Source organism: Alosa pseudoharengus, unplaced genomic scaffold, assembly GCF_046254945.1.
Source record: "Alosa pseudoharengus isolate Yale_2024_CS ecotype anadromous, Long Island Sound unplaced genomic scaffold, YU_APseudo_1.1 YU_APseudo_1.1_scf_11, whole genome shotgun sequence".
NCBI lineage: Eukaryota > Metazoa > Chordata > Actinopteri > Clupeiformes > Clupeidae > Alosa > Alosa pseudoharengus.
Genome location: NW_027468576.1, coordinates 28,966,676 through 29,109,240, shown reverse-complemented (window position 1 = coordinate 29,109,240; position 142,565 = coordinate 28,966,676). Strand labels below are relative to the sequence as shown.

The following is a 142,565-nucleotide window of genomic DNA, read 5'->3' as shown; positions in this document are numbered from 1 at the left end:
AAATCTGGATGCATTAATACTCTGGGTTTCTGGGGTGACCTTGGGTAGTGCCTGGGCTTTTAATGCCTCCTCTGTCCTTGGGGTTTCGACTGCTGTCCTTATGACTGGACTGGGATTAATATGACGGAGGAGATTCCTCTTTAAGTTGAAACTGAAGTGCAGCCCTTAGTGCTTTAAAAAGGGATTAGTTCAGTTTTACCACGGCACTTTGATGTTCAGCTTTGAAGGTCTCGTTCATTTAGATAATATTTAAGTACAGGAAAGAGTGGCCTACAAGAGAGAACGACACATTCTAAAAGTTCAGAGTCAAAGTAAACACATACAGAGACAAAAGATCCATCAGTGTTTACTAACTAACAGGCATAGTGTCATTTTTTAGGATACTAAACCTATGCAAAACCTTTACAACTTGTGTGAGACATCAGTGAAGGCTAATGATTGATGTCTTTCGGGGCCAAAGAAGCGAGGGTGTTTGGGAATATGACACACGGCAGTGAAAATATCTTAACCTGTTACATTTCTATGGACAGAAAAGGTCAGGACCAAAGGATCAAGAGCAAAACCTCAGGAAATGAAATTAGGAGGATCTTCTGAAGCTTCTGAAGTCAAAAAAGACTGGCGGCAGGTCATTACAAAAAACGTTCGTCAATGAAAAAATGCTTCTACAAGAAGGGCTACCACTCTTTGAGGTCATGGGTTACCGCTCTGGCATCTGACCCTGGTTAGTGGATTTGCTTTACCCAACTTCAGTCCGCATAAAATAAGCCCACTGTTTTATCAAGTGTGACATTAATGGGATAAGGTGCTTTAAGTCTCCAAATCTCCTCAAGACCTTTTTTTAGGTCCAACTTGGCCAGCTTCTACCCTCTGACTGCCCTGAACTCTGAGCTCATAGTTGTCTAGACGGGTCTCTCGCCCCCTCTCTCTTTTCATGGGACTGGGAGTTGGAAAGGGGGAGTTCTACCTTGTGATCCAAGCTATAGCTTGGACCCTGGTGGGTTTGTCTTGTACCACTGCCAACATTTTTCATTTTACTGGGCACGCAACATTTATGGGTCAACATATGATGTCAGTGATTAACAAGAAAACAAAATGTGCTGTAAAAGACATAATAACAAGACAAAATAACATCAAATAAATTGTGCAACCAGCTAAACAATGGATTTCTCAATGCTGGACATATTGAAGCCTTTATTCACATTCTCACACAGACAGAGGTGCTGACCTACCCATATGTTGCATACATCTGAGCTCTTTTGGTTTCACAATATGTATTTAGTTCTGACATATAAAAAGACAGGACCTGGCAATCCTTTTTTCAGATTTCCCAGCCTTTTGCATTTCCAACAGGAAATACCAGCTAATGGATGTTTACCGCTATTTAGGTATGATTCAGGTATGGAGATTCAGCTGGCCGGGACCTTTGGACTATAACTCTGATAGGGGGAGCAGAAACCGCTGGGGAGTCCCAGGAGATTCCCATTTCACTCTGTGGAGAGGAGCTGACACCGATCTGGAAGAAACCTGAGCAGTCAAATGTGATCTTCAGCTCTGAGGATTGGCGCCCAGCGAGCGAGGAAAAAAAAATTCTCCCCTGAGTTCACCACTGGCCTTCGGAGCCAGGTCCCACAGGCCACATTATTCTGTGCCGCAGTTTTTTTTTGTGTTCCTTTTGAGCTGGGCACGGGTGGACAGGTGCCATGAAACTGATTCCCAGTCAAGGCCCACCGGTTTACAAGGCTCTCCCAGGTTTCTCGGCATAATTTAGGGGCTCCCAAACCGCAATGTGATCAGATATCTCCCGTGTTCAGGGCCAAATTGTGTTTCGCTGTGAGCGCCAATAAATCAGACCAACTCAAAATCACCTCCAGCCCCCAAAAAAGTGAGTCTTAAAATGTATTGGGAAATCACACACTGCTGACCAGTGGAGGATCGAAAAAGGCAATGTCCAATTGCAGCCACATAATTACACTTAGTCTACACCACAGATATAAATTCAGTCATGTCCAGTCCACTAAGCAGCGTGAGTGTCCTGACGATGCATTTGTGCGGGCTATGACAGGAATGCTTCTGCAGAGACATTTATGTCAATCCGCCGTCTTCAACTAGGCCATCAAATTTGGTCAACAACCTCAGTGTAACAGAATATAAAAAACATCCTTGATTTATGCACTGAAATACCATGACAAGGGAACGCATTGATGAAAACAATGTGTGGACTTGTGCAAGCCCTGGATCCCTCTTGGCTGTTCAGGCAATGGCCAAGTTTCTGAACAGCGCATATGTGGCATTATTTCACATTTCAGCGTTGAGCTCGTGCCATGCAGCAGGACCCTGCTTTCCAGACGAGATCAGATATTTATCTTCTTTAGTAATACTGCACAATTGCCCAGACATATAATTTAGTACAGACCGGATGGCTCACAGGTCTAGCGTGAATGCCAGACTGCTGGATTCCATACTCAAGTGTGTTCAAACACAAGAGCCTATTGAGATGTTTGCTGTTCTCTAAAACATGGTAACATTCTTGCGCTGCCGCCTGAGCAGACCAAGTATTCGGTGAGTTAATCAAACTGACTGGCAACGTCTTCTGCTGGTCTGTTTATTTGACCCCATGCAAGTGGACTGGGGGAAATGTTGTTTCAGAAATCACTTTTGTTTGTGTGCCTGCGCTTCGTCACCCGGGCCCTCGAATGTGATTAAATACGTTTTTGGTTTCAAATTGCAGGAACGTTTTCCCCCCTCTGGCCATAGTGCGTCTGTTGCCTCATCACCTGCACTACTAAAACAAATGTCCCTTGTTGTGTCCCCCGAGCGATCGGAATACCTCATTTCCTCATTCACTGAGGGGGGGTTTGGGGGCTGAGTGTGAAGTCAACCCAGATGGAGACTCAGATTGGAATAACTGATTCTGATATTTAAAACCACACTGAACAAAACATCCTTTGTTTATCTAAAATTAGAAAATATACAGTATGCTGCCGCCGTCGTCGTCGTGCACCAGTGACAACGCCCCCCACCCGCCCTGCCCCAGAAAACCCCAGACTTTCTCACAAGCAGAATGGATGGTTTTCGCTGGGGCCACAGAAAAAGAAAACCTCCCCAATGTCAACTGGCCCCTGAGCCCAGACCAACTGCACTAACTTCAGTTTTCAGCAGCAGCTTCATCAGAGTTTCCTTGGAGCAGCGGAGCCGTCACATAAAACGAACTCACTGCACTGGCATGCCCCAATGGTCAGTACTCACTCTGTAAAGGCATTGCATCATCTGTGTATACAAACTGGTGTCATCGTGTAGTCATTAAAAAATATACTCACTGCCATTTCCCTCCATTTATAAAAACAATTCTCGGCTGTGAATATCCCCTGTATTTCATTTCTTTTTTTTCATCCTGTGGAAAGCGTTTCTTCAGCTTTGCTTTGCGGCACATGACCTTCTTGAAAGGAACAATGACGTATTCATTGTGGTTTCTGCTCCAGTCCTGCTATGGCACTGGTCCAGGTCGCTGCCAGACGTATTAATAGAATTACAATCTTGGGACTCCCCCCTAGTCCAGTCTGATGGCAAATCTCATTTTGCAGTGGCACTAATCATGGACAATCCACAACACTTGCATTTAATAATTCTTCTAATTGCCCCCATTTCAGGCCTTCAAATGAAAATGTCACATACCATGGGAATTTGCATTTACCTTTATGTGTTTAGCAGCAGGCAAGCTGATCCAGGCAGGCTTACTGTACAGTTACTATTACTTCTGCCAAGGAGGTGGTGTTTCCATCAGACTTTGTTGTTTGCTTGTCTGACAGCAGGACAAAACACAAACCGACTGACGCAAACCGACTCCTTGTGAAAATTGATGGAGGGCTTAGCATGGGCCAAGGAAGAACCCATGGAATTTTGGAGTGGATCACGAAGTGGATCCTGTACTTTTTTCCACCTTGAGTTTGCCAGATAGGGCATTTGGTTGTGATAGGACAAAGGGCTGTGCTCTCCAAGTACTTGTCATAAATATTGCACAATTGCAATGACAATATCTCACCTAAATTCATAAGGACGTAAACCTCATTTTGCAGTGTATGTAATCATGCCAGCCATAATACATCAGAGTCATATCATCAACTCATCAAATGATCAAAAGCTGTAATGTAGATTCATGTAGATGTTTGTTAGAAAGGCACCACACAATACAACAGCAGACTCACCCCCTCAGGGTGTCCTGGCCTCGCCTGCGCACGCGGCTCTGCACATCATCAGGTTTTCCAGAGAAGCGGCTGGCCTGGTAGCCCCCGTCCCCCTGGCCTGGACTCTGCGCCTGGCTCTGGGCCTGCGGCTGGCCCTGGCCCTGCGCTGCCTGGAGGGAGGCCCAGAAGAGAGCGGCCCATCCCAGCACCAGCTTGGCCTGCTGCCACGCTCCCATTAGCCCCGACTAGTGCTGCGCGCCTTCGACTCGACTCGACTCGACTCGACTCCGTGAATCGCTCTGCTGCTGACGCGAGCGCACCGTCTCTCTCTCTCTCCGGATGTCACCCTGCCCCACGGATCACCTCAACTGCCCCGAGCAACACGTGGCTGAGCGGACCTGTTCCGTCCCGATGCACTCCAGGTTGGGGGGGGCTGGAAAGGGAAAGGAAGAGAAAGGGAGAAGACTTAGGGCTGGGAGACAGAAGCCATTTGGAAGCAAGCTGTATTGTGTCTATGGCTACTTTCAACCTGCAAAACAGCCAGGTAGATATGTTACTTTTGTAAGTACAACCCTGAATCAGGACTCACAAATAAAAGATTTACTCCTGGGAGTTTTATTTAACTTTTTCTTTCTCAACCGGTATGTTTTACAGCCAAAATGGGATCCTTACAACATGGGATGTCTGAGCCAGCTGTTCATAAAAGGGGTCTTTTGTTTCAAACCATATTATCCACCTGGTTTCTGAAGCAAATTAATTCTGAATTACTTACCAGCAAACATAGTTTTTTTATGAGTCTATTCTGACTCCATTAGAATGTATTATATACACTGAAAGGACAGCCATTACGATTTCAATCTTTTTGTTCTCTCATAAAATCTCGGCTTTTAGTCTAAACTATGGGCCCCAAATGATTTATAACCAGGGCCGCAACGGGTTTCAACTTCAGGGGGGTTAAACAACAGCTTGTTGAAACTGGGTGTTTTCTTTAGAGCTAGGACATATTGGTGTCTAGGAGAAAGGCAACAAAAATATCTTAAACTGTCTGACTGGAGATGAATGAGAAAGCACAGGCAGTGGCAGCCTACCACCCACTATGAGTTTAGATAAACACATAGTGACCAATACATATTCCCAACATTGCTGTCAAATATTCAATTTAAGTTGTAAAGTTTCTATAAGTGCTTATATTTTTACAAGTTAAAAGGCTATTTATTCAAATATGCTCGTTTTTTTTTTTAAATAATTAGTGACTGGCTAGTGATTGAATAGTTGGCACTGTTGCAGGGGCAGACATTGTAATTCAGTTAGAAAAACAAACACTACAAGTAGGCTACAAATAATAGTCGCCATAATGATACTGATACTGTAGCCTTGTCTATAGGAGGAATAAATGTGGGCGGGTCTAATTGAGAGAGCGAACAAAGAAAATGTCTGATCAATTACCTCCGCGTGCCTGTGGCATTTGGCATTCAAACATCCATTTCTCTCATGTCAACTAGTGTGTCATGGGAAGACAAAATCGTATAAAACGCTTGAATATGGATGATTGTTTCATATTTTTAAAGATAAAAAGAACGAGTCACTTTCTCATGCTACAAGTTAGATGCATTCTCACGAGTAACGGTTCAGGGGAAATATTTGCAGAACTTTTCTACTGTCTTCTTTCTGAGAACTCACCGCGACTACTATGGGTAGACATAGTAAAATAACATTCCCTGCAGTATCTAAAGAGTTATCCAACATTAAACTGTTATGCTAAACAATGCATTAGACATTGTGAAAATCAGAAGGCTTGACATCTAAACAAGTCCTTTTTCTTCACTCAGGAATGTTTCACTTCCTATGATCACCTACGCGGCAACGAAGACTTCAGGAAAAGCCGGCATATGAATGTAGCAAAAAAAGTTACAGACTACACTTCGCTAGACTTCATTTTACTGCCGTGTTTCTTGTGCATTGTTACAGTAACCGCAGCTTTTGTTACCTACTTAAAAAATCTAAGTATTCGCGCTAAGTATCATTTAAACCTGTGCATGTCAACCTTTTGAAATAAATCAATAATCAAAGTATTTGCACAATACCTTGCAACGATTGGAGTGGCCTGAGGTAGACGAGCCCAGGGTCCTTTTTTGTAATGGGATATGTGGCCCAGAATGGGAAATTGAACTCTACCCTTGAGAGAAAAAGAGAAAAGTTAGTGAATGACTCTGATTGGGAGAGGGGAGGTGCTTTTTTTAAGACACCGAGAAAGGGGGGTTTCTAACGGACTGCAGGACAAACCCACTACATTCCACATGCCTTGTCTATTATGTAGGGGGACAAAAATCTAACCTGTGAAATTTCTCTTCAACTACATCTGCACCAGAATGTCTCTTAGAATAGGCTACATCTTTTTTGCCTTTTGACATTTTAGGAGGACAAAGCTGGCTGTCTTTTGAAATGACAATTGAAAAAATATGCTTTAGACTAAACTGAAGATGCATGATCAAACACATTAGGGGCAAGGTTTTCATCTGAAATGCCCACATTTTTTCATTCTGCTCACCAATTTGATCTCATGCTAATGCAGGCTATCTGTTCAAAAAGCAGACAAGTGATTTACACTCACTCATTTGTTCAGCTTATTGTTTTCGGAGACCATATACTGTAGGCCTACATATGTGGTTGATGAAATATTTGATATCTGAGCAGAATAATGCTGAACATAATGTAACTGACAATCTGCTTGAAAATCGCCACTGTATGAACCCAGGAGGACTTTTCCTGCTTTCCTCCCCCACACGCCTTTTCCTGGAGCCTTTTCCTGGAGCCCCCTGTGAGGAGAAAGGCCATCTGGGGAGTCAATTGCAGGAGCAGCTGAGAACATCCCAAATGCCTCCCCTGTTAAGTGCCAGTATATAGATCCAGGCAACAGGTTTTGTAAACACAGCAAAAAAGCAACTTCAGCTCAAAATATCCTCCCGGTCTTTCTTGGTCATGGATTATTCACACATCATGGCCACTTTCATGAAAGACATCAAAGTGCGCAGCTATTTTAGAGTGTGTAGTTTACTCAAAGTGGTTATTACTGTGGTTGTGAAATCTTGAATCTTGCTGATGCTCCATCTACTTCAATTACATTTAATCAGTGATCACATTGCATTTTAATAGGCAGATGGGTTGTAAGGACCATGTGTTTTTTTGCCTGTAGTTCACTATCCAGACACACATTGCAGATGTGATGTGGTCTTAGAGATGATTTGTTATCTCTTTTTGAAGCCTATAGACGCTCAGTGCCATGCAGTGGCCATTACTAAACGCAGGATAGGGGGTAAGGTTTAGACTGCACCCCAACCCTTCCCAAATCCACACAACACCAACCCCCCCCCCCCCCACCCCAAACGAGTTTTGTTCATCCTCCTCCTCTAAGCAGAACCACATTTTCTCCACTTCTTCCTCGTCCCCTCCCCACTTACTTCTCTCAGGATGATGAGGTACAGTAGTCCCAACCAGATTTTGCAGGTGAAGTTAAGGTAAAGGTACAGATTTTACAGGTGCAGATGTTTCTCCAACTCTCACCAAGTTAACCCTTCAAAGTCATCGGAGGCAGGTATGTTACATTCCATACAAAAGGACTTGGATATCGCTGCCGTTTAATCAAAATTAGATGTCCTTTATCACAAACAGTCATTTGGCATCTTGATAGTGCTTCACATTGATAAACGCTGGTTTGTTTATTGTAACTGCTTTACTGCCTGGGGACACAGATTTCACATGTGTGTGACATGAGAGCCCAAAGTGGGATGTCAGCCCTGTTGACTTGTGTTGAAACTGGGATCCCTCCCAGCTCCCTTTGTGTATGGAGGATGACAAGTCGTACAGAAAGCAGATGAGAGTACAGTTGGGGCCCATATGGGCCTAGCCTGGCCGTCTTTAGACCTCCACGCCAAGCCTCTTCCCTGGGTGTCACTATTGATTCCCTGTGTTGTGTGCTAGAGGGCAGATTCTTGGTCGCTTGCCCAGTCTGCTTGGCGTGCTGTAAGTGAGGTCAGACCACCTCAGGGGGCCCGAAGCGCTCTGTTCACCTCATCGGCAGGCCAGAGCAAGAGGAGCTCCATTAGCAATCAAACATGAAGGAGAGATGCTATCTGTCCACAGGCTGTTTATAACCCCCCTCACAGTCGCTAACCCAGATCCAGGTTTAGGCAAGTCTGTGTGTTTAAGAAAACAGAGCAGGCACGAAGGTTAAACATGTGAAGCATCTTGGCCTAGTTTCACCGGCAGACTTTCCAACTCTTTGTAATTCAACACATTTTCTGCACACTTTCTGAGAGGCTTCTACACACTTTTAAAGCAACACTAGTTAAAGCAAGACTGAGTTAATTTCAATGGAATGTGGTCATGTGAAGGACAGACGAACACACCTGTCATTCTCACTAGCCCAGGCTATACACTGTGTTCTGCAGTTCTGTAGAATCAAAAACATGAGCATGTACGAAAAGCCTTCAACATCACCAAAAGTATTGCTGTAAACATGACAGTTATCATGTTATTTTGTCAGTGCCAACTGGGCTGTTGATAGTATTTGCAAGGTTTTAGCAAGTAGGTAGCTGGATCAAAATTCCGATAACCGACAACACATGCTTTTGTTGTTGTTGTTTATTCTGGCTGACTATTTTTGAGCAAGTTGCAATGTTAGATGAGATGTATAACTTTGTAGTTTGATGGTTTGACTGTCATGCTCTCAGTGTGTCAGTGGTGCAATGCAAAGCTTACTCTGAAATGTGAGTATGATCTCTAACAATTTTTTACTATTGTACATTCAATAGCTTGCCATCATGTGAGACAGTTGATCAGTGATTTACAGTGTAATGCATCCAGGCTAACCTATTGACATGCACTCTTTTTCTGGAGTTTGTAGATTTGAGACACATGGGGAACCTTGGCTGTTACACCGGCTTTGCAGGAAAAAAAAGAGTATGGTCTGTGTTTGTACAGGGCTCAATTCAAATATGTGTTTATGAAATCATCTGTGATGAAAAGTGAGTTAGAGATGGAAAGAGACTCGCACCCTGCTTTTTTGAGTTCTTAGTGGAGACTGTTTTTTTTTTCCCCACATGTATCCTCAGTGTCAAGGAGAAGATTCCTGAAAGTTTTTTCTTTCTTTCTTTCTCTCTTTCTTTTTTCTTTCCACGGGGCCCCAGAGCTCACGCACACATATATAAACAAGTGGCCATGTTTGGGAGAATGGTTGCCTTGTGGTGCGCGAGGCTGCGAGGTGTGGCTGTGGGGAGGTTTTGGAAGTGTCATCATGTAGACCGTGCGGTTGAGGAGGGCCATGGGGTCGGGCTGGAATGTGGCTTGTTGAACCTTGTGGTCTTGAGGTTTGTGGCCTCCAGAGGATTAAATAAGGACCTTCCCAATAGGGCAGAAAGCAGAACGCAAACGAGATCAGGGATTTTTAATTTGCCAGCACTTCTCCCTCTTCCTCTCCCTCTCTCTCTGAGTCATAGCGAATGTACTATGAGAAATCCTCTGCCCTAAGGGGTCAGCCACTGGAGAGCATGAGCTCATCACCAGGGCAGATGATTCCCTGCAGAGGGCCTTGTGGTCAGTGGGGAGGGGAGAGGGTTTGGGGTTGAGGCGCATGTAGTGGAAAACTTTAGGAAGTGGCTTCGCCCGGGCCTCATGTTTTATGTCTTGTTTTCAGCACACACCTTTTTTTTCTCCCTTTATTTTTGGGAAATCAGTCCCATTGTTTCATCCTCCTCCTCCTCCTCCTGAATGCGGGCACTGTTGAAGCCTGAGGTGGGAGGTTATTTTTGGAGGCCCTTTTCTGACATCACCCCAGCTATGGCTGTACTTATGCTTCTAGAGCCCTTATCACAGGTCCACACCTCGGCGGTGTTTACTCCCCTAAACACATTAACCTCACCTAAACCCAGCCGCGCTCCTCTGCAGCCAGCTGCTCGGATGGGTATGATGCAGCGAACGAAGAATGCAGCACATCAAAGTGGGGACAAAGGAGAACTAGCGCTCGGGCTGCGCGCCTTTGTCATCTCATAAAAAAACACGCTAAACACACTGATCCACTTATGTTCACAGGAGACGGCCTCACATGTCTCGAGAACCGGTCGGAAAGCATCGGGGAAGAAACAAACACGTGAGATCCACCACTCACTCCCTCTCTCCCTCACTGATAGGGAGCTTTTGTGTGTTGCTTCTCATGCATGCTTTACCGCCTCTTAAAAACATACAGAGAGGGTGGAAGAGAGAAATAGAGAGAGGGTAAGAGAGAGAGAGAAAGCAAGAGAGAGCTGAATCTGTTTTTTTTGTGGGGTGATGTTTGTGGAGCTTTGGACTCATTGGACCATGCAATAAGACTTCCTGGAAAAGGACTCAGAAATTCCACAGTCCTTGTAACTGTTTTAAAAGACAAAAAATGAAGATAGAATAGCGGGAAAAAAGCGAGAGGGAGAACAGTAATGCCGAAGGAATCCAAGAGAATGGAGGGATTCGTCCCCTTTGCTTACAGCCCCCTGCACTAATAGCTTTCAGATGTACGACGTCTTTCATTTTCAAAAGCACATAAAACATTCGATTGTCTCGGGAGAATCTGTGTTACGGTAGGAATTTACTGCCATGCCGTCGTCATTCAATTCAATTATGTTCTACCAGCTCACCTCTTGTCCAAAGTTGAGTTTTAACCAGCCCCCTATCTCTCTCTTACCATATCTCAGGCGTGTCGCCCCTCCATATGCACTCCATGCTACTCTTCCTTGTGCATATTGCCAAGGGAGAGATAAAGTATGGAAGGAGTGAGATCATTTTTGTGTGCCGACATTTAATCCTCTGCAGCATCCCAAGGTGACAAGAATCTCCAGAGAAAAATCCCACTCTTACATCTGCAGAGCAGTTCCAGCAGTCAGTCTTGTTACTGTACTTTTTAAATCATTTCATCGTTTTTATTTCTTTCTTTCTTTGTCTGACTCTTACAGTGGAACATTTAGGAATCATTTATAATCATTTATAATCATAATCATATAATAATTTTCTCTTTCTGCTGAATGCACATGGCTTCACTTAAGTCTAAATGAAGACTTTAATTGCACCCTTACTTCCTGTCACCATATCGTAAATCTTCTCATCGGATACAGATTAATGTGGGAGGGCAACATTAAAATCCGTTCAACCATTTTTCCTCCGCAGTGGCTTTTGGCTTCAGGTCCTGAGTTGACTTATGTCTTTTTCAGATATAACTCAAATTACGATCATTATACTTAATAACTCGGCCATGGCCCCCCTGATACAATAAAAAAGAGAACTGGTGTCATTCACAGGTTAAGACTCCCAGGGATATTCTACACGTCACGTGATTTCTGTACAGCAAGACAAGAGTGCCATGATACTCCATCCAGGTGGTAAGTCCTCACACGGTTCTTAGCTTTGCTTCTCATTTGCCTCCTGCCTCCGATCATGAGAAGGTCTTGTCATCAACACTGGAGACAAAGCTCCATGATTGAGCTTCCAAGAGAGAGGGGGAGAGCAGAGGTGTAGTCTATGTGATTCGCGGGACTACGCAGTATACCGACTTAAAAATAGGCAAGGATACATATTAACATTTTAGGGTTGATCACAGTATACCCACTACAGCTAACTAGGCTACACCACTGGGGGAGAGAGAGAGAGTGTGTGTGTGTGAGAGAGAGAGACAGAGACAGAGAGAAAGAGAGAGAGAGGCAAGTCTGAGGCGGGTCTGAGGCAAGTCAAAGGCTGGGTCCCAGGTCAGGGAGCTGGGAAGCTGGTTGGTTGTGAGTGAGAGGAGTGAGTAAGAATTAAGCTCGGGTTTCAACAAAAGCCTTGAGGTGTGTGCACAGCTCTCCCGTTTCAATGAAATGTGCAGGGAATGGTGTGCCTCTGTTTTGACGTGATGGAGACGGGGGCCGTTCCGGACCATGACATTGACCTTGCACTCTGGCCCACAAGGACTCCATCTCTATCTGTTTATGCTGACCTCTCGGGGGCCCAGGCTCCAAATCGAAACCTCATGGGGACACAGATGTTTGGGAGAAGGGCCGGAGTGGTGAACTTAAGAGCCATTCGTTTTCCAATCCCTCATCACCAGACAATTACTCTTGGAGGCCTGGTTATTTTTTTTGTTTTTGTTTTATAGATTTCACTTAACAACCACCTATTATGTGTTACAAAGAAAGTACCATGTTAATAACATTCTCTTTATAACTTAACCTCCTTGGATGCTGCATATTGAGACCTAGTGCTGGTGAATGTACAACTATCTGCAGGGAGTGTTCCAAATTTTTAAGGGTTGTCTGTCCGGTTATAAAGTTTGACTTCTGAATGGCTGCGTCTTCCTGTCTGCCTGCTGGACTGAGTCAGCAGAAGAAGATGGAGGGGCAGCTGGGAAATGAAGCCGCTGCTCGGCTCGGCCGGCTATGTTCTGGAGCGGTCATCTCATCTCGCCGCCTCACTGCCGTCTCCGTGAGCAATAATAAAGCCCGGGCCGGTGCCAGCACTCCGGCGTGAGCTCTGATTATTTGCACAGCAGGGCTTCATCTCGCCCACTCCACCTCTAATTATTTACATTGAGAGTCTCCCAGTCAAGAGCAGTCACCCGCATGGACAGCAACCAGGTCACAATTACCAGGCACAGGGGGCATGGGGATGGTACCATAGTCCACGGCCATTCTGATAGACTGATAGCATCTATGGTCCAGGGATCAGAATGAACAATAAACTCCATGAATTGTGAACATAAAGTCTAATCTTGCATGATAAATAAATGATTGAAGGCCCACATCATGAATATTTGCGAAGTTTTATAGAAAACAATTACACTAGTAAATAATATCCTGGTGAGATATGCATAACTTTGATGTGAAGCTCAGAGATCAGACCCATATAAACTGGGGCTAACAGCTGAGAAGATTGACCTGGAATGATGCATGTGTTTATAAGTCTATCAACCTCCCCTTTTTTGTCCTATTATTTGTTTTACATGTCTCTTTAAAAAAAATCAAAGACTGTTCTCAAAGTTTTCTAAGTGCTCTAAAAACCAGCGAGACCACAATTCCAGTCAAAGCTAATGTGGTGCACACTTTTTTACGAGTGTGAACCTCGAGTAAAGCAGGTGTACCTTTGACAAATGGATGGACAGCCTGGATGATCATTAAGGGGTTTAAACAACAGACGTTAAGATGCTTCATTCCAGAACACCCTACCTGCATCCAGTGTCTAGGACACTTCCTGCAGCTGTTTTCGCGGTGTTCCCAGAAGTGTGTGGATGTGATGCGATTGTTTGGAGCTGGAGGTAAATATAGGTCAGGCACACAAAGAATAAAAGAGGGAGATCTTGTATGTTTTCATGCAATAGTTTAATTATCTTATCTGAGCCCATTTCTGGTCAATCTCTAGAAGTACTTTTGTTTATGGTTCATGACTCTGGATTTTATGGAGCACGTGAGGATACATCATTGGACCACCCAGGAGTTATATACAAACCAACAGTGGTGGAATGAGAGGATAAGAACCAAAGCACAGCAGTGCACGCAGTGATACCAGAGATACGTCACACTGAGGATCTGATAGCTTTATCGGCTCAGTTGATTTTCACACATCTCCTCTCTCTCTCACAGACACACACACAGACACACACACACATATACACATACACACACACACATACACACAAACACACAGTCCCTGATTGGGAAGTGTCAAGAGGATCTTCCTCTTTCTGTGTGGTCACAGCCGTAAGGTCAGTTTGGGTTGAGTGCATCAGGTGGCCAGCTGTGTTTGCCTGTGTCCCTGACGGCAGGAGCAGGAAGCGGCACAGTATGCGCAACCACGATGACAAACACCTACAGACAAACATCTCATCTGCCCGGCGAGCTCGGCCAAGCCAGCAATAAAAGAAGACAAGAGACAAACTTTTTTCATTGAAGGGAAAAAAACAGTGACAGTGGAACAATGTGTGGAAAACTCATCAGGTCTCTCTCTCTCTCTCTCGCTCTCTCTCTCTCTCTCTCTCTCTCTCTCTCTCCGTGTGTCTCTAAGTAGCGAGTGGCAGGGTGTGAGGGAGGATTTGAGGTTTTGAGGTGGGACACGAGAGGTGGGACAAGAGAGGCGCACCCTCTCCCCAGCAGCTCGCCTCCAGGACTTGTTGCGCTTGCCGAGCATTAACAAGTGTGATCCTGTCAGATGGCCTCGGCAGCGGGGTGTCACCTCGACCTCTGTGGAACTCCTGCATGGCCGCTTTGAAGTGGGTTGGTGGGGAGGGAGTGATGAGGGGTGGATGGGGCTAGTGGTGGCTTGGTGTGGTGGAGAAGGGGCACTTGAGCGTGCCCAGCTGCTGGATGTTCATGTCCACAGTGATGGGTGAGAACAGGACGCTCAGGAGTCTATATTTATCCCTTAGACTATGTTATACTACATACTTGGATGCTGGAGCACTGCTAGATAATATGGGCCCGATGACAGATAATAATTTTGGGCCCCCCGATAATATATAGCATTATTTGGGGGGCTCTCTGGGAGCCCCCTGTCAGTGCTGGGCCCTTAGAATCATCCTAACCGCCTTTGATGGAATAATAGATCAGAGGGAGACGGGAAAAAGTATAACAGATAACGTGTGAATGGCCATCACAGGACCAGACCTCTGCATCTGTCTTCACAAGACTGTTCTTTCTCCTTGAAAACAAAAAAAAATGGATGAAGACAGAGATGGATGAAGTGACTGTTCAGCATTTGCTTACTGTAAGCCAACCAAAGGCCTGGCCTTAGCTTTCACTCCAGACAGAGTTGTAGGTGAAGACCCCCACAGCTCATACCTCAGAAGACTGATGCCTGAAACCCGGGCTGCCTCGCCGGAGTTGCGGAGCAGAAGTACCCCCCTATGCTTTTCTGCTGCCCTCTCCTCCAGACAGTGTGTCTTCATTAAGCTTTCTCTCTCCCCCATCCCGATCATGTGATTTAGATCTTCCACTGTTCCTCTGGCGGGGGTGTTTGAGGGGTGGTACATTCCTTCCCCCCTGGATCAGTCAAGTTCTGGAGATAGCATAAGCACTGCCCCGGTGAATGGAGAGGGTGGTGCTGATCGTGGTGGTGGTGGAGTGGTCGGGGTTTGTGGGTGTGGAGGTGAGATTTTAGGTCAGAGGCGAAGCAGCATGCAGCAGGATGTTCCTCTACTCTCCTTCCTCTTGTTTCAGTGTCTTATGGAGTTTGTTTCTGGAAGGGGTGCAGAATGGAGTGAAATGGATGAATGAAAATGATAAATGTGGGCTTCTCTCCAGTTAAGTTCTGAGTGGCATTGTCAGTGAAACTCCTGAGGGGAGTAAGTGTCTGGTTTGAATGAATCTAATTTCGGAGCCAATTAACGCCCCTTACAGAAGGTGGTCGCAACTCCGGTTTATTCCGGAGGGAAAGAGGAGATCTGGTGGCTGGAGTCCTCACGTGTAGGGCTGCTCCTGGTACTGGAGTGCTCCTGGCCAGCACATAAAGTTTCAGTTATGTCATGTTATGTTCTGTTTCATATTCTCGCTCACACTGTTTCACACACTCACTCTCTCCACTCAAACCAACAGCAGCTGGACGCTTTTCAAACAGACACCCTCGTCTTCCAGCGCCAAAAGTGTTAAAGCTCCAAGCTGTTAAAATTACTCAGAGAGTGTTAAAAAGTGAGAAGTGATAATAAGATTAGACAGGAACACTAACAAGTTCTTGTGGCTTCTAATTTCAGTGCCTTGTGGAATAGGTGCATTCAGGTGCCTTTACTACGACAGTAACACCAGTGGACCCCGGCATCTGCTCTGATGACATGGAAGCTGAGCACCAAACACACCTTTAGCCCTGGCGCCGGACATCAGCTCCGCCGATGCGTAGGTCCACAATGTGCTTATTAGCCACATGTGTTTCCACTTTGAGTCTCATCTCAGGGTTTTATTTCCAGGGTGTTCTCACGGTCGCAGGAAATTGGTAAAATATGATGCAGCACGAGGAGAATTAATAGTCTTCGATAATAATGATAATTAACCGAAATGACGAAACCCCAGTGATATCATATGGGGACAATGAAAGACTTCTAAACAAGCAGGCGAGTTGCAACATGTGTGTGAGTGGAGAACAAAACAGTCAGACAAGTGTGAGGCAAATGTGCTATCGCTGAATAAACAACAGCCACAGCAGTCGACATAATGTTTCTCCTTAATGTGGTCTGACCATTGTTCTGGTCATTACCACTCCAGGCCTAAAGGGATTGGGTAATCGTTTGACCGAACCTAAATGAAAAAGGTTCACAGTGCTTTTTATGGAAAGGAACAGAGCCCCCATTAATCACAAGTTTTTTCCTTTGACTACATTTTTGTTTTTTAGTGTCTTTTCAGAGTACAACAGACAGGTACTTGATGATCATGTGTTTCATCATGTGTAACAAAACAAAAATAAGTGTCTCTCTTACTCTCTCCAACACTCACACACGCACACAAGCACACACACAGACACACACACAGACACACACACACACACACACACATACACACACACTCCCTTTCTCTCTTTCCATCTCTTAGCTCTCTAGGCTTTTCTGCTTTATGCATCCTGACTCTTGAGGCCATAAATTCTGGGGGGCCAAACAAGTGATAGCATACTTTTGGTTTGTTTCCTGTGGCGTTAACATCGTCATGGATGTCTCATTATGCCGAGATTACAAAACTCTAAAAGCTGATATTGCCCACCCATTTCTCCCCTCTATTGTCTAACAGACATTGTAAATACTCTGTGGTGAGATTAGAGGTATCTTGTGTTTACCAAAGATTTTTATCTTTTTGTCGTATTTTCATTTCACTTGTCTCAGAGGACTTGCATACTTGTGTGAAGCCGCATCTTGTCTGGCCAAACACTTCAACAGTAAAACCTCCTCAACATGGCTGGCCGTGGGTTTACGCAATGACGCCAATGACCCGGGGTGAACAGGGCAGTCCCTTAAATGCTTGCAGAGTAAGAGTGCATTTACGGCGTGACCCCCAGTACGTTTATGATGTCCTGACACCGGGGGATGACGTCAGTTCCATTTGAGCTTATCGTTTGCCCGTTAATTAATACCGTAAACAGGTGGGTGCTAGGGACTCTCCTGCCATGGGTGCTCAAACGAAACAACCAAACAGGGAAGTCAGAATCACTTTAGGTGGGCAAACAAATAAACTTCAGAGGCGCATGTGCCTCAAGAGTGTGTGTGAGAGACAGCTGCAGGGAAGAGGGGCAGTAGGTGTATGTGTGTGTGTGTGTGTGTGTGTGTGTGTGTGTGTGTGTGTGTGTGTGTGTGTGTGTGTGTGTGTGTGTGTGTGAGAGTGTGTGTTTGTGTGTGTGAGTGTGTGTTTGTGTGTGTGTGTGTGTGAGAGTGTGTGAGTATGTGATTACAATGGGAATGGGGGTCAGGTCTTTCCCACCTCTCCCTAAGGGCGCTCCTTATGGAAGGAATTCTTTCATCACATTCTCTCCTCTGCCACAAGCAGAGAGGCGGAATGCACACACAAAAAAACTAGGCTACTCTCAAAACCCTTGACCTCCTCTGCTTCCTCCTTATGTATGTCAAATACACTAAAATCCTCCTCAATCCCCCATTTTGGTAACTGAACAGCCAACGGCCAAAAATGCATCAAACCACTCAATACAATGCAGACTATCATGAGAGAGAAGTGAAAGGAACAGTCTGAGAAGCAAGAGTGTGCTGGCAGTGCCCCAGTTCATGATGGAGGGAGACCAGCGGAGAGGTGTGGGAGACTAATGGCTGCTTGGAGGAATGAGGAGATCAGGAATGTTGGCACACACAACTAATAAGCGGAATGCACAGGAAATGCAAAACAGACGGAGGCACACAATCAGAATGCTCAATGTAAAAAAAGAAAATAGAGAAAACTGATTATAGGGATGAGCATCCTCTCTATGTTTTTCTCTGACATTTTACATTCTGTTTATGATAGATAGATAGATAGATAGATAGATAGATAGATAGATACTTTATTGATCCCCATGGGAAATTCAAGGGTCTCAGTAGCATACAGACATCACACACAACATGCATTTACAGCAGAAATGGTAAACATAAGTATAAGTATAAACATATAACTAAACTCCACTGTACAATAAAGACAGTAGAAGATAAGAAAGATAAGAAAACTAACGAAGCTAAATACTAAATACACTATATCAATTACATTTAGAAAGTCCAATGTGCTTGAGGGTGATCAAGCATAAGACGCTTGTAGTGACAGGGCCGGGACAGGTAATGTAAGATACTGTTATGACACATACTTTTCAATAGTCAATGACTAGTAATTTTCTATAACTATAAATGAATACATCTAAAATGTAACTATGTATGTTACAGTGATTTTACTGTAGAAGTATGTCACCACAGTGAATGGCTTTGGAAATAGAGAGCCACCTTTTGGCCAATCGGCAGCACTGCTCTTCTGGATATGGAACTGGGTCTATTACGTTGGCCTTATGTTCTGAAACTTGATACACACACATCCTTTGTGCCCACGTCGTAATGTGTAAAACACATTTGTGGTTTCGCTAAACATATGGCCGACATATTTCTCTCCGTATCAGAGGCGTGTCTCAAATAGAGGCGCAAACACAGTATGCTGTGAAAGCTACGCTATAGTATGCTGTGAAAAAATGTCCATTTCCACACCAGTGACTTTGCTGTTGCCGAGGCGTCTGCAGTCATAACCAGTTGTTCTCCTGTTCTCCAGTAGTTTCTGTAGAATTCCCTATAAAGAGTGCAGGGGAAGTTAGATCATTGACACATATGTAAATGTCAGATTAGGGGCTTTCTGGTGCTCGGAAACTCTTAAACCCTTCCCCTTGCTGGGACCCTGCTGTTCCTCTCTCGTTCTAGATAGTAGATAAGGACCTGGAAACTAAGTCCTTTGTTCCAAAAGCTTGAAACATGAAACTGAGTTGAACCCCAAAGACTGATAGGAAAGGTCACTTTTGGCCTCTGATGTATTGAACTTTCTTGCTACATGTGCACAGAAGTGAAGTTGTTTTTTTTTTTCTTTTTATCAGCCCCTTACGCCATAAACATCTTGCCATTTAACAAGGTGTTGATGACTTGAATTAAGAGCAAGGATTTCATTCTCCCCATTGCCTCCATAAACAGTTTTATAGAGACAAGACAATAAATGCCGTCGTACAGACAGAGGAGAAATCCCTCTTGATGAACTTCGCTTGTGAAATATGTGTCTACTAAACTGTATCAAGTCTGTGCTCTGTCAGATTTGATTTGTGAGGGATTCAGCAGCTGCCCCCTGCTGATAGAAATACACAAGTGCACCCAGGGCTATGGTAGCTGGGGGGGGGCATGGGGGATAGAGCAGGGAAAGTGTCAGCAAGTGAGTGAAATTTTTAATTATCTCGTGGCAATATTTACTGCCAGATGTTATCATTGCTTGTAAGCTGGACGGACACGGCAGTTAGATCTTCTTTCCCTTCCCCAGACACTAGGCCGTTCTGTTCAGGGCCAAGAGCAACAGGATAAGATATAACAGCGGGTGGAAGCCGTGGCCGATTCAACACTGGAGCAAAATCTATGCGCCCCCCCAAATAATTTTTCAGCGTCTCCTCTCTGGGTTAGAGATCTCCCCAGCAGTGTTTCTTTATTTGCTGGCCGAAAACAGCCATGCAGTTGTGTGGCCACCCCACGGGAGCCATCCAGTGGGGGCCTGATAGTGCCTCTGGCTGGACTGGCCTGGGCTGTTGCTGCCTCTGTGGGGATTTGTAGTGGCCGCGGAGGAGCCCTGGGAGTGCGGAGTCACGTGGGCTCGGGCCCAGATTAGCTGGAGCCAGAGGCCTGAGGGGGTCAGTGCTCCTGGACCTCGGGGAGCCTTCCGTGGGAAATACCCGTGTCTTGTTTCCTGTGCAGGACCGCACTGGCAAAAAAAGTGACCACAGACCTTTTGCCCACAAGCTTCGCTCTCTCTCTCTCTCTCTCTCTCTCTCTCTCTCTCTCTCTCTTTCACCAGGTCCTCTACAGCTCAGAGAGATGTGAAATATTGGTTTCCTGTCCACATTCCCTACCTCCCTGGTCGTGTTTTTGTTGGCCAAGGGAGAGGTACCAGGCTGGGAGACTTTGGCCAAATGGGTGTCCCTCTGGAGCAAAATCGGCCGTCTGTGATATAGGTTATGCGGGGCCCAGACAACTGGCCGCCGTTTAAATCCACCTCTATATTATCTACCCTTTTTGACCCTGCACACACCCTCTGTTTGAATGCCCCAGGGGCAAAATATGTTGTGAGGGTGAGCCCAAGCATAGCTTTTTAATTGTTTTACAAGAAACACCATAATGTCTATCTCTATTAGTTGAATTTTTCATCGGTGACTCACTTGCAAATGTTTAAAATAATCACAGGCCCAAAGCAATGTACTTTCCCTTAGAATGTTGTTCAGAGAAGAAAACCTCAGTGATGATACCTTGATGTCCTGACTGCTGAATGCCATTATATTTCTCCCTCCTTTGCTCCTCTATGGCAGATCATAAGATGAGGTTTCAATCCTGCTTGCACCTAAATGAGGTGCATGTACAGTATGACAGTTGAATGAGCATTACCAAGTGAATGCATATTACTGCTGATATTTTGAAAGTGATTATGGCAAACTTTCCCTTAACCCGTTTAATCCCAAATTTTTCCCAGACTTGAATATATCAAAATCATGTGTCTTGAGTAACCCTTTGAAGTAATCAATTACTATTTTTTCAAATTTTCCTGAAAAAGTGGGTGAAAAGGAGTCTTTTATGCTTGGTCACTATTGTGACCGTTGGGAAAAAACATAGTCCGATTTTAGGGATTTTCACACATTTCATTGTGCAATCATCTAATTTTCAATAAATTCCAGTCAGAGATGATAAGGGGACATTGTCCCAGGTCTGTTCTTTACTTTTAATTTTGTATCACAATACAATACTCAACATTGCCTCTGCAATTCTCTATTATATTATAAGTGTGCCGATTTTTACATAAGAAAGGCATTATATCACACTATTATGACTATAGTGGAAACAACACCACCCTACAATACAACAGCAACCACACATTTTACAAAAAGTGATGTTAGTTGTCTGTTTGTTTATTTGTTTATTATTGTATTATTTAATTTTATAATTCATTATTTAATTAATTAATTAATTACACAACAGATTGTCCTGCAAGTCTACTGCCATACTTCCAATGCCATTAATTGCCTTTCCATTGGTCTCCTTTGGTCAGTGGTATTGTTAAGGTCACTAAATGAAGTGAACCTATGTTACCTGGTCCCTATGATCCAAAGGCCTTTTATTCATAAGGCCCTATGTTCCCAGTGTCCTATGTATCCTGGAACCTATGCTCAATCGGGTACCTATTTTGTGCTTTATAAAGCTGGAGGACCCTGGAAACATACAATGCTTGACCTGGGGAACACAGGACACCTGTCCATGATCCCATCACATATACACCTGAGGAGCATAGGAGCCTGCTCTGACCTCAGTTATTGGTCTAATCTAGTGTCAGAGGGGTGTGATGTCCACTATATTGCTAAATTTGATTAATTTTACCACTGGATTAAGTAAGGTTCTAAATGCATATACAACAGCATTACCATATGAGCCTGTCTGGCATCAAACACACAAGTGGAGAGGTGTGTTTGGTGAGTGCTGTTAAACATATTTTCATCACAGCATGCAACTAAGTAACTTGCCATCTTCATAAGGCCCTATATTCCCAGTGTGTATCCTGGGACCTATGCTCATTCGGGTACCTATTATGTGCTTTATAAAGCTGGAGGACCCTGGAAACATACAATGCTTGACCTGGGGAACACAGGACACCTGTCCATGATCCCATCACATATAAACCTGAGGAGCATAGGAGCCTGCTCTGGCCTCAGTTATTGGTCTAATCTAGTGTCAGAGGGGTGTGATATCCACTATATTGCTAAATTTGATTAATTTTACCACTGAATTAAGTACGGTTCTAAATGCATAATAGGAAACATTCTGTAATTTTGACATACAAAATAGTGTGAGAGCAGATTCTTGAGACACTTGATCTTTATTTTTGATCACATGAAGCTTTGCTTCTGGTTCGTCTGACTGGTCCCTGTGGCAGAGGCCCTACATAAGTGGAGGGGTATTGTTGGGAAAAGGGGTGGGGAATAATTTTTCTGGTAAGGTTGTTCATATCTACTGCAAGTCTCTGCATAAATTCAGCCAATATGCCTTCAACAGGCTGACTGGCAAGTTGATTATACCCCCCACCACCTTGTTTATATGTGACATTATGTAATACAATAGTCAATAAGTATGATGATTTACTGTTTTTGAGGTGTAAAATCTGGGCAGTCAGTTAGATCTGATACAGTATGTGCAGGAAGTGACTGAAAGTGAAATTAAAATAAAGAACAGCATAGAAAACCAGCTATTACAATAATTATGTATAATAGTGTGGTATAATGGATTTTCTATGAAAAAAAATTGGCACACTTAGAATATAACAGAGAATTTTAGAGGCCATGTTGAGAAATGCCATGTGATACAAATTTAAAAGTAAAAAACAGACCTGGGACAATGTCCCCATATCATCAATTTAGTGGAAATTAGATGACTGAACAATGAAATGTGCGAAAATCCCTAAAATCGGACTATGTTGTTTCCCAACGGTCACAATTGTGACCGTCATCATGTTCACTCATGCTATGAGAACGCTGAACAAAGTTCATAGATTTCAATTGCATCCCTCCATACTAGACACTTAAAGATGATGTGTACCAAAAATCTTTGTCCTATGTTTACATAAACATACTTTTCTAAGCTTTAGTTTGGGAGCTTTTGGGTGGACATTTTCTGGTCAGGGTGCAACCAAAACATAAGCAGCTCTGGCCAGTGAAATTACACTACACATTTGGCACTGCACATATTTAACTGAGACCCTTTCAGGTTTCTATTTTTGGGAGAAATGTATTGATAATTCATCCAGTAACAGTTTTAAAGGCACAAGAGCCAGATTTTTTTGTACAGTCACTATTGTGACCGTTGGGATTAAACGGGTTAAAGGGACACCAGGCAACGTTTTCGTGTTAATTACTCATCTTCGTAAGTCGGTATATGGTTAAATTACTCATTACAGGGCGAATGAAGACTCTCTCGCCCGCCCCTACTGCCTGTAGGAAGAATATCCCGCTTGCAAGTTCAGTGTATCGTACCCGGCGACCGAAGCAGTTTCAGTTTCCATCCTGCATCCACAGCACAGAGGGAGGCTAACGAAACGCTAGCGATTGTTGCAAACGTGTGTATAATGGCAGAGCCGGCAAAGAAGCAGCGAAAACCCTTGACGGAAGATGCAAAGAAAAGGAAAAGAGCTTCAGACCGAGCGAGGGGGAGTTTCGTAGAGAAAAAGCATCAGGCTTGCCTGGTGTCCCTTTAATTCCCCCTGATTTTTTGCTTCTGTGTGGCCACATTTCTGACAGTTGTTTTACAGGCACTCTGTTGTAGGACCACATTCCAGCACTGGCCTAATACAACTCTCTCTCCCTCTGAGTTTATCTGATGGCAGCAATGAATGTAAATCACACTTTGAAAGGACAACATCAAAAACTTCATGCTACCATGACACTGCCACAAAGAATGCAATAAATAATGTTCCTTTTCAAAGACATCTACTATCAAAGTACTATCTACTAGTGGATATACTGTACAGAGAGGAAATAGTGTAAATCATAGTGCTAATCTTTACGTACATACATTTAGCTCACAATGTAAAAGACAGATATAATGAAATTCTTGGATGCAGATATATCTGTGAGCTGTTGTTTTTGAGTCCTTTGTTGGGTGTGTACAACGCAGTCAGTGTAAACAGTAATGTCTTTAAAAGTATATTAAGCTTGTTTTTGGCCATTTTAGGCACGTTTTTTTTATATATAACATCTTCAAATTAATTTTGAAGGAAGATGGTCAGCGAACACATCTGTTATTACACAGGCTACCAATGTATGACAGTTTTACATACATTACATTTGGCTGACACATGTTTAAACCAAAGCGACTAACAACATGGTAACAGTTAAGTTTTAAAGCAATTTTCTCAACAATTTTATGACAATTTAAAAATGGTAGAGTACAGTAAGAATAAGTGCATCAGTGAGTGCTGTTTTTAAACAGTTGAGTCAATTCAAGACGGCTGGTAAGTGCTAGCATCAGCAAGACTTGTTGTAAGTGGTGCTATGAGAGGAGAGGATATGTGAGTTTTATAAGCTTGTACAGCTTGATGGTCAAGGTATTTAGCAGACACCTTTGTCCTTAGTGACAAGACATCCCAGACAAAGACATTCCAGCATTTTACATAAACATTCCAGATATGTTTATCATTAAAATCCATCGGATACCAAGCTTGCTCACTTGGTGCCGACTGTGCTGTGATAAGATAGATAGATAGATAGATAGATAGATAGATAGATACTTTATTGATCCCTAAGGGGAAATTCAAGGGTCTCAGTACAGACATCACACACAACATGCGCTTACAGCAGAAATGGTAAACATAAGTATAAGTATAAACTAAACTCCACTGTACAATAAAGACAGTAGAAGATAAGAAAGATAAGAAAACTAACAAAGCTAAATACTAAATACACTATATAAATTACATTTAGAAAGTCCAATGTGCTTGAGGGTGATCAACCATAAGACCCTTGTAGTGACAAGGCCGGGACTGGTAAGGTGCTAAGGGGAGTGAGTGTCATGATGAAGGTGCAAAAAGTAGTCCAACCATAGTCCTTTAGTTATGTGTGCATGGCAAGGTGCTCAAGAGAGTGAGTGTCATGGTGAAGGTGCAAAAAGTAGTCCAACATTAGTCCAACAGTGCAACAGTGCAAGAATAAGGTCTAGAGACCAGCATAAATAATATGGACAAATAGGAGAGTAAAGTATAATGTAGACAAGGTAAAATAAAAAACTATGTCAGTGCAAGAACAGGTTGAGGTAATAGGGTTATAACCATTCATTCATTCAGTATTGTAGCAGAAGCCTGACCGCAGCCATTGATCATGTGTGCTAATATAGCATGAAAAACAGTCTAGCAGTAAAACAGTAGTGAAAACATTACGCTGTGTACAATAGTAAAACAGTAGTAAAACAGTAGTAAAGCAGTAGTGGGCAGTCAGTACTCACATGGAGAGGGTGGAGAGGCAGACAGACTAAGCAGAGAAGTCTATCTCTACTCTTCCCTTTAGTGAGGCATTGAAAAGTTCAATGGCCCTGGGGACAAATGACTTCCTCAGCCTTTCAGTTGTGCATGGCAGTGACCGAAGTCTCCAGCTGATCAAGCTCTTTTGCTTTTTGATAGTGCTGTAGAGTGGATGACATTCATTGTCCAAGATGTTGATCAGTTTGTTTAGGGTCCTTTTGTCAGATATTGAAGTGATGCACTCCAGTTCAGCTCCCACTACAGAGCCAGCCTTCCTTACCAGCCTGTCAAGTCGCCCAGCATCCTTCTTCTTTGTGCTTCCTCTCCAGCATACCACTGCATAGAAGAGGGTGCTGGCCACAACAGACTGGTAGAACATCCTGAGGAGCTTGCTGCACACATTGAAGGACCGCAGCCTCCTCAGGAAGTACAGCCTGCTCTGTCCTTTCTTGTAGAGTGCATCAGTGTTGGCTGACCAGTCCAGTTTATTGTCCAGGTGGAGACCCAGATACTTGTAGGTGCTTACCACCTCCACATTTACCTCATCAATGGAGACTGGTAGCAGAGCGGGCTTAGACCTGCGAAAAATCCACCACCATCTCCTTGGTCTTTGAAGTGTTGAGTTGAAGGTGATTGAGTTTGCACCAATGCACAAAGTCCTCCACCAGGCTCCTGTACTCCTCCTCTTGCTCGTCCCTGTAAATCTGTTGTTATTCTGCCAATCCTGCCTAACTGTTGCTTTAAGGTGCAATTCTTACGTGTTCGTTTTCATATCTTTCACCACTCCAGCTGTATGTTAGCACTTTGTAGAACATACTAAATGTGTTGCATTTTATTTTACTCCGTCACCACAGATTTCAGTATTACACACTGATGGTATTCAAAATGTCTGTGTCATTGGGGTAGTCTCCCATGCTGACACACCCAGAGCATAAACAATGTCTGCCACAATCACTCACAAACTTATTTGCCAAAAGGAAGCTGGTGTTTTCTCCCCTTTGAATCCAAGGTGTTTTATGAGGCCACATAATTAAGATTTGACATTTGTGAACACATGGTAAAGTAGCTACACTATGCTAACAGCCTTAAGCAGGGGGACCTTTACTGTATACAAACATAACAAGGAGGTCACCAGAGATTTTCTCTTTCTCTCTCTCCCTTTCTCTCTCTCTTCTCTCTCAGGGAGTTGCTTACTCTGGCAAAGTGCCACTAGGCTAAGCAACTGAGCCTGCCAAAGCATACACACTGTAAAGGCCCTCCAAAGAGACAGCTGTAAACCCTTCAGAGTTTGCCTAAACATGAGCCCAATCAATCTGCTCCTGTATGGACTCCATCATACATAGTATCAAAGTTATTCCTCCAATTGACAAAATTCAGCCTATTCATTAATGAGGCTTAAATGAGCATTTTACATTGGAAAAAATGCACTTTTGTGTTGATTTTATAAATGAAAGACGCATAACTACAAGCAAACACCACCGACCAGACCAGCTGGCACTGATAACATGCTGAATGGTGTGTCGATGTTGTATAGCGTGGAGGATTTATGCATTCATGCATTTAAAGAATTTCTTTGCAGCACAAATCAAAGAAGTTAATGTATAACCTTGACGGCTAGAGGAAACAACAAGTGTGCTTACATGCCCTTTACTATTCCATGAAAAATAATTGATACCAAGAAGATCATACCAAAAGTTGTTGCTCAAGAGGAGGGGATTTTTTTCATAGTGCATTTTTAAATACAACTATAATAATGCAATAAAACAAACAAGTAAGACATGAATAAAAAAAACTTTTCCATTTTCTGATTAGGAACAAGAGTCCCCTTAAAGTAGGAATGTTAGATTTTTATCAGCATCTTTTACGTGAGTGGTGCTGTTCTGCGTGACAAGTAGACTCCACCTTCAGTCAGGTGAATAAGACTTGACATTTCCTCCTTTATCAGCCCTGCTTACTCTGTTCCCTCACTCCATGCCATGTGGTTCAAGGTTAAATAATTGCTGATTGCTAACTGTCAGATCAGATGGAGGCCTCTGTGATGAATCTCCTGCAGAGTGAGCGACACATGGTCAGGTAACAAGGGTACCACTCGTTTTGCTGTATATAACTTCCGTTCTTGCCTGGATGTGTGCTGCAATGTGACTAGGTTCGCCATGGTCTGAGTGTCTGTTTTTTTTTTTTTATTACATGGGCTATAAAGATACAATGATAAATCAACACAGGGGTTATTACACTCCCAGTATACTTATTTCTTTGTTTCTTGCAAAACCTCCATAAAACCTACACCTTCCAGGGAAAATTAAAAGAAGTTAATGTATATGTTTTGCCTGCCAAGACAAATCTGGTTTTGCAACTCAGGTCCATCTATGGAATGTTCAAGAAGGCCAGTTTGTGATGATTTTGATAGTGGATCTCTTGCCACACGCGGAAAGCTCTTAACATTGCTTTTCTTACAGTGATTGACACTAAAGATGGTGTTGCTGTTCTTTCAAATTGTTTTATAGAGAACTGAGTGAACTTTATTGGTTGTCCAGATGTATCAGATCTAGAGAGAAATTTACAGCTCATCTTTTTTACTCAGCTCACTCTCAGTCTGGTTACCTGACATAGGCTATTTCCTGAATGTGAAGTCGCAGTATACCAAATGTACAGCAGAGGGCGTTGATTGCCTATATGATACAATAACAGAGCCCATGGTTCGTCAAAAGAAAGTTATACATTTTAACCATTACGTCTTACAGTCTGTGTTTACAGATAGGCCTATAACTGCATATTTAGGCCATTTGTTAAAATTCCTGGTTTTCACTAAATGGTGCACAGAGCAGATGTGTAAAGCATCTGGCTTGCACCACTCAGTAGGCCTATGTGGGACAGTCTCACACATCTGCATTCTGTATGTTCCCCATATTTTCTGAATTGCGCATAATGCTATGCACACGTTTGAACTAATATAGCCTAGGTTAACAGGATTTTTCATTGCGAAATTATTTTCGACGCCACCATCGATTTATCAACAAACCCCGCCCTCCTCCACGGTGACATAGCCTACTGCTGTCGTTCTGCAGTTTGACTTGGCGCCAAGAGTAGGCTACCTCCCATCCATCCTCCTTGTCTCTGCCCCCATCCTCTCATTTCTCCCTCTACACCTTTCTCCCCCATCATCGGACACCGCAGAGCAGAGGTAAAGATAACGTATTTCTGCGTTATGGTGGCTACACTATTATCGGTTTAACTGTAAATTAACGCAAGTTTATGGGCTAGCCAGCTGGATAAATAACGGAAGTTATTGATGCGTTTTTAGTCGAAAGGCAGACAGATTAATTTGATTAGCTTGGTATTTTGTCTAGCCATGATCAGGTGACATTAGTTGGTTAGCTGAATTTCTCTTGTTTTAAAGGGGATTGGTTAGTTTGTGCTGAGCTGTGATTCCTCTTATTCGGTTTTTGGGTAAGGGTGCTGATGCTGCTGTTTACAAGGCGCGTGCAGTAACCCAAAGATATCGTAGGCTAATGCCCCTTACAATGAATCTGTTCACGAGCAGTGGGGTAAGTTAACATCAGACGCTTCTGAACATCGTTCTTCTGCCAGGGACATATTTGTTGTCAAAATCAAAACAGCCAAAAGCTTTGGGAGTAGCCTGTGTGATAATCGCATTAGCAGACTGTTGTGGCAATCATGCGTCACAGCTTATAGATAGATGATTTTCTATCATTGTGTTGATAAAGTTTCAGTTTATTCGAGAAATGAGAGAAAAGGTGGAAGGAGTAGGCCTAGCCGATTTCAGAATATGTTGTATCAAAAAGTCCCTGTTAGCGGCCAAACTACATCAAACACTCAGTTATGTCTAGATTCTTTTCTTCACAAAGCAGAAAGCCTCTGTTGATAAGTTGGGTAAGCAAAGATTCATCAGTTGTCTCGTACCAGTTTGGTGTATCAGGATGAGTTCACACTTCACTCATAAACTAAACTTATTATATTTAATGATGCCAGTGACACCTCATATTTCCATTGTGTTTCCCAGAGTTCTTTCTCACAACGTGTGCTTTTTAAAAAAATCATTTTTTGTTAAATCATGGATATTTGTTTTCAATTGTCTTTTTTCCCCTCTTTCTCTGTAGGATGGAGGGTCTACTGAACCAGTGGCTATGGCAACAGGAGTACTGGCTGCCCCCAGGCATTACGTGGAAAGACATGCGGATGGAGGAGAGGATGGAGAAAGGGAGTCGGTACCCTCGTCCGCGTGATCTGCTTCTCACCCTGCCTCTGGCCCTAGGCTTCATTGCCCTCCGTTACGTCTTTGAAAGGTCAGTGGCCTTTAATTTTTAGCTTGTGACTATCCCCAAAGTATGAAGGCCCTATAGGTTCCTTGTTGAAGGTGGTAGTCTTAAAAATCCCCTTTCTGATGAGCACCTGATGTTTTCTTCAAACAATTGACCCAACGCAGCACTCTCCTTTTCTTCAATTTTTGTCAGTGGCCTTTGTTTTAAAAGCTACTCTATAGACCACATTTTTTAGGCATAGCTTATCTTGTTCGTCGTGTTTGATGTCCCATTTTTGACTACACATAATCTTCCATCGGAGCGTCGCACTGTTCTCCGTTTGAAGTTTTTTTCAGACCAGCCTCTGGTGCATGTGGTGAAGGTAGGCTACAGGGGCATGTTCCTTGACTGGACAGGCCAGTGCAACTGAGACAAGAAGACAAGTGGTGTAAACTAAATGTTTTAGCGACTGACTGGAAGGCTTATCATTCTTATGAGACTGTTCCTGTCAGACTGGGCAGGGTTAGGGAACAGATATCAAATGGCAACAGAATGCCATAGTGAATTATGGCATTCAGAAATGCACTGTTTTACAACAGCGGCTATTATAGTATTCCAGTTGAATATCTTCATCAACATCAAGGCTCAGAGATAAGATACCCTGGCTTATATTTTAACCACCATCATGTCGTGAACCGAACTATGTTTCCAGATAAAAAGTGGACCTTGCATCAGGGAAATGACACCATAATAATGCCACGATAAAGTATGCTAAACCACTACTACAAAGCAGTTAGATCAAGACTATTATGGACTCCTTTTACAGCGTTATTCTTCATGTCCGCATTGATAGCACCTAACCGGTTTGAGATGAGAAGGGCTAACTCTAGGGTCAGGATGGGATCTGTTTACATCAGAACAGCATGCTAGCCTGTGGGTGATGCTGGGAGGGCAGCTGTTGGTCTGTAACCTGAAGCCCTCCTCGGCTGCAACCCATCCCTGACCTTCTTTGACAGCCTGATTGCCTTGTCAGCTCACTCCTGTCTAATTAAGTCTCTAGAATTACACAAACATAGAAGACGCCCATAAACAAACATAGGTAGTCTTAAAAGTACTCAAAAGTCTCAAAAATGATATAGCTGTGGCCTTAAAAGGGTGATTTTGTTTGTGGTTGTGGCTTAACAGTTGTGGTGATGATCTAACTGACATTGTACATGTTAAAGGGAGGTGTGCTAGTGATATCACAAATTGCTTTTGTCCTGCAGGGTCATAGCTTTGCCACTCAGCAGATGTTTTGGTGTCCGGGACAGGCAACGGGTACGAGTTGCCTTTATCCCAAAACTGGAGGCGTTTTACTTAAAGAAAAGAAAGCAGCAGCCTTCACAGGTCAGTGTGCTGGATGCATGACCCTCCCAGAGGTGTGAAACGCTCTGCGGATGGGCTGTGTGTACACAAGTTGTTTTTCACCTCAGTAACATCTACAGTTCAATGGGTGCCAAAGCTGTGATGTCATTTCCTGTGGATCATTGATGATATGAGTGTTCACTGGTCAAACTATGATTGGAGTGTCAGTAAATGGACGTGTAAACAGAAATGGGTTGTTCATATCGTGAGCGGAGCAGACAAAACAGTACAAACACAAATACCACTAAACCCCTTATTCCTCCTGGGTCTTCATGCAATCTGGTCTCCACCCTGCCCAGAGCACAAGTCAGGAAGGAGAGTGAGGTTATGAGGAAATACACCGACCTCAGTGAGCTGCACAGAATTTACAAGTACAGGCATGAGTGAGTTTCTGTCAGGTGGAATTGGTTTCGCTTCAAAGAGGGCTTCACACAGTCTGCAAAAGGTTCTGCTGACTGCCGTGCTATTGACTTGTGTCTCTTATGTAGGTTGCTACAAACGCAGGGTCGTCCAGTGGTCTTAGCCTACTTTTTTTCTGTGTTTACAGATAGGCCTATAACTGCATATTTAGGCTATTTGTTAAAATTCCTGGTTTTCACTAAATGGTGCACAGAGCAGATGTGTAAAGCATCTGGCTTGCACCACTCAGTAGGCCTATGTGGGACAGTCTCACACATCTGCATTCTGTATGTTCCCCATATTTTCTGAATTGCGCATAATGCTATGCACACGTTTGAACTAATATAGCCTAGGTTAACAGGATTCAAAGAGCAGAGCAGTCTGATCTACTTGTAGTTCCTGGATCATTTGCAAACCACAAAGCCTATTGTGTCAGAGACGGTTTTAGTCAGTTGTATGTTCTATACTCACAGTACCTGCTTTTTATGAGTGTACAACACCTTCATCCATTTAGATAAAGGAAACACTGATAATACTAGCTTATATGACTTGCCATGCAAAGGCCCAGTCGAAGTTAAGTTGAAGAAATTCAGATTTAAGATCTCCTCTATAAATGTAGGTGTGCCATGCCACTGCTTATCTGCATCACACTTTGCACACACGAGGAAGCAGGTGTTCACATAAAACCCATGCACATACACGATATACATATGTAGTTGATGAATAAGCATATTTTGTTTTGTCAGCTGTTAGTTTGCCTGAAAGGTCAATCCACATGTACTACATTTTGTGTTTTTTAAAGGATACCTTTTGATGATCACATAGCTGTTTGGCATGGTGGTGAGTGTGGCGCAGGGCTCATGACTCCTCGTCTCTTGTTTGAGAGCAGAGTGACATCCTTGGCCTGGTGAAGCAGTGTGGTCTAACTCGGAGGCAAATTGAGACATGGTTCCGCCATCGCCGCAACCAGGATAAACCGAGCAACACCAAGAAGTTTTGTGAGGCCTCGTAAGTCATCAATGCTCCCGCTCTACATGACTTTTTAGAGAGACAATGGGCCCTATCATGACATTCTAAAGTGCATCGTCACTCGTCAAAAGTCTATTCAAATTTAGTAGGATGTCCAGTTCACATTGGTAGGGGTTTCGTTATCAAAAGTGGAGCGCATGGCGCAACAAGGTGTTCCTAGGTTTTTTAATCAGTCATATGGGTGTGTTTGGGGCGTAACATCATTTTAAACCAATGACAATGACATCTGTCATTCCCTTTAACGGCGCAAAGCGCGATATGTCAAATAAATGCATCGGTAATTTGGCATTCAACGGCGCATTTGAAGGAGGCTGCTTGCAAGACCGTATGGAATAGTCATTCTTAAACCATGCTTTACTAAAACCTAGCATAGCCTTCACGCATTTGCACTCGTCTATTATTTGAACTCATTGGCAAAGTGAAACTAATTTCACCAAGGAGTCAGTCAACGACAAGACAGTTACAGTATATGCAGTTACTTTCACTATTGACTGACAATGGGTTACCACCGAAAATATAGGCTGGAAAAAGCAACACTTACCCTAATGTTGCTTAAATGACTGAATAAAACAACATTTATCCTGCAGAGGAGTTGCTTATATCCCGTGACAGTGCGTCTTCAGCTGTGCTCCATACCTGTCTCTCGCCTCTCCCCTAATCACTTTTAACCGTCATTACCAATTTGCAAATGATGGTGAATAACTACTCATCATGAGATGTACAGTATTTCGTAATATCTTTATTCTAATTATGTTTCCCAGTGTAATCGTGCAATTTGTAATGCTTTGCATGGACGTGCGCTGGTGTGCGTTCATGAATGATAGAAGGATGGTGTGTGCACCTGCCAATATGACTGTTGACATGCGCTCTTAAAATAGCATATGAACAACTCGCCATTGACTTCTGACCAGGTTTAGGTGGTGTATGATAGCGATTTTTAGACAACGCGCCAGGCCCCTCCCTAGGTTGTTAATTGCCACACCCCTGGGCGCAATGTTTAAAAAATAAACGTGCAAAATACCTAATTAAACTTTGCGCGGGTGGAAAACTAATTTTACGCCATGCGCTGGTGCCCAAAATACAGCCCAATATGTAGCTCTTGTTTTGTAGACATTTTTTTCCAAGCCTGAAAGCAATGACACAAGATAAAGAAAAAGCACAGTTTTATCTTGTAATGGGTTATTAGTCTGCAAGATATAAAAAGAAATAATAATATTGAAATAATGAAAAAAGTTTGGGTTCAACCACAGCTGTCTGTCATATTTCCAGGTGGAGGTTTGTCTTCTACCTCATAGCATTCTCAGCAGGCCTTGCCTCTCTTATAGATGTGAGTACTGTGCACGCCCTCCCTCAGCCTCTTGTGTTCCGCTATGTCTACACGTGCCTTGCCTAAGTTGCTGTTAAAAATATGTGTTTAAATTATAAATGATTCTTGCATAGCTCGGCAGCTGCACGACTACCATCTGTACTGATGTGGTCTCCTGCACGTGTAGCTGAACACTGACTCTACTGTGTGACTTGTTGTTTTTCTGCCCCTGCAGACCCCCTGGTTTTGGGAGCACAGGGAGTGTTGGCAAGGGTACCCCAAACAGGTGAGCTACTTGCCTTTTTACTTTCCCTTTGAATGACTTTGGGGCAGCCGTGGCCTACTGGTTGGGGCTTCGGGCTTGTAACCGAAGGGTTGCCGGTTCGATCCCTGACCAGTAGGAAAAATGTGGGCTGGGGAAGTGGTTGAGCACTGCTCTCCTGGTTCGATCCCCGACCAGTGGGAAAAATTTGGGCTGGGGAAGTGGTTGAGCACTGCTCTCCAATGTCCACATCCACAGCTGAAGTGCCCTTGAGTAAGGCACCTAACCCCTCACTGCTCCCCGAGCGCCGCTGTAGCAGGCAGCTCACTGCGTCGGGATTAGTGTGTGCTTCACCTCACGGTGTGTTTCACTAATTCACAGATTGGGAAAAATGCAGAGACCAAATTTCCCTCACGGGATCAAAAGAGTATATATACTTATACTTATATATACAGTACACAGGAGTTTTTCTGCTCTCCCTAGGATTGCTGTGGAATTCCAAGAACACCCCCCCCCCCCACCAACACACACACACACACACACACTAACACACACTCACACACGCAATTATTGTCTTTTGCACCTAACTCAACCCCACCCCTAATGTGAACAGGAAAATAAAAAACAATAACTTCTTCTACAGACTGCAGAGATTAATAGTATTGACTTTCTAAGCAAAATCGTAAACGTTGTAGTGTTTTCTTCCCTCAGGGTTAAAGGATGTAACTTACGGGGTGTGTAAGAGCTGGGTCAACTTCCCGCCATTGTTTTTAGGGTCAGTCCTGTTGAAATGTTGTTTTGTGCTCTATACGAGTCAGGCCCCCTGCTGTTGGTCTTGTGTAGTGGTATTACAGATTACAGATTATATGAATGTAAACTTCCTGTCAGGAAATCTCATCCCACTCATGCCCTCAGACAGCTGCTCCCTCCCTCCTCCTTCCCACCTCCACACTTGACGAGTTATGATTGGCAGGCAGCAGTGGAGCAGGTGGAGACTCCTCTGGTCATCTCCTCATGAGGAGCCAGAGGTCAGAGCTCCATAGACAAGCATTACTCTCCAGGTGTGGCACATCACTCATTTATTTGAAATGGTCCTTTCCATTGATCCCACTCCCATCCTCTCACCCACTACATCCACGAAAACATACGCACATACTTGCAAAGTTAGAAACAGGTGTGCATTCTTAAATTGCATCCAGGGGTTGGGTTGCTCCCTCCAGTCTGTTTGTATGTTGAGGTAGGGCATCCATGGAAGGCTCCACAGAACTGGTGGATACCTATCTATGCAAAGAAAGTAATCCGTTAAAGGCTGCGTGCCTTTCAGGAAGTATTGCCTGTAGGTGGGCAGTCTTATCAGTGACATCAGCTTGTATGTGACTGTGACGTTTCCCATCCCCCCACAGTTACAGATAGCTGACTTCCATAATGTTTCCTTTGTTTTCTCTGCAGCTGGTTGCCGAGGCTCACTACTGGTACTACATCCTGGAGTTGAGCTTCTACTGGTCCCTACTGCTCTGTGTGTCTGTAGATGTGAAGAGGAAGGTAAGTGTGATGGCCTAGTGCTCACACCACCACCATCCCCATTCTCTAGCCCTGTAAGCAAATCCTGAACCTGAACGCCCCATGCACATAAAGCCAGTGCTACTCCATCAGTGAATAGAGCTTGAGGAGGGCAAGAGAGAGTGAAGGGAAACTAATGGCAAGGAAAAAGCTATTCCTGCTTACTGACTAGTTTGTAAACTTGAGTACATGAGTAGTTAAGTCACAAGATGGATGTTGAGTTGTGCAACACCAACTGTGTGTATCTGTTCACCTTCTCCCTCTCTTGTTCACATGTTGCCCAGGAGTCATTTTGTAACGTAAAAAAAAGTTAAATATCCTTCCACTTCTGTGAAGATTGACATGCAGGTTTTTGCAGGTCATGAACATGAGACAACCTGCACTGATTGCCTGGGAACTTTTCTAACCCATTGCTTACCAATTTTCAGACTGGTTCTTAAAACTTATTTGTTGTGGCATGACATTTACCTGAGGCTTTGATTCACTCTTCCTATGCCTTCTGGGATGTATTTGTTTTGTTTTTGAAGAGATTAATTAGCTAATGCTTTTTCTTCAAAAATCATTTAGTTTCTGGTCAGACAAGTTCTGTCATCTTCTCTCCTCAAGAGAAATGTGTTTGTCAGTCACAACTTCAAGAGAGCATAGACTTAGCATGTGGTCACGGCAGGAAGAGCTCAGAGAGTGAGAGTTTGTTCTACCTAAAAACCCCGCCAGCTCCGCCATGCCACTATAACTCATTACAAAAGGGCCTGTCTTTGCTGATTTACATGAGGAGCGATGTCTGGCACTGCAGCAGACATGCTGAGGGAAGGGTATTTGTGTGCTCCAGGAGAGGTGGTGCTCTGAGAGCTTGGGGAGTTTGGGGGAATGAAACAGAAATGTGTCCCCATTCTGCAGGCTCTAGCTGCACCCCCTTTAGGGGACCCAATCCTCCATTGTTTGCTCTGTTTACACAGGGATACGTTTTGTTCCTTTTTTGATGCTTGAGAGCCTTAGAAAAGCATTTAAATGTTCAAAGAGTTGATGTGAAGGCAGGGAAAGAGGAGATTAATGGACTGTGACATTACATCTCCTTAGCAATGAGGGTTCCACATTTAAGCATATAATTATAATCGGTGCACTTGGAATGCATGGTCATTGAAGGTGTTCAAATCAATCATTTGCTGCTGTTTGATGGTAATAATATATCTACTACTAGGGCACTACATATATGATGTCAGATAACAATCCTCATATCTTCTTAGGGGAGAAAGTACAAAAATTGTGGTTTCTTTTTTTCTTGTTAATGTACTCAATTAATATGTGGTGGTGACAGAATTGGTCGATAGACAACACAGGCCCATAACCACCACAGCAGCTAGTGTGTTTATGTGTGTGAGTAGGGTACTGATGACTGATGACTATATGTTAAAGCTGCCTGTATTGTTTCTATGTCCGTACTTATTGTTCTTGCAGGATTTCAAGGAACAGATTATTCACCATATCGCCACCATCTTCCTCATCGGCTTCTCCTACTGTTCTAACTATGTACGTGTGGGGACTCTAGTCATGTTAGTCCACGATTCCTCGGACTTCCTTCTGGAGGTGAGCGCCAGGAGGGAAATATGACTGAAGGGGGTTTTGTGAGCATCCAGACCGGCTTTGTTGTGGAATGTTATTCCCCCAGGCCCGTTTTCAAGACATTTTGTTTCCTTTACTATTGTGTGATATTTCACTGATGCTGATCTGACTGTTTTAGAGTTTCTGAAATACTGTATGCATGACCTGTCTGGTGACATCAGACGGCATGGTTCCCTGGAAGATCTGCGCCACACTCTGTGGGAGAAAAAAATCTGGCAGCATTACAAAGCTCCAGGCCCAGACTGGCAACACATTCTCTCTCTCTCTGTCAGTTACAGAGCTCAAATCATTCAAATGTTTTAGATTAGCTAGATTAGCATTGGGCTCTGCATCACATGTATGATAGCTGAACTCAGGACTAAGGTTGTTTTTTAACTAAAGGGGCAGATGAGAGGGTTCACAGTAATTAGAAGGTTAGAAGGAGGAAGTGACAGCGGCAGAAGACACAGCCCCATGGGAGAGCTAAACCAGGTGCATCGTGCCAAGGGGGAACCGATGGAGTAAAGGTGATGAGGGTTGGGGAGAGACAAGGACAAAACCTGTCAGAGAAGGGGAAACCCCACAGCCTCTCTCCAAAAGGGGGATTTGGGGTTGATGATCAATGTGAGGACATATGTGAATGTGCGATGTGTACCTCTTTGAGTGAATTTATCAGGAGAATCTATAATATTTTTGATGTTTTGAAGTTCTTTATTGAGACAACTTATTACCAGTTATTACCAATTTTATTAAGGAACATTTCTTTCAGTGTTCCGATTAGAGGTCTGCATAAAGGTTTCGTTTGACATTAGGGGACACACTTTTTAACAGAATTTCTTCCTCTATACAAGGTGTAGTAGATCAATATCTTGAAAGGAGGAAATATTACTTTTGAAACCGCTGCTCTGTTTTTTGTTTCCAGCTCTGGGACTCACAAAGCCTATTTTATGATTTCTCTAGACCAGTTTATGCTTCCTGCCAGAACAAGGAAGAAGGAAATGAGAAGCTTTCATCACTGACATTTTAGTGAGGAGTGTTGTTTACATTTGTATGAATAATCACATTATCTTCAGTATTTTATTTCCAAAGAGAAGGTTGAATGTCTTCAAATGAAATGATATGCTCAGTCTGTCCTTTAGGCTACGGTCAGATTACTGGAAGGATGTTGCCCAGTGCGTGTTTGCACGTAACTTGAAACATGCAGATGCGGGTCGTCTCAGGACAGAACTACATTCACAATAGTGAGAGACATGGATGGACATGGACTTGCATACTAGCAAAAATTGAGCTTTGTGCCTGGACAATGTCTTGGACTTGGCAACTTGTCACTGGCAACTTAGGTTCAACCTACCTGCGTCTTAAGCCCATCCATGATTCTGTGTCACTATGTCACTAGTGTTAGTATGCAGATGTTTGAATGCTGCTTGCTCATTACAATACACTACTAATGAAGCTTAGGGTTTGTCTCACAAGTATAACCGCAAGTTTATACTTTTCTATTGCAGTCCGCTAAGATGTTCAACTACGGTGGATGGAGAAAGACCTGTGACGTGCTGTTTGTCATGTTTGCAGTGATTTTCTTGGTGACTCGGCTAGTGGTCTTTCCAACTAGGTGAGATATTAATTTATGTGCTGATAACAAACATGGACAAGATCGGCCTATTTAATGAGAGTATAAGCTAAGATAAGATAACACTTTAATGTCCATTTACACAGAAATTTGTCTTGCATTACAGCTCAGCAATCAGCATAGAAAGACGTTAAAAATAACATTCAAGATCATAAAATCATTCACGTATGTAACAGGTGTAGCCTACACATAGTCAATGTCCATTAGACATGGGGTTAGGGATCTACTTTACTCTCCTCTGTTGATTGAGTAAAGACAGAGTGAGGGAGGAAAGAGTGTTTGTATTTATTTCTCCTCCTATGATGAGAGAATTATGTACTGTATGTAGGTTTATCAGTAGATCATTTTCTTTCTCTCTCTCTTTTTCATAGAATTGTCTACACTACACTTGTGGATTCTCTAGATTTTTTCGCCCCATTCTTTGGCTACTACTTCTTCAATGCCCTTCTCCTGGTGTTACAAGCGCTGCATATCTTTTGGGCCTGGCTGATCCTGCGCATGGTCTACAAGTTTGTCTTCCTTGGCAAGGTGAGTCAGGTTCACAATCACAGTACCTCCATATGACATTAGTATTACATAGATACACAGAATCTTAAATCTATACCATGTCTCTGAAAGGTGGAGCGTGATGAGCGGAGCGATGACGAGAGTGATGTTGAGGAAGAGGAGGAAGAGAAGGAGGAGTGTAGTTGGGAGCAAAAGAAAGGCACCCTGAACTCTAAACTTGCCTCACTGGCCAACAACTGTGTCCTCAATAACTTAACCCATCAAAGAAGAAATATGAGTTACCGGATGGCCAATACCAGATAGTACTAAGATCAAACAAGAGGTTGATATGTATTATCCTGGTTTCCTAGAGCTAACTTTGTGGTTTATGCATTACTACTGAGGTCCACTCATAGTTTCACATTAGTTCACAGTCATATTGGGAAATAATACAAAAGAAAGACGTGTTCTAATTTCGTCACAGACTATTCGCTGTCTCTCCACTGTTTCAAACACAATGGATTTGTTTTAAAATTGACAAAAGAGACATGGCAGGAATTTCAGTTTTGTTTCATTTTCTGGTTACAGTAATTCTATTTGGGCTCTTCACTCTTGTAATTACTTGCCTTTATTTGTCATTCAAGACCTGTAGATCTACTCAAAATGTAAAGGTGTATGTAGTGTATGTAATGTAGTGTGATGAAAAAGAAAAATTGAAACGCTTTTTTAAAGAATTGTACAATTACATTATGAGTGTCTGTGACGGACAGGTTGTACAGAACTGGAAGTTGTTAGGTGACTGTGAATTTGTTTAAAGTAATATACTGGTATTTTACATGTGAAAGATAAATAAACATACGTTGATTGAAATGGGGTGTTTTGGAAGTCTGCCTAGTCAGGGAAGCGATACACATTAAGATACGTTTGTTATGCATTTGCTGACAACTTTTTTAATTATTTGAATAAGTGTTTGCATAGTTTTTTTTCCCTTCCTACCTCACAACATGGAGCCTGCTAGACTTTGACATATTTTATTGCCATTACAGTCTTTTATTATGATAATTGGATGTTCAGTGCTTTTTACAACCACCTGTAACTTCTTCTTTTGGGTCGTTTTTATAAGTAAGTAAGTAAATAAATAAATCTGTTATATTTGTTTTACTGATACACCGAAAACTGCTTTATTTTACTGTAAAATACACACAGGATACATTGTGCAATGTAAATATCCATTGATTTCTGCATTTTCCGTTTCTTGGATTATTATCACTTCTATTTTCTGCATTTGAGTGTCTTAAGTCCTAGTTAATACCATGGGTCGGTTCCACACGGTTAGCATTTGTGAGCTTTAATGTATCTCCTTATTTTCATTCAAAAATCATTCAGAAAATGATAATTCAGCGTATTTTCAATGTGAAGACAACACATATTTAATGTCAAGGTCATGTGTGAACATTTTATTGTGAACAAGGCACTTCTAGGAGGTTTTTAATGAAGAAAGGGCTGCTTATCTGAATAAAGCAAATCTTTAGAATTTTTTTGTTTTTGAAGGTCATGTGAACTACACATATTGATATATGTGCACTATATGTGCAGTTGGTCAAAGTTGACTCAGAACAACCACGGGTCTATAATGTCACAATGTGTAGATTATCAACACCAATAAATTAAGTCATACTATATACATGTATGCACAGCTATGCTGTTTCTTAACTTTAATAGAAGGCCCAGACCTGCAGGCTCAGTAGCAGCAACAAGGCTAATGAACAATGGACAATGAGAGCCTGTTATGTGTCTGTGATCACACACACACACACAAACACCAAACATACCAACACCCACCCCCATACAAACACTATCACTTACACAGATATATCTACTACAGCATCAGCACAACAAGCGCATATTACATATTATACTCTTATTATTTCTTTATTGCTGCAGGAGAAGCCATAACACACCATTTTTACTCTTCTTATGCATGTATAATGAAATGGAACAATAAACAAATCATAAATCAAAAAATTAACCGTTTAAATATTATTCAACATCCTTACCATCAACTTTGTATGAGTAGTGCTTGACATCTTTTTACATTAATATGTGCCCAAAACTTGGTGCAGTGCAGTACAACAAAGGAGTGGTAAAACGACATGACAAGATAAAAACATTTTTGAGTATAATCTGCCAGAGGCCACTAAAGTCAGAAAAACTATTTTGGGTTTGTATTTTAGTAGTTTATCATACGGATGGAGACACATCCGTGTACAGGAACTGGACAGGGTATTGCATCATCTATCTCAATACAAGTGTCAATGTATGGATCAAAGAGAACCATGTTGGGAATGTTCCTCAGCCTTCGCTCACCCAATAGGTAGATTTGCCCACTGGCCGTGGCACATCCAGTGAAAAACCTCCTATCCAGACACTCCTCCTCCAGTAAGGTCCACTCATCTGTGTCTATGTCCAGCCGCAAGGCCTGTCCTCCGAAGAGATATAGAGCACCATTCAGCTCTGTCGCCAGAAGGTCATAGCTGAAAGAGGAAGTACAGGACAGTCAACCATAAATCTAGGAGTTTTTCTGCCCACAGTCACACGGCCTTGACAACACTCGCCCTGAATGCAAAACATGATGGAGCTAGACTAACTGGTAGGGCCGCCTTGCTCATTGCACTTGTATTGAGCAATTTTGTAGTTAACATCTGATTCTAGAGAATTAAATCATTGCAAAATCAGAGCCCTTGGCCATCGTTTATCCTGCCTTCTGAAATCAGCCACTCTGTGCAGTCTAAATGGAAAAGAATCAACTGTAACCAACTGAAATGGAGATGGTCCATAATTCTCTGGGGCCTCATCAACATTTTTATGAAACGGAAAGGCTGTACATACCGTGGATGAGGGCAATGCAAGACGACGTCCCATTGGTCAGTCTTCATCTGGTAGCGCTGAATCCCACTGTACACCTCCCCGTTCTCATCCAGTCCACAAGCCACGTAGATGCAGGAGCCCATGGTGACCACGGCCGCTCTCTCCACCGCACACACCATGGGGCTGACCTCCTCCCAGGCGTCCGACCCCAGTACAAGCACCTCAACATTGTCCACAACTCCGTCGTCCATGCTGCCACCCAGCACATACAGCCTGTTGCTCACGCCGACAGAGCAGTGGCTGTGTCTGGACTTCTGCAGTGCCGGTCCGTCCACCCAGCGCTGGTTTCCGCACTGGTACATCTGCACCCAGTCCACACTGTACCACCCGATCTCACGGAAGTAGCCCCCAGTGACCACCACATTGTCCTCTAAAAGACAAAAGTGTTTATTAACATGGATGTCATTAATTTTGCAATTAGTTAGAAGTGTAAAATATGCATATCAGAAATTCAACATATCTAATCTATCTAACCACTGTTCTTCTAGTCATGCGAATTAAATGAAGATGAAATGTATTCAGCTGAGTTTGGCTGAGTGGCTGTGTTTTCACCACCCGTCTCCTTTCAGAGAAAGCAATTTACCTACTGCTGCGATTGAGTACTGGGTGAGGTTTTTTCTCTTCATTGGAGCGCAGCACTGCCACCTGCTGCTACGCGGGTTGAACTGGTACAGTGGCTGTGCATCAACGTCATGTGGCCCACCAATCATAAACAGGGATTCTCTTGAGCGTCCCCGAGGCATGGAGCGGCCAGCCGTCCAGCTGGCGGGGATGTTGTTGTTGAGTCTGCAGATGAGCTTGGCTCTCGGGTCAGAGCCTTTGAGCCGGGTCAGCAGGTCTGTGAGGTAGGGAAGAGTCAGGGACTCTGGACGCACTAGTCCAATCAGCTCCATGAAGTCATCCTCCCTGCTGGGGTCAAAGGTCGCCCAGCGCAAAGTCACTTCAAAGGCCAAGTCCTCTCTAGGTATGAACAGGTCATCACTAGCAAGCAGATCTGCCACGCTCTCCTTGGAGAGATACAGGAAGTCTTCGTCAGATGCTATGGCAGGTAGGTGGGTGAGGGCCACATCTCTGGCTGCAGCATATAGTCCTAGACAGCCTAACTGCCAAGCATATGCCATCATGCCCAAACAGTTGCTTAGGTGTAGCTCCCTCTCAAGGAACTTACAGCAAAGTAGTCTGGCCTTTTCCAGCTGAAGGAAGTCAGCTGCCTCCAAGATTCCCAGAACATTTTGTCTATTCAGAGGTAATTTGAGAGTCTTAGTGAAGTCCATGAGTATGCGGAACTGCTCTTCGTGTACTCCTTTAATCACAATTTGTCTTTTAGTGCTCTCTTTACCGCCACCATAGAACATGGCACGGAAGTATGGACTGAAGTCTGCCAGTCTTTTTCGGTTCACTAAGAAAGACTCTGTCTCCACAAGAAGGACTGTGTCAGGCACCACATTGTCCACTAATCCCACATCAGTCTTGGTATGTGCCACTAAAAGACCTACAACACTGAGTCCAGAGTTATCCCTTTCTTTCTCTTTGTAAGCCATATTAGAGGTCCACTTTCACAGGCTGCAGGCAAAAGGTATTTATACCACACGTGGTTGCCAACTTACTTGGTCGAGTAATGGGGTCACTGTGTTTGAAAACAAGAGCTAAATATAACCCCTCAGTTTGCTGTGCATAATTCTGTCATGAAAGGACATTCCTTGCACTTCACAAAAAATAACATGCATGCAGTTTGAAGTTCAAGAAATCTTCTCACAACATGAAAATCAAATGTATTCTACAATGTTCAGGTTACTGCGTTTTGTCTGGTACTACAGTAATGATAATGTCTACAGAATCACCAATGGCCATACTATATAGTCTTTAGTTTACACATATTACCCAAATAAAATATCTTAAAATCGCCAAATCTATGCTGCCCTATGAGACGGGTTTGATTTTCATGCCTGACAAGAACCGATGGGGTCAAAGTTGAATTCGCAAAAGGGGCGGTCTTACATTTTGAACATGGCGGTGAGTTGTGCGTCTGCTTAGCGTAGTTGAATGAATTCAATGAAATCACATCATTGTTTAAGATTTTGCATTAAACACAAATTATTTGTAAACACACTCCGGGGTTACACAAATCTCGAGATTCAAAAGCATGTTTTACTGTGATGTGCAGTGGACTACTTCGTAGTGTTAAGCAAGCAAGTAAGCTAGCTAGCTAGCTGGCTAGCAAGCATGCTAGTAATGTTGTTAACCGAACCGCAGCTTAATGAGAGTAAACAGACATGCATTCCTGTTGTAGGACAAAGAGAAGAAGAAGAAGGAAAGTATATTCGACCTGTCGAAATACATCGATAAGCCAATCAGAGTGAAATTCCAAGGTGGACGAGAAGGTAAGCGACTTGTGATGTAGAAAACTAGCCTTAACACAGCTTTAGCATCACTATGAAGTCCTGCATTTCCTTAGACTGTAGGCAGTTAGACGCTTAAACTTCGGTGATATCATTTAGGTCTAAAGTAAATATGTTCAATGTGTCATGTTGTAAGCAAGCGTGTATAACAATAGCCACTGTCAGTTTTGATTCCACGTTAAAGTCAATTCAGTTGTCTCGCTAATCTCTTTGTAGGTTACTGTAAATGCTTTCGGCTTGCTTAACAGTTATAGCCTATACGGTTAACACTTATAATCTGACTAGTTTTCCTTCTTTTCTCATTCCAGCAAGTGGTGTCTTGAAAGGCTTCGACCCTTTGTTAAACCTCGTATTGGATGGCACTATCGAATACATGCGCGGTGAGTGGGATGGGGGACACATGACATTCAACTCGGTTTCTTCTCCAGCTGGTTTTAATTGAGCGTGTATCCATAGAACCTGAGTAGCTGAGTACCGGTATGCTACAGTGCAGAGCAAACGTGGTTTTCAAACGTGTGTGTGTTCTTGGTCGTCAAATGTGCATTACAGGTTTTAAGATGTATCAGAAATGGTGTGCTTTTTATATAGATATATGTAGCAATAGTAATTTTCCTGTCAAAATCTTCAAGAACAAATAAATCTGTTTGAAAATACCTCTTCCACTGGACTAGAAGCTATACCTTTATCTTATAATGACTCTAACCCAATAACATTCCTTTGTCCTTTTATGCAGACCCTGATGACCAGTACAAATTGACTGAAGACACTCGGCAACTGGGCTTAGTGGTGTGTCGAGGGACTTCCGTGGTGCTCATCTGTCCTCAGGATGGCATGGAGGCCATTCCAAACCCTTTCATTCAACAACAGGATGGCTAGTCCTCTGCAAAACCTCATGGAGCTCATATGTACATTATTTGATTAGATTGAAGTTGTGGGTAACATTTGTTAGACAGACCTATTGAGTTGTGGCAGAAATCATGCTAGTGCTTAAGCCTTGGTTCAACTATTATTTTGTACCACACCACTTGAGTAAAAATGTGTTTGTTTCACTGTTTCACCATTTTTTTTCCCTGTTGTGGCGCATTGAATCAGTTGGAAACACGGCAGAGTTCTAACATCTTATTTCCCTCTGTCTTTTTTTTATGAAGACGTTTTTGAAGTGTCCATATTTTTGGAACTGATGTTAGTTTACAATTAAATTGATATTTCATAAACTGCAGTCCTGGGAATTCTTTTGATGTGTGACTGTGAAACTTTGCTGATTGTGAGAGTGTTGTGTGTGAGAAAGAGGGAGTGAAGTTTATGGGTTTTTCAGTAAAATATCAAATTTTACTCTGAGTACTGTGGTGTAATCATTTTATGTACTCACACTTTCTTTATATTTGTGGAAACTTTTTTCCTAATTCAAAACAATATTTATGAGATAGCCTATCTTCAAATTCCAAAAAAGGTTGGTTGTCAGAAGTGCTTCGTCACTGATATGTCTCTCGAAAGCAGGTGCTCTTTGATTTTACCATCAGCGCAAGACATGATTTGTCGAAACGCGTAAGCCCACCTAAATTAAAGGCTTTTTAACTATAAAAAGCAGTGTGCCTTTGGACTTTTTTGGCCAAACCAACTCTTTAAAGATAATATTTATGAGAGATTTGTTTTTCCAATTGAGAGATTAGTCTTGCTGTAGGTGGTGTACATCAGTGTTTCCGCACGTGTGGTCTGCAAGCAGACGTGGTAAAATAAAATATAGATGAGTTGGTTGCAATATTGAACCATCTTGTATGTAAATCCAAACAGTTCTGTTACACCAACTGCCTATGTAAGCTACACTAGTTTAAATCATATGAATCCTCTGACACAATAAGCAAGGTGCAAACAATAAGTAAAAAAAGCTTCCATCCCTGAACGAACTCCATTAGAAGAGATGTTGGAGTAGGACTATCAGGATTTTAAAAGACACCTCCCACCCCGGCAGCAGCCTATTTCAGTTACTGAAATCAGGCAAGCGATTCAGGAGTATCATGTCTAACACAGAAAGACTCAGGAGGAGTTTTTATCCACAAGCTGTTAGGCTCCTGAATCAAACCATGACGCGCACCTCCCTCATGAACTGCATAATGCACCGTGCACTTTAAGACCTGGTTCTACTTTTAGTGAGCTTTTAGTAGTACAAGGTTTTATTGCATTTATGGGTAGGAGTAGTCTGGGGGGTATATCTTTTTATCTTTATTTTATCTTCTTATTTATTCATGTTTTAAACTGAACTTTTATTTTATAACTTATTATTACACTCGTATGTGATAGCACAGTTGGAGTGGAGTCAGGAGTTCATTTCACTGCTTGTTGTAGGTCTATGACTGCATGTGACAAATAAAGAAACTTGAAGTAAGGTGGTTCAGTGAGTAGGCCTATACTGTTGAAGTAGGTCTACTGTTTTTTTTAGCTAGGTGGTCTATGAGTTTTTATTTATTGGTTAAGTGGTCCTTGGTCTGAAAAAGTTTGAGAAACAGGTGTACATGACTCACCAGTTTTGCAAGAGACTGAGTTTACACTCTGCATGTAGTGTGTAGTCCAATACAGTCTCCAGCCGAATTTTTACCGTTTGATGCTAACTTAAGTTTAATTGTCCTTTCAAAGTGTCGTTAATTCGAAAAGTTTGGCTGGTTTGACATTAATGAGACACGTAGATGCCACTGAAGATGCGTATCTTATTGACCACACCCTGGGATAGAAAACATTTGTGGTTTGGTTGTCTTAATGTTATGTCATGTAGACTAGTCTTAAAATGACGTTTGTAGACTTAACCTTTAAACACTGTTCATTGCTACCCCCCTTAATTTACTGTTCGCGGTCAAATTTGACCAGTTTTAACTGCTCTTAAATACCAATACCATGACAAAAGGTATTATTTAATAGAACATTATTGTAAACATACCCTTATTAGGACATTAACATCTACATCATGTGTGTGGGTGTGTGTGTTTCTGTATGTGCGTGAATGTGTGCGAACACTGGTGGCTCACATGCACAGTGGCAACATGACAACATGAACTGACAACTTGAACTGTGTGTGTGCGGGTGTGTGTGTGTGTGAGAGAGAGAGAGAGAGAGTGGGTGTAAATGTGTGTGTGTGTGTGTGGGAGGGGGGGGGTGAGTGTTTCCATGTGTGTACATGCATGTGTGTGCAAACATTGGTGGTTTTCCTGCACATGTGGAAACATGACAACAGGATCTGACAACATGAACTGTGTGTGTGTACGTGTGTACATGTGTCTGTATGTGTGTGGTGTGTGTGTTTCTTTGTGTGCGTGCATGCCTGTGTGTGCGAACATTGGTGGTTCACATGCACAAGTGGCAACATGACAACATGAACTGTGTGTGTGTGTCTGTTTTGTGTGTGTGTGGGTGGGTGTGTTTCTGTATGTGTGTGAATGCCTATGTGTGCGAACATCGGTACAAATGGCAACATGACAACATGAACTGACAACATGTACTGAGTGTGTGTGTGTGTCTGTGAGTGGGTGTATATGTGTGTACCGTATGTGTGTCCGTTTGTGTGTGTGGGTGTGTGTGCTTCTGTGTGTGCATGCATGCATGTGTGGGAACATTGGTGGTAAGTTGTAGTGTGTAAGGAGATGTCTTTCATCTCCTGGATGAAAATTATATTCTTTCCCATTAATTTCCTATGGAGGTCATTTTTGACCGTAAACAAAAAAAGTGTTTCTACATTGAAGAAATCACTCAAAATTCAAAGAAAGTAGTTAAAATAAATTCTATATGCTCAAAAGCCTTTTGTGAAGGATATCATAAGATCTTGAGGCAATCTGATGAAAAATGCCATATTTATGGTACAGGTAATGTGTAAATCGGTCATTTTTGACCGGAACAGTGTTAGAAGGTTAAATGGGAATGCAACTCTCCAGCGTCTGGTGAAAGAAGCAACAGGAGAAGAGAGAGCGGTGATGCTGTTAATTTATTCCTGATGTGGGACGTTGCAACCCATTCATTAGGACTGTGGCAATGCAATGTATCAATCTGCGCTTTGGATAATCTGATTTCATTCCTATATTTGAAGAGAAACAAGTAGCCTACAATGGTGCGCTCTGGAGATATAAGTGAACAACATTTTTATTTAGTAATTTAGCTGAGACAGGGTATCTCACAGATTTCGTCTTGACATTGGGGTTTGCGGCTTGAGTAACGAAGTGCCCCGGAGGAGGTGTGCTGTGCACAAAGCAGAGCACTGTTACAGGAACTGATAAGAACGTTTAAAGCAATGCCTGCGATTTAATAGCCTCTCAGCTTCGACAAGAGGGCCATGAGGCAAATGTGGATAGTTCAAGTTTACAGTAGGCCTTTTGTGGAGAGGCCTAGCCTATTCTTTATAGTTCTACACAATTCTAAGAAGGTAGCTAAGCTTAATATGATATATTGTATTATTTTTATACTTCTTGTGGCCTACCTTGAAACGTTTTCTTAACAGTGCATTGAATTCCTTTTATCTTTGGGTGTGTCGCCAAACCTAAAGCGTTAGATTTAAAAGCCTTAACTGATGCCTTGCCCATTTGTTTGCCGACTCGTAGCCCGAATTATGTAGCCTGGGCCTAAAGTATTCAGTCAGCAATCAGGCGACACAAGTTGCTAAACAAAACAATTTACCTTAAATATCCAATATGTTCCAACTGTTCAAATAGCAGAGTTTACAGAGAAATGTTGCTAATCCGTAAAAAAAAAAACATGATGGCTCAGAGTTGGAACAAGAATGGGAGGGGTAGAGGCAACCTGAGAAGCCTTTGTCGTGTTCACAATTTAACGGCAGTGCACGCCCCATTGATGGGTAAGATAATAGCGGTGTTGAATTTTGAGTGGCCAGTGCGCCATGTGTATCATCTCTTGAATCTCGCCATCGACAGAGGGAATTATTTAGGTAAGTATATTCAACAAAATTATTTAATGACAAGTTTTATGTAACGGATTTGACTGCTGTGGCTTTTATGGTTTGCACGTCAGAGCACCTGTCCTTCATTATCACAAATGTGTGACCATGTACACAGTAGGCCTAGCCTATTTGTTTATAAAGTGAAAATTATTTTGTAAATGGAGGTTTTGTTGATAGAGAGAACTCATATACATCTTTGCTGATATCAGGACTTCTTCAAATAGTTGCTTCTGTGAAGTTTAAGTGGGCATATACAGAAAGTTGTGGTAGTGGTAGTGTTAACATGACACTGGAAAGTGAATATTGAACATAAAGGGAATGTTTACGCTTTTTGTGGGGCTCTGCCCAGTATTGGTGAAAGTACAGTGTTTGAAATAATACTAGCGTGTCACTATTCCCCCTGAGGTGATGGGGTCTGCAACAGAATCTGTGGCAGGCTATTGTGGGTGTTTCTGTACTGTGATTTTTAAACCACATGCTCCGATTTCCTTTAGTGTAGCCTAGGTCTGATGCTCTTGAGCCTGACAGAGGGAAGATGATGGTTAATGCTGTAAAATTGTCCTCCTAGATTGATATGGATATGAAGAATAATGAGGACAAAGACGATGTTGCCCCTTCACCCTTTACTCACCACAGATGGGTTTCATTGGCATTCATCTTTCTCTTTCTCTTATTGGGAGTGTTTGTAGGCCTTTTGATTGGTGAGTTATTGTTCAAACTGTTTATCTTCAGAACTGTATTTTATAGAATATTCTTTGAGCACTGTCAGACACTGGTTAATCCCATGTTTCAGCAAGTTTGGTGCAAGAGCAGCATTATTTCATGGAGACCGTGGAATTAAACGGACTTAAATATGACTCAGATCTTAAAGATGACTCATCAGCTTTCTCTGTGTTGTTATCAGCCACCCTGAAAAGCAAGGTATAGCGTACCTAGTCCTTAACTGTACACACCAATTCTACATAATAGATTTATCTGAAATATTAAAATTGCTGGTTAAATATCCTAATTTTTTCACTTGCAGATAAAAAATGTTTTCCTGACCTCATCATTAGCAAATCATTTTGTTGATTGTGAAATGGTTGCTTATGGGTAAGTCAAATAAGATATTTCATTCATATCCTCCCTGAAGTTTAACATCTTGGGAAATGTTTACAACATAGTTATGTATTCTGAATAATTTACGGTAATAACAAAGATTTAAACACAGCTATTTATGCATTTTAAGAGCTTCGCTAACTCAGGGTTCACCTTCCCCAGAAACATCAAGGGAAATGTGATGGCAACATTTCGGCTGGTCTTCCGCGTATCTAAGGTCCAGCAGTACTCTAACACATACATCCAGGAGTTGCTGAGAGCAGGCCTAGAAACTCTACTTAATGGGCAACCACTGTTAATTCCAAAGTTTGGAGAGATTCACACCATCACACTTCTAGGTCGGAATCTGCATTCTCTTGTGTAATGCATAGTTTTTACTCTTGATGTTTGTGTCCCTTTTCTCACTTTTCTATCAATTTGTTATCTGCCTTGGATGTATTTTTCAGGGGCCAGTGGAAAGTCATTTTACAACATTGGAGATGACACAGGTATGACTCCTTATTTAAATTTAATTGTAGGAGGTTTTATTTTACAGTAGCTGTCATTTGATTTTTCATATTTATTTTTTACAGACACCTGCCCTAGTAACACTTTTGTCTGTCTCAATGGGGAGTGTGTAACAAAGCTCAATCCAGAGTGTGATTTGATTATTGATTGTGCTGATGGTTCTGATGAAGTTGATTGCTGTGAGTATCCACTGGCCCCCTATACCAATGTGGCTTATTTATGTGCATGAATACAGTGAACATGTGAAATAATATGCTGTCATACAAAAGAGATATATTGTTGATGTAACCATTAGGAAAAAACTCAGTGGATGGGTTCTTGTTATTATTAGTCGTGATAATGAAATAGCCATGGCAAACACTATTGTATACTAGTTTAGGCTGTTGTATAACTACATATTGCTGTAAATACAGCAATACAAACAAAACAAACAAAAAACATTCTCAACAGCTTTCCTCAACTATTCCACCATTTCTTTATAAAGACTGCAATAACAGATTGATTAAGTTCACTGTTTTACTTCTTCCTTACGTGTAGCCTGTGGTACCCGTCCTGCTATGGGCAGTCGTGTGGTTGGGGGTGAGGATGCTCGCCGTGGGGAGCTGCCCTGGCAGGTCAGTCTTCGGTTAAATGGCCGCCACACCTGCGGGGCTTCCATCATCAACAGCCGCTGGCTCGTCAGCGCTGCCCACTGTTTTGAGAGGTGAGGGAATCTTTCAGGAACAATTAAGGCTTTTGTTGTGCTGTTGTATTCAGAGCCTTTCTCTGTTTCTGTTCTTTAACCACGCAGGGAGAATGACCCCAGTGTCTGGACAGCACTGATAGGGGCCAGCCGGGTGAGTGGAGAGGAGACCGAGGCAACCATGGTGAACATCAAGTCCCTTATTGTATCTCCAGATTACAATCCCATGACCACCGACAACGATGTGACTGTGTTGGAACTGGAGGACCCCATATCCTTCCACCAATATGTCCAGCCGGTCTGTCTGCCCTCCCCAGCACATGTCTTCAGCCCTGGGAAAAAATGTGTGGTGTCTGGCTGGGGTGCTCTTAACCAGTTCACCAGTGAGTGCTGATATAGTACCTAGGTGAAAGTAAAATAGTTTCATCCATAAAATATAGACATTACAGTTCAGTTCTCAATTTACTCTCATCTTTAGAGTGAAATTTGGCTGAACTAGCTTTTCCTGCCCTTTCAAAATGTATTTTCTTTCTCTTTGTGCAGGTGATATACCTCCTGTGCTTCAGAAGGCAGTGGTGAAAATCATTGATTCCAGGATGTGCAATCAATCATCTGTATACCAAGGGACTATCACACAGAACATGATGTGTGCTGGCTTTTTGCAAGGAAAAGTAGACTCTTGCCAAGTAAGTTGGAGTGCATCACACAACCCAATAGTACTTGGATTATACATTGTGCAAAAATATAACACATTGTAATGCAAATGTACACATATTTGATGGAAACATTTTGATATAAATTAAAAAATTTATTTTGATATAAAATACAAAGCTATCTATTAAGATAGCTTTGCTTTATGCATACATACAAGCTGAAGCTAGACATTTGTATATGACAGCTCCCTGTCTATCAAGGTTGTAACAAGACTCCGTCTGCCCTGACAGTAAGGTTGTTAAAACTATGCTGACAGCGGTGGGATTCGAACCCACGCCCCCGAAGAGACTGGAGCCTTAATCCAGCGCCTTAGACCGCTCGGCCACGCTATCCCTGTAGAGTTGGCTACCTCACGGCTGTTTCACTGCAGATATGTGAGGTGGTTTTTCCTGTTTTCTGTGCTCAGAGGATCCTGTGAATTGACACCGTCTTGTAACTAGAATGGGCATTCTAAAAATATAGCAGTCAGAAATAACTCAACAACATCGGGCACAGTGTAGTTGAGCTACGGCATGTAGTTGCTGACCAGTTTGTTTGTGTGGTGTGGACTATGTCACTGTTGTGACAGTCCTGTGTGTAAAGGAAGAAGACATGGTGGAATTAATGATTACACTGATGGACTATAGACAGCATTAGTGTTCTGCTAAAACCATGCTGGCAGCGGTGGGATTCGAACCCACGCCCCCAAAAAGACTGGAGCCTTAATCCAGCGCCTTAGACCGCTCGGCCACGCTACCATTAAAGACGTTGCGGCCTCAAGGTTGTCTCGCTGCAGATATGAGAGGTGTTTTCTCCAGTTAGAAGATTATATTTATTGACACTGTCTCGTAACTAGAATAGACATTCTGAAAATATATCAACTCAGTCAGTAATATGATCTGTGTATAGTGTAGTTGTCATGCGTAATGAATGTGGGATGTAGTGGGCAAGTTGTCCATGACCACGCTACCTGCTTGATGCACTATATAATATATATATAATATAGAAAGGACAGTACCAGAGCTGGTAACATCTGGACTTGGTGTAGTGTTGGATCCAGTTGCATAGCTTAGTAAGCCCCTGAGCACAGCCCAACAACCAACCGGGAGACTCACACATCAGGGGTTCTACTATGGGCTATGACAGCATGAGTTTTCTTGTGACATGACAATCATGCTGGCAGCGGTGGGATTCGAACCCACGCCCCCGAAGAGACTGGAGCCTTAATCCAGCGCCTTAGACCGCTCGGCCACGCTACCCATGAGAAGAAGTGTCGCTCAAGGTTCTCTCAGTCCAGATATGAGAGGTGTTTTTTCCAGTTAGAGGATTCATTTATTGACATTGTCTTGTGACTAGAGTAGCCATTTTGAAAATGTATCAACTCAGTCAGTAATATCATCTGGCATAGTGTAGTTGTCATGCGTAATGAGTGTGGTATGTTGTGCCACAGACCACTCTCCCATGTTAACATGATATACCTAGGCCATGATATATAATATAAAATTATTTTTAATACAACTTACCCTCAGAAATTCAGTTTGCAGTGCAGCCACTAAAATATATAATAATATCTGGAAGTAGGCTAATAGTTACCAGTACTTACCAGGGCGTAATAGAATAGTTAAAAGACAAGTATCTCTTGCTGTTGTCTTGTTCTAATCAGTGAACTACCAGTAATTTCATCAGGCTGTGACAACCTCCATCATTTCACCATTTTGTTTGTGAGTATGTAATGTCTTCTTTACAGGGTGACTCTGGAGGACCCCTGGTGTGTGAGGAATCTCCAGGGCGGTTCTTCCTGGCTGGTGTGGTGAGCTGGGGCGTAGGCTGTGCTCAGGTCAACAAGCCAGGGGTTTACTCACGCGTTACTAAGCTACGCAACTGGATCCTCCATCACACCAACCCAGGCCAAGTCCAGATGCCACCAGCTCTGCCCAATGCCACACATGTGCTTGACTACATGCCAAAAACACCGTCGTCACCTCTCATTATGACAGGTAATAGTTTTTCAAAGCTTATGTTCGGCAGTGAGTGAAATTGATTAAATTATGCATTTATCATGTATACAGACCTTACTTTTCTGTAACTGACCCTATGCATTTATCATGTATACAGACCTTACTGTTCTGTAACTGACCCAAGGCACATGGGTCAGGCCCTTGAGTCGTGGATCTGCTCAAGGTTTCTTTCTATGTATCTCCAATTCTAGGGAGTTTTTCCTCGTCCCTGTTACCCATGGGCCTTCTTTTCTTTTCTTTGATTGTCTAACATTCTGTAAAGCGGCATGAGACATGTGTAATGTTTTGAAATTGAAACTGAAATTATAAAGTTTCCTCTCTTAAATGGTCACAAACCATATCAGTGGATCTATCTTTACAGGAACTAATTGTACTGGTGCCTTCAGCTGTGGGTCTGGAAGGTGCGTTGCCAAAATAAACCCTGAGTGTGACAACATCCCTGACTGCCCGAATGAATCAGATGAAAAGCATTGTGGTGAGCAAGCAAAATTCTTAACACAATAAACTCTGGCCTAATTGAAACAAAGCCCATAATCTTGGAATTGCTTGGAACACTTCACATAACACTTGAGCTACAGCAGCACATGGTCTGTGTGGCCTGCTTTCCTCGAAACCCATCTGAGGCCTGTTGGTTTAACACATTTGTTCTGCTTCCTCTTTCAGCAAGTTATGCTCATTTGCTAAATCTGCAGCTTATGAAACAGTTGTGCTGCAGCCTTTTAGGAAGCCTGTAAAAATTCCACCCAGTCTCTCCACAACAAGCAAATCTAATAAGCACATTTTCTGATCCCAATTTCCCTACAGACTGTGGTCAGCGGCCTGCAGAGAAGCAGGAGAGGGCAGTGGGTGCAAGAGCTGCCCAGCGAGGAGAGTGGCCGTGGGTGGGCAGTCTACAGTACCAGCGCTCCTATCGCTGCGGAGCCACGCTCATTCACAGTAAATGGCTTCTGACCGCAGCGCAATGCTTCAACAGGTACTGTAGTTCTGTTGGTCATTAAACTTCACTCAACCCACAGGAAATACGATACAAGATGGCCAAGGAGATCAGGGGAGGTCACATGTTTAATGTGGGGTTAATGTTTACTTCATGTTTAAATGGTAGGTTAATATTTACTTTTCACTGTGCAATTACCTAAGTAATGAATAAAACCATTATCCTGAAAATAAGTACACATTATTAAAAGTTCCGAGCAATTACCGGTGCAAATAGTACCCTAAGGACAGTTCATATTACATTTGATTCCTGCCTCCTATGTAGAGTGGCACCAACATACTGTCTTCATTAAGGTTCTATTAAATGCATATGAGGAATAACAACTCACATTTAAGCATTGTACATATTGTACAGATATATACAATGTGTATCTGTACCTCCTTTGAACTCAATACCCAGTTTAATTCAATTAAACAAGTTTAACCTGTTTATTTGTAGAGATTTGAGCCCAAATGACTGGTCTGTGAGTCTGGGCTCTGTGTTTCCTGTTGGACTGGGCGCCTTAGTAATACCTGTGCAGACGATCATCGTCCATCCTGGCTTCAACAGCACCAGTAAGGACTTTGATGTGGCTCTTGTACAGCTGTCCATCCCAGCACCGAGATCCTACACCATACAGCCTGTGTGCCTGCCATCATTTTTCCATGTCTTCAATGAGAACACAGAATGCTACATCACTGGGTGGGGACCAGTTAGTAATAAAGGTGAGAAGCAAAAGTTTTGGGTCAATATGTGAGTAGGTCAACAGGACACCTTGTGCAATTTTGTTGCACATTTATTCTGAAATGCAATGATTTCTGTAAAGATGCCGTTCTCTCTCTAACACAAACACCTACACACAGGCAAACAAGCCAATCTGTTGCAGAAAGCCAGAGTCAACATTATGAACCAGACAGAGTGCCAGGGGTCCTATGCTGAAGATCTGTCAGCGAGAAAGATGTGTGTTGTCTCCATGGATGGTGACACAGATATGTGTCTGGTGAGCAGTGAATTAATTCTTCGTTATTGCACTACTGGGTCACTCTTTCTTCGAGTGGAAAACAAACACTGCTATTGGTACTGTTATCCTTTTCCACCAAATGTCATTCAGAACAACGAATGTGTGGGTATATTTGTGCCACTCTCACTATTTCAACTCTCAATATAAAATATGAATATATAATACCGTTAATACACTTTGATATAGTCCTCTGCCAGGGTTAAGTTTCAGCCACATTTGTTCTTCTTAAGCCAGTTATGACCCAGGTCAATGGTACAAATATGTATCACTGAAAATGCCAGCAGTGTTCAACTATATGTCACTTTGACTGGGATGTGCACATACGATACACATAACATTTTCTTTTTTCCTCTTACAGGGAGGCCGTGGGAGTCCCCTTACATGCCGGGAGCGTCATGGTCGCTGGTTTGCGGCGGGGGTGGCCAACTGGGGAAAAAGCTGTCGAGAGAATGGCCTCCCAAGTGTTTATATCCGTGTTACATCCATCAGGGAATGGATATCAAAATATCTTCCATTTTAAGGATGCATTAGAAAATACACTACAGGATTACAAACTGCCATTATACTGTGAGAATTTCTTATTTAGCTCATTCACTGAATTTGTTCAGACTTCTGTGAATTAAATGTTTTTGCCTGGTTGTAATGCAGTCACAGAGCATCTACTATACTGTCAAGCATCTCTTATTTATTAACTCTACATAACGTATAAAGTGAGTTGTTTGAAACATGATCCACTCTGGGTATAAAGCATCTATATCAATACAACATCAGATTTGATACTTGGGATGCAGAAACCTTAGGGATTTGTGTGGTGCTCTCATAATAACCATCACTGTGAACCATCACATTTGATGATTCAAAATTAGAATGTTTGTAATGAAAATGTTATTTATTAAACTATGGCATTAGATCTTATTGCTCAGTTTACAACACTACTATTACACATTTTCATTCATTTTCAACAAGTTTCAACAGACATGTTATCATGTTTTTTTTAAGTCTGTGATCTGCAGAAATAATTATCTTGCAAATTCAACCAGACAGACTGCATTTACTGAGACCTGTGTAAATAGATTTTTTTATTTTACTATTTCCACAACTCTAAGAAACTTCAGTCCATATACAGGCTCATACAACAATTAATATACAGATGCACATCACATTGTTAGATATTGCCACCTTGAGGATTTACAAAATCAGACCAGATCCTCTGAGCATCCATGTGTCACAATTCACACGCCATTTCTGTCCCCACAATCCCACAGAGATGAATGGGGGAGAGAGGTTCCCAGAAATCTGACTTGGACATAGACAAAGCCAGCCAGAGCCTGTGGGTACAGTAGAGTGTTTTCAAACAGACCCACTACTGTGGTGGGCAGATACTGTGACAGAGGGAGGAAACGAGTCTGACAATTAGAGTTTGTTCTACAAAGGTATCATGGCGTTGACCTGTTCAGTAGACACAGTTATGGAAACAAAGTTGTTCCTAAATAACTTCAGTGTGAATGAGAGCCGGTTTCTGAATACAGGAGGTAAGGTGAGCTCGTCAAGCGCCCTTGGGGAGAGGAGTTGCACCTGCAACATAATCAGTGGTAATCTAAATGAATAGGCACATGGAAATCCATATTAGAAATGGGATCAGTGCACAGGGCTAAACAGACGGATATAAGAGGTGATTTCAGAATTGTGTCTGAAAGACATGCAGTTTTTTTTTTTTTTTGGGGGGGGGGGGGGGGGCACTGGCAAACTTTTATGACTAAGATCTGCATTCTCCATCCATCCTTCGATGTTTTTTATTTCAGATTCTGGTCCAATGTGTCAATGGCAAGTCATTTAGCACCTGCAGCCCAGGCATCTTCACCCACAGGTTTGGCAAGACTGAGGTTTTGGCTGACTGGGGACTGGTGGATGACCTTCACATGCGCGCCCTTTCCTTCTGTAGTCTGGAGTTATAGGTCCGGGATACCGTGTTCCATGCATCCATGTATCGGTCCATGCACATGGCTATACATTTCTGCCATAAGTAGGGAAAGAAAAAAAAAATATTATGTTTGCATTATTCATTTTATTTGCACAATTATTTAGTCAATATTGTTCAAAATGAAATGTATTGTAAACATTACCTGTTCTGAATTATCCAAAGTCCCACCAGGTTTGCCTATGCATTTCTTGAAGCACTTGTCTGTCATTCTCTGGAATATAAAAAAAATGTCAACCATCAACATCATTTGTAGCATAGATTCTTCAGTCTCCTCAGTTTACAGCATGTGTGACATTAGACATTTCTGAAACTCAGGTGGACGCCTGGCCAGGTGCAGTGCTCCTCACTGACTTGAGAACGATAGCCATTCTAATAATTCCTATTACCCGATAACATTCAATGATCTTGCATAAACACCTATCAAGTCGTGGCACAGTAGCGTTACTGTAGGCTACGTAGACACAATAGTAGTAGCAATCCAGAACACAATGTAACATAATGAACACAATGTAACCCAATGTCAGCTAGCATATCAATAATAGCAACTCAGCTAGCTAGCTAACGGTGCTGGCTTCTGTTCTGTGAATTAATCAGCCAGTCTCTAATTCCGACCATACATCAAAACGGCCTGTTATAACTTGGACTTCATGTAATCTGTGTAGCTCAGAATGCTATATAACGTTAGTTTTGAAATAGCAGGCTAGTTATGCACTGTAAAGGAAAGCTAATTCAAGCTAGCTAGATGGGTACATTACCTGCAAGAGCTCTTGTGCATTAGCCACTGCAATCTGTACTTTCACTTGTTCCATAATGGTACCGGTATCCATTTTACCAGAACCAGCACCAGATGAAAAATCTGATCCAAAGCCGTCCATGTTAAAATTTGACACTACACTCCGAGCACTACCCTTACGTCCACACGTGTAATAACTTCACTGTGCCCTTGACGCCGGCCACAGGAACCGGAGTAGTATGGGGGCTTCCTGTAAAGTCTGCTCGTCTTCATGGGAAATGTAGTTTGTAATAACAAAGGAAATTGATTCAGAAGTTGAGAAAGCTGGTCGTTTCGATGTATAGTCGGAATTAGTGACTGACTGTGGTTCATGATTATGATAAGGCCAACAGTATAATACCAGACCCTTCTGTTGTTATCCAGTTCCGGTCAAATCCCTCAGCAACCCAGGTATGGCCTAAAGCAGGGGTGGGCAACTAATTTCCCCAAGGGGCCACATGACGAACTAGGACTGTTGAGGAGGGCCGGACCCAAAATACCGAACTTAAGTCTGAACTCAATTCTGTTCAATTCTATTCTGTTCTTGTATAACATTAAGTAAATCATATGGTTTTGTTTACTACTCGTAAGAACAGATGAAAATGTTTGGGAGACAAAGGAAAAACAGCAATATTTAATCTATGTCCAGTAGGCTATTTAATCCTCATTCTCGAAAATTATGTTTTGACATTGACATTTTTTTTTTTAGTTTTCAAAGACTGATATAAAAAAGTACTAGAATATCTATATAATTAGGCTAGGTTATGAAAATGTGAAGGAGTCAGTACAACCATAATCCTGTGCCACATTTCCCATTTCATCAAAACTCAGCAATATTTCATCATTAAATCATTGGCATCATTAAATTAACTCTTTGCAGAATTAGACTGAAAATGTGGAGCAGACAATAGTAGGCTGTCATTAGTTAATCAACATGCACAAAGAAAACTATTTTGAAAATGTAGGCTATGTTTTTGCTTTAACTTTATGTACAAAACTGTGATTGGTCAACTCGCCCTGTGTGTTGAGCCGGCTGCTTCAAGCAACCTGTGGGTAGTAGCATCATACTAGTTCGCTAACATAAGCTTTGCAAATAAACTCAGACATATTTTGGTTACAATGACGGGGTTATCCGATTGTAAACTGTCTCTGCCAGTAACGTTTTGAAATTAACACTTCGTATCGCCAACGAGCAGCAGTAGGAGTTCGACATTCTAACAACCTTTGCGGTGGTGAGCGACGCAGACACAAGAGACACAAAACTTTGAAAGGTTTACGCCGACGTAAAGTCAACTGCATTGTGTCGACGCAGAAGCATACATTCTATTCACCAGCACATCAGTGGGGGTGTTTACGTCGTATGCAACCACGCACAAATTTATGGGCGTACAAATAGCAGTCGCTTTCAAAATAAAAGCAACGATATTGATTTGCGTGCATTATCTCTATGCTAGGCTCTTGACTATTGTTTTTTCACGGACCTTACGCGGGCCGGTCAGGGAAAGCCCACGGGCCGGATGTGGCCCGCGGGCCGTATGTTGCCCATGTATGGCCTAAAGGTATTGCAGATGTTGCCTCCTCAGCCCACCCGCCATTCCATTAGGGAAAACATACAGGATATGAAGTTTCCCTGTGATTCCAAGGTATGCGAACATCCTGTAAACTATTGTATGGTGTAATGTACATTGTTTAACATAAGGTCACAAGTCCTCCCATGCAACATGTACTTGACTGGCAGGTCTCTCAAGTGCAGAAAGATTTGGTGAGGGAGGAGGAAGAATATCCACTACCTGTGGTCCCCCACCTCCTTTTACGTCATTTGGACCGGCCTCCTCTACCCCACCGAGCCATTATGCTGTGGAAAGACCACACAGCATGAGAAGAAATCCTCTATTGATAAGGTGGCAAGAAACTCATCTTTTTTTCAGATGCATTTCGCTGTGAATTTTGTACAAAAGATCAAAGAATCAAATGCCTCTAAAATGACCAGCAGTACTCCATTCATAGGTGGTCTCTGTGGAGGATTTTGGAGTGGAACAGGTAGGGAAGGCCTCCAGTGATGGTCTGATTAAGGGCCTTGAGGCGGAGGATAGAGGACAGAGGGAGTGCAGCCTGCCTCTTCTGGTGACATGCCAGAGTCATCTAACCTGACTCTCGCCAGATGAATTTCGTTCCGCCTAGCTCCACTCATCCATCTGGGATCGATCCATTGAGAGGTGTTTCAGAAGGCTGGGCCTTCCATGCTTATGATTTGGACAAAGATGGTTGATTACGAAGATACTTCATGAGAGGCCATTTCCTGTCCCTGGAAATTTATGCGAATAGGGTAGCAGTACACGCCCCCGCACATTTATGCAGTGATCGGGCTCTCTTTTTAACATTGAGGTCTATGGCAGAATCCAAGAATTTCCCAGAATTTGTAAAAGCCTTATTTTTCTGAACAATGGATGCACATTTCGGACACGGTATCATGATCTCCTAGCCTGGGTGTTCCCATGCTGCCTTGCGCACGATTTGATTCACGCTGCTAAGGCAGCCTGGAGACCATGGAGCAAATTTTCGCCTGAGATAGGCGACCAATCACAGAACAAGGGGGAAAGCAAGACGATGATGAGCTATGCACAGACGCATTTGATAGACATCCGTGGCACCCAATAAACGGATCTGGGCATTTTTTTTAAATACGAGAAAATGAACGTTTGGTTCCCAGACCACGTCTCATTGAGAAGTGGTGGCGCTAGCCAGGCTAATGATCTCCAAACCCTCCTCCCTATTTCAGTAGAATGTGATAGTATGACCCTCCAGTCGGGAGAAAATCAACATTAATGAAGGTGTACACCAAGTTTATTTTGTACTCCGGCTTGTCTGGCATGGAACCGAGGCGTTCAAACGTAAGTCATACGTCAGTGACACGCCCCTGTGCAGGCGGGAACTGAACCAGAGCCCGTCTCTGACTGAACTCCACTTTGCCCTCATAGACATGAACTAGGACGACCCATCTTGCTACGCATTCATTATCTTTGATTTGGATACGTCACATCTATGAAACTCCCGCCCTGCGTTCTGATTGGCTCTACCATAAAATCTGGTGCCGAAATCACTCTCAATGGAAGCTATCCCAGATGGATGTGAGTGGAGCTAGGCGGAGCTAGGCGAAACGAAATTCATCTGGCGAGAGTCAGGTTAAGAGTCATCATGTTTGGAAGAAGCCACAGGGTGTGAAGCGAGCCTGCCATGATAAGGTATCATAAACTGTTCCACGCTTTAAAATATGTTCGTTTTTGTTCTTTGAAATAAATGTATGGTGAAAAAGTGACATCTTGTCTTTCTCAGGTCTGCAGGATGGAGACTTGGACAGACTCCAGGTCAAGGGGGCTTGAAGACAGCAAGACAGCAGTCTGTCCCTCTGAAGATGAGGATGAAACACCACAAAGTATCTTCAACAAGGTCAGAGGAAAAGACTTGTAGAGGTAGGAATTTAATGTGTTTCCATGAATACTATTTTATTATCATTACTGACCATTTGTTGATTTTTTTTCTTTTTATTCATTGGGAAATTAAGATGTTATTGAGGATATGAATATATTTTAACTGTGTACAAACAGAAACGAACTCATGTATAGCCTATATTAATGTTGTGTGTGTGTGATGCATATACTAATTAGAGCATGTGGGCTATGTTGTGGGTGTGTGTGGGTGCTGCGTTTCTATGTGCGGCTGCAGAGCTGGCTGTCACATGGTCACTCCATTATGTAGTCGTAAGTAATGTACAATGACACTACTGTTGAAAATATCAGGTCAGACCATAGACTGTATATATCTATGGGTCAGACATACATACGTACAGTGGTGTGAAAAAGTCTATTTTTGCATATTTGTCACACTAAAATGTTTCAGATAATCAAACTAATTTTAATATTAGACAATGATAACCAGAGTTAACATTAGTTTTTAAATGATTTCATTTATTGACAGAAAAAGCTATCCAACCCCATCTAGACCCATGTGAAAGCCCCCTTACAAATTAACCAATTGACCAAATGTAATTGACAATTTGGTTCAACTTCACTAGACACACGCAGGTATGATTACTGCCAACCCTGTTGAATACTATCACTTAAATAGAACCTGTCTGGCAATTCAACTTTATTTAATTAAAGTTAATACACTGCACACACTTATATTTAATTTTTACTACTCTAAACCACCTTCTGAAAACAACTACTGTCTACACTGCACTATATCTTTTGTCCTGTCTATGCACCAACTACTCTGCACAATGACAATAAAGTTGAATCTTATCTAATCTAATCTAATCTAATCAAAAAGCAGCACATGATGCTGCGATCTAAAGAAATTCAAGAACAGATGAGAATCAAAGTCATTGACATCTATCAGTCTGGAAAGGGCTACGAAGCCATTTCGAAGGCCCTGGGACTCCAACGAACCACTGTGAGAGCCATTATCTACAAATAGAGAAAAATTGGAACAGTGGTGAACTTTCTCAGGAGTGTGTGGCCTACCACAAAGACATCAACGACTCATCCAGGAGGTCACAAAAGAACCCAGACTAATATCTAAAGAGCTGCAGGCCTCACTTGCCGTAGTTAAGGTCAGTGTTCATTATTCTACAATAAGAAAGAGACTGGGCAAAAATGGCGTCTATGTAAGAGTTGCAAGGCGAAAACCACTGCTGACCAAAAAGAACACAAAGGCTTATCTCACATCTGCAAAACAACATCTTAATGACCCCCAAGACTTTTTGGATGATATTCTGTGGACTGACGAGACAAAAGTTGAACTTTTTGGAAGATATGTGTCCCATTACATCTGGCATAAAATTGGCACCGCATTTCAGAAATAGAACATCATACCAACAGTAAAATATGGTGGTGGTAGTGTGATGGTCTGTGGCTGTTTTGCAGCTTCAGGACCTGGAAGACTTGCTGTGATAAATGGAACCATTAATTCTACTGTCTACCAAAAAATCCTGAAGGAGGATATCCGGCCACCTGTTTGTGACCTCAAGCTGAAGCGAACTTGGGTTCACCAGCAAGTCCACCTCTGAATGGCTGAAGAAAAACAAAATAAAGACTTTGGAGTGGCCTAGTCCTGACTTGACTTGACTTGACTTGACTTGACTTGAAAACCCTCCAATGCGGCTGAATTACAACAATTTTGCAAAGATGAGTGGGCCAAAATTCCTCCACAGCACTGTAAAAGTTATCACAAACACTTGATTGCAGTTGTTGCTGCTAAGGGTGGCCCAACCAGTTATTAGGTTTAGGGGGCAATCACTTTTTTCACACAGGGCCATGTAGGTTTGGATTTTGTTTTCCCTTAATAATAGCAACCTTCATTTAAAAACTGCATTTTGCGTTTCTGTTATCTTTGACTAATATTTAAATTTGTTTGATGATCTGAAACATTTAAGGTTGACAAACATGCAAAAAAAAAAAGGAATCAGGAAGGGGCAAACACTTTTTAACACCACTCTATGTACATTCCTTTCAGGTCCTGTCAGAATGTACAGAATGGACAGGAGTAGGAGTACACAGGAGAACATAGTGAGTCTGCCTCTCTGCTGACCAACCTGCCTCTTCCACTGTCTGTCCTATGAAAAAGCCTCAGGGTGTGAAAATATCCTGTCACACACTGCTTTACTTGACAGTATCGTCATAAGAGTGACATGACACTGTCATGAACACATGACACTGTAATGACACATGAATCCTAACCCTAACCATAATCCTAACCCTAACTTGTTATGACAAAAAACGAATGTCACTTAATAACAGAAGCGTTATGTCATAAACGTTTATGACTTGTTTATGACACGTTCATGACAGTGTCATGTCACTCTTATTAGTTAGGGAAAGTTAGACCTTTTTTCCGCCAATCTGCAAAAAAATTTCTTACCAGCTTTTTTTACTATGTGTTCCTATAGGTGTCTAGTAACACCTCCCAATTTATCCACGGCCAAATCCTCGGGGAAACACCTGGAGAGCCCATCAAGTTTGGGGTGCCCAGAGGGACTGGACGAAAATAATGAAAACATTTTGTTGACCAATATTAGCTTTTGAGATGTCTAACTAGGGGTTTTTAGGGGTGCTGAATCTATCCCAGCCATAAGTTTTGAGTAAAAATTACTCCAAATTTAACAAACCTCATCCCTCAACTCCCCTTCACTTCCTCACTCCTGTTATCTTCTGGCTGGTTGATGTTCTGGCAAGAGTTACCATGACAGTTCCAACAAGCAGAAATACACTTGACTCCTTGCTTTTTACAGCAGCACCTGAGAGTGTCACAGACGCCTGCACAGTTGCAGCTGACAAACTTCAGAAGGTAGTCTGGTGCAATGGGATCTGGTGTGACTGGTGCATAATCATGTTCTCCTTGTTTCTATCCACACTCAAGGACATCTAGTGATAGATTTTGTAGCAGTAGCCAATCTCTGGTCTGGAGATATGCCCGCAGAGAGTGCTATGCTGCACCTCCTGTAGTCGGAGGTAGTTTCTAAGGCTTGACACTAGTTATATTGTCCTCATGAGTTTTACATGTTGCTCACTGTCCACCCTCAATGTTGGACACTCTTTTCTCTCACTATCTATCTCTCTCTCTCTCACACACACACACACATTTATGCACATTGACTCTCTCACAAACACATTCACAACCACACACCCACACATCTATGCACATTGACGCTCTCACAAACACATTCACAACCACCCACCCACCCACCCACACAAACACATATGCACACACTTACAAATAAAGTTCACACCTTCACTGATACTGTCTCTCTCTGTCTCTGTCTCTCTCTCTCACACTCACACACACACACACGCACAAATACACACACATGCAAAATGTCCTTTCTCACACACACCATGTTGAGACAAAACTATCTGTGATTATAGTACCAGTATGTTACACGCAAAGTGTGTGTGTGAGTGTGTGTATGAGAGAGAGAGAGAGAGAGAGTCCAATGCGGAGAGTGGATGGTGATCAACAAAGAGTTAATATTTTTGTAAATATGTTATTATATCTTTTCATGGGACAACAGTGAAGAGATGACGCTTTGCTAGAATGTAAAGTAGTCAGTGTGCAGCTTGTATAACAGTGTAAATTTACTGTCCCCTCAAAATAACACAACAAGCAGCCATTAATGTCTAAACCGCTTGTGAGTACACCCCTAAAGTCAAAGTGAAAATGTCCAAATTGGGCCCAATTAGCCATTTTCCCTCCCCGGTGTCATGTGACTCATTAGTGTTACAAGTTCTCAGGTGTGAATGGGGAGCAGGTGTGTTAAATGTGCTGTTATCGCTCTCACACTCTCATACTGGTCACTGGAAATTCATCATGGCAAAGAACTCTCTGAGGTTCTGAAAAAAAATAATTGTTGCTCTACATAAAGATGGCTAGGATATAAGAAACCTGGCTTAAACCAGATGAATACCTTCCATTAAATGAGTCTACACCTCCCTCCCATTTGAATTATCATGTACCACGCCACACTGGCAGGGGAGGTGGAGTAGCTACAATCTATCAATCTAGTCTTCTCACATCTCCCAAGCTCACGCACAAGTTTAAATCTTTTGAAGTTCTAGTCCTCAATTTTTTACCGCCAGACTGGAAAACTGATCAGCCTGTAACTGTGGTCACATTGTACAGACCCCCTGGCCCCTACACTGAATTCTTAGAGGAATTTTCTGATTTCCTTTCCACTTTAACTATCCAAACAGAAAAAATACTTATATTGGGTGATTTTAATATTCATATGGATAATGTACACGATTGTCTCACAATTGCATTTCAATCCCTAATTGACCATGTCGGGTTCTGCCAAAATGTTAATTCACCCACGCACCGACATAACCATACTATTGATCTAGTCTTGTCATACGGCATAAACATAGAGCAGTTAACAATCTTGCCACAACACCCGACCTTAACTGACCACCATCTAATTACTTTTACAATGACATTACAACATGCAGTACCTAATTTAGCTGAATACTACAGCCGCGGCTTATCTGAAAAAACTAATGCAGACTTTCTAGAAAATTTTTTGCTTACGCTTGCCCCATTCCGGACTCATGTTGTAGGCCTATCAGAAGGCCCATTCCTTAATCCAGCCGAGGTCGACTTGTTAACTGATAATGTGATGAACTCATTACGCTCAACCCTTGATTCAGTAGCACCACTCAAAAAGAGAATGAGAAAACAAGTAAGGCGTGCTCCATGGTATACCACACAGACAAAAACACTCAAACAAACAGCGCGTAAACTTGAACAAAAATGGCGTACCACTAAATTGGAAGTTTTTCGCCAAGCATGGAAAGATAGCCTTATCACCTACAAAAAAGCACTCAACGAGGCCAAGTCAACTTACTACTCCTCGCTGATCGAAGAAAACAAAAACAATACAAAATTTCTCTTTACCACAATCTCCCGCCTGACGAAGAGCCACACCGAAGTAACCAAATCTATCCCTATTTGCCTAAACAGTAATGACCATGAACTTTTTCAATGACAAAATTGAAACAATTAGAGATAAGATTAATATCCAGTCAGTCTCACCAAATATTCATACTCCATTGCTGAACGGTAGCGAAAACATAATTGAATCACAAATGAGACGAACAACGTTGAATTCATTTACACCTATTGACATATTAGACCTCACTTCCACAATCTCTTCATCAAAATCTACAACTAGTCTACTAGATCCTATTCCTACTCATCTTCTGAAGACTGCTCTCCCTTTCTTGGATAATGCTTTGCTCCAGATTATAAATAACTCGCTGCTATCAGGCCATGTACCACAGTCGTTTAAGTTATCTGTCATTAAGCCATCCCTCAAAAAGCCTACCCTTGACCCTAACAATCTGGCCAACTATAGGCCTATATCTAATCTCCCTTTTTTGTCAAAAATACTATAAAAAATAGTGTCGAAACAAATTGGTACCTTCTTGCATATGAATAAAATCCAAGAATTATATCAGTGTGGTTTCAGAGCTCACCACAGTACTGAATCAGCCTTAGTTAAAGTTTTTAAAGACCTCCTCATCGCTGACGATAATGGACATATATCAATATTGGTCCTCCTGGACCTCAGTGCTGCCTTTGACACCATAGACCACAACATACTACTCCACAGGCTTGAACATTCGATAGGCATTAAAGACTCAGCACTCGCTTGGTTTAGATCATACCTTTCTAACCGCAGACAATTTGTACAGGTTCACAATGAACCATCTACCCAGGCTATGGTAAAATATGGGGTGCCTCAAGGCTCAGTACTAGGGCCCCTGTTATTTTCTCTCTATATGCTTCCTCTAGGCTCAGAAATTAGGAAACATGGCATTAAATTTCATTCTTATGCAGACGATACACATCTCACCTGAAGTCCCATCCTCGACTGCCCTATTACTGCCCCCTATCTGGACTCCTGGCCCGTACAGCCTAGCGACCCACCACCAGCCTATATGACAACTCTGCCCGGATTACTGGCCCGTCTGCCAACCCACCACATGCCCCTCGACAACTCCCTTCCCCTGGACAATTCCAACGCTGGACGATTGAACTTTCTGTCACTAAATCAGGAATAATGAATTACCATAACGGATACGTAATCATCCCACCTCTTGTAACTTTCAGCTCAAGTGCTTTTAACACCATGTCTTATTCTCTACACCCGACTATCATATGCATTTGTCATGTATACAGACCTTACTGTCATGTACTGACCCTAGGCAGATGGGTCAGGCCCTTGAGTCGTGGATCTGCTCGAGGTTTATTCGTAATGACAGCTTCAAAGTATTTCCTGTATGATGAAACTAATCAGTCAGAGTATTCTGGTGTGAGTTTGGCCCATTCTTTTAAACAGATAGTCCTTTAATATTGAAGATTTCAGGGGTCCCTCTTGTAAATCCTGATCTTTAGTTAACTTCCAAAACTGTTCAATTGAATTGAAGTCAGGGCCTTGATTTCCTTTCTCTGAAACCAATTGAGAATTTCCTTTGCTGAATGGTTAGGATCATTGTCCTGCTGGAAGGTCTAGCCATGTCTCATCCTCATCATCCTGGTGGATGTAAAGATTCTCCCAGAAAAAAATGACTCCATTCATCATTCCTTCAACTGTATGAAGTCTGCTAGTACCATGAGATGAAAAACAGCCCACACCATGATGCCACCACCTCCAAACCTCACTGTTGGTAGGGTATTTTTAGGGTGATGCACAGTGCCATTTCTCCTCCAAATATGGTGTGTAGTATGACATCCGAAAAGTTACATTTTTAACCAGAATACATTCTCTCAGTATTTCATAGGATTGTTCAAATGTTGTGTAGCAAACTTTCAACGAGCTTCGACATGTTTTTCTTCAGCAATAGAATCATGCTGGATGAGTGTGCATAGAGGCCATGGCGGTGGAGTGCATTACCTATGATTTTCTCTGTAACAATTGTACCTGCTGCATCCAAATCTTTCTGGAGCTTTCTCAGAGTGGTCCTTGGCTCTTGGGCTACTCTTCTGACTATCCTTCTGACTTCCTGGTCAGAAATCATGCAAGGAGATCCTGTGCATGGCCAGTTGATGATGTAGTGATGTTCCTTCCACTTGCAAATAATGGCTCCAATACTGCTTGCTGGATGATTCTGAAGTTTTGAAGTGCATCTGTAACCAGGTCCATTAATATGTTTGGCAACAATAAGGTTGCAAAGATCTTGGGAGAGCTCTTTGCTTTTACCCATCATGAAATGTTTCTTGTGTGACACCTTGTTAACAAAAAACCTTTTTATAGCCCACCAGTATGTACTAACCCAGCTTATATCAATTTGCACAGATAGGAGGGATCATTTCTCTAACTACTTATAGATTCCAGTTTGTTCCTTGCCATTCCTTGCGTTTGTGTACTGCTTTATCTTAGCGTGTTCAATACTTTTTCCCTGTGCCATTCCACTTTTTTACTCATAACACTACTTTTAGACATTAATGTTTGGATTTTTATATATGTGTGGATTACCTAAGTTAATACTAATGTCCGGTGAAAATTTCATGCGAATAGCCTCACTGGAAGTATACTTACTGAAAAAAATGTTGACGTGTTCAATACTTATTTTCCCCGCTGTATATATCTCCAATTCTAGGGAGTTTTTCCTCGCCCCTGTTACCCATGGGCCTCTCTCTTGCTTTTCTTTTCTTCCTTTCTTTCCTTCTTTCTCTGATTGCCTACATTCTGTAAAGCGCCATGATACATGTGTTATGTTTTGGCGCTCTATAAGCACAATAAATTAAAATTAAATTAAGAAGATTGCCAACACCCTGAAGCTGAGCTGCAGCACGGTAGCCAAGACCATACAGCGGTTTAACAGGACAGGTTCCACTCAGAACAGGCCTCGGCATGGCCGACCAAAGAAGTTGAGTGCACATGCTCAGCGTCATATCCAGATGTTGTCTTTGGAAAATAGACAAATAAGTGATGCCAGCATTGCTGCAGAGGTTGAAGGGGTGGGGGTCAGCCTGTCATTGCTCAGATCATACACCGCACACTGCATGAAATTGGTCTGCATGGCTGTCGTCCCAGAAGGAAGCCTCTTCTAAAGATGATGCACAAGAAAGCCCGCAAACAGTTTGCTGAAGACAAGGAGACTAAGGACATGGATAACTGGAACCATGTCCTGTGGTCTGATGAGACCAAGATAAACGTATTTGATTCAGATGGTGTCAAGTGTGTGTGGAGGGAACCAGGTGAGGAGTACAAAGAGTGTCTTGCCTACAGTCAAGAATGGTGGTGGGTGTGTCATGGTCTGGGGCTGCATTAGTGCTGCACTGGGGAGCTACAGTTCATTGAGGGAACCATGAATGCCAACATGTACTGTGACATACTGAAGCAGAACATGATCCCCTCCCTCGGAAACTGGGCCGTAGGGCAGTATTCCAGAATGATAACGATCCCAAACACACCTCCAAGACGACCACTACCTCGCTAAAGAAGCTGAGGGTAAAGGTGATGGACTGGCCAAGCATTATTCCAGACCTAAACCCTATTGAGCATCTGTGGGGCATCCTCAAATGGAAGGTGGAGGAGTGCAAGGTCTCTAACATCCACCAGCTCCATGATGTCGCCATGGAGTGGAAGAGGATTCCAGTGGAAACCTGTGAAGCTCTGGTGAATTCCATGGCCAAGAGGGTTAAGGCACTGCTGGAAAATAATGGTGGCCACACAAAATATTAACACTTTAGGCACAATTTGGACATTTTCATTTAGGGGTGTACTCACTTTTGGTGCCAGCGGTTTAGACATTAATGGCTGTGTGTATTTTGAGGGGACAGCACATGTACACTGATATACAAGCTGTACACTCTCTACTTACATTGTAGCAAAGTGTTATTTCTACAGTGTTGGCCCATGAAAAGATATAATAAAATATTTACAAAAATATTAACTCAGTTAATCCTCCATTTTGTTAATCACCATCCACTCTCCGCATTGGACTCTCTCTCTCTCTCTCTCTCTCTCACACACACACACTTTGCGTGTAACACACTGGTACTATAATCACAGATAGTTTTGTCTCATCATGGTGTGTGTGAGAAAGGACATTTTGCATGTGTGTGTATTTGTGCGTGTGTGTGTGTGAGAGAGAGAGAGAGAGACAGTATCAGTGAAGGTGTGAACTTTATTTGTAAGTGTGTGCATATGTGTTTGTGTGGGTGTGGGTGGGTGGGTGGTTGTGAATGTGTTTGTGAGAGAGTCAATGTGCATAAATGTGTGTGTGTGAGAGAGAGAGAGATAGATAGAGAGAGAAAAGAGTGTCCAACGTTGAGGGTGGACAGTGAGCAACATGTAAAACTCATGAGGACAACATAACTAGTGTCAAGCCTTAGAAACTACCTCCGACTACAGGAGGTGCAGCATAGCACTCTCTGCAGGCATATCTCCAGACCAGAGATGGGCTACTACTACAAAATCCATCACTAGATGTCCTTGAGTGTGGATAGAAACAAGGAGAACATGATTATGCACCAGTCACACCAGATCCCATTGCAACAGACAACCTTCTGAAGTTTGTCAGCTGCAACTGTGCAGGCGTCTGTGACACTCTCAGGTGCTGCTGTAAAAAGCAAGGAGTCAAGTGTATTTCTGCTTGTTGGAACTGTCATGGTAACTCTTGCCAGAACATCAACCAGCCAGAAGATAACAGGAGTGAGGAAGTGCAGGGGAGTTGAGGGATGATGTTTGTTAAATTTTAAACTGATTAAGAAAGTTTTTTTTTGTAATTGTTCAATAAAACCACTTGTTATGGATTTTTTATGGACTTGGAGTAATTTTTACTCAAAACTTATGGCTGGGATATTCAGCACCCCTAAAAACCTCTAGTTAGACATCTCAAAAGCTAATATTGGTCAACAAAATATTTTCATTATTTTCGCCCAGTCCCTCTGGGCACCCCAAACTTGATGGGCTCTCCAGGTGTTTCCCCGAGGATTTGGCCATGGATAAATTGAGAGGTGTTACTAGAGACCTATAGGAACACATAGTAAAAAAAGCTATTGGTAAGAAATTTTTTTGCAGATTGGCGGAAAAAAAGTCTAACTTTCCCTAACTATATGTCGATACTGTCAAGTAAAGTGTAACCAAATGTCATGGTAAAAAAGAAACTCTTTCAGACAGCTCTGTCTCACCAGCAGAGGGTGGTAGAGGAGCGCAAACCGGCTGGCTGAGGAGCTGCAGGAAATCTGAGGTGTGCATGCAGAACTCCAGGTTGCCGTTGAGACAGAGATGGCCGAGACAAAGAAACTGTCCACCCGGCTGAGGGATTGGGACCATCGGCTCAACAACAAGACGCTGGAGGTGGAGGAAAGCAAGGGCGAGGTATGGAGAGGTATGAGAAGGGATCACACAGGGATGAGGAGGACCTGGAGGCCAAACTCACAGCCAAAGAAATGGAAGTGAAAGACCTGCTCCGTGACCATGACACAACTGGCTGTAAAAGGAGCCTGCATCACATCATCATCAATTCTGTGTTTATTATTAAACAAATGAACTCTGTAAATGTTATGAACACACTGGAGACACAATGTCACAAATATAGACTACTATATGAGAAAGCATTCTTACCTTGGGTCAATTTTGAATTCAATTATTATTATAATGATATGCTTAATATTAATATTTTGTCATCTTTTATTTCCTTTTTCTTGATCATGTCAACACCAGATGGTTCTTGATCATGTCAACGCCAGATATGCCACTAATATCATATACTGCAATAATGGTTTACAAAAGAATGTCAGGCTATACGTTTTTAGTCTACTGGTAAGCCTATTGACAGGATAGAAAACTGTATAGACCTACTGTAGGCCTACAGGTAGGCTATGGTGTGGTGTGTAGCCTAACCTGCGCCCAGCCCACATTGTTTGGGTTTTAGGCTACTTGAAATTTCAAGGTTCTTTTGCACTGTGTAACACTTTTAAAACACTTTTGAAATGTGTTTTAATGAAAAGAAAATTAGATGTTAAACCCTTAACACTGAAATAGGCTATAGCCCACACATTGTCAACCTGGCAGACAAAGTAGGAATGTATGAGCGAGGTGTAGCTTACAATCATCAATGCATGCACTCAGACATCATCGGACTGGCAAATTAATTCAAATTTCCCAATGTGTGCAAATTGTCGTTTGAATATAGCTCTTTTTTAAAAAACATGATCGGTATGGGCAGGGTGCTTTGATTCCAGCACTCTTCCTTGATTGGACACATCAAAAGTAGAGTAGGAGGAGCTCATTTAGCTGGATAGGCTACTACAGCAATGAGGAAAAATTCGCGAAGTTAGTGGAAGGACTGTGCCGTTTTGGAGAAGTACTATCGAACTAATAGGTAGCCTAGTCTAGAAACGTATTTCTAAAAAGTGCTAGATGGGTTTAAATTATGTCTCGGATATTTATGGAATAGAAGACAATTATCTACTCCGACGCTGAGAAATTCGACAAAGAAACGTACGAGAATACCACGGACCAGTAAGTAGCAACAAGGAAATATTTCTGTAGGGTTAATTGCGCTGACAAGTAATTTCACATATACAATTACATATATTTATGTATTGCCGAATTGTTTACCTTTAAAAATGACACAACATGTCAAGATAGCATGAATATTCAGTGCAGAAAGTGTTCTCTTCTGATGCATGCTGGAGTGTTCTCGACTGGGGGACGACGCGTGTTACCAGCATGTACATTTCATCCACTTCTGTTTCATCAGAACCTGGGACTGTCGAGCAGCCTTCTTCTTGCTTAATTTAATTATTTGTATGCCTGACAACAATGTCGATATGAAATTTGAAATCAGTTAATCGATACTTATACCATCCAATGAAAAAACTAGAATAGTGGTCCTGATTAACATACGTTGTGTTAAAACATGTGTTAAATCTATTGACTAGGCTATTATAAGGTTAAGTCATAGCCGATAATAGCATTATTTCAGTAAGGCTTATAAATGTGTAATTATTTGTTTTACTGCCGCTTATTAGGCTACATAAAAATGATCAAATATTAAATCTTAATAATAATAATCTTAATAACACCGCTTGGCTACATAGGCGACATTAAAAAAGAACCAGCTGAGCCCATACATTATGAAACATAACTGGTGAATTATAAACGCATGTGGTGATAGGAGGAAGTCAGGTGCATACACCCTGCTGCTGCTTTGTTCGGTTATAGCCTATATTGCACTGAAGTGTTTCCTATTTAATGTTGATCTATGCTGATTTGGGTGGAGAGGCACATTCGTCATTTGGATAGTATAAATTAAGAATGATCTGTATTGCAAATCTCCGAATATATGTCACAGCCTTGCTATGTCTATTTCTACCAAAACGGAGAATCATGGATTAGGTTTTGAGCACTCTGCCTTTGCCTGTCGGGTGTACATTCTTCTGGAGCTTTAAACAGTGTGTGAGGGAATATTTGATTTTCTCTGCTTGATTCTCTCTTTGTGCTGCACCTGTGTCAAGTTTAATTGGATGTGCATGCTCTGTCATTGTTATTTTACTTGGTGTTTGGTTGTCATGGTGATTGTCAGAAATGTTTTCTCCTGGGGCAATAAAAATGCTCTTGTATCTTTACTATCAAGGTCAAAGATGTCTGTGAGCAACCATGAGAACCGGAAGTCGAGGTCAAGCTCGGGCTCGATGAACATCCATCTCTTCCACAAGACGTCCCACGCCGACAGCCTGCTGACACACCTAAACCTGCTCCGCAAGCGGCGGGTCTTCACTGATGTGGTTCTGCAGGCGGGCAACCGGGCCTTCCCTTGCCACCGGGCCGTGCTGGCGGCGTGCAGCCGCTACTTCGAGGCCATGTTCAGTGGCGGCCTGAAGGAAAGCCGCGACGCTGAGGTCAACTTCCACGACTCACTTCACCCCGAAGTGCTGGAGCTTCTGCTGGACTACGCCTACTCCGCCCGCGTCATCATCAACGAGGAGAACGCCGAGTCACTGCTGGAGGCCAGTGACATGCTGCAGTTCCACGACATCCGCGAAGCTTCCGCCGAGTTCCTCGAGAAGAACCTGCACCCGTCCAACTGCCTGGGCATGATGCTGCTCTCCGACGCCCACCAGTGCCAGAGGCTGTACGAGCTCTCCTGGAGGATGTGCCTGGCCAACTTCGCCACGCTCTACAGGACGGAGGATTTCCTGAACCTGCCCAAAGACAAGATCCAGGAGCTGATATTCAGTGAGGAGCTGGAGGTGGAGGACGAGAGTTTGGTGTATGAGGCCGTCATCGACTGGGTGAAAGCGGACATGGACAGGAGGCATAGTGACCTGCCGGAACTGTTGCGCTGCGTGAGGCTGGCCTTGTTGCCGGAAACCTACCTGCTGAAAAATGTTGCGTCGGAGGAGCTTGTGATGGGACACAAGGTGGGCAGGGAGATTGTTGAAGATGCCGTCCGCTGCAAGATGAAGATCCTGCAGAACGACGGCGTGGTGACCGGCTTTTGTGCCCGCCCACGAAAGGTGAGCCAAGCGCTGCTCCTCTTGGGAGGCCAGACGTTCATGTGTGATAAGGTCTACATGATCGACCATAAGACCAAGGAGATCACCCCCAAAACAGACATCCCGAGCCCTCGGAAGGAGTGTAGCGCGTGTGCCATTGGCTGCAAGGTGTATGTCACGGGTGGGAGGGGGTCAGAAAACGGAGCGTCAAAGGATGTGTGGGTGTATGACACGCTCCACGACGAGTGGTCCAAAGCTGCTCCCATGATGGTGGCCAGGTTTGGACATGGCTCAGCAGAACTGGACCACAATTTATATGTAGTTGGGGGACACACGTCTTTAGCTGGGTCCTTTCCAGCTTCTCCGTCGGTCTCCCTGAAACAAGTGGAACAGTACGACCCACAGGCTAATAAATGGACGTTGGTGGCCCCTCTCCGTGAGGGGGTTAGCAATGCAGCCGTAGTCGGCGCCAAGAACAAACTCTTTGCCTTTGGAGGCACAAGTGTCAATAGAGAGAAATATCCCAAGGTGCAGTGCTTTGACCCGTGTGAGAACCGGTGGACTGTGCCCGCGATGTGCCCGCAGCTGTGGCGCTACACAGCCGCCGCCGTGGTCGGCAACCAGGTGGTGGTGATCGGCGGGGACACCGAGTTCTCGGCCAGCTCGGCGTACCGTTTCAACAGCGAGACGTACCAGTGGTCCAAGTTCGGGGACGTGACCGCCAAGAGGATCAGCTGCCACGCCGTGGCCTCGGGCAATCGCCTCTACGTGGTCGGGGGATACTGTGGGGTACAGAGGTGTAAGACACTGGACTGTTACGACCCCTCCACGGACACATGGGACAGCGTCACCAGTGTGCCCTACTCACTCATCCCCACAGCCTTTGTCAGCACCTGGAAGTACCTCTCAGCATAACACAGAGGATCCTTTGATCTGGTGAGTTATGTTCTCAGTTTTTCTTAAACACACATTTGCAAATGACATTTTTCATTAAATTAGTATGGAACACTTCATAAACCTTAATATTTGGAGACTATCTGAATTTATGTGCGAGTACAGGAATGAAAGTGTAGTGTCTGGAAGTAAGCAGTGCTTGTTAGAGCAGATGAAAGACTTTTGGCACTCTGCACAGCGTTGTTTAATGTGAATGTTTAGCCTTACCATGGGGATTTCAGGCCTAAACAAACCCAAACATTTGGCAAGGGCATGGCGTTTTATTAGACAGCAAGGTCTGTGTTTGCCCCATAAATTGTTGAAAAATGTTCTAATGAGGCCTGTTGGGTGTCAAATGAGGTACTAAAGGAATGCTGAGACCTTAATTACAAAGCAGACGTGGAAGCCACAGGCCTCGGAACCCTCACATGGGAAAAAAATCACGTTTGTGCTTGTTTTGCTGCCCCTGGTAACAAGTGCACCCAGAATCTGTCAACCATTTCCACACACACACACACACACACAAAAGTCGATTTTCTCAGGAGCTACCAGGTGGCCATTTTCGGAGTCCAGCCATGTTGATGCAGGAGGGGGTAGCCATACCTTCGTCCCCCTCTCTGGCCCATTTGATTGTTTCAGCGCTAGGTTGTTTAGGCGCTGATACCGCTCATTGTGTTCTGACAGACCAGTGACAAAGCAGCCGTCGATGGCCTTTATGACTTTGCATTTGCAATTTGCATTTGAAAGTGTCCACTGAGAAGAATGATTAAAGAGCGTCGTGACATCGCAGGGCAAAGCTGCCAAGTTTCTCATTTAATCATTAACCCTCAACATGCCTGAAATCATTAACCCAGACTTCCTGAAACCATATTTGTTTTCTGTACTAATTAACCCTGTACTTTGGCTCAGATATATGACGGCAAACATCAAGTTAATGAGCCCTCAGCGGTTTTATTTCAAGCAGTTACAGCAGCCCAGTTTAAGGGCAGCTTACAGGAAGTATAGAATAGCCTCTGTTTGCTCTTACTCAACAGTAAACAGCTGGCTGGGGTGGAGACACATGTCTGGGCGAGAAAGGCAACACGGCTCTGAAGTCCCGACACTTCAGAGGGCCGCCGACGGCTCCCCACGCACTCTCATTTCTGGTTGCTTTCAAAGTTCTCAAAGGAGCGCTTGCTTGACAGTGTTTTTTAATCATCCTTAGACATGTCAAGATGCCTGAGAAGGAAGGACAGAGAGGAAGAGTGAGAGAGAAGAAGAGAGGGAAGGGGAGAGAGAAAGAGAGAGAGAGAGAGAGCGAAAGACACAAGCTATATTTTGCACAGTTTGGCAGCCAAGAGCTGGAAACTAATAATACCCGAGTGCTCCTGGAGTTGTCGGCTGTCGGCAGAGGTCAGAGAAACAAATAAAGAAAGTCCACATTTCTCTCTCGCTCTCTTTCCGCTCCTCATGTTTACGAAGAGTCGAATGACAGCGTTCTGAAATTCTTGACATGGCAATGAAAGGGTTTTTGTTTGTGCCCACATTAGGCATGCAATTCGTCCTGTGAATTAATCATCCACATTTAATTGGTGGTCTTTAAGGAATGAGGGTGTGTCATACCAACAGCATTCCTTATAGCATCTCACCAAGAGGAGCCACATATTTGATGTCAACATTAATGGAACTAGCGATGCAAATGAGCCGGAGCACTTTTAGCCACGTCCCAAAGATACCACATCTACACAGGGTGGGACGTATGGAATGCCCTGTCTTAACCGTAGCATACGCTCTCAGAAGAATTGGCTCTTTATTGGTTCTTTCAACGGAATAAAGGTTTTCCATAGAACTTTTTTCCATATAAAGGAAGCCAGATTGCAGATGAAAACGGTACTGGAGCAAAAAACGGCTCATTTGTTTTGCATGCTGCCGACCAGACAGCATTTGTTTTTAACGAGAGAAGCAAAGCTGGGCATGACAAACAGGGCGCTCTCTTTGGCTGTGACATGGCACACCTGGACAGGGTCAGAGGTGACGAGCCATGCTCCAGCTTGTTTTCCTCGACAGCTGTCATTGGCTGAGAGGAGGAGAGGGGTGAGCGCTGGAGACGCACTCATTCAATACTAATGTTTTATTAATGCCTCTAAAGGCCAACCGAACTGCCCACTGAAAGAGGCATTCTTGGGACATCTGTGTGCTGTCCCCCGCCTTTAGAAACGCACAGACACACACGCACACACACACAGAGAGAGAGCACGTGCTGCCACCCCGCTACTCCCCTCCCCCTTTCCAAATCTCCAGAGAATCCGCCCCGTTGCGGTAGCCTGCACAATTGGATTTGCATTTTAACCTAATAGCGTTTTTATTGCTCTTTTCTGCGGGGCATGAAAGCGAGGAAACAGACTGAACCGGGTGGAAAATACGATGCCTGGAGTGACTTAATTGTGGTTAAGCCACAATTTGATTAGCAGTTATTAATATATCACCTGTCAAAGGGACCTTGTCAACAGCTCAGTTTACACCGGAAATCTGCTGAAATAACAACGAAAAAATTACTCAAATTGACAAGTTGTCAAGGGTGAAATTCTTCTTTGACTACATCTATTGTTAGATGCAAACATTTTTATAATATATCAATCATTACTGTATATGCATGTTAAACATATTTTGTGTACTGTGCGTAAGTCATGTCAAGTCAAAACAAGACAAATGTGAAGGCCATTCAATGATTGATCCATTAGTCAATGGAGTATAATTATTTCTTCTCATTAGTAAACATTGTTGCACACGCCTGTGTGTATCACTGGGGAGAGGTCAATGTAAGGTCGATCCATGGTCCCTTGTGTTGAGGGCCGTTGGTATTTCGAGGCCCCAGATGAACAGATGTGGTCGCCATAGCAGAATGTCCCACGTCTCCTGTGCAAACGAGCCGTCTGATCACCAGAATTTATGGACGCGCTGGCGATCTGACACCAATCACCTCTCCCAAGGCCGAGCCATTTCCTTACTGAAGGGAGTCAGATTCAAATTCAAGATAAGGCCTCTGATCAAAGGTTACTGACAGTGGCTTCCAGAGTCAGCACAAGGCACGGGCAGAAAAAAAAAGACTCTTTTTTTTAGCGGTCGGAAGAGTTTAAAGAAGGCAGACACAAAGAGTATCAGGAATCCAGCGCCAGGCTGGATAGTAGGGCCTTTGTGCCTCTTAAGCTCCTGTTGTCTCTTTCGGGGGTTTCAGAGAGGGGGAAGGCTGTGGTGGGCCGCGGCCCTGGCCGATTTGTGTACTCTGCTCGACGAACCCGAGGAACTGGTTTGGTCTGAAAACTGGGTGGAAGGTCAGCCTTTTGGCCGTGCTATAGTGGTGTGTCCCTTCCAGAGTGAGAAAAAGATAGAGGAGAGGAAGATATATAGAGAGTGAGATTCCGGAGGGCCCTGTATTGACTGCAAGACTAGTCACTGAAAATGCCTGTTATAGGCGAGTTATGTAACGACTCCTGGAGGTGGCACGGAAATAAACTCTTTGCGGTTTTTGCGCCTTGGCGATCACATGACCCGAGCTGCCGCAGAGTGCCGAGTGGAACTCGTTACCTCAGAATAACACGGCCCAATTCGAAAACGTTCACTTTCAATGCAGCCCTTTGAGAACAGGCCCCGGCTAAATTTAAAGCTGCTGCCCCGGTGAAACGGTGATCTGCAGGGCGGCAGTATTTTTACTCACCTCCAGCGGAACGAGGCAAAACACAGGCACGAGGTTGGATGTGTGTGTGTGTGTGTATGGTAGGGGGGGGGGGGGTAAACAGCACTCAGACCTGTGGACTGTTCCAGGCAGTGTGGAAACTTCAGAGTGCTACTGGCACGTGGAGCGTCCACAGCAGCGCCTGACTGGGCCGGGTTATCGGTCTCTCTCCCCACATGTCCTGCAACCTGCACATTACCGCGGGCGCAGATGCGCAGCGGGCTAAATATGGACTAGAGGCAGGAGACCAAAACCAAAAAGAGACCAAAAGGGAAAAAAACTCACCTCAGAACCATCTTCTAGATTTGTCCAACAACTTTGCAACGTTGCTTATGTTAAGGCCTGAAGCACTGACTAATGGCATAATGCAATCATGTAATTTCCTATATCATTTAATTTCTAGTGGTTGTGGCGTTTTAACAATACTTAGGGGTCATGCTCTTTTTAAATGAACAGTGTATGATTCTGAATGAATGAATAAATGCAATGATCATTTTTGGAAGGTTGGCTGACGATATTTTTAGATAGAAAGCTCTGGCTAAATAAGGATGTGGGCAGTTTTTACAAAAATGTGAGGATTTCTTAGTCCTTGAACCTTAAGTTCATGGAATGCCTTTCTAACTCCTCTCTCTCTCGCTCTCTCTCTCTATCTCTGTCTCCCTCCAGATCGTCAGCCGCGATTGGAATGCTGGTGTGTGTCTCCCCTCGCCGACTGTGGAATGTCGAGGGGATTGCAGGGGGTGGCGCGAGGGGAAGGGGGAGGACGAGGGGAGTGGAGGGGGGGGGGGCGGACTGTAAAAAAATCCTCCCCAGCAGTGGAACTCACATGGGCCTTACACCAGATCAGTGGAGGGATGAAGCAGGACTAATGACAGAGCCGTGTCGAGTGGAAAACCCCCGACACGTCCTTAAGAAGTTCCCCACTGACTGCTCCGCTGCCTCCTCTTGACTCAAACACTGGGTCCTGCGTCCTGGGCACCTCACTGTGGGCACGCCGCAGGGTGGACATGGCCTCATGCCCCGCCATCTCCTGCATTACTAGCCAAATCTAGCAGCCGTTGAGCTGGCACGGAGCAGACTGGACCGGTCAAGCGGTCATCGCTGCAGGGGGAGCAGGACAGAGCTGCTCAGATGGGCATACTTCCCCTAAGACTCTTTTTAAAAAAAAATCATATCATCATATAAAAACCTTCATTTAGAAGATGCCTGGGTTCTGTGCACGGATATGTCTGTGGGATTTTTAGGCTTGTGGTTGAAATGCCTTAAATATCAGAAATCAGTAATCCCCTCCCTGTGTAACAAATGCTATGTGCAGAATGTTGCCAACGGCTTGTAATGGCTTAAAACCGTATTTCAGAAGTTCTGTGACTGACTATTTGGGGTCTCACCATTTCAGTTTTGTTCATTTTTTCTGTTTTCTGTGTATATGTATATGTTTGTGAACATGTATATAGATTTTGTTGATGTTTTTTTTACATGTTTATGAAAATGCTTGTATAGATTCTTAATGTGCTGCCTAACTGATTGCTGTGAATGAATGTACCTTCTACCACTTTTCCACAACACTATTACACAAAGTCAACTCAGAACTCTAAGCAGCCTTGTCCAGCACCCATGCTGTGGGTGGACCGAGCATGCTTGGTAGTCACTCGAGTCAGTTACACCTCACAGCTTTTCTGTGATTTTTAACTTTTATCAAGTGGATATTGTTACTTTGCAACATTTTTGCCTTTTTTCCACTGTTAACTGCATGATTAAGATGTGTTTACATAAACCTGTGACTCTGGTTTGGAAACAGTGACTTATCAAGATGTGGGCCTTCTCACTCCACTGAAACCGTATAGGGGAACACAGCCACTGGACTCAGCAGGACAGTACTGAATGGTCTGGCTCCGCCAGTGGGGGGGGGTTCAACAGGGTTCTGAGGACATTGTAAATGCCAAAACTATTGTGTCTGTTAGGTGAAACTGGATATAGTTCAAATATGCTCAAGTGTTCCCTTCAGTCTAGTCTCTCTGTCATAGATGCACCTGTTGTTTCTTGTAAATCTTGTCTGTATATGTTGTAGTTTTTGCACCTTAATTCAAGTTGTAAACTGAACATGTCTTAAATTATCACTGTTGTGTCTTTTGTTCTCTCTGAGCCATGTGGTGAACAGTCTGTTAACATGTTTATTTTCTACTTACTTTAATGTAGCTTAACTGGAATTAGAAAATAGACTTGCTTTATATTTTAAATGTTTCTCCACTTTATTTTCTCACATAAATGAATAAAACATCTGAAAAAAAAAACAAATTTTTTGAAGTAGTGGCTGTTTGGGAAGCTGGCGTCTCAAAATTAAACAATGTGCTTACATAATATTTATTACACTTAAAAGTCACTTTAAAAACAGTTATAAACAGTGTGGTATTGGATCAGCTTTCATGAAGTTCATTAAGGTCTAGTCCAGTTCCAGTTAAAACTTGTGGCTATTTTCATGAGCATTAGGTAGGGTGATCTACATGTAGGTAGCAAAAATAAAATGTAAACTTGTTTTCACCCACTTTGATATAAATGGGTGGCTTTTGGCATATGTTGCATTGTTTTGTTAATGTTTATTCACACTTTCTTACATTACATAGCCAGTCTCACCATGTCTGACACCACACCTTCTGGTTATATTGTGGTAATTCCATTAAATCGCTCTGCTTGTGCAATTATACCACATACAAAAACAAGAAATGACATTGCTTCAGGTCTGCCTCAGACATCTCTGCCCTGCTAATCGTTCCAAGTCATCCAGTATATACAGATCCAGCGTATAGCCCTTGTGTATATCTTATGATGCCTTTTTTTCACCTTCAGGGTGGAGACAATGAAGTGTAATCAGGGGTTGAGGATGAATAGGCGCACCTGTGGCCCGTGTCGGCTGGGCAGGACGAGGGCACTGTCCCCATACTGTTCATGCCTGGGCAGGGTTTGTTCATGCGAGCGCTTGTGGATGGCACTCACCACAAAGAGAGGAGGAGAGCTCCAGCTCCATGTATGAGCCGCACATTCCACGGGGCAGGCCTTGAGAAGGAGGGAGAGGGGGGGGGGAGGGGAGCATACCTCTGGGTGCCTGTGGTTTGAAAAAAGGTTGCTGGGTGTGTCTAAAAGCGAGCTCGGTCGAAGGCGCTCATTTGCACTAAATGGTGACCTGGTTCTCTCATCTGCAGCTGGAATGCTGTCTCTTGAGCAGGCGCGGGGCAGAACATTTAGAGCCGTGGAGCCATCAGACAGTGGAGGGCAAGAGGGATGCTGGTCAGACAGAACAGTGTGACCTTTTGTGAATCAGCTGTACTTTGGCTGTACTATGCTGTCTGGCAGTGAATCACAACCTGCCTTGAATCAAATTAAGTAGCTCTTGAAACAAATTCAGAAAAAGCTCGACGTCGCTACCTTCCTCGAAGACGATAAGTCCCGTCCCCCCTTCCTCCTCCTCATCTCGATCAACCCCAGACCAGAGTGACCCACAGCCCCTGGTCAGACTGGCTAGTCTGGTGGGCAGTAGGCCCCACTGGGTGCCTCCTCTGCTGGGGGTGAGTGAGTGCGGCCAGTGGTCCAGTGCTGATGAATGAGCCTGGAGCGAAAGGGCACGCAGGGGCCAAGACTGGGGGCAGATGGCGGGTCTTCCTTAAACAGCTGGGGCCACTCCGGTGGGACGGACCAGAGGTTAACAAGCAGAACTCCAGTTAAGTGGAAACGGACATTTCTTGGTTTCTGGTCGCCTCCCCTCTGATTTACTCCTGCGGCACTTCAAAAGGCCCCACGGCTGCATTATTCTTTTGTGGCAGTAATGACAAATTATGACTACTCCATGATCGTAAACCGAAAACAATCCCCCCGCCAATTATTTGGAAGACGGTCTTTGTTTTTTCAAATTTTTACACGATTACACAACGGTTTTCATCATTTAACAAGCCCCACGCCTAAAAAACCTCCAACTAAATCTGACATCATTATAAACAAAAGAGTCCCGCTCCAGCCATGCATGCCCGCACTGCAGGGAATATTGGTGGCAACACGAGAGGGGGGAAAGCCTTTAATTTATGTATTTCCAAACACAATACAAACATGCATAAGAAGATAAAACATCTTTCTCCACTGAAAGGGATTCTGGCAGAGGGAAACATGGCGGCGGGGGGAGGAGTGGGGTGGTGGGGTGGTGGGAGCGCGCCGCTCGTCAATAGCGCCATTGTCATGCAAAAAGCGAAACGGAAAATTTCAAACAAGATTCCTCAGGGCCGACACAATCAAAACTGGCGTGCATAAATAGACGTTTGAAACTTGGCCGCAGACAAAAGACACACAAACAGGCCGCCAAAGGCAGAGGGGAGCGAGGGGAGGGGAGGAGGGACAGTGGAGGGAAGGAAGAGAGAGAGAGAGAGAGACAGTGAAACGGAGAGAGGAGATGAAGGAAGCTGTGCCGCGCCAATCTGTGCTCGCAGGGCTGTGCGGTTGAGTCTGTGTGTGGCTGGGTGGCGATGGTCGTGACCCCGAGCAGAATGGGAGCAGTGGGCTGGAATGGACAACGGGGAGGCGGCGGATGAAGGGGGTCGGGGGTGTGGGAGGGTGTTGCGGGGGTAAGTTCTGTGCTACCACTTCACCCAAACAGTGGCGTGTGTCTGCCAGGCCAGAGACCTACAGCTGGGCTGGCTCACGTGGATGCAAAAAAAAAAAAAAAAAGACGCCAAATTAGTGGAGAATTAACTTCGATTCCCCCAGAGACTTGCACCCGGGGGAGAAGGCCTGACTGCTCCACACCCCACCAACAGACAGCATGGTCCCTCAGGGAGAGCAGTGAAGGGGCCTGGGGACAGAAAACAAATTGTCCATCATATGAGAACAGAGTGGGCTCTTTTGGTGCAACATACAACAGACACCTTTGTGTCTAGCCAGTAGACACCATTGGAATTATATTACTGGCATCTATGTATGGGGACATAATGTCACTTGAAAATTATAAATATAGAACTAACTTTATTTCAGCTGTTGAAGTGGCGCCTGTGAAGGAAGGCGCCTGCTTGATCTCCCCATGAATACACACCAAGGTTGCTCTATTGGTGATTCTGCTTTGGTTGCTTTGGTTCTTTGGCCATTTGGGCTACCATAAAACATGTAAACATGTGTAAACATTAAAGCAAAGAAAGGACTTCCTTTTATCCAAACCTAGTTAGACCCATTGCTTAGGTTCATGAGTGACTTACAAATGCAAAACAGCCCAAGGCACTGAGCTGGTCACCCACTTCAGTGCCTCCAGGTTTCGATACGAGCTCGTTAGAGGTTGTTAGGTGGATTCCAAGTGCGTCTGCACTGTCTGCTGTTTGACTGGAGTCGCGGGGGAAGGGAGGGTGAGGATCCGGACCAGTGCAGACAAGGGCCCCATACTAATCCCAACAGGCCGCTCTCTCCCTCCCTCCCTCCCTCCCTCCCTCTCTCCCTCCCTCCTGCACCTCATCACCCTGTCCAAGTCTCAACAGAGGCCAGGCCCGCAGCTCCACGCGTTCGAGACGAGTAAACATCTACCCAGACTGACCGCTGAAACAAAGCGAGGAGAGGAGATGTCCGCCCAGGAGGTAGAAGAGACAGAGAAAGGGGGAGAGAGAAAGAGAGGAGAGAGAGGGAAAGAGAAAGAGAGAGAGAAAGCTAGACGCAGATAGAGACACACAGAGAGAGAGAGAGAGGGAGAGAGAGAGAGAGAGAGAGAGAGAGAGAGAGAGAGCACAGGGCGTAAAGAGGGAGGAAAGAGATTGTCACCCTGAGAACAAAGAGCTGCCGTGTGGTTTGCCGTCAGCTCCCCGGGCTCGTGGATTTAGGAGCTGTGTGAGATGAGGATGAGCCCACAGACGTGCAGAGCAGCCCCACTGTCCTCCAGCCAGCTCTCAGCCGCCAGCTATCTCCACTTCACAGCCACTGAGACTATAAAAACGGCCACCCAAACCGAACCGTCATCCTGTTTTCTTGTCATTTTTCTGCTTTTTTTGCCAGTCATTTCTCAGCAGCAGTGCCCACACTGTGGTATTAAATAAGCCGTCACTGACTGCTGGACTATCACTCACCACAGCAAAAGGCACTCAGAGACGCAGCCGGTCAGCATGGGCATGGGAGAGAGCTGGACATTCCTCTCATCCTCGGTTTTGATTAAACGGCCCGTCTTTGGCAGAGGCCAGCCGAGGCAGCTATTTTTAATGGTGTGTGTGTGTGTGTGTGTGTGTGTGTGTGTGTGTGTGTGTGTGTGTGTGTGTGTGTGTGTGGGTATGTGTGTGGGTGTGTGTTTGTGTGCAAACTGGAGGCTCGTCTTTGAAGGGGACGGCGAGCATTCCGATGGGGATGGCGCTCTCGGCCGCTGCTGAAGCCCTTGGTAGCGTAATCTCTGTTTACATAATAACCGAATAATTACAGCCAAACAGTGGGGGAGAGAGAGGGGCGCCGGTCCGAGCGAGGGGCTCCCCAGGCTCTGCAACGCTGACCAGCTCACCAGTGGCTGGGTCCGACAGTAACCCTTACTGTGTGGAGCCCCGGCGTTTGATGTTTCGCCTGACCGCTGATACACTCAGGTTAACGCTCCATTGTAAGATCAGGGGCCAGGGAAACACCATGAAGTAGCTGGACACCAAGTGCCTTCCTGCCTCTGTCATTGTCCACACACATACACGCACACACACACACACACGCACACAGACAGACAGACATGCACACACACACACACACACACACACACACACACACACACACACACACACACACACACACACACACACACACACACACACACACACACACACACACACACACACACACACACACACACACACACACACACACACACACATGAATACATCAAGCATGAGATAGGCAGACTTGCAGAGGAACAGAAAGACACAGTCAATGAAATGCTGGGGTGGATGCGGCATTACTTATTCACTCACATTCTTAGGAGGCTTTGCATGGTTGGATGATTTCTGCACCCTGCAAAGCAGTCAGCAGTCATGTGCGTGGGAGGCAGTGGGTTTAATTGGAATCCACTGCACCACTCCAAACCCCCACCCCCCAAAAAAAAATCCAGCACTGTATGGGAGATGGCGGGTGGGGGTGGCTTTGAAGGCTTCCGCCTCAGGATACAGTAGACAAAAGCCTGTGTCTTCAAGCCAAGCCAATGTTGATTGGGCCGCCGGATGTTTCAAAGGGATCTGCCGCTCGCTGGCTCAGAGATGAGCAGAGTGCAGCAGCTGTGCACCACAACCCGGACTTGTTAAGAGGAGTCTGTGCACCGGTAATTACCCCTCCAAAAAAGAAAACCTGCCCCCCTACCCCCTCTTCATCTCTCCCTCCTCGCCTCCCTGCCCACGCCTCACATGCTAACTGCCATCAGGATGAATAATACAACACAACGGCCACACAGCTTCTGCACAAATGTGTGTGCATCTGTCTCTCTCTGGGGTATAAGCGTGTCATCCTCCCTCTCTCCCCCTCTCTCTCCCCTTCTCTCTCTCTCTCTCTCTCTCTCTCTCTCCCTCTCTCAGCTCTGGGCTTTGCAGGCTTAATGAAGCAGAGACGTTAACAGTGGACGCTCAGTCCTTTGTTAACACTGCTGTTGCTCATCCAGTCACAGGCATGCATATCCAAAGCAGGGCCTGTCCACGGGGTACAGTACAGTACAGTACAGATAGCTCTGCAGGCTACCATGGGAATGAGAGGACAATTGGCTGTAAAAGAGGGGGGTCTTTAAAATATGCCTGCTGTCCAAACAATAGCATGTGCACCTGCTGGAACATGCCCCACTTACTGTCTATTGTAGAGTGTGTTCAATTGGTGTGAGCCAACTGTACCAAACAATTTCATTTTTTCAGTTAATGTGGAGTTATTATATATACATTAAAGTTATAAAATAACATATATATTTGCATGTTTCTTGTATTCCTGTGTATTTCGAGGATTGATCAGGATTTTGTAGCAAATGACAATTAATTAATAAGTAATTGAAATAGCTGCTGGTAATGAACAGGAAATGACTCCAAATCTGAGGTTTCACAGTGTAACGCAAAACTGCCAAGATCCAATGCTTGAGAGAAAGACAAAAGGTTTCCAGGCAGTAGGCATAAAGGCCTAGCCGAGAGGAAGGGAGGAGAGGAGAGGAGAGGAGGGGGTTTTATTCTTCCTGGTTGCATAAACCGGTGTGGCACTCCTCTGCTCTGAAGGGGATTGTGCGAACTTTATCAAAGACATGCGGCCTAAATGGCAGATAAACAGGCCCAGATAAGGGCAGGCTCTCGGGAGCTGTGCTCCAACTCCGCCGTGTAGAGAGCCGCCAGCTGGCCACGTTTCACCGCGCTGGGACTCGCTCTCCCAGTACATGTCTGGCACGAGGGCCAGGGCGGCAGCAGCAGCAGCACTTTTATCTGAGGCAGCCATGTGATAATTCATTCACCCCCGCCCCCACACACACACACTGCCTGTGCTACCTCCCTACACCCCATACCCTGAGATGCACCCCTAAGCTCTCTCTGTTCGGCTCAACCCGGTCCGAAGTCTCAGACAAACCACCACACCATGATCCCCCACCCATACACACATACACACCACACACCTCTCAACAAACACACGCACGCACGCACGCACGCACGCACGCACGCGCACACACACACACACACACACACACACACACACACACACACAAAGACACAAACCAGATCAGAAACCAGACACAGACCTCCCTCTCTAGTCTCCACAGAGACACACACTCCAGACATCCATCTCTCTCACACACTTACAAGGACAGGTCAGGTGGCCTTTATTTCCTGCGACTGCTATTACAGTTGGGGAGGGATGTCTCGGTCCTCTAAACTCTAAATCACCGGCCCCCTCCCTGCACTCCCGCCATCAGGGGGTCAGACCCCCCGTGGTTCCAGCCCTGCCTGAGACGGGAGCCTGATGTTCCCCAGTTACTCATGCCCCAGTTTGTCCATAGCGCTGCAACCTGCTTCATTTCCACGGGAGAGAGAGAGAGAGGCGCCTCACCAGGCCCACTGTGATAAAAAAAGAGGATCTTGTTTCTGGATATATAACTTTTTTTTTTAGTGAAGTGTTTCTCAAAAGCCGTGAGGACAGTTTCTTATGAAGTAGGACAGTGACACAATAGAGGATAACAACAAATCAGACACTAAAGATAAATATCATGTGGCTGTTTGAAAAAAAATAAAGTGTAAAGGAAAATAGAAAAATGGAAAAATTTGTAATTAAGAAAAGATGTGTGAGGGGAAAAACTCAATCACTTCAAAAGACTGCAGTGGGAATACAACTTACAAGAGTGTGGGTGCATGTTTCTTCCTAAGGTGAGGAAATAACAGAGACCAGATGGAGGAGTGAAATTCCCAGTAGTCAGAAGATGCTTATAGTTAGAGAAATTGGTCTTGAAAGAAGACCAAACAATGTCATAAGTCATTTCTGCAAATAACTTATTTTACTGTTCATACCCACATTACCGAGCTGAGGCACTAAAAACAATTCACATGATCGTTTATTTAGTGCCAGGAACCCTAGAGGGCCCAGATTATATGTAATCTTCTATCCCTGTTAGATGTTGTTTCTTACTAACGGACAAAGCTCAGCAAATATCCTGTGTGTGTTTGGAAAACTGATGTGACTCAATGAGCATGCAAACAGTGAAATCCAACTGGAAAGAACACAGCCATGAATTAGCCCAATCACACCTAAGGAGTTTAAAGGAGTTTTCCAGCCTGTCTGCCAACAAGGCAACTGTTGACTTTGGCAACCCTGGGGTTTTTTGGCTCAAAGCAGAAGGATCTTTAAATGCAAGGGGAAAAAACATAGAAAAAGGGAGAATTCCAGCTCCGTTTCCTATTAATCGCAGGGACCTTTCCCCCAGTTCAAAAACTCTGCAGCGCTGAGAGGAGTGACAGGCGTACACACGTGTTGCCATGTAAAACAAGACACCTTAGTGGCGCCTTCAAAAATAAAAACGATTTAAATACAGAGGAGCAGCTCCATGAGAGGCCCTGTCTAAAGCGAGGCGCTGCAACCTGATTCTGACATGGCCCAGTATCAAAGGCTGGGGTTTGGCTCCTCGTCAGCCAAGACCAATGTCTCTAACCGTCCAATCTGTGTAGAACAGAAGGAAAAAACATGGTAAAGAGGACTGCAGGCATTTTATCGGTTTCTCTGTGAGAGACAAAGAGTTGTGGTCCTTTCAGCGATAAAGTATCTTTTATCTACATCTAAATGATGTCCAGGAGAGACAGAGCGGTCATTCATGCCCATGAGCTTTCAGTGAGCGCTTGGAATAGAGACCAGTTACACAAGAAGCCATAAAGACGACCATCCCATAAACTTGTTGCCAGGGATACCTTAGCCACCCAGTATGGACAGACTTGTAGTGCACCGTACAGAGATCCTCAAAGCTCAGCAGACTGCTGGAGCGGCCTTGAAAGAGGCCGCTCCTCTGAGTGCTTACATAATCCTGGGTGTGTGTGCACTGCACACCCTGCCTCCACACACACATTATTGCCACCAGAGAAGTTACTGGCGTGTTTTAAAGCATGTTATCACTTCATCACCTTCTGCGCTGCCTTAGAAGAAAGTTGTAGTTGTCTTGCAGGAAAATCATTCTTTATGATGGCAAGAGAGCAATGAAACTACAACCCACCATCAAGGATATGCTATCGCATTACATTAAATTACTCTAATGTGAAGAAGGGGCCTTGCGGACCCAAATGCTTGCAGCATATACTGACTGCATGGAGTGAGTGACTGAAATCCATTTTCTCCACAGATGAGCACTTTGGGTTTCTCCATTTGTTTTTCTCCCCTTTGAAGCCTCAACACAAAATGACTACAATTGGAAAAAGAACAGTGTTGACATCCAGCACTTCCCCGCCTGGCTCGCGCGCCGCCCAAGGGGGGGGTGGGGGGTTGTGGGTTTGGGGGGAGGAAAAGCAACTCCGCAAAGGGAAAGGCCCCAAATATAGCCCAGCAGGAGACAAAAGAGGCCACAAAAATCACATAAGACACACAGTGGTGGCATCACCCTGCACTGAGAGCACAGCAAAAAATAAGATGCAAAGAGCTGGCCACTCGGTCTGTCCTGCAGGGATCGGCGGAGTGAAGCCGCACCACCTGAAAATAGCTTGCGAGCCTGTAATTAGGCCTGTCCCCAGAAATGGCCAACAGGTCCCAAGCAAGCTGGGCTTTGTGTCTCGGGGCCCCCAGGGCCCGGTGCCAGGAACAACAGCTCTGGAGCCAGATGTACAGTGATGGAGACTGGCTCGGAGACATAACATTACACTTGCTACGTTATATTGCCTCTACGGTAAAGAATATCAAATGTGACCGTCCACGATTTTATTTTCACTTGCTGCAGCAGGGTCGAGTTCTGAGTGTTTTTTTGAAGTGAAAAGATAACCCGAGAGCTTCTGGAAGCTTCCACTGAAGTTGGCAGGCGATGTTGTGTATGAAAGTTGTGTTGGTCTGTGTTTTATGTGGCTAACACAATCACTTCTCTCTGTATCCTCCAGCACAGAACTTGGCACCATAAAACACACACACATACACACAAACACGCACACAGAGATCAAGTTTCTTGAAGACATTTTATTACTAAAATTATTTTTTTTCCTAAGGCAGCAAGTTGTGTGTCAACAGATCTCTATGTTTTGGAGTGATGCAAAATAACAGTAGAAAACAAATCATTGCCCAGCGTGCTACAAACCTCAGTCAAATCACGACCAAAATACTTCATTATTAATATAGGCTTCCCCTTCAAGTTTGCTACTATCCAAAAAAAGTGACTAGTGTAAATTGGTGGTATGCAAAAACAAAGTGATATTTACACATTACACAAGGTCCTCAAAGCATACCTAGAGGTAAAACTAACACATTTCTACAGATAACCTTTCAACAAGCAATCTCCACTGACACAGACACAGTGGCAGACAGGAGGCTGCTACCAAATAATATAGTTTTCTTCATAAGACATCAGAGATTCAAGTGGCCAGTGGCGGTACAATCACAGACAGGTTTAAGTCTTCACCCAGCGTGCAGAATCTTCGGACTTGAAGGGTTGGGTGAGGTGGGGTTGGGGCATTCGGAAGGGGACTGGGGGCTCCTGGACACATCTAAAGTGCTCAGCTGCTCAATGCGCTGATCAAAGGGTCCATCTTGACTGGCATTTGAAAAGCACATTCTCCACCATCAGGGGCAGGAGGGGCCTCGTCCCCCCCCAGAGTCCAGCCGAGCTCCAGTGTTCTAATCAGACACTCCAATCCTGCTCACTCAGCCTCTCCTGCACCTGATGAGAGTCTCGGAGACAGCACAATGGCGTGTCCTGAAGGAGTGTTAAAACTCTTATCTAACGGAGGATTACCAGCAGGGTCGGGCACAGTGACTTTACATGACCAGGGCTTTAGGGTAGGTTTTTTTGTAATAATAGTATACTTTCACGGTAAGGGGGGGGGGGGGGGCAATTAGGTCTTGTGTGGTCTCTTTGGTCAGTCGAATGAAATGTGTGGAGAATCATTTTTTGATCAGTCAACATTAAAAATGTATGACAGGAGAAAAAACATCCAGAGTTCACAAGATAGCCCACTCTCGTCTCGAAATGTTATTAAGCGACATCAATGCACAGTCCTCTAAAAATAATCAAACATCAAAACAACCTAAAACACAGGATACAGTTCACTACACATAGCATAGTTTTCCTCTGACTTTAAAACAGACTTCAGACTTAAAACCTCTAACCAAAAATAGCTCTCACATACATTCCCCATCCCTTCATAAAAGGTAGCTTCACCACGTGACCATGCACTAAGGATGCATGAGGAGCTTACAAAGTATATATACATCACAGGGATACACAGTGATTTTCCCCCATAAAGACTTAATACACCATCACCACAGAGGATAGTTGTTCAGTGAAACCTGTCCATCCTGCTACTCACCTCTCAGCTAACGATCATGGCCTTTAGGCACTTATCTTAGCTTGGGAACGTTGACATCACAACACCTATACAACCACAGCAGAGCAGATCATATATACAGTGCAACAGGTTTTGATCCACAAAGATGTTCAGTCTTGAGACTTGCTGTTGTGCTTTTAGGAAACCCAGCATTAGAGAACATACAACTCTTCAGCAACAGTTTGAAGGTGTACCAGGAGTTTGTATGTCACGTGCTTGTCGTCATAAGGTTGATTATCCAGCTCTAGTACATATCTAAGCTCTGAATTTAGTCATTCATTACGGTCAGGGTCTCTGACATCTAGGTTCTTTGATGCTTACAGGCTTATAAAAACAGCCCCTCAGCCACTACTCGAGAGGATCTTCACAGCATAACCACAGAATTAAGAATTTGATCCTGTAGAGATTACAGCATTATGACGTTAATTAAACCATCACGTTAACCATCATTCATACCTCAAGCCTTTGTTTGAAATGTGTGACCACTAAAGACAGACCACTGATCACCATCATGATCAAATGAGCCATTCACAAAACGGATGTATATTTCACAGAGAAAAGATACTCCTTGACGAGAGAAAACTAAATCCAACAGGCTCCTTAGGGCGAGTGCGCTGCTGTAGAATTTCCAGCAGTGGAATTGAAATGCATAAAACAGCATGCTGCGGTGTGCAAAGAAAGCTCCACAGTGTTCAGCGAATTAAAACCTCGAAAATACTCCATTCTTAACTTCAGTGTTCTTTTTTTTTTTGAAACAGCAGAGCGACACAGCTGCTTTTAAGCTTTGATTGGCATTGTACACGGCCCAGCTTTTAAAAAAAAAAAAAAAAAAGTAGACAGAAAGAAACAAATGAATAAGGACACCACATGTGCCATTAAATGACTATTTTGCAGAGTGCAAAGCTTCCACCTCAATGGCGTGAGGTAAAGTCACCCAATTTCGGAGGTTCGCTCCTCCCCCTCACCTTCCTCTGAAACACTCTCGTCACACTCAAACTCAAGTAACACCTGCTCACAATGACAGTCTTCCTTCATCACCCTGCACCTTCATCATCGTGGTAGTCATCGTCCTCCTCCTCAGTCTTGCCTTCCTTTTTTGTTGTTCCTTCATCACTTTTTTTTTTCTTTAAAGTCTTTGGATTCTGCCAGACATCATCTCTTATTAAACATCTACATCTAAAAATGTTTCTCTTTTTCTTCCTGCATCATCTTCACACAAAATTCAACGTTTGATTTTAAAATGTTCTTTTTTTTCCCAAAGTCTGGTTTGTGGCATTAGTTGGGGGAGGAATAAAACTCTAGTTAAAAAAAAAAAAAAAAAAAGATGTTCTTAAAAGAAATGCTGCATGTGCTTGTGTGCTTTACACGGCTCCGGGCCTCCCTTTGGTCCCAGGATGCATTGCAACAGGCACGAGGCTTGCAGGATCCTCAGAAGAAGATGACATCCTCCTTGGTGACATCCTCCGTGATTTTGTATGGTGGTGGGGGCAGATTCTGCAGTTGGCTGGGGGGTCTGTGTGTGATGCTGGGGTGGATGGGCTGTGGGGGAGGCGGCGGGGGCTCATAGTAGACTTCTGGAGGGTTCACTGGTTCTGTATGGACGCACACACACACACACACACACACACACACACACACACACACACACACACACACACACACACACACACACACACACACACACACACACACACACACACACACACACACACACACACACAAAACAATGGGCTTTATGCATCAGACCTGGTTTCTGTAGTGTAAGTGTCGATGTGTATGTTTATTCTATTGCTGTAGGTCTTATTGAGAGGAGCTCTGCTGTGTTTATGGTACCTGGAGGCTGGATGTGGATCTGGAGGCTGGGGCTGATGGAGCGCTTGGCTCTCAGAGAGCCGTCGTCCCGCGCGGAGAGCTTCAGGGGCAGCATCTGCTTCATGTCCACGGAGGCTGTGCACATAAACAAAGCATGCGGTATTACTGTTATGAGGGAGTAGGAGCGTGCAACGTTTACATTTATTAATTCGGAAGAGGCTTTTATCCAAAGTGAGGCACAATAATCGAGCTATCCGATCTGATGAGAGCAGAGAGGCTTCTAAGAGTACGAGTCTGTGTTTCCTCACTCGAGCTGTAGAGCAGTGCGAGTCTATATATGCATATGTGAATGGACTCACATGATCACATACAGTCACACATTCCTGTGTGAGAGTGTGAGATGTGTCTGGGTGGGAGAGTGAGATAAAAAAAGGTGTGTGTGTGTGTGTGTGTGTGTGTGTGTGTGTTCCCTCACCTGAGCTCTCGGTGCGGTGCGAGCCCTTGCCCTTGCCTCCCTTCTCCTTGCCCTTGCTGAGGGCGGCCAGCTTGGTGGGGATCTGCTGCTGGACGGCGCCCTGCTTGTGCAGCTGGTTGGTGGTGCTGATCAAGTGGATGGGCACCTCCGAGCTCTTGCCCGCCGTCGTCGGCTTCAGCTCGGGCCGCTCGGGGTAGTCGGCCGGGGAGATGGACAGGCTGGAGCGCACCAGGGGCTTGGGCGGCAGTGCCGGGTCCACTGTCGTCCCCAGGCCTAGCAGCAGCTCCCCGTTAAAGCTGGACGACAGCGGGAGGTGCTGGAGAGGAGAAGGGGGAGGACAGGGAAAAGGAACATTAGGAGAGATTGGGTTGTGTGCACTATCACACAGAGAGCATGAATCAACATTAGTACTCCAGGAGTTTACTTCTTCTGCATACTCTCCTCTATATTAGTATGCTTTAGTGTGAAGAGACACAGCTATCTTTATAGATAAGATTCTTTTGCTGTGGATGTTGTCCATGAATTTTGGCAAAAATAGTAAAGCAAATCTCCACAAAGTCAATCTACATAACGTACAGAGCTAAAAATACATTTTCCCAACTTGTTGGCAACTGTGAAATTAACCGACGGTAAACAAACAGTTAATGGTGAACAGCAAGCACATCTGGCTTGACTGAGGCCTGCTGAACATGTTTTATATTTTCACGTCTCCAAGAGCCTGGGGGAGAGATGGTTTGACGAGGTCCTGACTGTTGCTCATTTTTGAAAGCGAAGCAGGCGGTCTCTTTGAACATGGCGACTAACGAGCGGGAGGGAAGAAGGGCCCGTCGACGCGTCGTTGGGGAAACAGAATCTGCTCGTGTGCCAGACGGATATTTATGGCCAGAGGGTGAAATGAGAAACACCAGCGGGCGGCACGGAGTGTGTGTGTGTGTTTGTGTGTGTGTGTGTGTGTGTGTGTGTATGAAGTTCTGCAGCTGATCTGAGTGCAGTTGCAACTTGCAAACGTTCCAGATGAACAATGGCCACAGCTGACATGATTACAGATTGGCCTCTGTATCAGAGAGGAGAGGGAGGCGGTAAGGCTGCCATCGCTCCGGCGAGCGCTCCAAATGACAGTGCTTATACTCCCTGCAATATATATTTAGACTAAACTCAGAAAACAGAGGCTTAGGAGTAGTACTGAATTAACTTCTGGTCCATCTGCCTGCAAAAGAAAGCACTAAAAACAGAGGTTTATCTTACTCCGACAATTCATGTCTTGAGAAAACCCACTCATTTTCTACATAGGGCGCTATATAGTGCATAAGTACACATATAAGTATGTTTGAAGTACGCCTGAAAGACATCCAACAAGCTCGTTTTAAATCAAAAGCAGAATGTCTCTGTATGCGGAGCCCCAGAAGGGTTTTCGGGTGCTGTGTGGGAGAGGCCGTCTTCTGTGTGACTCACAAGAACAGAGCTCCAGTCCCAGCTGGAGGAGGATGAAGGGGGGAGGGGGGGGGGGGGAAGCGACAGGGTGAGGAGCAGGGGAACAGGGTGGGAGGGTATCTCCCACAGGACCAGATGTCTCCAGCTGTGAGGAAGATCATCCAACTCCACCTTCCAAGGCCAGAGGGTATGTGAGGGGTCATGCAAGCAGGCAACCGTTCATTCGGCACTTAGGCTTCCCTTCTGCAGCGCCGATGTCCCTGAGTACGTACTGTTTGAGGTGTGCTAGAACCTGGGAACAGCAACGACCACAGAACCGGTTCCAGGAGCTCACAGAGGAGTCTTTGTGGAACCCTGGGGAGTGGCAGAGGCTGCAGTTTTCCCAGCTCGGGCGTCCTCGGCACACAGGCGGTCCATTGTGTTTGCACCGCAGGAAAGGTGCCATCCATAAATGCAGGGACTTATCCGGGGCTTTTCAATAAATAAAGACCTGGGCTCGGCTGTACCGATGCACATAAGCCTTGACTGACAACATATAAACAATCAGTCTTGGCCGAGCTCCAGCCGCACTTCAAATGAGAGGGTGCTTATAGATAATTACAGGTTGTGGCTTCAACCACCCCCCACCCCCCCCCTTCCATCCTGCCTCGCCTGAGATACTTATCACTAAAGAGCCCTGACGTTTCTGCTGACGACCTAAACGTGAGACTCAGGTGCCCCCTGCCACCACCGCTCTCATAACTAGGTCACTCATCACAAGGGTGGTTGGCGGGTCTCATCTTTATTCACCAGGACCAGAGCGGGCAGGATCAGGTACATCTGGGGAGAGCTGAGGCACCATGGTAATGGGGAGCAGGCTGCACATGCTCACCGTCAGGGCATGATGGGTAATTACTCACAACACTCAAGAGTGTCTCAGCAACCACAGCCGCCAGGACTCTGATCCAAACACCAAAAAATCTTTTGTTGCCGCTGTTGCCCTTGTTTACGACCTGTGTCAGCATTTTGTTCCACCACAGTGGTGCTCATGTTATGTTTGTTACATGAGTACTTGAGAATAAATTTATAGGCTGGTGTTTACGAACCAAGCTTCAAGCGCCATACGAGTGAACCGAACAAAACAGATCCAGGCAAGGGATGAGCACTTTGATTAGTCACGACACTTAGCAGTGCCAGAGCAACCGCAACACGCTCTCTCAATCTGACTTAGCGAGAGAGAGGTGAGCAAGCTTTGCATCTATAAGGCTTCCACTTAAGGCCATCAATTTTGTAGTGATCCACAGGACAAATTCTCTCCATTCATTCTGAATGCTAGTAAGAGATTCTATTCTCACAGCTCTCAGAAGACTGCCATATCTCTTCCTAGCCAGGGTGTCACAAGACAGCAGAGGGTGAAATCTCGGTGCTGTGGGTTAGCCAGAGGGAACGGAGCAGAGAGGGGATATCCAGAGCCCCGAGGCCAGGGAGCGTCCAGCGTGACAGCCTGACCTCATCGCAGAAATTAGATGCCTGGAGCCAGACAAAGGATGAGCACTTTGATTAGTCACGACACTTAGCAACGCCAGAGCAACCGCAACACACTCTCAACCGGACTCAGCGAGAGAAATGCATCGACATGACCTCCACTTAAAGCCATCAATTAATGTCAACGTCCTGGCCATTCATGTTGACTCATGTATGTGAAGCATCACATGAACAATGTTTGACAAGGAGCAATGCGTACTTCCCTGTGCAAATGAGAGGATGTGTACCAGACTAATTCCCAAGTGTTAGCAAGTCAAGCCTGAATTCTGCACCCAAGGAGATACTGGAAGAGACTGAGAGAGACAGAGAGAGAGAGAGAGAGAGAGAGAGAGAGAGAGAGAGAGAGAGAGAGAGAGAGAGAGAGAGAGAGAGAGAGAGAGAGCGAGGGAGAATTGAGAGGAAAAACAGAAGGAGAGATATGGAGCCCTGAGGACACTGAAGTCCACAGGAGGAGTGAAGCACCTGGCCCTGTTCCAGAACACAGTGATGTGAACCCTGGAGTGAGGAAGTGACTAAGACAAGGAGGGAGGGAGAGAGAAAGAAACAGAAAGAAAGAAAGAGAGCAAAAGAGAGTGAGAGAGAGTGAGAAACAAAAAGAGAAAGAGAGAGAGAGAAAAAGAGAGGACTCAACTGGCCCAGGGCTAACAGCCATGGTTCAGGAATGCTGGGGTGGAGGCGGATGCTCCAGGGCAGATCTTCATGTCCGTGCCATGGGCAAGGGCAACTCAAGCTGCAGAACATGACACTAATGCTCATTGACCAAATTAGGTATTATACAACAGCCGTATCTCGCAATATCCCGGCACAACCCACTTAGAGTCTTTATCGCCAGTAATCCGTGTTCGATGTACTTTATCCATGAATTGAATGCAGTCCAACCAAATGCATGAACAATCTATTTATTCAAGGTAAGCGAGCGGAATGGTAGGCAGAGATAGTGCAACATTTGACAGCTTCCCAGTAAGAAAACAAATTGACTGGAGCAGAGCCTCCGCCTTGTGTCTACAGCTGAGTCACAGGCGTGGGGATATCCTTTACCAACCACACACTCACCCGTGTCATATATCTGGATTAACACAGACCCTTAATCTCGTAATCTCTTACCTATGTACCGAAGAGCAAATTAGGGAATGCATCTTTCGGTGAGGATTTCGGTCTCGTGATATTGGTGATGTATGTTGCTATTTGTGTTCATATTGCACTCTTCAGTGCTCCTGTAGCACGTGTGTTGACTGGCAGGGACTGTTCATGGCTCAGGCCCAGCCACTCTGTTTATTTTCCAGTTCCAGAGCCAGGACAGTGTACAAACACTAGAGTTGTTTTGAGCACACACACTGAAGAGACAGCTAGACTGAAACGAGCAATTAGCCATTCAAATTTGCCAAAAAAGAGCCATGGACTGTACTTTTACCTTTCATTTTTAGGAGATGTTAAAGCCACGTCTGCCTAAAAGCATAGCCTACCAGAAAGATGCAATGCTTGCCATTAAAGGCACCCTATAACAAGATTTGCTCTCAGGGTCCCCCCGAGAGCAAAGTTGAGAAGCACAATAATAAACAAACTCAATACGCATCTTTTGCAACAAAGTATAAATATAACTCCGATAGAAGGAATGCACCGACAGCAGTCTGTAGAAAAATATCTCTGAATTCCTGTAGCATAGCAGCTCTTTAGCGTTTCCTACCCGAAACTAGAAAGTTGCTAGGTCGGTAATCGCCTACAGAGGGCCGAATGGCAGAAAAATGGCAGAAGTGCCGTTTGTCATGTTATGAGGTAATCTGCCATCAAAATGGTTTTGGAAACTTTATGTTAAGGTCAAAAAACAGATAAGGGTGCCTTTAATAAACAATGTATTTTTGCAAAGGGTCAGCTATGTTAATGTCACCCCACAGACTGGACTGAACTGGTGATCACACCGCAGAACTCTCATCGGTAAATGATGATCTCTCAAGAACGTCCTGTGTTGCTGAACAATCTCTTTGGTTTCTATTTTAAGTTGGAGAGGTTATGGCTGCCAAATTTATATTTCATCAGATTCAGTTATTGTTAGTCAAATCATCAGTCACCACTGAAGCCAGGTAGATGTCTTAATGTTTATCAGGCGTGTAATGTACCTTTGGTGAAATATACACAATCCCCAACTCCTCAACGCATAACCAAGGCAGATGTTCCTGTCTGTTCCAGAAACACATGTAGCAATCAGATGAAATGCCTCACTCTCTCTCTTTCATAACACTCATTCTAGGCGTCCTGAGGGCAAACTGATTGTACACATTGATAACAGTGCCAAGGTGTGCCGGACGGCGCAGAGATACCACCGGCAGCTGCCTCGGCCCCGGGGGCATGTCCAGACGTGTTGCCAGAGACAACCGGAGAGGAATAAACGATGGTTACGAAATAGCCGAGCGCCCGCGGCGTCTCAACATCAGCGCTGTCGATTCTCTAATGATTGGTTTTGATGAAAACTCCCAGGAGGCGTTGCCTTGGAACGAAGCCCGAAAAAAAAAAGCAAAAAGCGGAGGCGGAGGTTACTTTAGACAAGAAGATAGCGTTTAATGGCTGCCATGCCAAAATAAACAAAGAGAAAAAGCAAGAGGGTTTGGGATTCTGCTATAAAAATAGCTGTCTGAAATATGCAGCGATGAGCAACTGCCAACATATGACAGCTACACCAAAATGCACAAATTCAATAGTGATCCACAGTAGAGCCTACAATTCTATCCATTCATTCTGAAGACTACAAAGTGACTTTCTTCACAGCTCACAGACGGCCATATCCTTCTCTCTCTTTATCCAGGGTGTCACAAGGCAGCAGAGGGTGAATCTCAGTGCTGCGTGTAAGCCAAAGGGCACAGGGAGATGACCAGAGACCCGAGGCCAGGAAGCGTCCGGCGTGACAGCCTGACCTCATAGCAGAAATTAGATGCCTGGAGCGCAGATAATTCCTGTCAGCTGCACAAGTTTCAGACAGGCTGCATCAGTGAGTGATTTGTGTGTGTGTATGTGTGAGTGAGTGAGTGAGTGACGGAGAGGGACAGAGAGTGTGTTTGTTTGTTCGTGTGCGTGCGTGATGTTGATGAGCTACGACTTAACCGAAGAGGAGCCAGGCAAGTCAAGGATACCTCGAAAATATCTCCTCCAAGCCTTAACTCGATCAATGCGTGACGTTTGCAGGGTGTGTGGGTGGGGGAGGGTGCAAGTGTGGGGGGTGTCATGAATGGTGGATTTGTGTCAGGCACGTCAGAGTCCGAGACAGACTCTTGACTCTGGCCCCAAAAACATCTTTGCCAATCAAGAACGTCTGCCTGGCTGGCCGTGAAATTAATCTGGCTAGGTCAGTGGCTGGTGACGTACGTGTGTGTGTGTGTGTGTGTGTGTGTGAGGCAACTGACGTCCATCGACCCTATGATAGCAAGGGGTGGGGTGGTCGGCAAGCTTCAACTCCTATCGGCTGATGTGGGGTGTTGGGGACACTGCAGCTTGTTCTGGCAGGAACAGGATACCTGTGCACTAGCAAAAGGAAGCAAAACCCAAATCTTAGGATCCCAGACCCAAGCAACATGCCGTTGAAGAGGAGGCTTAAGTTACGGCATCGCCAACGCCTGGCACGGCAACACAATATGAGGCATTGTGACGGAGCTGGGAGTAGAGGCAGAAAGGTGGAGGAGCCAGGGTGGAGGAGGGGGGGGGAGGGGAGGGGGGACCCGCTCCTGTGGGGGTGGGTGACAGGTTATAACTTTGGTTCAAACACCACAGTGCTTTTTTTCCCCCCGTTCATTTGTAAGTTCTTGTTCTTGATTTTCCTTCACTCTTTCTCATGGCATTGCCTTTCCTATCCTGCATGCAATCAGTAAACAGCCTGGCTTTGGTGGAAGATAAACCAGCCTTCCCCACACAGAGCCATATTGTTCCAGGCTGCCAGTTTCAGACAGCTGATGTCTCATAGGCCGGTGGCAGGCAGGCAGGAGAACGGATGAGCCTTGTGTGTGCTGCTAGAGTGAAAGCTTATATTGAGACCACACAGATATATCTCAAGGCGGACGCACTGAATCATGTCATACGACACGTCGTCACCATCCCAACATCTCTGGGTTAGCCAAGTGTTTTTGACTCGGAATCGACACTGTATGACTACCATCAGACTGAGAACACTAAACCGGTGAGAGCAGGTATGACCGACAGACTGACTGATTTCATGTGCTTCTCTCGGTGGGTTGTGGTTGCAGTGTTCCCTTGAAAACGGACCTTCAAGTTTAAGGTGCCCATTTATTGACTGATCAAGTCTCCCAGCAAGGGCATCCTATTTCTGTGTGCAGATATGGGTTTTTAATGTGTGTGTGTGTGTGTGTGTGTATGCGTGTCTGTGTGTACGTGCATATGTGTGTATGCATGTGTGTGTGTGTGCAGACAGTAAGAAGAGAGGAAGGTAGAATTGTGTAGGTGTGTAGGCATGAATATCTGACTCACTAACCTGTCTTCATACTGATCTGGGGATGGGTTGTGGGTGTGGATTCCCGAGAAAAGCACCAAGACAGCTCTTATTTATAGATCGGTCACGTCTCCTGCGCAGTGACCCAAGGTGGGCACTCTTAGCTCCGTGCCCTGTCTGTGCCTACCTGTCCCGTCTCCTGCGCAGTGACCCAAGGTGGGCACTCTTAGCTCCGTGCCCTGTCTGTGCCTACCTGTCCCGTCTCCTGCGCAGTGACCCAAGGTGGGCACTCTTAGCTCCGTGCCCTGTCTGTGCCTACCTGTCCCGTCTCCTGCGCAGTGACCCAAGGTGGGCACTCTTAGCTCCGTGCCCTGTCTGTGCCTACCTGTCCCGCCTCCTGCGTAGTGACCCAAGGTGGGCACTCTTAGCTCCGTGCCCTGTCTGTGCCTACCTGTCCCGTCTCCTGCGCAGTGACCCAAGGTGGGCACTCTTAGCTCCGTGCCCTGTCTGTGCCTACCTGTCCCGTCTCCTGCGCAGTGACCCAAGGTGGGCACTCTTAGCTCCGTGCCCTGTCTGTGCCTACCTGTCCCGTCTCCTGCGCAGTGACCCAAGGTGGGCACTCTTAGCTCCGTGTGCCTACCTGTCCCGTCTCCTGCGCAGTGACCCAAGGTGGGCACTCTTAGCTCCGTGCCCTGTCTGTGCCTACCTGTCCCGTCTCCTGCGCAGTGACCCACGGTGGGCACTCTTAGCTCCGTGCCCTGTCTGTGCCTACCTGTCCCGTCTCCTGCGCAGTGACCCAAGGTGGGCACTCTTAGCTCTGTGTGCCTACCTGTCCCGTCTCCTGTCCGGCGAACAGGCCGGCGCTGGGCACGCTGGGCAGCGTGTTGTGCTTCTTGAGCTTCTTCTGCTGCTCCAGGCGCTCCTTCTCGCGCTGGACGGCGCGCGTGGACTCGCGCAGGCGCTCCAGGTCCTCCTGGTAGGTCTGCCGCTGTCGCTCCAGCTCCTCGCGCTCCTCGGCCAGCCGCGCCTCCAGCCGCCGGCACTCGTCCTCGCGGCGCTGCAGCCGCGCCTCGGCCTCGGCCTCGCGCCGGCGGTGCCGCTCGCGCTCCCGCTCCCAGCTGGCCTGCTCCTTGCGGTGCTGGCTCTGCAGCTTGTGGAAGTGGGCCAGCTCCTCGCGCTGCTTCTCCAGGTTGCGCTGCTTCTCCTGCTCCAGCAGGACGTTGACCAGGCGGTGGCGCCCGCCGCCGGGCCGCTCGCGCTCGCTCAGCGAGGCCCGCTGCAGCTCCAGGTGGCTGTCCTGCTGCGCCACGATCGCCTGGGAGACGGGGAATGAGAAGCACATTTGGTATTTGGAACGGACTGAAGTATTTAGATTGGTATTTAGTAGTGGATTGGTATTTTGAGCTGAAGCACGTTTGGTATGCCTGTGCAAAAGCAGACACACAGACATGTACACACATCCCGACTCCCATGCACAGATACACCCAAACATGCAATACCGATCAGAATGTGACTCTTAGAGTGATGTTCTTAGAGAGGGTATTTTACTGAACTCTGGGGCTTGTGGGCTTCAATGTCTGGCAAGCACCATGAAATCCACTGCCCCTACTCACTGTTTAATGCCTAAAAGAACTTAAGGGCATCCAACATTCATTTTAATGGACAGCAAAGAGAGAGTAGCTTTTGGGGGAAAAACACACACTCAAGACATGTTTTACCTGCAGACTGTATAGCCTCTGGGACAGATGAAGCACTTTGTGGAGGAACTGCTGCAAGAGAGATGAAGAGGCATCAGTCAGAGAGAGAGAGAGGGGGGGGTGGGTGGGTGCTGGTGGGCAGTGAGTGCTCAGTCTGACTTACGCAACACCTCATACGAGCACAGCTACTGGGACTCCACTTATATAACAACACCTTTATCCATTATTTAACTGCACAGCAATTTGGAAAGAAACAAAATGGCCGCTTCTTTAAAGCCCTACCTCAGCCTCGGGAAAGGAGCTGGTCCACGATGGGTTCCAGCTGGCTGGAGAGGACCCATCTACCTGTGAGAGGGGGGGCTGGGGGCAGAGAGAGGGAAAATATGAGCCAGGCTTTCCAGAGGCCTTTTAACAGCCAGCTCACTTTTTAAGAGCTTTAAATGTCAGCCCATGGCTCATGGACACCGGGGACGAATAAAGAGGCCAACCAAGTGAACTGTTTTTTTTTTGTTTTTTTTAAGTCAGACGGACAATGACGGCATGGAAAGCTTTGGATTGAGTCATCCGATTCTTCCCGGTGCTGTTTACTAAACATTGGCTGGAGTCAATTGTTGTGGAAATCACAGAGTGCTTTCACAGGACAGAGACAACATGTGCGTCAACGAAGCTGAACTTTGGCAGAGCTGGGACATCTCGGAAGTCTGTGTCTGTTCATTTGAGTGAGTGCAGGAAATGGTGTATACATTGATGGGTAATTGGGAGCGAGCTCAAGCATGTGTTTGGTGTGTGTGGTATGTGGAGATTACATGAGTGTTTATCCTAAAATGTATGTGAGCATCCGTATGGAAGGAGAGCCTCAAAGTCCTCCTGTGTGAGCGAATGTCTGTCACAGTCACTGTGTGTGTGTGTGTGTGTGTGTGTGTGTATGTGTGTGTGTGTGTGTGTGTGTGTGTAAAACTCACAGAAGACTCGTCCAGGCCCTGGCTGCCACAGAGCTCCTTGAGCTGGGGGTCAGAGCTGGCCCTCTGACTCCTTTCTCTGGACTTCAGGCCTCCACTGGTCTTCTTCACGCTGCCGTCTGCATCAGACAAGCACAAGCCTGCCTCAGCACTGTGTCTGCACACACACATATATGTGGTTCTGTGTGTGTGTGTGTGTGTGTGTGAGTGTGCTTTTAAGGGAGTGTACACATACTTTTGTGTCTACACCACACATCCTCAACCTTCTATCCAATGAACATGGGTTAAGAGGAATCACATGGATGCATTCTGCATCAAACAAATGATATGCTGGCAGGTTGGACACAGACCAGTTCGGTGGAGATCACCCTGACCGTCTTTCCCCTGGGTTGGTGGTCAGACTTACTCTTCTGCAGGATGGTGGGGCTGCTGTCGTAGCCCCCAAACGTGTCCGCCCTCCTGGGGAGGACGCCCGAGCCCTGGCTCTCTTCTGACCGTGGAGCAGGTTCTCTCACGCGGGACAGCAGCAGGTTCTGCAGGTTCTCCACTAGAACACAAGACACTCAACAAGTCAGTACCTTTGGCTGTAAAACTCCAAGGCCACTAATGTCTGACCGGGAGTCATTGACCTTTAACCACAGGCTCCAAAAACATGAGACGAGTATTAACAACTAGCAAAACAATTAACAACTGAACGGCTTCACATCAAATCTGGTCCTAAACTAGAGGTCTGCCTCTGGTGTGTCGTGTGTGAGCCTTGCCTTCAGTGATTGCTCCCTTGAGCAGCTGCTCCCCCTGCTGGAGGTCGGAGGTATCGCCGCGCAGCAGCAGGCGGGAGCGTGAGCCAGCGTCCTCCACAGTGCCCACCGACGCGGCCATGTCCGCAAACAGCTCCAGCTTCTCCGTCAGGATCTGGCTGATCTGTGAGTCTTTAGCGTTCAGACGCTCTGCGTGAACAAGAGGAAGAGGGAAGAGAAAGTCAGACTAAAAAAAAAAACCCACCACCGCAGAGAGGAAGAGAAGAGTAACTTCAGTGGTCAATGTGATGTAACTGGGGCCTTTTGTGATCAGTTCTGTCTGCATCCATGCTAAAAATATATACGCTAAAAAGAATTCTGAGAAATTGTAACATACGAGAGAAGTGCTGTGTGAAAGCACTGGGGCATGTGACATTCTTTGAGAACAAGATATTATGTTCCCATCATGCATAATTAATAGTGATGCATAATACAAAGTTATAATTAAAGGTGCTCTAAGCGATGTCACACGTTTTTAGGCTAAAACATTTTTTGTCACATACAGCAAACATTTCCTTACTATCCGCTAGCTGCCTGTCCCTTTAACACAAACGTGGTCTCTGTAAACAGCCCAGGCTCCGCAAACAGCAACAAAAACAAACTTGTGCAACCTGCACCACGAAACATAACAAACAGTGTTCCAGCCAATAACCGACGAGATGCGCGTTTAGGAGAGTTTCAATTGCACAGGAGGGAGGGGAAGGTGTAGTGAGCTAGCTCTCTGTTTTGTTTGAACGTCAATAGAAGTGATGTTGCCCACCATCGCTTAGAGCACCTTTAAGAATAATATTTTATTTACTTTAGTTGTAATGTTACATTGCAGTCCCAAAAGTGATTTGTTTTCACAAGACTGGAGTGAGCTGTAGGTGCCGTACTGAGCTAAACCAACAATGTCAAGAATGTCTAAGGCTTTACTAAATGAGCTCCATGGATGGGTGAGGTGGGAACTGACCTTGGAACTCTTTGAATCTGACAGCTCGGGCCTCCTCTTCCTCGCTGAAGAGTCGCTCCTCGGTGGTAGGGCAACTGAGGAGGAACAGAAAGGTGAGGAAAAGGTGAGACACACACACACACACACACACACACACACACACACACACACACACACACACACACAGTAAATCATCTTACACAAGGCATTCTACAGGTTCGGATACAAACACATACAAACAAACAAAACACAAAAGATGCAGACACACACACAAATAACAGTGTGCTGGACAGCATACCTCTCCACAGCCTGTCTGATGTGAGTCATCCAGGTGTTGCGCTCCTCTTTGGAGGCAGTGTGGATCTCGTACATCTCGGGCTCATTGGAGGAGGCGCAGATGAGGAACATGGCCTTCTCCTCGTGCGCCACCTCCCGCACGATCAGCTTCTGCAGTGAGATCACCGACGGCTTGTTGTCCTGGGCCAGACAAAACAACAACAACAACACACGCATGAACACTGCAGCCTCAAAATACATGTGCAGATTCAGCTGTGGTGAAACCCGAATCCAGCTGCATTCTTGGAGTGTAGCTCCTGTACAAATCTATATTGTGTCATTTTTCTTTTGTACAACATATGTTTTACTATGTATTTAAATATTATGACACAATTGTAAAAGAATGGCAGAAAAAAAATCAAACCAAAATAAAACCAGTAACAACAACTAATGACTTGGAACAAGGTGTAAATAGGGATAAATTGGGATCAAATGCATCATTCACAAATAAACTGCCTAGACAATAAACAACTATTGTTGTGACTGTGCTGTCAGTTACAAGAGGACTGATCTACTGATTGATTATAGCCTAAAGGATGTTTAACCCTAATGTTTACAAACAGAAAAGGCAGCCAAAACTCACCACAGTGGAGAAGACAAATCTCTGGTCCTTCTCTTGTAGCAGTAACAAGACATCTGTCAACAGGACTGCCAAAATGTCTGAAGGGAGTTCAAGAGCACATCAAGTTAGAGTGGGATGAATGTGTGTGTGTGTGTGTGTGTGTGTGTGTGTGTGTGTGTGTGCGTGTATACAGCTTGTTTGTGTGCCTTGATATCAGACCTTATGACCTTCTATCTTTGTATAAAAGGCTGCATACTACCTTGTGTGCGTGTGCGTGCCTGTGTGGTTAGGAGCTTATGTCAAAGAGAAGGCGAGAGTGTGTGTCTATGAGCATGAAGGTATGAGTGAGTGAGTGTGTGTGAGTGTGTGTGTGTGTGTGTGTGTGTGTGTGTGTGTGTGATTATGCGGTTTGATAATGCAAGGGTGTGAGAAACAGACAGGATATGTCTTCATGAGGTGACGTATCCTCAGTAAAGTGCAGCATATACAAATGTTTGCATTTGTTTATAGGTGTGCATATGCATATGTACAGTGCTGTGCATAAGTTAAGACACCCATGCTAAAGTTGACTAAAAAGAGGAACAAAAAAAATCTTCTTTTGGAAATTGATCTTAATGCCTTAATTAAAAAATGAGAAAAAAATCCAACCTTTAAGGACAACAATTTTCTTTGTGAATGAATCATGTATCGTAAATAAATAAATGTTATTCCTTAAAATACAGGGGGCATAAGTAAGGAACCCCCTATGTTATTTTTAAAGGCCAGTTATTTCATGGATGGCCAAGGGAATTTTATCGGGATGCATAGTATCCTGAATCCATGAAATAACTGGCTTTAAAAATAAAAATGTGCCTACCTCTATGGGAATTTAACATAGGGGTTTCCTTACTTATGCCCCCTGTATTATAAGGAATAACATTTATTTATTTACGATACATGATTCATTCACAAAGAAAATTGGTGTCTTTAAAGGTTGGATTTTTCCTCATTTTTTTAATTAAGGCATTAAGATTAAGATCATTTTTTATTCCTCTTTTCAGTCAACTTTAGCATGGGTGTCTTAACTTATGCATAGCACTGTATGTGTGTGTGTGTGTGTGTGTGTGTGAGTTTACCTTTAAGCCTCCCAGAGGCGGCCTTCCAGTTGACGGTGGCCTCATGCAGGAGCCTGCGGCGGCCCTGGCACAGGTCCTCACGGCGAAACACGCGCCCATCTTTGATCTTGCCGTGTGACTTGGGCTCCAGCTTGGTGGCAATGTCCCGCAGCCGTGACGCCTTCTCGTAGTCGCTGACCTGAGTGTCCACTTGCGTGATCACCTCCTTGATCAGGCCCAGGGCCCGCGTCAGCTCCTCGTGCTCCTCAGTGCTCGCTGTGGACACACACACACACACGCACGCACACACACACACGCACACCCTGGTGAGTGCCCATGATGGGCATGACCTCAGCAACCAACCTACAGGCTGCCATCTAAAGCACCTTTACCAGTAAGAGGGAAATGTAAGTAAGTATTAGTACTGTAAATGAGAAAATGCAAATAAGTAGTAGTCTAAATGCAATAAGTAGTTACATTTAGACAACATTACCTTCTGTGTTTTGCAGAATGCGCTCCACCAGTACTGGGTATTTAGTGATGCGTTGTGTGACCAGCAGAATGCATTCTGGGACTCCTAACCGACGAACGATGGACAAGTTTCCAATTTTCTGCCACGGAAAAAGGGGAAGATGCATTACATTACACTCAAATGCTGACAGGGTCCTTCTTACCCACAACACTCTCCAGACAAACCCCACACACTCCAACACAGGAAGTGAGTGTGCTGACTCTCAGCGCCTCTCACATCTGGTTCTTTGGACATCTGATTTCAGGACAAATCTTCTCATTTAAATTTTTCTTTTTACAGCGTTATTTCTACATCAGTATCCACTTGAATACCAGGTTGCTGTACCACATGCAATTTGTCCCCATGTCCATCAATACAACAGCTGTGTGGATGTTCTCACCCGTATCTGGTTCTGGAACTTCTTGTTGCTCTGCAGCTGCTCTTTGTAGAAGCTGACGGCCTCGCTGTGGTGGCTGCAGAAATCACCGTAGCACTCCTTCATCCTCTCCCCACTCTCACCAGAAAACTGCAGCAGGACCAACACATACAGCAGTGGAGTAATGAGAACACATAACCAAATCTAACTCTTATTGCACCAAAATACTGATAATGATTCACTGACATTGACCGAGATTGTCAATGTGAAACACTAAAGGGGCTTCCTGCACAAATACAGTATGCATAATTGACGTTAATTGTTCACATAGGCTTTAGTCTCGAGTAACTACAGTACATATCCACCTTCAACCGTTAGTATGGAGCAGCAGCCGGTGTAGGTTTGACTGAATTTGACTGAGTGTGCATGTACCTGAGACACGAGAATGTCTCCCAGTCGGGCTATGGTGTAGTTGAGGTCGCTGCCTGGCTGCAGCGATTGGCTGCGGCGCTCCTTGAGGCGGGACAGGAAGTGCGTGTGCAGCTCCAGCAGCCCTTCCAGTCGAGGGAATAGACGGCGCTCCTGTGAATGCAGCGCGTCCCTCAGCTCGTGCAGGTACACACGCAGCATCGTCTTCAGCGTCCGTACGTGGTGCACCTCTGTCTGGATCAGCTCTGCATGGATGGAGAAAGAGAGAGACAGGGAGGGAGGGAGGGAGGGAAGGAGGGAGGGAGGGAGAGAGAAAGAAAGAAAAAAGAGAAAAAAAGAAAGAGAAAGAAAGAAAGAGAAACAGACATGCATAAATAAATTACAGAGAGACAAAAGACAAAGGACAAATGTGCAACATATGCAACATATATAATGCCAATTGAATGCATACACCTGCTGGCACTCACACATCTACAGACACGCCCACACACATATTACCAGAACCAAGCACGTTCACTATACACATTTGCAAATCAAAATACACAAATAAATACATGCACACAACCACACAAACCATCCATACATATTCACAATGCATATTTGCAAATCAAAATACACACAAACAAATACATGCACACAGCCACACAAACTATCCAAATACACATACACTCATCACCATGGGTACCACCTGACATTTACTGAGGACTGCACTCAACACGCACAGAACATTACTTTCAATGAATAATAATTCCTACAGAACCTATTTAAACAATAATAATAATAATCCTTACAAATACAATATGGATGCAGTAGCTTTCCTGCTTGGACCCCTAAATATCTCATCTGCATCACATCAGCATCAGACAAGACCTACATTAGATGAGGTGAGAGGATGACAAATGTCCCTTACCATATATGACATCCTGCCGTTTGATAGCCTCTTTGGAATGGGTCTTGAGATACTGCTGATCCATGGCCCGGCTCCACGACTCCAGCTCATAGTCCTGTGCGTCAGCCTCCAGGTCCAGTCGCACCCCAGCAAAGTAGTCTTCTACAGACAGAGAAAAAGAGAGATAGAGAGAGAGAGAGAGGGGAAATGAAAGAGAGAAGAGACAAAGCGAGTGAGAGGAAGACTGGCTGAGGGATGTAGGATAGGAGAGTGACTGGCTACACTATCACCCACTGCCAACAGGGCGAGCCGTGGAGCAAATGCTCATTTTCCCCCCACAAAGCTCAGCGTGCTCCCTCACCGTCTACGATGATGGACTCGGTGGTGGAGGGGGCCAGGGACACTGCGTCCTCGGCGAATCGCTTAATTCTGCCTTCCGTTTCATCCATCTCTCCTGGAAGAGATCTGAGAGAGGAAACGCTTTCAGTCAAGACATACAAACAAAAAACACATCCAGCACTGAGCACTGGTTATCTTACCAAAAACAAAAAAAATTTAAAATTTAAACAATGCTTTCAACAAAAATACTATGCATCAAATAGCTCTGGCCTCCACATTCTAAAGGCACGAGTAGTTAAATCTCATTTATTCTGGCAGGCTCAGGGCTCCCTGTGGAGGGATGTTGGGTCTCCACTGACCCTGAGCTGCTGCAGTGGCTGAGGGAGGAGTTGCTGGCAGTGGCGCTCGGTCCTCGCGGGGTGATGGTCATGCCTGGGGCGCGTGGAGGCCGGCAGGAGCCATCGGCGGCCCAGGGATGCAGAGTCGTCGTCGTCGTCTGCTGCTGCTGGTGGTGGTGGTGGTGGTGGTGGTGCTGGTGCTGGTGGGATGCGGTCCCGGAACAGGGCTGGTCCTTGATGGCTGTTGTGGAGGGAGAGGAGGACGATGGGTGAGAGTGCTGGTAGCGCTGCAGCCAGGCGGGCGGGAGGGAGCTCAGCAGGCTGCAGCGGAGCAGGTTCCCGTGCAGGAGCATCCGCATGCCCATGCGCCGCGAGAGGCCTCGGGACGCGCGGGCGACTCGCCGCTGCGCCGCCCGATTTGACCCGCCACTGACCGCCAGTTCCATGGGCGGACGAGGAGAGATCTGGAGCCAATGTGTTAATGCAAAAAGTCGAACAGCCAGTCGAGAACTGGCCACTCAACGAAGTCTGAGGCGGCCTTTTATATAAGTCCACACCCACCTCCTTGCATGGAAGCTTCTAGAAATCACACATCTCGAACTGTCTATAGTTAACACTCTGCCCTCCTCCTAGACCACTCCTGCAGGGTGGCTATGGTTGGCCAGCCAGAGTGAGAAAGTCTGATTAGAGAGAGAGGGCAGGGGGGTTCGGAGACAGGAGGAGGAGGGCACTTATACTGGGGGCTCAGGCACCGAGCCTCTCCAGAGATCACTTGTGGAGCTTAATTCACACAAGGAGGGGAGCAGGCATGAGCGCCATAATCAGGGAAACAAACAAGCCCCATCACCTGGGGATAAAAAAAGCGTCTCGCAGACAGTGCTTAATCTGCAGCAGTGTGTTTAACAGGGAACATTCAAACAGGCCAGGCTTTCGCCAAGGCTTTTCTGTAACAAGCACTCAATTCACCTAAATAAACCGACCATGCATGGGAAAAGAGCCAGTTAACACTTCAACTCCATATGAATAACACAAACACAGCATTTTCAAAAGCACTACCTATGGAAAAAAACTAAAAAGATTTGTTCTGGCTTGATGGATAATAAAAAGGAAGTTTAAAAAAACAAAAATAAAATGGCTTGTTCTAGCTTCATATGGAATGTTCCAGACCATGGGGCAGATATTGGTACCACCCAAGGCGGCAAAATTTAAAAGATACATGTGCATTTTTCCTTTCTGTAAACTATTGCAGCACTATCAAACAGCGCTCGTCTTTTGTTATCGCATGGCAATGGATGACATCATCTGCAAACAAACTGCAATACACACAGCATTGTAAAAGTAATATGAATCCTGGCCAATCTCTTACAATCTCCCTCATATAGTAATGTGTAGCACTGTGCAGCTGAAATCGATGCCACACAGGAACAGTGGTAGCACACCGGATTACCTACAAAAGCTTGTTGCTTGCTCAAAAGAAACTCAGCTTATGTGAAAAGCAAATATTTAATTAACATGTCAGTTCCATCAGAATGACAAGTCATTTTTCCACTGTTTACCAACAAGATCAAGTCAAAATGCTTAGCCATGACGTCACTGTAACAGTTCACTCTGGAAGTATTTTCTTGAGCAAGCTATGGACAATAAGTGAAAATGCATAACGAGGTTACTCTTTTCAATTTCAACAATACAATGCTACACCATATTGTATGTGAGAGATTGGCTAGGATTCATATGTATAGTAAACATTTAGAATATTGTTTGATTTGCAGTTTGTTGCCAAATCATGTCATTCGATGGAGGCCCAGACTTCTTTACAGTACTGCAGTGCTTCCAGGAAGGATAAAATGCATTGGAATACATACAAAACATAGGAAACATCCCTTCGGCAAAACTATGTGCACAGTGCTCTTCTTTATTTACCAAATGTACAGGTGGCACATTTTTGCCTCTACCATTAAGGGAAAGGTAATTTAGCTACATAAACTATATTCTAAAAGCCCATGCCATCTAGATGTGATATAACATGATTAAAGACATCTCCCACCTTCCTACATACTTTGACTTACCATTACCTGTTCATAGTCATATATTGTATGGCCTAATGCTAATAGATAAGGGTATAAAAGCCATGGTAAATACACTTTAGCTACCACTTTGCAGAGGTAATTATACTAGAATATGTCCCTTTTACAGATGGAAGATTGCAAAAATCATTGCTAGACTTTTCCACCTCAGATGGTACCAATAGAGATTTATTTTTTTGCCTGAGGCCCATGGACTACTTGCATCAAGTTATCAATTTGCACCTCTGTTGCCCCTCACAATTCCTGCTGAGCTGTGGAAACCTGGCTTCTCCATCCACTAGAATCTGATCACAGAAACGCCAATTAATCACCTGAAGCCTCAGGGGTGGACACTAATGAGCACTGCTGAGGGAACGGAAGGGAAGGACGAGACATAGCCTCCCCATTTCAACCACTTCCTAATCTCACCTTTATGTGGCCAGAGGACAACCAGATAAACTATACACTGACCGGTAAACATACACACAGTTACATTTAGTTTCAGGGTATGAGGGTCATCCAAACAAGTCTTGTATAGAAAAAACACATTAAGGGTCCTTAATTAATTCATTTGTGGGATGTGAAGCTAATCCTTTAGGTGAGGGAGGCTGATTTAATTTGCCACGGAGGGACCCTTGTGATCCTTTCCTGCCAGGAGTGCACGCCTTGAGCTTAATTGACCAATCGAATGGCAGAGGCCAGAAAAACAATAACAACGTCAATAACAGCTATCACCTGTCACAACAACGGCAACAACAACCATGACCCATTACAGTATGGAATACTACTACGGATCAGTGATAGAAAAGAGATGCTTAAGGTGTTTAACAACCTCCAATGTTAAATGGAAACTTCACTCAGTCTCTACTAATTCATTCAATTGATTGAGTCAATCAATCAGAATGTGAGCCCCTTGTCATAATCGACTAGTTGTGACTGAATGAGATGTATAGATGTAAACAGACACAGGTGTATCTCTGTGGGGATGTTCTCCATGCAGTGGAGTACACTTGTAATGCTATTTTTAACCTAGTCAGTGGTGAAACAAAGCATTATGTTCATATCCAGCCGTAGTGAAAATTCAGACTCAGAAGCAATGTAAAAATAGGGCCCAGGTTGAAAACTCCTGCAGTTCCCTTGTGTGAGCACACCAACACTTTTAATTGGTCATGTGTGCTTGCTTGGATGTCTTAGCCACTTACTTTGTGCTGAGCCACTGGTCTTCACAGATTCCCTGAACTGTTGAGAAAAAACAAGGTAACTGTAAACTTCTATAGCTAGGAAGAATTTCTTCTAATCGTTTAAAAAGTGCTGTTGACACAGGGTACAGGACACCCCTACAGAAGAGCCACACACCAAATCTAATCTGCAGTTGAGCTTGAAGAACTATTACAAGACCCATTGGTACTACACCTCCTCCACCATTACTAAACATCTACTGAGCATTAGTTAATAAAAATATATGCAGACTGTCTAACAAATATATAACATATATCTCTAGACATTTCTATGGGCCAATGTATGAATGTACTGTTAAACCCAGTGATGGGAAACACTTACCTTGTGTTTATTGCTGCTACACTCTGCCAGCAGACTCTTGCAGCTCTTGTGGACGTTCACAGCACAGTCTGTCAGGCAGAGACAGAACAGAGGTACATCAGTGATGCCAATCCCCAAGTCAGGCCACAGTGGTCTCAATGGTGCGGATTTGCTTGATTAGCAGTGCACCTCAAAGCAGCGGTAAGCTGTTTTTGTCACACACTAGCTAAAATCCAAGTCTTGCCTGGCAAACATCAACAACAGCGCAGCTGCCACTGATAAAAACTAGGTAGCTCGCTAACTGATGTATTGTGGCATGGGTATGTTTGGCGACATCAAACTTGAAAAGCTGTAATGGGGTTTTGGACCTGAATCACAAAACTACATCATGAACAGCCTAGGTGACTGCGGGGAAGAACAGCAGGTGTGTCATCTGTTATAACCACACAAGGCGCTACACTATCTATCAACTAAAAAATACCTAAAATAAAATGTGCCTAATGAATGGTCAATATGTGAACTTCGCAAGCTCCTCTGAAGTTTAAGCATGGCTTATGCCTCTCCTTCCAAAATATTGGTCAATCACTAATGGATTTATGGCTATAGGCGTAGTGTGAGGCCAGGTTTCTGGACTAAGGTTGAAACCTTTCCTGCGAATCCACCCTTCCCCCACTCAACATCACACACAGCTGATTAAAAAGATTTAAACATTCAACTGCAACGCTAGACTAAGCTGTGTCATATGATAGACAGGGCTGTCATATTCAAGATTATCATGAGTTAGGTCAGGCTCTTTGAGGGTGGGTGGAGGTACTTAACGTTCCCAGACATCAACAGCAGAATCTAAACCGCGGCAGTGGAGACACATACTGAAACCAAATCAAACATTTGCAGTCAGATAATAAGGCTAACACGAAAAAGGCAACAGACACTTGATTCATAACAAAAGTGAAAAACACAAATGAGAGAGCAATCTTGTTATCCAACCACAAAAACAACTGTCAGTATGCTGGCAGAAAGGCACAGTCTACATACAACACTGGAACTCCAATGGTGCATTACTGGGGATGTGAGTTTGCAAGGCCAATGGTGGCCAGATGGAGCCAGGTGAAACGATGCTATTCATTTATTATAGGACTTGTGCAGGGCTAGATGAAGGACCAAGCTTACAGGTGAACACCCACAAGGTTTGGCTCTAACAGCAAGGAACCCAGCCAATCCATAATGGCTTCAGTTAGGCCTAATAATGGACTGCCAATTGCTTGTAAATATTTTTGACTCTCCATGATAAACAGAGCTTTCCTTAATGCTTTAAAATGGCATGCTGAATATTTAGCTGGATTTAAGTGGCTGCAACGACCTGAACAAAAAAAAAAACGCATGCTGTGGCTAAGAGCTAATCATTTTGGTGTGATGTGCACGTCTGATAGAAGCTACAGCCAGACGGCGTCGGCAAATGTTCTCTGGTTGCTGACGCACACACAAAATATATGGTACTATACCCTGTACCTGCTACATGGCCTAAAACAGCAGCTTGTGGTGGTATATTTCTGCAAGCCATTCGTGCACGAGACAGTGTGGTTGCTTGACTCTGCTGTAATTATCTGTCCAGAATCAGAGACAGGGAGCTGGAAGGCTGTGTTCTGAACAGAGAATGTTCTGTGATGGGGTTTTAACAGCAAATAAGCCACAAATAGATGACCTTGCTTGCTAAAACTCTGCATTTTCAATGTGAAGCCAGAAATCAGCACACTATTGCAAATACCTCATCTGCAGCCACATTAACCACTATTATTGATTATGAGCTGGGACTGTTACTGAGGCTAGAGAATGTCAATGCTGTGCACATGCACACACCACAACTGCAAACTGAAGCCATCAAGCCTATGCACTGACACACACCTTGCGCTTTGTGCACCCGTTTAGCATTTTGACTTTTGCAGGACTTAATGCAACTGGACGCAATTGTCAAGTGGCTCTTTAAGTTATGGCGTGTACTTTTTCTAATAACCATTGTACTATCCTGGCTATGCTGGAGATTTTGGTGTGTTCTTCTTTACACCATTACACAATGTTTAATGTTAAGATAATTGAAGATAAGAGATAGAAATTTGCAATTGTCTGATAAGACTGATTACAAAGGTCTGAAACTGGGTTAAGTGTGTGGTTGTAGCCACAGGGATGGGCTTTGATTGTGCCCATGTAAGGGGTGGGTGTGATGTTTTACCAGAAGCACAGCAAAGCAACATCCACTGTCAACCCTACAGGCATTTTCCCACTTTTCATCAAGCCAAAGCCAGACTTCCAGCACATTTTGGATGGTCTATGTCAGCAGAGACCAGCTCATGAACAACATGAACCTGACTATGTCAGCTAGGGTTGTGCCGATAGACGATATCATCGTCCATCGTGATGGTTGACAGACATCACGATGGAAAGCAACCATCGTGATGCCACGCCCCCACATGCCAGTCAACAGCTGTAACCTGCTGTAACAGGCTACAACATATAAAAAAACTTTCCCTGGAAATGAAACTGAGCCTACTTTAAAGGCTGTCAGTCAAACAGTTATCACGTATTAGTCTACCGTCTTGTAAAATAAAAGACTTATTAGTCTACCATCTTATTCAAATAATTCCTGACTGACGTGAATGTGTAGCCTTATTGTCTTTTTGTAGCCTACATGTCTCGCAGGCCTTTTGTCTACATTGGACGTAACATATGTAGTCTAATGTTTTAGCAGAAAATAGTCCTATTGAATTATTATTGTTAGGCTACATTCTAGCGCTCAAATATTTTGCGAGGCTACAGCGAGCGCCAAATGCGTCCTTTTCCTCTGTGTTAAAATAAACCATTTCTTTCGTTAATTATAGGATCAGAAGGTAGCCTATCCGTCTTTCACTGTAAGGCTTGTATTTAATGCATTTAGCAAAAGTCCCAGACAGCAGCGGAGTGGTAATCGGGATTCGTTATTTGTAAACGTTTTTTTACTTCGTCCTCCAGTCTGGACTGCGCGATCGCAGCCCTTTCACTTCCCGCCGCCCTCATAGTCAGCATAGACGGTAGCCTGATAACGTTGGATGCTGCATAGCGTACTACTGAAGATTTTAAATGAGTGACCACGATTGTAGTCTTAAGTAGCTTTTTTGCTAGGCCCAACTAAGGCTGACAATGTGTAATATTCCGCTGGTTGGTGCACACGCAAGTGTTCAGATTGACTATCCATCTTTCACGACGATTGGAGCAGATATTCCACACGGTAGCCTGGTCAGTATGTCTCTCTTAGCTGTCCTCTTTCATATAGCCTATATAATATTTTTTTTTTTTTATGTAGAACATTATAAATGTATTTCTGTACAGACATGGTAATTAATTAGTGTTTACTACCCCCCCCCCCCCCCCACACACGATATCATCGTCCATCACGATGTTTTACTGTACACATCGTCAAATGCCAATTTAGGAGACATCGCCCAACCCTAATGTCAGCCCCATAAGAGGAAAGATTATGGGACAAAATGCACCTGTTCGAGAATAAGCCACACTATAGACCTGTGACACTGCTTATCTTTTATTTTTTACAAACAACAAAAAATCTTAAGCATAATCAACTGCATCAACAACAATCATATCCACAATATACCAATAATAGGCACTTTGACAGTACAGAACAACCATATGTTGAATAACAGCTTGAATTGTATTAAAAACAAACATAGCTTTTGGCAACAATAACATAAAAAAAAAATCACATCTGGTAGTGGTGCATAATGTTTGTGTTTCTGTGTGCATATAGTATGTACGTGTGTGTGTGTGTGTGTGTGTGTGTATGTGTGTTTCCCGAGGCAATCCCAAGCCTCTTCCTGCACCTGCTCACTAAAACAGCAGACATCAAGGGTGTGCCCTGCAGCGGCAGGTGCTCTCTCTCCACAACGCCACCACAGAGATAGAGAGAGAGAGAGAGAATAAGTGAGTGAAAAGCCAAGAGAAAGTGAATGCCTGAGAAATAAGAGTATACTGGAAGAGATAGACCCACCAGCCAAAGCAAGAATTCCTCTGCACCTTTGTACAGTAGTACACAACCACAGTATGATTCATCTCCAGTTGCCAAACATTCAAGGTAACAGACTCATCTTATCCAATTGTCACAGGCTGAGAATACCATGCAAACAATCTTAGCAAGGAAAAAAATACTGACATGGACATTGTGCAACACCAATTAAACCGTCAAACCCTTTAAAATAGAGGGCAGGCTATCTATCCTACGGTACTCTCTATCCATACTGCAATGTTAAGCTGTTTCCTCATAGAAGGGTACAGCTATACCGGTACTTTAGTCTAAGGGGTGAGGGCATTTGAAACTATCTAAGCGCACTCACTGATAATGGAACCTTAACACCTAATTGACACTGAGCCACTTATCTACAGCACTAACAATCATTTACTCGCTCGCTAACAGCCCAATGGAAACCTACCTTTCCACAGTCCTGTCCCTTGCATGGACAAGGTTACATATGATCTATCAGCACACAGCAGTTGTAAATAACACTACCTTTCATAAAGTCCTCAACCGTCAAGGTCAACTTCACAGTTGGATTATAACAATTTGGGACATTATATGTCTGCCTTAATTTCTCTTACACTGTAGGTAAATACAGGAACAGAGTGGCCAAGGACACATTTCCCCACACAGACTTCATTATAATGTTGAATAATGCTACATCACAAGTCATTTGAAGACATGACTATCTAGGCCTTGCTGAACACATTTCATCACACTACCAAGGAATAATAATATTTAAAAAAATCACACAATCTATCTGTGCTCAAAACAAGGCGCCTCACCTACGAGGTCTCTGCAGAGGGCATGACTGTCCAGTCTAGTTGGTGTTAGTGGTGAGAGGGGAGGAACTGTAGACCAGAAGACTGAGGGTGGAGAAACAAAACTAAGCTAAAGTGAGTACGGATGCTCTAGTAAGCAGGTCTGCCAAGCCCAATCAACTACATGTGACCATTCCCACGAACAAATTCAGGGGCTTCCAGAACTCAGCAGCCTGACGGCAGAGGTTCGAGTGTCAATCACTCGAAAGAAACATAGTCTGACACTGCCTCAATACACCGTGAGACGACGAGACCTCTAAAACCCTTTAATTTAATGAGGCATCTAAAGCACTTCAATTTGTGTATCAACTTAACAAAGTGATAATATAAGGTAGGCTAGTATTTGCTTCTTCCAAAAAAGACCAACCAAATTTGTGATTAACATGACCTGACAGTCATCTGGTCCACGAGATTTTTTAATTAGCTTAACAGTAACGTTGACCTTATCTAAAATGTTTTAGCCTACATTGTTAGAGAGTTCGTGCATTAGAAATGAGTCATATCTTGTCTAAGTCTGTGACGACGTTAACTTTTACATGGAGTCTAAACGTTAAACTGTGAACGTAGGAGTACATGTTTAACTGTTTAACATTTTTTCCGAACAAAAGCATCCACTGAAGCCCATATGATGCGGCCCTAACATTAGAAATGTTTAAGTTGCTATCTACATGGCGTTGACTGTCATGCTCAACAACTGAGAAGCGCACAGACCGTTAACGATACTTAGTAAAGTAACTTATCTTGACAAGACAGCTAGTTAAGAGGTTCAGATCCTACAAACTGTAACAAACTAACTAGCACGTTCCATTCAATGTAAGCTGAAAGCAACACCAAGCAGCTAACGATGATCACAAGGGCAGTCAAGAGGGGATGTGTCCTCTAACGTTGTTTGAATAGGAAGGATGAGACAATCAGCTACCCAACTGTCCATTATTTGACACTGGAACAGCAGTACATTTAATTCCATGCACTTTCCGAGAGTTTATGTTTGTTTTTACAAAAAACACAGTTCTTACTAAACGATAACGTTTTATCTTACATTTGTGCTGCTAACTAATACTAGCTACGTAGCGATAGTTGGCTACCCGTTGCTGGCAACCAAACCAAACATTAACGTTGAGCTAGACCTAGAACTACATCTCTATCAACCGAACACTTAAAAATATCCAAATAATATTTTCACTCTAAAATGTTATCGCAAAGTTGGGCGAAAATGATCTCAGGAAATAGCTTAGACATGGCTCCAAGAATGATTTTCAACAGGTTGTTGCTAGCTAATCACTTGCAGTAGCTCTCTGGCTATGGTAGAATACATTGGTTATCCAGTTGGCTTCAGGCTAACGGTACGAATTAGCCAAGTCAAACAAGGTAGCTAGCTAGCTGGCTGGCTAGCTCACTTGTTATGTTGGTTGGATCAAATGCACCTGATGCGTCTGAACATCGGCTTACCGTTTTGTTTCTGTCAAGACTTCTGGATTCTGATTACAGTCTCTCGTCAGTTCTCAGGTAATCGAACGACACATCGGTTGCTCCAGTGCAAAACCATAAAAATATATTTATTGCCAGCATAGTTTGTCGGATGCTGAGTTTAGTCCGCTTCTTGGATTCTCAAGGCATTGTGGGAACAATCACAGGCACACAATCCAGACCAAGCATTCCAAAGCCGATTCACTGGGTTGGGGCCCGATTTAAAGAGACAACAAACAGTTATAACATTTCAAGCCAAGTAGCCTAAGGTGCAACTTATCAGAATTTTAAAACAAGAATGAAATTGGCACTTTGAAATCTCAAATGAAGAATGACAGGCTAGTCTACATGCTGTAAGTGCTTTTTAAATGCGCTGGTAGGCGAGATCCTTAAATAGCTATTTACACCCAAATCTGCCGTCTCATAGAATTATAGGGTCACAAAACGCTAGATAACCTATAGCCTATTATTACGAGAAAGTTTGTTTAGAAAACAAAACCACAATAAAAACACTCTCAAATGTTGTCTCACATTAGTTGGACCTTCATTAGACTTTTCTTTAATGTTCAGTGCAAATATCTATGTGAGACTCCTCCAAAACAAATTCATCCACTTCAAAGCTTTCCACTCATGGTGTTCCCTTTTCAACACATCTCTGCAGCGGCACTAGTCTGGACAGTGTAAAACAATCGGGGGACAGGGTTCTCGGATGTTCTGAATGCATGCAGCTTTGAGAGATATATCAGGGCGACTTGTTTGGTAAGCAGTCCAGTTTAAACATTCATACATCATATTTCCCAACAGTGCTGTGACAGCTCGGGAGTTATGTGTGCTCTGAGAGTGTGTTTCATCACCTTGTATGACTGAAGACACATGGACTGCTCGATGCAGAGGAAGCTTAGCCTAATGGATTATCATGCCATGATGTGAGTACATAAACTATATTGAAAAATGTATTATGGGGTCATCCTGGTCCACAGTAACCAAAAATGTAATATAGTCTATGGTATACCATACATTTCTAATTATTTATTTATTATTAAAATATAATTGTTTATTGGTTTTGCCACATAGAAATGTACAACCCATGTATCCATTTATTAAAATATTCTGAAGCTATGTACTAGAACAGACCTATCCAAAAGCAACCAAATTGGCTATAGGCCTATTTTTTTATTATTATTAATAATCATGTAAATCATTGTGTCATGATGACGCTACAAAATTTTTTGTTTTTAAGGATGTTTTAAGAAAAGCATAAGTGGAAGAAGAGCGCATTAGGAGAGTCTCTCCCTCTTTACAGCGGACTCCTTGAGTTTGCTGTCTGGTGAGTGGATGAAATAAACACATCTCACTCGGGATGCACCATATTGAATGTCTGCTCATATTCGATATGCTGATATTTTCACACTCATTTTGGCCGATGCCAATACTGATATACACATCTTTTTTACACCTATATTACAACTAACCTATTGCTCTCATTGTGATAAGGCCTAGTTGTTGCAGACACGGACATTACACTTTCATTGCCATTCATTCTACCCTAAATGTATAGCCTACTTTCCCATCATATCACAGTTTCTCAAAACAGAAAATGTCAGTGGAATGGTCACAATTCTACAAACAAAACAGGTTATTTGAACCCGCATGTATGTGCATGCAGGATAGTGAATGCAAAGACAATTTTTAGGATATTTGTGCCTGGAGGCAACAAATAAGTTTACATAGAGCCAGCTGCTCTCAAAGCTAAGTTTTAGAGCCTCTTTCTTTATGACCACGGGACACAAGGGTCACAACTGATCTTTTTAGCATTCCAGAGACTTCACATCATGTGACTGAAATCAAATTCTCCATTCTCCTTCCCTAGCCCCTCTTAGTTATGTAATAGTGAGAGAACACCCATGCTGAAAGAATCATAGTTAATTGATGCTTTCTATTATACCTCAGTCATACAGCACATGAAATGCACTGGTCGCAGGAAAGACAAATGCCACCTAAAGCAGTGATAACATCTACAGACACCTGTCCAACCAAAAGCCTGGTCAGACACCCAAGGCTGATGACAGTGTGCCCTAAAATTGTGTAAGAGAGTAGCAAAAGATCATACAGTGATTCAAACACTTTCTTTGAAGCACACAGTTAATTTCCATGCAATCAATTCAGCTGGATGCAAAAGAAATTGCAGTGAAGTAATAGTGAACAAATAAGATGGTAAAGATCATGTAAGTATTTTTTTTTACAAAGCAGTGAGTTTGATTGGCAGATTTGATCTGTTGCTGGTGAAGGTCAGGTGAGACAGTCTAAGGTTTTAATTGACATGTGACTGTGGTACCATATATAGACCTTTGTTCAGAAAGCAAAATTCTTCCCATTCAGAGCCATACAGAACCATACACATTCCTTTGTTCAGAAAGCAAAATTCTTCCCATTCAGAGCCATACAGAACCATACACATTTGTAATTTCCGAAGCAGGAAGTATGTGATTGAGTATCAACTACTAACTAAATGTCTTTGTACAATAAAACCATGGCAGGCTTTGTGCTCTCTGAAAGTGATCCACTCTGTCTGATAATATCCTTACAAAGAACCAGTTATATCACCATACTTCATGCAATCATACTTCTTAGTACACTACAAGTTCAGCAAGTGCACAGTGGGGAGGAATGCTGAGGTGAGCCAGCGTGAGGGTTGGCATGCGGGTTGTGGTACTCACTCAGACACTGCATGCCATGCTTCCCCTGCAGAGTCTTGCTGCACAGTGAGCAGGTGGCCCAGTTGGAGAAAGAGCCAGGCACAAGCTGATGGCCACTAGTGCTGCCTCGGCGCCCTTTCCCCCTTTCTTTCTCTTCTCTGTCTTTCTCCCTCTCTTTCCCCCTCTCTTTCTGCTGCTCTCTCTCTTTCTCCCGATTCTTACCCTGTAGAAAAAAAGAGAGCAAAAGAGAGAACATTACTATTTTCTTTCAAAATGGAATTGTGCTTTGTCGAGTTATGTTGTACACAAATATATGGAAAACAAAGACAACAAAGATGAAGCTAGATAGTGTCACCTAATGACATAAGGTGAGGTTGATGGATAAAGGAACAACAATGTGAACTTTAGTAAGTTCCTAACATGAGCTTTAAAGATGACTATTTCACACAGGAAGTGAGGTCAGTGTGTCAGAACAGCCACGCAATAATGCCCCATGGTCTGTAATAATACTGGTTTCTCACCTTGTCTTTGTTGAAGGAGCCGGTCACTCGGTTCCTCAGCGAGCTCAGTGTCCGCTTGACTTTTGTACCCTTCTCGGATTTCTCTGTCTTTTCTTCTTCCTCTTCAGGTCTGTGGGAGAGTTGGGCAGATTGATGTTTTCTCGAGACAGGCACAAAACCACGAATAATCCCTCAAGGGAAGTGGGGGAAAAAACGTCAGAATCTCCCGTTACAGACGTTTTAATTCATAACTGACTTACTCATTTGAGAGGAATTCATACCAGGTGACACTTCCACACTGTTTCTGGTCAGAGCTCCTATTCTTGGACTTGGCACTGCAGAAAAGACAAGAGGGAACTCTACTTACTTCAGAGGCCTTATGTGAAACATAGTTTTATCAGCATCTTTCAGGTGGCAAGTCTGCCAGGAATTCACACCCTAATTCAGAGTAATTGACAGTGTAAGTACAAGCTCTCTTCCATAAAATCACACCATGCTGAAGAGCTGAACCCTCAAATTGTTCTTAAATGTCGTTTCAAATACTTCTGTAATAGATTTGTCAAAAATAACACAAGTAGAGCCATTTGGGACTTCAGCCTTCAAATAGTCAGTGTTGCTCACACCAGTGCCGAGTATTGCCCATGCCAGCATGTCAGTTGGGAGTGGAAAGGGGGTTTGGCACTGCAACAGCAAGCAAGCTCTCCTCCCCTCGCCTACATGTACTTACCCATGGTACTGCTTAAGCTCTTGGAGAACTTTCTGTACCATCAGCCTAAGACAAACAAGACAGGGAGACAGAGTGGCTGTAGGAGGATGCACTGCCGGGCTGCTGTCTGAGGGGGGGTGGGGGGATGGGGGGATGGGGACGGAGGGGTGTGTGTGTGTGTGTGTGTGTGTGTGTGTGTGTGTGTGTGTGTGTGTGTGTGTGTGTGTGTGTGTGTGTGTGTGTGTGTGTGTGTGTGTGTGTGTGTGTGTGTGTGTGTGTGTGTGTTGAGGGGAGGGGGGTACTGACTCACAGGAGAGTTTTCCTTGGACATAGTTGGGTTTTAAACATTACAGGGTTGCTCCTTTTGGACTCTTTGAGAAGCTGATAAAGCCACTAAGGAGACAGACTGGGCTGTTCTGTTTAGGTGGGAATGAATCGGGCGCCATGGACATGAAAAAGGGCGCAGGGTCATCATCCAAGACAACAAACACATTTTCAGCATTTCAGTGATTTATGCTCCTCTGTGTTTTCACGTGACTTACAGATGACTTTGTCCCTCTTCAGACTGGAGACGGTCCTCTAAGTCCTGCTCCTCTGAATATCATTGGCACAGGCAAAGAGAGAGTAATGGAATAGTTCAGAAAAACAATCATAGCACATTCCATGTCTGTACAGCATAAAACACGTTTCTCTGTGACAGGTAAACACCACCTGAACAGTACCGCTTAAGCTGAGTCCTGACAGAAATCTCTATCTTAAATCCACATTGTCAGTGAGACCCAATTTATGGGTTCAAAGTTCTTCTGGGGTGTTTTTACTATGGTCTCATAATAGAATAGAATAGCTGTAGAATCATGATCATCACAGTGTATTAAAATAAAATTCATGAATACTTAATTACTACATTACTACAATACATTTAGCGTGAACAATTTAAAAATGTAAAAGTGGATACAATGATAAATATGATTCAGATTTGCATATTTTTACAAGCTGAGGTCCAGGGGCCAGGGACCTAGGTCCAGTTGTATGGTGCCTTCAGTCCTCTGGGCTGGCGTGAGGAAGCTTGCGGTGAGAACTAACCTCCAGAGGCCTTGGCAGCCTGGCTTGAAGTTTCCAGGATTCGGGACACACGTGCTGCCCTAGACCTCTCATCTGATGCCAGCATGTCAGACTTTGCACACAGGGTCCTCCCAGTACTGTCAGATTCCTACAACAACAATAAATCCATTGGACAGCGCCGAAGATTTAATTTGCAGATTGTACCTCAAAAACAAAAGAGCTCCTCTAAGATGGTGGATTTTATGGCTTTTATACTGACTCATAGGAGCCTGGATGAATTTTGGAATCTGGTTGCTTCTTTTAAATTAGTTGTCTAGAATATCTAGTACATTTGATTAATTTGAACATGAATCATGAAAAAAAAACAAGTGGTCGACATCTGTAACCACTAACCGTTTGAAATTCAGCGTCATTTCCAACGTTGTCCTCAGAGCATTCTGGGAAAACAAATAGCTGCTGGTGTGTTGACTCTTCTCTTTCCGCATCACTGTCTATTCCGGCTGTGTCGAGACTAAGTCTAAAATCCAAAGAAATATCATGTGAATACAACAGCTAAAGAAACAAATACTGTACATGAACCAGAAATCTATAATTTCAAATGAATCCAGTTAATAAACCCATTACACCTCTATTACAGATTCACACTGTGTTAACATTGTGTGAATGTGAACCACATGAATTTGAACATGAATTCGCATTTTTTTTTATACCTTAACCCTCCTGTTGTGTTTGTTTAATGTTTACTAGTTTTGTGTTCCTGGTCAAAAATGACTGCTGCATTAAAACTTGTAGAACTTTGTATCAACTTGTGTTCTATTAGATATAACCAGATTTGAACTTCCATTTGCTATTTATATTTATTATATTTAAATCTATAGCTATTATATTTAAAGAAGTGTCAATCGGTCACATTTGACCGTGAACACAACAGGAGGGTTAACTTTGGGCTTGATATGTGAGTGTAATTTCGAGGTGTGTCTGTCATGTGGAGGAGGAGACAACTTTAGCCGCAACCATCTTGTTTTAGCAACTTTATGTACAAGTAGCAGACCACAGCTTCTGTGTCGCATTTGCTTCTGACACGGCAATAAAAAAAGGAAGCTCTTTGGCCTCACAGATGAGGTCTAATAATAGCTCTGTGCCTGTGTCTTCACCCGAGACTCACACAGATGTAAACAAGTCATAACCACCCTCACTGCTATCTGCCAATCGGAAAATGCTGGGCCCCAACACCCTCAACGAACGAATAACATTCTGCCATTCTCATAAATTTGTGTGAGCGAAACGTCACTGTGTCAATGAGGGCTGTAAATAAGCTCTAGAGCTTTACATGAAAACAAGACCAGCCTCACCTTCTGCCCAAGTCTATGGGGGAAATTGGCATATCCCAGCTGTGTCTGCGGGACGTGGACATGGAGCGCACCAGCATGGGGATGTTGTCTGAGTCTGAGCAGTCCTGGGGCTCAGGGGCCTCACGAGCCTCGGGGTCCCCCAGCTGCACTGTGGTGTTGACCGTGACGGTGGGCTGCTCCGAGTCGCTGTGCTGTGGCTCCATTCTGCTGCTGAACTGCCAGGGGAGCTGGCTGTAGCTGGACACTGCAGGGTCTGTCGTACGAGAGCCCTGGTCCACTATCTGGTACACGTGCAGTGTCGGGCTGAGCGTGTGCTCGCCTACGGGGGTGATGACGATGGACAGGGCTGTGGGCGGCGTCTGGCTGGTCACAGGCTCGGGCTGAAGGTCCCTGAAGAACTCAGAGTCTCTTAGAGACGCGTCGAGATTGAGGAGGTCCTCTGTGCTGCTGTCCACGTCCTGCCCTGGGTTCTCATAGTCACTCTCTGTTGAGCTGGGACTCTTGTCACAGAGGGGAAAGATACACTTATCCACCATGTCAGCTTAGAGATTCATCACAGGTTGTTAGGTTTTTGTAGTGCAGGACTAACTCAAACATAAGATGAACCATGTATGGAAGGGTCTTTTTGTGGTTCATTAAAAAGGAATGATTTCAGGGGACAATATTACGGTGGAAATACTATTGACAAGAAATAGAGTCCATGCAAATACAGTGTTTTATAGTGCTTCATTGACAAGAAATAGAGTCCATGCAAATACAGTGTTTTATAGTGCTTCATAGAAATAAATTGTGCTCAGGTTGAATGTTTTCTTACCTGCTCCTCTGTCAGGCTAGTGAAGAAAACATCCTCTGCGATGGATGAAGGAGAGAGGGAGGAGGAAGACTCTGTCCCCGAGCCCAGGGTTGCAGGTGGGGCACATGGCTTACCTTCTGACCCTGCCAAACAAAACACCACACCAGAGCCTGATCAATAAACACACTCAGATTTGCACACTAACCTTACTGTAAACTCACCAGTACTGTGGTTGCCAAGTGTAAACAACATTAGCATCTGCTCTTGATTTTAAGGTCACAGCACTGCAGTAGTTTGCTACTCAGCCATACTCAGATTGTAAAGGCTGGTAAGATCATGCATTAAAGGTAGAGTCCACAATATTATAAGACGGTACACTTTGTTGACAAATTCAGTAAAAATGGCTCCTCACGGAACACAATCTTCCAGTTGTGTGTTCTGTGTGTGTACACTCAAAAAACCTCAAGTCTCCCTCCGCTGCCCTGGTGCTGACTAGATGGGAAACAAGGTGGCTCGTGCCGAGTCATAAACAATTCCAGCCAATCAATACATTGCCTCAGGAGCACGGAAGGGAGGGGTGTAATTTGATTGGTTGTTTTGCTCAAATATCAACAACCTTTTCAGAATCGCATTCTACCCTTAAGCTTTCAATCAGCGTACATTTTGGCTGGCGTCTAGGCCATTACAGTGTATGTTGCTCATCAGATGGTTTTTGTTTTTGGGCCACTGTAACCACACGCTAGCAGATGGACACTGTTAGTCACACTCTAACAGTAAATGGAAATCAGATGATGTATTTTGTGTGCAGTCTGAAACAGACTGATGCTTACTCAGGCTTACTTGGGTTTGTCGTTAGAAATGGTAGCTAGTATGTTGCCTGTTTGTCTAGCATGGGAAGCTGGATTCAGCATTGACCTCTGCATATCTAAGGGGGAGGGGGCTTGTTTATGGAATAAGCGCACAAAAAGCTCCTTATTGCCACCATCGCATTAATAGATTCTGCAGTTCACATGACGTCAGAAATGGCAGAATGGCAGTTGTCCCTGGCAACTAAATTGAAAAAAGGTCCAAATTAACCCCATCATTTTAAAGAGAAACGGAAAGCTCCAAATTGTGTTTGAATATGAAAATGAAATCCTTCTCTAATCATAAGTTCTTTTTGGTTGCATCTGTTGGGACACACAACATAATCTTTATGAATCCATTTTTTTAAGGTCTTTGTCAGACTTAAGGGTGATTGCAGGAAATACTCAATCTAATATTTGTAATTAAGTGTTACTTAATAACTGTAACAAATTATTTATTACTTATTGTTAAAATAACAATGAACAAATAACAAAATAAAATAATACAAAACAAAATAACTATTAAAAAAAACTATTACTCATTGTTAAAATGAAAACTACACATCATCTCTTCCAGTAACACAGTGGGATTAGCTTGAGGTGCCCTCTGTGTCATGTACAGCAAGTGTCAAGAGGAATCCTAGACCCAGAGCCCAGTGTTGTGCAAGAGACATGCAGGGCTGTGGGGTGGGAGGGAGCCATGAGTTCAGCTTGGGATTATACCCATTCAGAGGAGGCCGGCCGGGATGGAAAGCAGACTTCCAAGGATCAGCGGCTGTTATAAACCAGGGCCTGTACCTCGCACCCCCAAGCCAGACCGTCAAAGATGCTCTTCTCTAAACAATACGCAGACAGTAGCTCCGCCGCCGTATTTTCAGATGTAAATCACGTGTGCGCTGCTGAAGCGGCCGTGTCCAAGTACAGGCAGATTGTTTGTGTCCAAACTGCATACAGTTTGTAAACCCATAACACCAAGATGCTTGTTATGCTTGGGCCTCCTTTTATGGTCGGCCTGCCGCACTTTATAGTGGCGGGCTGAAAGTTAAACAGAGAGCCTCCCAAGCTGTCTCCAGTGTAGGGCCAGGCCGCTGCGCTACTGACTCTCCGCCTGGCCCGTGGCTGCTCACACAGCCCCGGAGAGGACGTCAGGTCCCTGCTGTTTAAACCCCACAGGTTAGCAAACTGGCCACACAAATCATTAAGTTATGTGAGTCAGAAGCTTATTTAACAGGATTACAAGGGGCAACGGGCAGACTGCACAGGCTGTTCCTGAGTCAACCTCAGGGGCTGTGTAACATGGCTCCACTATTTCATCCTTGAGGCATTCATGTAACCATATTATAAAATAAACGGAAAGGCAGGTGAACTACGTTTCAAAAAAGTAAAAAATGAAACATGGTAAAGCCTGGCGAATAGTGAATATAATAATATAATGAGATCTTCATGTGAGCATAGATACAGTATGTCTTCTCACAATATAGACAGTTTGCAATCACAGGAGGACACGGACGAGTTTTACAACATTTGGATTGCCGGTACATAAATGGTTGACAAAGATTCCACTGTCATCCCGTTATAGCAAAAACATGCGGAGGCCCTTCTCATAACACAACAACTGTCAGTTACCTCTGAATGCCACTTCCTCGTTGAGGTCTGTCAGGGAAATCCAACACACACACACACACACACACACACACACACACCCACACACACGTGGGCTATGTCAGTGTGAAGCTCACATGAGTGCCTAGCCGGGTGACTTAAGGACTGACCCAGGAGGGCAAGCCACACAAGACCCAGCTGTTCCTATGCCACATATACTGTATCTGTCATAGGATCTGCTATCTCCTCCACATGCACCACCACAACTCACGCTCAAGTCACACAGGGCCTCCCAGAGTCCTTCCATCTGTCATGTATGTTCAGTGAAGCACAGCAGAGGAGGACACCCACACAATGTAATGACCAGCGCGTGCTGGGAATCAAATGGCTTGGCCATGACATCACAGAAAGCAACAGTCTTTGAGACCTTGTTCTGGTCTAATACTGGTCAGCAAGTACCTTTTTCAAAAGTAGAGAATAATAATTCCTGTGTCAGTCATTTAAATGGCTAGATGACTGATAACATACCATGCAATTTCAGACTAACTTTGCTCAACATGCTGACGTCTTATCTGACGTGCTGAAATAACCTAATTTATGATACCACTCATGCAAGTGGGTTGTTGTAAACAAATAAACATAGTAAAAAAATAAATGAAACAAGAATTTATAAATACAAAACAGTTTGAATCCTATTTTGAATCCAAAAGATTCAATACTTAAGATATTCAAAGTCACTAAAAAATTCCTATAAAAAGAATATACACTGTGCCTATTTAGAACACAATATGTCAGAGGACAACAGGGAAATGTGATAATAGCACATCTGTGACTGTTATAAAAAATACCATAAAGATCAAAAAATAGAGAACTGACTTTTTACATTGGCACTGTCTGGAATGTTCAGCAGCAATAGCACATACCAGAGAAGTGTGTTCAAAACAAAACAAAAACAAATAGCAGAACAGAAAGGCTAGCGCAATATACCTCTTTTGAAGGACCATCGTTTCATCCAGAGCTTGGAGAAAGAGGGCCAGGAGTTGTTCAGGGGGGAGTCCGCCATGGCTGGTGAACTCGCCGAGAGCAACTTGAGCGAGCACAAGGCAGAGAGAGTCCCAGTGCGGGGTCAGGCAAGCAGTGAGGGATTATCTAACATATGATACAAACCCAGAGCCCCATAGCTCAGGCTGACAGCAACGATGGAAGGCAAGTGAGAGGGAGGGATGGAAAAGCAGGGGAGAGAGGGAGAGTGGAAGAACGAGAGGGAGAGAAAGGGAAGAGGTGTGGCAGGAGGTTGGACTTAAGAAGTACAGAAGGGAAAACACCAGTCAAGCAAAGACTGAGGAGGCACAGATGATGGCAGGCAAACTTTCTATATGGTGCCTTTGTGATGTACTCTCGTTAGCAGGAGCATGAATGTCTCATTGCTGGCAAGTACTTGCCCATTGTATTATGTTGTGTCATATACAGTATAGAGTGTGTGACATTTCATGAGAACGGATGTAGTAGAACAGTAGGCCTGCTGAGGAAGGTAGTGGTTTTATTTCATTCAGCATGGTCCGTATGACCTAGTTTGCAGGGAGCTCCCTGGATGTAACTCTCTGTATGAAAATATGCTTACATTTTTTCACAAACATTGTAACACTTTCATAACATAAGTGTTTTTTCCCCCAAAAAAGTACTCTTGATAAGTCCATCATTATTCAACCGATTAAATCCTTTGACAGCAGAGAAGAAAAATGTCCTGTTGTGTTATACATACAGTAAGACTCGTAACACTACATACGTTCAGGTTCTTGTCTTTTGCTTGTTACAAATAGCTGCTGTAACAGAAACCATTTTGACATGTTTGTACAACACACAACCTCAGAACAGCAGAAAGTACAGCATCTTAACCACAACACAGCGCACCATAAGCAAGAGATGCATCTATAAAACCTGCCTTGCAGTTAGGACTGCTACAACTGTGACTGTATTTTACAAAGAAAAATAAAACACAACCCCAACATTAAAACACAACACATAAATATCCTCTCACAAACGACAAGGTAAATAAATACCAGAGTCATACCATATTCCACAAAAATACATTTCACTATTGCAAATGTAGGGTACTCTCTATGGCAGCTTTTGAACCTACCGATTCTGTTTAGTCAGTTCCTCATTGCATGGCAAGACCGGAATTGAAGAAACAGGCTTATGAAGTCAAATGACTGTGCGTGAAGTTGAAATCTATTCTGGATGTTCTCTGTTGGCTTTTCATGTTACTGTTTCTAGAATGCAGTAACACTTAAGTGATAGTGTTCACAATCTGTCAAATCTTATCAACGAAGCCTGAATACTTTTTTGAGACAATAACAAGTGTGGTCAGGCAGTCTTTCCACCAAATGAACTATCTTCATGCCTTATGAGCTGTTGCAGATATGTTTAATGGAAATTGATGTGTTTATCTTATGCAACTGAACTGGTATGCCAATCTAAAAAACAAAAGGAGGGGGAAAAAAAACTCACCGTTTTTCGTCAAGAATAACTGGCTGAAGACAGAGAACTCTTTTCCAGAACCAATCAAGTGGTGTATGGATGCTCTCCTGGTCCAATATCAGTATCTCAGTACACACACACAGAGCAACCTTACAGAAGGTGTTTAATAGTCCTCCACTAAATACAAACTGCAAAGAAAAGGGTACACTACAACGGCACAGCAGAGCTGTGAGCTTCCTCTTTTAAGAGGCCTCTCTCTCTCCGTAACTGCAGCCGAGGGCGTTCTGCTGAGTGTGTGAGTGTGCAAGCTCTAAGCGGTGTGAGACACACGCCAATGTGAAAATGAAAGGTGAACGGTGTGCCTAAGGGTCACATCCCCAGAGACGGCGTGTGCACCACCCTAACACTGAAATTCAGAACATAACATTTAGAACATAACAGAGCATAAAAAAAGTCTGTGAAATGGTACCTGAGATCACCCTGGCACAGAATCTTGGACCAGTGAGTTTGTTTGTAGCTGACTGTCTTGTCCCTTTCTAAAGACCGAAGTCTGCTGGCACAGTGGTGTTTATGACAAAAAAAGTGGGTTAAGCAGACCTTGTTTCCGTGCCTGGCGTAGTAGTTTCACCTCTCTGTAGTGGCAGCCCTGCAGAATGTGCACCGATGGACAGATAGTACCTCTTGCCTCACAGCTTTGGTCGCCTCTGCATGGTTACAGGCACAGTGAAAAGGCGCAAGACACTGTTTTGGTGAGAACATGCAGTTAGGATCAAATATGTCTGGACTTATCTCTAAGTCTTGTGGTGGTGAATGAACAGAAGTCAAGGGTATAGACTGCTTGGCGTGAAGTAACATCCGGCAGCCTTGACTGTTCTCATGAAACTGACAGCAGTACCTTCATAGAACAGTGACTATTTCAGAAAAGAGAGGTGGCTTCTGGTTAAAGCTGGGCAAAAATACTAGCTCCAAAGTGTCATTTCTATCTATTAATATTACATAAGTTATAAATTTAGCCAAATTATTTTAATTTTACACAGACCGCTGTGGCAGGGCTACTGGGTACAGCACATTAGGGTTTTTTTCTTTCTGTAAAACACTGTGAGAAAAAACAACAGTGTGTCATCCAAGTGCTGCACTTCCCCTCCATGTGATGGAAGTGGTCAGTTCTCTTAGGTCAGTGTCATAGGTCTGGGTATTTCCTGGCCTGTACTGACAAGAAATCATCTCATGGGTGCCTACTCGGAAAAGACAGGTTTCTTTTTCAAGGGGTACTGCAGAATAAAAATACTCGCCAATCATTTTATTCATAATTTTAATATAAACAGTTAATTGTTGAATAATTTACACACAGCAAGATTTATTTTCATATCATTTCAACATTATCTGTACATGTCACTGCTTGGCTCTTCTTGAAAACATAGAAAAAATAAATTGTCAAGCGTTATCTAATCATGGCACATTTAGAGTCTGTGTGAGTGGTCTGTGTGAGATAATAAATGTAGATTTGTGTGTGTGTGTGTGTGTGCGTGAGAGAGAGAGCGAGAATGTGCATCTGTGTAAAAAACATACTGAGAATGTGTGTGTACGTGTAAGTGTGTGTCAACATATACTGACAGACGTGTATTTCATATCTCATATAGAGTGGCCCATTTGGATCCAGTGTGACGATGCATCTTTGTAGCCGTCAGTGGGTTAACCATGAACTCATACACAAAGCCTGTGGCTGCATATGAATCGATGTCAACAAACAATGTGTACACAATGTATTTGATCATACATCTGTGTCACCTACACAATACATGAGACAAGAACAGAGAGGTCTTTTACCAATACTACACAAACTTTCAGCACCGTGTGTGCAGAGAAGAGCAGCAGCATTTTGAAGAACACAGAGTTCGGAAGGATAGAAATCCTGTTTTTTTTTGTGTTTCCTCTTTAAAAAGATGTGTTTGAGCTGGAGAGCGGCGAGTATGTATGAGTAGGTGCAGGCTGCTAAGAAAAAAGGGCATAACTACCGGCTCCCTTCACTTTTCAACATAGAAAATAATCATTTTTCAACCACCTGCCTCCCAACACACGTCAAACTTTAAACATGGACTACACATTTAAAAACGAAACAAAGGGGAAATAAAAAAAAAAAAAAAAAAAACATACGTGACAGGTTTCAGCAAAGAAATGGCATTTCATAATATATGCCCATGATGTCGGTGTGATTTGGACATGATCAGTTTCTGTGGTGTGTTCATTGACACACAAGGGGTGTCCTGCAAGTCACACACATGGTGATTCACACCTCCTTCATGCTGAACCATGTGCTATCGCAATCACAGGGTGATCAGCTTCAGATCCTCATAACATTGGGAAATTTATATAGATTAAAGATATATAAACGTGGCTTGTTACCCCGTAGCTTATTACACTTGTTTAGTCACTTCCAGAAGGAATGTGCAGTGGTCTTTCTTTTCCAGTTGTTTTTTTTTTCAGTTTTGGAAAACAAATCTAAAAAAGGGACTCATCACTTTGGTCTAAGGTGGTCAAATAGAATTTCGTTTGACATCCCAGTAGGTCACAGAAGTGATAGTAAATACTGAGAGAGTGGATGTGAAAATTCATTTTACTAAAGGGCGAGGGTTTGGGGTTACCCTTGATGAAAAGGTGCAGTCAGATTGAATTAACAAGCCTAAAAGGCAGACATTGCAAGCCCTGTCATCATCATCATCACCATCATCATCACCACCATCATCATCACCATCATCATCACCACCATCATCACCACCATCATCATCACCACCATCATCATCACCATCATCATCATCACCATCATCACCACCATCATCATCATCACCTGTGCTGCTTCTCACCAAAAAAGTGAACTGAAACCTCGATCAGATAGTGGGGTAGTTTCAGGAGCGATAGCCATCAAACATTTAATTTTATTAAAAAAAAGTTATATACATTGATAACAATGTTAATTCCATAATGTACAAGAATAGTAAAAGTTTACAGTCAGAAAAAAAAGGTAATTGTATTTGCCCTCCCTATTTTGGCTAAAAAATAAAAATAGAAATATTGTTTTCTTTAAAACAAATAAAATGACATACAATGCCTTGTTCTCAACCTGTGCTGCATTGCTAGCTTGCTCTGTTAAACCACTTTAGAGTTCAAGACTAAATAAAATTTGCCAAAATTAAGTGCTTTTGTTTTAGGGGGCGATTACTGTTACGAGGTACAGTAGGAGGCTGTTTTATTTGTGAAAAGACAAGATTACAAGAATCACCTTGCTTGAATTAAACACCCGTTTAAGCCTTCTGCAGTGTGTGCATTTGGGACAAATGTACAATTACCAAAGTGCCATGCAATCGATGTTCAATTATATAATGCCATGTTACCCGCATGAGGGGTTCAAAGCACACAAAGCAAGCCAGAGCTTAGGCAAGTAGGCAAGAGACAAGTTTCCTGCTTAAAAAAGAACAAAACATCATTCACAGACACCAATACAGTAACATGGAGCCAAGCAGGAAGATGTGATATAATTGTGTGTGTGTGTGTGTGTGTCGTGTTTGCATTTTATCTACAACTATCATGTTACGAAATCTCTCAGCTTGTCTTTGAAAGATGCACTTTTGAGGATGCACAATGTGGCGTGGTTAAAACTCCAGTCAAGTGTCTGCCCAAGTCCATGAGCGACTTTGGAGACAATCGGTTTGAGTTGAGAGGGTCTGGTTGGGAGGACGCTTGAGAAATCTGCACAAGGCACTATGGGTGGGAGGACTGGCTTCACTCTGCCTTCCCGCTGTTGTACTACTACATTTGTCCATCAGAGGGCAGTAAACATTCAGCCAGTGTTCATGAGCAACCGGGGGGAGTTGTTTTTCTTTTAACTTTCTCCCAACAGACTTGCAAAAAGGTTCAGCAGCACTACCTTGATTACCCTTGCTAAAGGCAGAGATTGGCTTTTTTGCCATCCTCTCCAAACAGGTACTTCAGTCATGTCCCATCCCTTCTAACCCTAAAGAATCAGACTTCCCTGAGTACCGCTCACCCCAAGCCAGATTTTCACTTCAGAGTTTAACGTTTTATGGCACATGGGATTGTCCCAACAGAGCGCGCCGCCCCCTATCGAAGAGAATCCAATCGGAAACAATGGAGGCGTGCTGTATGGTATGTCCCCAACCCCCCAATCTATGGCATTGTTGTAAGATGGTTCTTGATAATTCACAGTAGAAAAAGTACATTAACAAGAAGTCAAAAAAAAACAGAACACAAACATAAAACTAACAAGAATCACATTCATAGCATAAACCAGAAGGCATTGGGTCCAAATTGAATTTCTTTCTCGCTTAGTGAAAGATATGTATTCACCAAATCAGCCCTCTTACTGTCAAGCGCTGTAGGACAGAACTGTGCCACAAATTCCCATCTCCCACAGCACAAGGCTTTATTTGGTACTAGAATATGATGTCTGTGTCCATGCACAACCTACTATTTCCTATTACCGTTAGAGGAGCAAGGAAAGTTCAGTTGGTCGTGAACCATTATTAAGAGCAAAATCAGGAGCATAGTGAACATGGTATTGACCACACTCATGCATCTCCCCCTCTGGTAATCTAACCACAAAGTTAATTACGTGCCCCATACACAGAATTTCATATTTCATAAATCATATTATAATTGGGCAATTTGGAATCTACAGCTTGGTATAGTTGCAAGAAGTGCTAGCTAATTCAAATTGGATGAACAGGTCCAAAATGTAAAAACTCTTGACTGCCACCTTTCACATAAGTGCTGGTATACAGTATTATAGCAATCCATGGCACAGTTACACTAAACAGAACATCCCCACAAAAAATGCTTCTCTATTGTGCTTTCTAATACTTTTTGACACAGTCATAGTCATTAATTAGTAAATGTTGCCTTGAGGAAAACTCTGTCACCAAACTTTTGAATACATGCTAATACAAACGGAATTAAAACAGGGAGAGCCAATTTCAGATTAGATTGCAGAGTTCTGCGAGAGACGTGTTGTCATCTTTGAATTTGTCAGTTTCTCATGTCATCAGTGATAAGCCCTCTTTAGGATGATCAGAGCAGGTGAACAGACTCACAAGTCTGACATCTGCCAAAACGACCATGTTAAAACACTGAGATGGGTAGGAGGACAGCGTGAGGGATAAAGAGGGAGAAAGTGAGAGAGACAGAGAGAGAGAGAGAGAAAGAAAGAGAGAGATAGAGAGAGAGAGAGACAGAGAGAGAGAGAGAGAGCTAGCGAGAGAAGCAAGGCTTGACTAAAATTTCATACATACTGAGGTAGACTGCGTCCGATCAAAATAAAAACAACAAAAGAATTTACCACAACACCAAACTCATTCTCCCTCTCTAGCTGTAACTCTCTTTTCAAACAATGGAAAAAAACTAAACAGGAGAGAAAACACTATTTTACCCAACACTGAATAATTCTTAAAACTTGTAATAAAAAGCTAGCTGGGTTTTATACAATGATTATAATAAAATAAATAAAATATCATCTGCCTTTTCAAAGATATGCTAATCTTCTGAATTAGAAATTCGCACATACACTTAACTTGACAACCATGACAAACTAAACGTATCTGTCTTTTGTCATGGTAGTGTGTGTGCGAAATTGTGTGGGTGTAATTGTTTAGCTCTTTTCCTTTAACTTAAAACATCTTATTTATTATTTACAAACCTGGAAAATAGCCGATGAAAAAAAAAGATAAACTGATGCGGATGGTGACGATATCGTAAAGCACTGTAGTCCGGTAATTAGATTTACATCTTGAAAAACAAAAACTGAGTATGCTGGTTTAACAGCAGCAAGTCCTTGTCAGTCCCCACACTCCTGCTTGCAGCTCCAGAAGCAGACTGGAGGCCGACTCCTCACATCTCGCCAACCCCGCTCTACGCACATAAATATATACACTCACAAACACACTATGTACACCAAGCCAAGTGTGCACAGATGTGGATAAATATTAACCAAGTTAAGCTTGGGCATCCACCACTGCCCCCTGTCTTGTGGCCACTACCTTGGGCTCTTGCAGAAGGCACAACTTGGAGGCCGAGGCATGCTTTGTCCAGAGAGAGATCCACCTGGAGGGGTCATTGTTTTGTGTTTGATACACCAGCTAATCACCTGAAGACTGTAAACTGTATAGTGGCTACTACTATTCAGGTCCATGTGGGAGATTTCTTATCTCTTCCTGACTGCTGGAGCCTTGCTGTCGCTTAGGTTCCCCCTTGATGGACATGAGCAACTGTGTTCAGGGGAGAAATGAACCAGCGTGGAGAATCAGTGTGTGAGCCAGAGACCCTTCCACACAGATGCTGTTCAAGGTGTGAGTGCTGCCTGTCTGATGAGTGAGTGTGTATAGCTCCCATAACAACAACGAGCCTGATTAAGCGCAGGAATGTTTTCACGACTACTGGACATCTGATGTAAGGGTGGACACTCATGTGGACTTACACCACCATACACAAAGGCAGCTGGAAACCCTGGCAGGCATAAAAGAATGCCTCTTTCACTTAACCTGTCTTCAGCGCCCAATCTAAAAAATTACCATCTGACATTAACATCAACATTGTCTGAACCCTTCACTGAAAACAAACACGCGGGGCAGAACTCATTTGTCTAGTATCTTCAAATATAAGCTAGTGTGATGGAAAACAGCCTCATGTCAGATCAATGTCAGATTGGAGCTCCATCAACCCCCTGAAGCTGAGGACCCTCAGAATCTAGAAACGACCAGAACTGAGACTTAAGAGCATCTGCTACTCACCTCCAATATTGCCTGAGGGGAAAGAGAGGCAGTAACATTGGGCAACACACTACAACCCAGGAATGTCTGTCCTCAATGAGAGCCAGCTCCGCTTCTATGAGGAGTCCTGAACTACATAGCGTAGTCTCCTGCCTCGTGTCACTGCAACACCCTAACAGCCTCCCACACACCTATGCAACCACGCCATCCTGAAGAGCTCACTGCTCAATGTACAGCTAGACAGGAAATCTAGAGCGTTCTTAACCACACGACCAAGAGCATGGCAGATTCTAGAGTTTGGTGGCCTCTTCGCTGCAGTGAGAAGAATTAGAGTTGCCTCTTCCTCATCTAGTGGGTGGATATGCCAAGATCAGAGGAGGGGTTCTCACTACAGACAATTGCTCACAATCAAAGAAACCTCTGGCTCTCAGAGATGGTAGTTACAGAGCTGGGGGATCATCAGTGATACGATGGTAAGCAGATGTGTGCATACTTCACATTAGCAGAAAAAAAGTCCAGACTAAGCTTTCAAATCATCCGGCCAAAACAAGCACTCAAAGCAAATAATTTCTCCCCCATTGATGATGACGCCCAACAGCCCACCATCAGTCTACGATGTTGTTACATAATATAGGAATTAGACAAAACAACACGGACAACCATAGACTACAGTCTCAGCTAGAGACAAAACAAAACATTTCTGACATCAAACACAACGTACTTCAAATAACAAGGGGGTGATTCTCTGACAATATGGACCTCAACACCATCAGCAAACCGGGTACAGCAACAAGCCAAATTGTTACTATGAGAGTTTGCTGCATGCGGTCTAGGAAAGAAGCATCTTTTTGAATCCGAACACCTAGCCTCTCCCGTGCATTTATA

General features: G+C 43.9%; 9 protein-coding genes and 3 non-coding genes across 16 annotated transcripts in view; 4 read left to right on the top strand and 8 right to left on the bottom strand.

The window, feature by feature from the left end:
- Positions 1-6,348, bottom strand: part of fbn3 (fibrillin 3) — a gene marked incomplete in the record, with an annotated part of 63,593 nt that extends 57,245 nt beyond the window's left edge. The window contains 2 exon segments of the mRNA XM_076278749.1: positions 4,203-4,614; positions 6,266-6,348. Coding sequence (XP_076134864.1) covers positions 4,203-4,417 — 215 coding nt within the window.
- Positions 6,349-27,370: 21,022 nt separating this feature from the next.
- Positions 27,371-40,206, top strand: cers4a (ceramide synthase 4a). Of its 4 annotated transcripts, none has more exons than XM_076278745.1 (11): positions 27,371-27,475; positions 29,521-29,706; positions 30,927-31,047; positions 32,354-32,472; positions 33,763-33,820; positions 34,035-34,085; positions 35,511-35,603; positions 37,077-37,205; positions 38,726-38,832; positions 39,222-39,378; positions 39,469-40,206. In XM_076278745.1, the coding sequence occupies exons 1-11, from the start codon at positions 27,426-27,428 to the stop codon at positions 39,658-39,660; spliced, it is 1,263 nt and encodes a 420-aa protein (XP_076134860.1). In that variant the 5' UTR covers positions 27,371-27,425; the 3' UTR covers positions 39,661-40,206. The 4 variants fall into 4 exon arrangements, with proteins under 4 accessions (XP_076134860.1, XP_076134863.1, XP_076134861.1 ...); XM_076278746.1 differs by lacking the exon at positions 27,371-27,475 and adding an exon at positions 28,490-28,583; XM_076278747.1 differs by lacking the exon at positions 27,371-27,475 and adding an exon at positions 28,878-28,947.
- Positions 40,207-41,122: 916 nt separating this feature from the next.
- LOC143117186 (kelch-like protein 23) lies at positions 41,123-43,812 on the bottom strand. Its single transcript, XM_076278744.1, has 3 exons — positions 42,848-43,812; positions 42,226-42,634; positions 41,123-41,870 (listed from the first exon to the last, which is right to left on the bottom strand). The coding sequence occupies exons 1-3, from the start codon at positions 43,803-43,805 to the stop codon at positions 41,567-41,569; spliced, it is 1,671 nt and encodes a 556-aa protein (XP_076134859.1). The 5' UTR covers positions 43,806-43,812; the 3' UTR covers positions 41,123-41,566.
- Positions 43,813-44,240: 428 nt separating this feature from the next.
- Positions 44,241-45,877, top strand: lsm7 (LSM7 homolog, U6 small nuclear RNA and mRNA degradation associated). Its single transcript, XM_076277640.1, has 4 exons — positions 44,241-44,277; positions 44,555-44,645; positions 44,972-45,043; positions 45,397-45,877. The coding sequence occupies exons 1-4, from the start codon at positions 44,272-44,274 to the stop codon at positions 45,537-45,539; spliced, it is 312 nt and encodes a 103-aa protein (XP_076133755.1). The 5' UTR covers positions 44,241-44,271; the 3' UTR covers positions 45,540-45,877.
- A 4,293-nt stretch (positions 45,878-50,170) lies between these two features.
- tmprss9 (transmembrane serine protease 9) lies at positions 50,171-57,627 on the top strand. Its single transcript, XM_076275430.1, has 15 exons — positions 50,171-50,297; positions 50,390-50,517; positions 50,621-50,688; positions 50,857-51,032; positions 51,141-51,182; positions 51,267-51,380; positions 51,739-51,904; positions 51,992-52,266; positions 52,427-52,569; positions 54,324-54,573; positions 54,956-55,069; positions 55,399-55,567; positions 56,027-56,292; positions 56,431-56,567; positions 56,947-57,627. The coding sequence occupies exons 1-15, from the start codon at positions 50,171-50,173 to the stop codon at positions 57,106-57,108; spliced, it is 2,337 nt and encodes a 778-aa protein (XP_076131545.1). The 3' UTR covers positions 57,109-57,627.
- Positions 52,848-52,929, bottom strand: trnal-aag (transfer RNA leucine (anticodon AAG)). Its single transcript has one exon. It is a non-coding gene; the product is annotated as a tRNA-Leu (tRNA).
- Positions 53,253-53,334, bottom strand: trnal-aag (transfer RNA leucine (anticodon AAG)). Its single transcript has one exon. It is a non-coding gene; the product is annotated as a tRNA-Leu (tRNA).
- On the bottom strand, positions 53,754-53,835 carry trnal-aag (transfer RNA leucine (anticodon AAG)). The gene has a single exon. It is a non-coding gene; the product is annotated as a tRNA-Leu (tRNA).
- Positions 57,628-57,638: 11 nt separating the features above from the next.
- On the bottom strand, positions 57,639-59,516 carry timm13 (translocase of inner mitochondrial membrane 13 homolog (yeast)). Its single transcript, XM_076278743.1, has 3 exons — positions 59,325-59,516; positions 58,712-58,780; positions 57,639-58,602 (listed from the first exon to the last, which is right to left on the bottom strand). Exons 1-3 carry the CDS (start codon positions 59,442-59,444, stop codon positions 58,504-58,506), a joined length of 288 nt encoding a protein of 95 aa, XP_076134858.1. The 5' UTR covers positions 59,445-59,516; the 3' UTR covers positions 57,639-58,503.
- Positions 59,517-74,187: 14,671 nt separating this feature from the next.
- enc3 (ectodermal-neural cortex 3) lies at positions 74,188-81,778 on the top strand. Its single transcript, XM_076278742.1, has 3 exons — positions 74,188-74,372; positions 75,490-77,287; positions 81,663-81,778. Exon 2 carries the CDS (start codon positions 75,497-75,499, stop codon positions 77,264-77,266), a length of 1,770 nt encoding a protein of 589 aa, XP_076134857.1. The 5' UTR covers positions 74,188-74,372; positions 75,490-75,496; the 3' UTR covers positions 77,267-77,287; positions 81,663-81,778.
- Positions 81,779-92,604: 10,826 nt separating this feature from the next.
- Positions 92,605-133,515, bottom strand: arhgef18b (rho/rac guanine nucleotide exchange factor (GEF) 18b). Of its 2 annotated transcripts, XM_076278739.1 has the most exons (31): positions 133,411-133,515; positions 129,998-130,119; positions 129,184-129,683; positions 128,225-128,348; positions 127,853-127,979; positions 127,312-127,363; positions 126,791-126,835; positions 126,324-126,398; positions 126,085-126,193; positions 125,585-125,786; positions 116,541-116,608; positions 116,183-116,219; positions 112,939-113,158; positions 112,602-112,705; positions 112,262-112,402; positions 111,355-111,596; positions 110,947-111,072; positions 110,529-110,646; positions 110,057-110,311; positions 108,963-109,039; positions 108,342-108,520; positions 108,065-108,138; positions 107,077-107,262; positions 106,722-106,862; positions 106,319-106,434; positions 105,639-105,716; positions 105,378-105,428; positions 104,489-104,974; positions 96,276-96,591; positions 95,822-95,935; positions 92,605-95,580 (listed from the first exon to the last, which is right to left on the bottom strand). In XM_076278739.1, exons 1-31 carry the CDS (start codon positions 133,484-133,486, stop codon positions 95,417-95,419), a joined length of 4,725 nt encoding a protein of 1,574 aa, XP_076134854.1. In that variant the 5' UTR covers positions 133,487-133,515; the 3' UTR covers positions 92,605-95,416. The 2 variants fall into 2 exon arrangements, with proteins under 2 accessions (XP_076134854.1, XP_076134855.1); XM_076278740.1 differs by lacking the exon at positions 126,791-126,835.
- Positions 133,516-136,199: 2,684 nt separating this feature from the next.
- The window catches only part of insrb (insulin receptor b), an 89,736-nt gene continuing 83,370 nt past the window's right edge, over positions 136,200-142,565 (bottom strand). The window contains exon 21 of the mRNA XM_076278738.1: positions 136,200-142,565. This exon is cut by the window's right edge and continues 1,444 nt beyond it. The gene's annotated coding sequence lies outside the window, so the exon portion shown is untranslated.

Coding starts and splice junctions, on each gene's coding strand:
- cers4a (XM_076278745.1), top strand. CDS start 27,426: ATGGAGGCCTCTGTGATGAATCTCCTGCAGAGTGAGCGACACATGGTC. Junction 29,707..30,926: donor CTCCGTTACGTCTTTGAAAG/GTCAGTGGCCTT, acceptor TTTGTCCTGCAG/GGTCATAGCTTTGCCACTCA. Junction 33,821..34,034: donor GCCTTGCCTCTCTTATAGAT/GTGAGTACTGTG, acceptor CTGCCCCTGCAG/ACCCCCTGGTTTTGGGAGCA.
- timm13 (XM_076278743.1), bottom strand. CDS start 59,444: ATGGACGGCTTTGGATCAGATTTTTCATCTGGTGCTGGTTCTGGTAAA. Junction 58,781..59,324: donor ATGCACAAGAGCTCTTGCAG/GTAATGTACCCA, acceptor TTTATATTCCAG/AGAATGACAGACAAGTGCTT. Junction 58,603..58,711: donor CTTTGGATAATTCAGAACAG/GTAATGTTTACA, acceptor TACTTATGGCAG/AAATGTATAGCCATGTGCAT.
- arhgef18b (XM_076278739.1), bottom strand. CDS start 133,486: ATGGCGGACTCCCCCCTGAACAACTCCTGGCCCTCTTTCTCCAAGCTC. Junction 130,120..133,410: donor ACGATGGTCCTTCAAAAGAG/GTATATTGCGCT, acceptor TTTGTTTGGCAG/GGTCAGAAGGTAAGCCATGT. Junction 109,040..110,056: donor CGCCTCTGGGAGGCTTAAAG/GTAAACTCACAC, acceptor AACTCCCTTCAG/ACATTTTGGCAGTCCTGTTG.
- LOC143117186 (XM_076278744.1), bottom strand. CDS start 43,805: ATGGCTTACAAAGAGAAAGAAAGGGATAACTCTGGACTCAGTGTTGTA. Junction 42,635..42,847: donor GTACTCAATCGCAGCAGTAG/GTAAATTGCTTT, acceptor TTTGTCTTTTAG/AGGACAATGTGGTGGTCACT. Junction 41,871..42,225: donor TTGCATTGCCCTCATCCACG/GTATGTACAGCC, acceptor TTCCTCTTTCAG/CTATGACCTTCTGGCGACAG.
- tmprss9 (XM_076275430.1), top strand. CDS start 50,171: ATGGATATGAAGAATAATGAGGACAAAGACGATGTTGCCCCTTCACCC. Junction 55,568..56,026: donor GCAGCGCAATGCTTCAACAG/GTACTGTAGTTC, acceptor GTTTATTTGTAG/AGATTTGAGCCCAAATGACT. Junction 56,293..56,430: donor GGGACCAGTTAGTAATAAAG/GTGAGAAGCAAA, acceptor ACCTACACACAG/GCAAACAAGCCAATCTGTTG.
- enc3 (XM_076278742.1), top strand. CDS start 75,497: ATGTCTGTGAGCAACCATGAGAACCGGAAGTCGAGGTCAAGCTCGGGC.
- lsm7 (XM_076277640.1), top strand. Junction 44,646..44,971: donor ATTCCAAGGTGGACGAGAAG/GTAAGCGACTTG, acceptor TTCTCATTCCAG/CAAGTGGTGTCTTGAAAGGC. Junction 45,044..45,396: donor CACTATCGAATACATGCGCG/GTGAGTGGGATG, acceptor CCTTTTATGCAG/ACCCTGATGACCAGTACAAA.